Source organism: Pelophylax lessonae (assembly GCF_965119305.1).
Source record: "Pelophylax lessonae genome assembly, chromosome: 7".
Classification (NCBI taxonomy): Eukaryota; Metazoa; Chordata; class Amphibia; order Anura; family Ranidae; genus Pelophylax; species Pelophylax lessonae.
Genome location: NC_138774.1, coordinates 177,952,531 through 178,074,426, shown reverse-complemented (window position 1 = coordinate 178,074,426; position 121,896 = coordinate 177,952,531). Strand labels below are relative to the sequence as shown.

General features: G+C 45.7%; 1 protein-coding gene across 1 annotated transcript; it reads right to left on the bottom strand.

Moving 5' to 3' along the window:
• Positions 1-1,329: 1,329 nt before the first annotated feature.
• Positions 1,330-86,247, bottom strand: RAB14 (RAB14, member RAS oncogene family). Its single transcript, XM_082262804.1, has 9 exons — positions 86,069-86,247; positions 50,576-50,632; positions 48,077-48,135; positions 35,839-35,892; positions 21,333-21,510; positions 12,612-12,678; positions 11,597-11,684; positions 11,465-11,495; positions 1,330-3,163 (listed from the first exon to the last, which is right to left on the bottom strand). Exons 3-9 carry the CDS (start codon positions 48,126-48,128, stop codon positions 2,986-2,988), a joined length of 648 nt encoding a protein of 215 aa, XP_082118930.1. The 5' UTR covers positions 48,129-48,135; positions 50,576-50,632; positions 86,069-86,247; the 3' UTR covers positions 1,330-2,985.
• Positions 86,248-121,896: the final 35,649 nt, after the last annotated feature.

Here is a 121,896-nt window from a genome sequence, read left to right as displayed (position 1 = left end):
TTGGCCTCACCTGGCAGAGCATGTAGTTGATGTTACTAAAATCATGGTGCAACTGTATTCCAGACTCTCAATGCCCATGCCTTTGGAAGACACAGAAAGACATTCCTGGGAATGTTAGAGGAGTGCAAGTTGGGGTCACCTGTTTCAGCAGGACTATTCCCCTTTGTGTCTAGATACAGATATTTTGCAAATGTACAGCTGTGATGCAACTAAGTTAAGGACATGAAAAAAAAGACCTTAGGTACACAGAAAAAAACCTAGACAGCTGGTAGTGGGTGAGGGGGTCTGAGGGCTTGAGATGACCAAAGTCACTGTAGACAGGCAGCAGGAATAGAACAAAGATCGGAATTCCAGGTCTCTCTTGCAACATAGGAGCAGAAGTGGGAAGAAGCTTCAACACTGAAGATTGGGGAAAGCATGCAACACTCCACCCAGTGAATAATTCCAGTACTCCGTGTTAACCCATTCAATGAAAAAAACAGAAAGAAAGCAGGAAAGTCACTCTGTGATCCAAACAATGAGGTAGCTCTAGCTGCAGAGCCCAATCAACCTACTCACATAGCGAGTCTTCAGAGACAGGGCAAGTGCTATGGCAATGACTGGATTTGAAAAGCGCTCCACACCTGACTTGTTACCACAAGAGAAGCTGGAAAGCGCCTAGTGCAGAACCCAGTGCCTGAAGGTTACTTCCAGGCAAGCCACAAATATCCAATGCTGTTCAGCACTCCAAAGCTAGGATGAGGAAAGGTAGAACTGCAATTTTAGAGACTCGAGCAACAAAATAAAATCTTGATTGGAGAGAAAAAAAAAAAAGGAAAGAATTGAAGAAAATCCTAGCAATAAGTTAGGGTAGGCTTTTTCCATCATTTTCCTAGGACACTAGCAAAAAAATAAAAAAAATTAGGCATGCTCTTTGTAAAAGGAGTTATTCTGGGCTGGCCTAAAAACTATTTTTTACAACCTACGGATTAGCAGCAGTATATCCAAGGGTATATGCCTTCCTGTGTCCTATTAACAAGGAAAAAAAGTGCGTATTTATCCATTTGCCAATTCTACTTTAAACTAGGTGCTATAGACAACAGCTCAGTTGCCTCAGTAAAACCATAAAATTTGACCACCTCAACCAGTTATCTGTAGGAAATTGGGTAAATGTATTCTGGTAAGGCATTGTCCACAGATATAGCCTGTCATTTTCCAAAGCTGATCACACGTGACTAGTTACTTTGGCGCAAAAAATGACACAACCAATAGCAGCCACTCGGATGTCATCTTTCATTTATGTGGCACTAGAAAAAGGACTTCAAGAAAATGAAATAACGAAGCCGGATGTAAATTATCTAGATACAGGTACTTTATTTACAAATATTTAGATTAATAGCATTTTGTTACATCGAGGGAAAAGTACAGCAGTCCAGGTTGTTCCTTTAGTCACAGAAACGAGCAGATGACCTACTGTAACTTAAGGAGACGTGGGGGAGGGGCACGGTCTGTGTCAAAATTCTCAGTGAGTAACTTGTGGTCCCTGCACAGTAATGGCTAACCCACTAACCTGCCAACTAAAGGTGAACATCTCAAGAGAATTGCAGAAAGAATAACCCGATTTCTTTGAAGATTTCTTGTTTTAGATTATACAAGGGTACAAAGGATATGAAAACATTCCAGTTTTCTCCTCTCAGCTTGTCTTTAGTCAAGAATTATGAATATTAGATAATCATGCTCGGGGACACAGTGGTCACCCTCGCCTCTGTGCACATAAAGACGGGATGACGGCTCTTTTCACGGAAATTAGTCTATTATCAATGGCAAACGTTCATAACATTTGCCAAAACGGTTGTGAAAGGTGCCGACCGCTGATTATGTCCCACGTCCGAAATAAAATGCATGTTTTACCTTTTTAAAAACCATCCCACTGTAGTGTTTAAAAATGCACAAAAGAAAAGTTAATTCTAAAAAGCAGCAGAACGGTAATCTGGACTCCAAAAATATTAAAAGAAAATAAAGCATATGTGCAATAGTTAAACCAGCCTTCTCATTAAATCTCTATACATCGTAAGGCAGGCAATACACAGCTGTTATACGCAAAAGATCGACTCAAAAAAAGACAAAAAAAAAAAAAAAAAAGTCAGCACACTGCTCATTCCACAATGGGATTTTCTAAAACCGCTTTGTATAAGCCACAGTGCAAAATAAGGTTCAAAAGAGGGCGGAGCTAAGCATTATCTAAAAGTAATTTACACCTACTGCACTATGCAGGGAGGGAGGGAGTCATGTGGTCACATACTGTACAAACTGATATTTCCCGACACACTAATGCCAGGATTAAGTAATGTTTTGTACACAGAATGTATCTTGATGATCTGTTCCTTTTTTTTTTTTTTTTTTTTTTTGTATTTTTTTTTTTTATATTTACGTGTTAAATGTGAGGAGTAAAATTTAGAAAACACGAGAGGAAGCTTATGGGACACGACAGGGGAAAACAAACACCAGAATCATTTGCTTGTAAAATTAAGACAGAACTCAGTGTAGAAACCCTCTTTCTTCCAGATGAGCAAAAAACAATTGAAACAGAAGATGGGTAGAGATTCCCCCCTATCGACATCCACAGCCAATGGGCCTAGTCTAAAAAAAAAAAAAAAAATGGAAACTAAGACAGACCTGGATGAATCCAATCCAGCTCCAGCGCTTCTAGAGAAACTCTGGATTGCCAACATCACAAAGACGATTAAGGAGAAGAAAAGTTCTATATTTATACCATGCAGGAAGGATTGGTTTGTGTGTGTTTATTACTTGACTTGCCTTTGATAACCTGGATACATCTAGAGTTATGTAGCAGTTTAGTATTGTGTTAAACTGTCGCCTCAGCGGAGTCCCCCCCCCACCTTTTCATGAAACCAGTACAATGTACAGGGCAGCAAAAAAAAAATCACTGCTCAAGACAGATGAGCAGGGAAGGTCAGAAAGAAGGCGGCCCTCACAGACAGGTCACTAGCAGCCACAGCCTTCTCTCTGCGGTTGTGGTTCGCTGGTTAGGCGGCCTCCTTGAGGTGCTGATGGTTTATGCTGTACACCGGACTCGGCGGCATTCAGGTCTAGGCTTCCATCTTGGATGTTTTGGTAAATTTTCTTGGCGGCTTCCAGAAAGGCGTCTTCCACGTTCTCTCCTCTGCAGCAGAAAAAAAAAATGCAGTCAGTGATAGAAACTACTGAGGGGTATCAAACTCAAGCCACTCACATATATGCCCTCCGGTTAACAAAGTGACTGTAGTCATCTGCCTCTACAGTATTCTATAAAACACAAGCACAAGGCTACAAAAGAGCCATTACTGTTCATTGACGGACACAGCTCCTGATCTTTATAACCATTGGGTTATACTGCCCCTACAGGAGGAGGACACTAGGCAGGAAAAAGCTTGACTACACCTATGGGCAGTCCCAGGAGTATACACCCACTCTCAGCTATAGGAACTCAGTTTTGTTAAAAGCAGTGTCAGAAGAATTACAACTCCACAGAGGGGCGGGTGCTGCCTGTCAATGAACATCAGGGAAATTAATTTTACAGCAACTCAAAAATCCCATTTTCTCTTTCTTTCATTGATGGACACAGCTCCTGATATTCATAACCATCGGGATGTTCCAAAGCAGTGCTAAACATGAGGGGGTGGGAACAGCAAAAAAATTCCCAAGGCTTAACCGCAGCCAACTGGGCAACAGGAACTTAACAACTGGAGCCCACCTGAAAAAAAAAAAAACAATACACCCTCAAAGAGGATCAGGACCTGTTAGCAGCCTGCAAGACCTTGCTGCCAAAGGAAGCATCCGCAATTGCCAACACATCCACTTTGTAAAGTGTGCAGCAATGACCAGGTGACCGCCTTGCAAACCTGCGTCACTGACGCTTGATGACAGAAGGCCCAGGAGGCATTAAGCGCCCTAGTAGACTGAGCCTTGACAGGGAAAGGAGGAACCTGACCTCTGATGAAACAGGGAATGACCACCGTCTGTCTGATCCATCTGGAAATGGTTGCAGAGGAAGCGGCCAACCCTTTGCGTGGCCCATCCATGAGCGCAGAGTCTGACCAACTGAAAGACTCCGTAGCTGCCAGGTACCCCCTAATTGCCCGGACCACATCCAAGGCATGTAAAGCAATTTCCTTCAGATGTTTAGGCCCATGACAGAGAAGACAACACAATTTCTACATTCAAATGAAAGTCAGAGACCACCTTAGGAAGGAATGGCAGACGGGTGAAGAACCACCTTATCCTTGTGAATCACCAAATAAGGCAAACAGGATAATTTCGACACCCTGCGCGCAGAAGTGATAGCCACCAGAAAGGCTACCTTCTGGGAAAGCAAAAGCAGGGGATCTCCCGAAGTTTCTCAAAAAGAGGCTTCTGGAGGACTGAGAGCACCAAAATTGAGGTCTCAAGGTGGAAACGGAGACCGCACTGGAGGTGTCAAGTGCCTAACTCCCTGAAGAAAGTAGGCACCAGGGAGTATATTGCCAAAGACCGTTGAAATAAGACCGCTAAGGTCGATACCTGACCCTTGATAGTCAAGGCAGGGGGTAACTACAGGGGTTGCAATTGCAACCAGGCCCCATGCTCCAGGGGCCTGTGCTGCTCCCCTGTACACCGTCAGTGGGGGCAACATGTAGAGAAATAACTGTCCTCCTTTTTCCTTCTGTAGCAGGAGGAAAATGGAGGAGATTGGTTCCTCTGTATGCTGCCCCCGCCACTCCTATCCAGTTCACTTGTGCTCTGCTGTCTCTGGACCCCTGTGGACGGCTCTTAATCTGGAAACCGGAGGGTCCACCACCGATGGAACAGTCCACTTCTTAATAAGGTGCAGGGAGAAAACAGGCGCCACACTGAGTGCAGTATGTCAGGATCGTATGTTTAATATATCAAATGAACAGGTACTCACAAACGGTATGATAAAAACAGCATAGCAGTATGTGACAGGGAAATCCCAGTGTCCAGATTCAGGATGGCACTAGCGGTCTCGAAGCCCTGGGTAGTAGCGAGTGGAGAATCGACACTTCCCATATGCTGGGGACACAGCGCTGGCCGTCCTGACGTCACTTCCGGGATACGTACTGGCGCCGGCGACGCGTTGTCGGAGCATGCGCTCCTTCTTCAGGCCGATAATGCGCCATTTTGGACGAGGGCTTAAATAGACAGAAGGGCAGAGCCAGCTGGGTCCTAAAGAGTGCCATAATTCTGACTCAAAAGGAAGAAGCCTGCTATAACACTGAACTGAAACGAAGTGTATTATAGACAAACAACCAAAGCAGTGGTCAACTGGAATGCAGTTATCAAGAAACACTTACATCACATTACATATGTATATATATCCCCATATTGTTACACACAGGAATATATTATCATAATATAGTGATATAATTTAAATAATTTATTATAAAACCAAATATATAAAAAATCAAATATATAAAAATATATAAAAAAATATATAAAAAAAGGGATATATATATAGAAATACCATTTTTCATTTTATAAAAGCCACCATATTTTTATAAAAAATACACCATATTTTTAAAAAATGCACCATATTTTTTAAAAAAGCCACCATATTTTTAGAAAACATATCTTGTCTAAAAATTATAAATCATATAGGTTATCTGAAAATTATCATCAGCCAACATATCCATCCAATAGTGTATCCCATTGGATTATCCTAACTAAGTACATGGCCATTATAAAGGATATTTTAAAAAGGGTATTTTAAATAAGACAATAGGGCATATCTCTCAGATGTCCAAACAAAAAATTATTGAATAGGATCAAATGAGAGAATTGGTCTCAATTTCCTCATTCAAACCACCCGGCACCAAAGTATCTAGGGTATAAATCCAATAGGCCTCTCTTTGACATAATCTCTTATAACGATCTGCTGGCGCAAAGGTAGCGGGTATGGACTCAATAATCCACACCCTGAGGCCGACGGAAAGGTGTCCATGATGCAGCAGGAAGTGGCGTGGAACACTGTGCTTGTCATCACCAGCCTCCACAAACCTGCGATGTTCACCAAATCTCTTCCTCAGGGTGCGGATTGTCCTTCCTACATAAAAGAGCCCACATGGGCATGTGAGGCAATAAACAACAAACTCAGTGGAGCAGTTGTAAAAATGTGTAAATGAATATGTTTTTCCCTTCACTTGAAACATTTTCTGTCCATGTGTGACGTGTTTGCAAGTCAAACACAATTTTTTGCGGCATTGGAACATCCCAATAAGTGGGATCAAGCAAGGTCTCTCTAAACGTGACATAGGTAGATGTTTCAACTTGCTGGGTGCCACCATACTTTTGATGTTCCTTGCTCTTCTATAAGTAACCTTTGGTTTGGGGGGTAAATTCTCCCTCAGATTGGGGTCTTCCAGTAAGATTGGCCAATGCTTGACCAGAATTCGCTCCATTTTTTTAAACTTAGTGTGAAATTGAGTCACGAATCTGGGGATGGCAACTTCTGTATCAGATTTTTCTTTTTTAATACTTTCATGGCCGGCCAGAAGTTGCCATCCCCAGATTCGTGACTCAATTTCACACTAAGTTTAAAAAAATGGAGCGAATTCTGGTCAAGCATTGGCCAATCTTACTGGAAGACCCCAATCTGAGGGAGAATTTACCCCCCAAACCAAAGGTTACTTATAGAAGAGCAAGGAACATCAAAAGTATGGTGGCACCCAGCAAGTTGAAACATCTACCTATGTCACGTTTAGAGAGACCTTGCTTGATCCCACTTATTGGGATGTTCCAATGCCGCAAAAAATTGTGTTTGACTTGCAAACACGTCACACATGGACAGAAAATGTTTCAAGTGAAGGGAAAAACATATTCATTTACACATTTTTACAACTGCTCCACTGAGTTTGTTGTTTATTGCCTCACATGCCCATGTGGGCTCTTTTATGTAGGAAGGACAATCCGCACCCTGAGGAAGAGATTTGGTGAACATCGCAGGTTTGTGGAGGCTGGTGATGACAAGCACAGTGTTCCACGCCACTTCCTGCTGCATCATGGACACCTTTCCGTCGGCCTCAGGGTGTGGATTATTGAGTCCATACCCGCTACCTTTGCGCCAGCAGATCGTTATAAGAGATTATGTCAAAGAGAGGCCTATTGGATTTATACCCTAGATACTTTGGTGCCGGGTGGTTTGAATGAGGAAATTGAGACCAATTCTCTCATTTGATCCTATTCAATAATTTTTTGTTTGGACATCTGAGAGATATGCCCTATTGTCTTATTTAAAATACCCTTTTTAAAATATCCTTTATAATGGCCATGTACTTAGTTAGGATAATCCAATGGGATACACTATTGGATGGATATGTTGGCTGATGATAATTTTCAGATAACCTATATGATTTATAATTTTTAGACAAGATATGTTTTCTAAAAATATGGTGGCTTTTTTAAAAAATATGGTGCATTTTTTGAAAAATATGGTGCATTTTTTAAAAATATGGTGTATTTTTTATAAAAATATGGTGGCTTTTATAAAATGAAAAATGGTATTTCTATATATATATATCCCTTTTTTTATATATTTTTTTTATATATTTTTATATATTTGATTTTTTATATATTTGGTTTTATAATAAATTATTTAAATTATATCACTATATTATGATAATATATTCCTGTGTGTAACAATATGGGGATATATATACATATGTAATGTGATGTAAGTGTTTCTTGATAACTGCATTCCAGTTGACCACTGCTTTGGTTGTTTGTCTATAATACACTTCGTTTCAGTTCAGTGTTATAGCAGGCTTCTTCCTTTTGAGTCAGAATTATGGCACTCTTTAGGACCCAGCTGGCTCTGCCCTTCTGTCTATTTAAGCCCTCGTCCAAAATGGCGCATTATCGGCCTGAAGAAGGAGCGCATGCTCCGACAACGCGTCGCCGGCGCCAGTACGTATCCCGGAAGTGACGTCAGGACGGCCAGCGCTGTGTCCCCAGCATATGGGAAGTGTCGATTCTCCACTCGCTACTACCCAGGGCTTCGAGACCGCTAGTGCCATCCTGAATCTGGACACTGGGATTTCCCTGTCACATACTGCTATGCTGTTTTTATCATACCGTTTGTGAGTACCTGTTCATTTGATATATTAAACATACGATCCTGACATACTGCACTCAGTGTGGCGCCTGTTTTCTCCCTGCAGCTCATCACAAGCCCCTTCTACTTGTTTGCAGAGCAGCCTGCGGAGTGTGGTGCATGGATACGTATGTAGATGGACTCTTTATATAAGGACTCTTCTTATTTAATTTATACCATCTAGTCAGTGTGCTCGTTTATTAGTACAAGTTGGCTATTGGAGTGTGCGGAAGCGTTTGTTGTTATATATTTTTTTGTTTTTTGGACACTTATCTTTTCCCAGTTGTGCGCCAGGTTTAACCCCCTTCACTTCTTAATAAGGGACTTCTCATAGGGAGTATCACCTAGCAACTCGCTTAGGGACCCCAAAGGGACGCTTTGGTCATCCCCACTTTTCAGTGACAATTCTGTCAAAATAGGAGGGGAAAGGGAATTCCTTTGCCGCTCTGGATGGCTTTTGAGTGCCAAAGGGAACCTGTGCCTCCGTCGCAGCTGCGTTCTCCAACTTAAAGTCTCAAGCACAGATACAATCAGTGCGTCCACAAGCGCCTTTTTGTGCGTGGTGGCAGAAGCGGAAGAATCATCCTCACTGTCTGAGGAATCAGGGTGCGTGGTCGCAGACCCAGCAGGGTGACCCATGTCCGTGGCGGCCGAAACAGATTCAGGATCTGAGGAGACGGATGAGGCAGGGGGATGTTTTTATGCCAGCTCATCGCCCAAAAACCACCTCCACCCGGGACTCCAGGACCGCCATCAGTGCATCGATGGATGGATGGGACCCAGGAGGGCCCCGTAGCTCCAGAGAGGGGATGAGGTGGGGAGATGTGCTCCAAAAGACTCCATAAATCACCAGGGGGACCCCACAAAAAAGTGTAAAACACTGCTAAGGGACAATCCCAACCGCTTCGGCAGCACCACCTGGTTGTCAGCCAGAGAGCACCAATCGATCCTCAGCAGAGAGGGAGAGGACCCCACCAAACGTATCACCCAGCAGAAACCAGGCACCGCAGCCACCAGGAGAATCTGCACTGTACAAGCAGCGATCAGGAAATGAAAGGATCCAGGAGTCAGCACCAGGGGATGAGGATGGGCTCCCACTGCCGAAATAACCCCCCGGAGGGCTCCACTGTCATGGCCGCCACTATTTCCAATGTCAAACCACCGCAAAATGGCCACAGGACTACACAAACATGGCCGCTGTGCATTGAAGCACACAAGCTACAAGAAAATGGCGGCCCCCACACGGCACCACAAGGCTCCCAGGAGAGATCCCTAGGCCCCAAGGACAGGTTCAGGCAGGACGGGGGGGGGGGGGGGGCCTGGTAGGAGCCCTTATCAGGAACAACCCCCCCTCCCCCAAAGCCAGCATTGCGCCTTGTCTGCACCCCAGGAGGTGGGCAGACCACCTACACAGCCCTGCCTAAGTGGAGGGGGGGGGGGGAGGAATAGGATAGGGCGAAAGATGAAGGGGGGTGCCTGACGGGAAGGAGGGGAACCCTGGGGTTACACCATCCCACAATAAGGGGCCCATGTCCACCCCAAAACCCTCCATGCAGAGATGGGGGGGAGCAGCTACTCACCATACCAGGAGGGCACCGCTCCAGACAGGAACCCTCGCCATCGGAATGGGGGGGGCTGTCAGCCAGGAGGAACACTGCGACTTGGGTTGAGTCCCGGTCGTATTCAACCTCACGAGGCATTTAACGCTCAGGCAAGCCCCCGCCCAGTGGTGTTATGACGCGGCTGACCTAGCGTGGAGCTGAGGTCTGCGCACTCGCTGGCCAGACTGGGGTGACCACTGGATCTAAATTATCCAGCCCATCACCCAGTCCAGCAGTTGAGTAAAATTTCAATCGAAAAAGAAAAAAAAATTGCCAGGACCAGAGATCCCAGCAAAGAACAAGGTTCTTACTTTCGACGAGGCAGAAAAAGAAAACTATAGCAGAGAGAGGGAGTATACCCCATTGGACTGCCCATAGACGAGGCCAGCTTTTTTTTCTGCCTAGTGTCCTACTCCTGTAGGAGGCAGTATAGCCCAATGGTTAAGACGATCAGGAGCTGGGTTAGTCAATTAAAAGAGAAAAAAATTATTTTAGCCAACTAAGGTCAGTGGCCTATCAGTTAAAGGCTGCAATTGGCATTTTTTTTTCACTCATTAACTGTTTCAGGCTCAATATTAATGCTACTAATAAAGCTGCTGGACAATTTATCGGCTCAGTTTAATGATCTTCACAATAAAATCAATCCAGCAAAATTTCTATTGAAAATTAGTAGTTTCTAGAGATTATCTTTGTTTAAATCTTTTCCTTAAACTATCCAAAATTCATTACTGTCAATGGGAGGAAACCATGGAGGAACTTGACTTCAAACTGTAAAGTTTTTTTCCATCGTGTTAGGCTTACATTTTTTTTAAAAGTTTGGACGTTTAAGCGGTCTGGCTTTAATACTTTAAGTCACTGTCACAGAACCAAAGTGCAGTGAAGTCAGACTCTTGATGTACTAACTTGTCCCAGGTCAGGGACTCCAAATATTGACGCCAGAGACAGCAGGCAAATAGTATTTTCAGAAGGTTAGAGTCTGTATGTCTGTGTAATGGCATATGGAACAACATACACACCTTTTATTATAAAAAATAAAGGCACAGTTTACCTTTAGCAAAAACTTGAATATGTGGGTAAGGGGTGTCTAAAGATAAAATCAAACTGTGAAGCTATGACCGAGGTTGAATATTGTCCTTGCTTTACGTGTATGTCATTTATGTACCTCCTTTGAGGGTGAACTCTCAAATGCTCAGAGCTACTTCAACATAAGTAGGGGTGGACAGCCAGCGATAGGTGTCCCTTAGCAATGTCGTAGCAGCAAGGCAGGATGGGATGATGCAATCTTCAGGGACCTTTTTAGTGAGGCTTCAGAAGGTAGTTAAATGGCCTACACTTATAGCAAGGAATTATCCAACTTCGGTCAAAGTTGCAGTGTTTGTTTTCATCTACAGGCGCCCCTGCATAGGCAGTTTTTTGGTAAAGGTGAATGATGCCTATAAAGAGAACACATCACATTCAGGTTTACAGAACATTTTACTTCCTCTGCATAAAACAAAATTGCAGCTAGAATTTATTCTGTGCAATAAAGTTACATCAGAGTTACTAGGGATACCCTTCACAAAGTGACCTATCAGAAACGTGGGCATTCCAAGCTCAGGGTCTTCCCTGCTCACCAAAATATCCATGGCATGGCACCTAGTGCTTTGGAGAAAAACATTTCCATGGCAAAAATCTACTTTATATCTTCTTGACTGCTAAAAACTGTTCAGAGGAAGGCAGAATTTCTTCTGTCACTTACGTTTTTGCACTTGCTTCCAGAAACAGGAGTCCTGCAGAAGACAAATGAGACCCACATATTAGCAAAGTCCCATAAGAGACCTCAAATCTGGAATCTGAAAAAGGTTGTTCAGAGGAAGTATGAATCGCATACCATTCTCCTCAGCAAACTGCTTGGCCTCCTCGTATGTGACATCACGTTGGGCCTCCAGATCCGCCTTATTGCCTATTAGAATGATTACCTGCAGAGGGGAACACAAGACAATACTGAATGGAACTAATATCGGGACACCCAACCTAGACTCAAGCCTGACTTCCAATTTAACTTCGGGTTCCTGCCTAAAGCAGACCTGGCATCCAACTTCACAATACCATCCTACCTAGACCCAGGCAAACATCCAAAGCAATGAAACATTAGGCCTGACAACTGTGACATGGCTTTATATTAAACTCCACATACAGACCAAGTCCAGACAAACAACCAATTCCTGCCAGAAATTCAACTACAGAATTAAACCTTAGCACAGCCTAAACCAGCCCTAAAAATCACACTTCATTTAGTGCCGGTTCACACTACCACGGCACGACTTTGGGGGCGACCTGTGAAGTCGCGTGCACCGCGACTTCGGCGCGACTTGCACGAAGTCGCTCCAGGTTGCCCTGAAGTAGTACAGGAACCTTTTTCTAAGTCGGAGCGACTTGTGTCGCTCCCATTAGAACGGTTACTGTAGCACACAATGGACCGCGACTTGTCAGGCTGACAAGTCGTGGTAGTGTGAATGGACACTTAGAGACAATGTCTAAATTATGAAAACAAATACCAATTAGCAGGGATTTCTTCACATTTTCGGTTTGGCTAGGAGACAGGAAGTGAAGGGAAAACTCCACAATGGGGGGGTAATCGAACAGGGGGTTATATAACCCTCCCTTGCTGTATCCAAAATGAAATAAAAAAAAAAAAAAAAGAAAAGTTTTGCCTAAACTTCTACATTCTTGCCCAAGCAGCTTCGAGGATTGCTGACAAGCCAAATCTAAGTTACCGTCTTGTAATTTTATGCAGCAAAAAGGATTACAACTGAAGGCAGCTGACAGGCTAGAATATAATTATTTTATGAAGTTTCCCACTCTAGATAATTCATGACACAACAAAGGAAATGAACAGAACTTACTGTGTTTGGATTGGTGAGGTTCCGTGCATCAGTCAACCAGCTGCTTAAATGGTTATATGTGCTTCTCCTTGAAGAGAAAAGAAAAGTTCTGGTGAATGCCTTTTGTAACTCAGCTGCCAAATTTTATTCTTTCTCCACACACAAACTAAAGTCTGAAATGCTAACAAGTGAAATAATCATGGGCAGCTGCGGTTCACCAAGTCGAACTCAGAAATAAATAGACAATAAAACAGCGCTTGCCTAAAATTGAACAAAAAAAGTGCATAAGTGCACCAATAAATAAAGTGCTAAAATATTTCACAACTATAAGTGCTTCAGATGTCCATAGAAGTGCATAAATGTGTTTGAAAATATAAGGTGCTGGAGTGCTTGAAAACCATCAACTGGTGCGGGTGCTTCACTGCCCTCCTGTGACGCCACTCACCAGAAATATTGGACCCACAGCTATTTCAGTCTGGGGTCAATACAGCTTAAGATCAGTGTAGTGAGCGCCACCTTCCAGGGCGTCAAAAGGACATTACCTATAGGTAATGTCCTGGAAGGTGGGGGCGAAACGTGTTGATGTATTTCCGATTACGCCAAAACCATTGACATCACTTCCGGTCCTCTGTGGAACGCACGCCAGGACAGCGTTCCTGGAAGAGTTGTACTCTCTAAAGCGAAATCTGTCTGAATTTTTGTAAGTAGCGTTACACTATGCGCAATAATAAATTGTTTTACGGAGTTGACGATGCCAGCCCTGTATTTTGTTTGAGCCTCTAAGATCGTATAATAGCTGGTGGGCAATGGAGTGCAACATTAACAAGGAGGACCAGTAGCGCTCACTACACCCATCTTAAGCTGTGCTGACCCCAGACTGAAATAGCTGTGGGTCCAATATTTCTGGTGAGTGGGGACACAGGAGGGGAGTGAAGCACCCGCACCCGTTGATGGTTTTCAAGCACTCCAGCACCTTATATTTTCAAACACATTTATGCACTTCTTTGGACATTTGAAGCACTGATAGTTGTGGAATATTTTAGAATTTTATTGTTGCGCTTTGTTAAATTTTAGGCAAGCACCGTTTTATTGTTATCTATTTAAGCTTAAATGGGATCAGGTGCTCCTGTTTTCTTGACTTGAATCATGCTTCACTGTGGCTATGGTGTTTTTTTTTTTTTTGCACAGTGGTGGTTTTGTGCCAAACATAATTTTTGGATTTAGGGCCAAAAAAGTAATCTTGTGGCGCTTTTCCACTGCATGGAACCGAACGGTTCGGCTCGCTTTTGCGCTTTTCCACAGCATGGTACCGCATGGTACAGTGTTGGAACGGGTCGGTACAGTACGGCGGCGCTTTTCCACTACATGGAACCAAACGGTACGGCTCGCTTAAACAGTAACACCTCGGTTGTGGTTCTAAGAGGGCCGTACCGGTACCATATCCCACAATCCTTTGCATGCAGCCTTGACCGTTTGTCACTACTAGCCACAGATTGGTCAGAGAATCGTTGTTATCCCACCCACTTACAATTAGTGGTAAAGCAAACCGTACCAAACCGTTCCAACACCGTACCATGCTGTACTATGCAGTGGAAAAACAAACTGAGCCAAGCAGGGCCGAGTGGAGCCGAGCAGGTACTTGCAGTGGAAAAAAGTGCCATTGGTCTCATCAGACCCCAAGATTTTCCCACATGCTTTTGCATAATGTAGCTGGGCTTGTATATTTTTCTTAGTAAGACATTGCTCATCACCGCCACCATACCCCGTAGCTCAGACATATGAAGAATACAGGAGATTGTCATCATATGTAGTACACAAACCAGTACTTGCCACATATTCCTGAAACTCTAATTTAGGCCTTTTGGTAGCCTCCCGGACCATTTTTTTTTTTAATTTTTTTTATTTTGGAGGAACATCCCTTTCTCGGTAAAGGTCACTGCTGCGTCATTTTCTCCACTTTCTGATGACCACCTTCACGGTGTCCCATGGTATATCGAATTCCCTGGAAATTTACTGTACCCTTCTTCTGACTTATACCTTCCAACAAAAATCCCTTCAGTGCTTTCTAACCCCTTTGCAGAGCATGGCTTTTGCTGTAAGGAAAAAAATTCTACTAGAACAGTCAAACTTTATATGGTGTTAATCAAAATCACTTTCATTGATGGCAGGTGTGTACTGACTACTATTTAGGCCCCTTTCACATTTATGCAACCTAAAAAATTGCGCGATTTTGCCTGGACGGACTTGAAGTAATGCCTAGGTCTATGGACCTCAAAACGAATTTAAAAAAATCGGCCCAAAGCAGTGCAGGGACTACCTTGACGTCGCACAGATATGAGCGGTACTCATTTGGAAATCATGGAGTAGGACTTGTCATGGGACTTTGCAGTCCCAAGTCGCAGGACAAGTCGCACAAGTGTGAAAAAGGGCCTTAATATCAGTTTGAAAGTGATTGCTCAATTCTGAACACAGCAACATCCCTACTTAGAAGAGAGGGTGTACACCTTATGCAACCACATTTCATTTTTTCTTTTTCTGCCACTAAACCATTTAGGTTGATTTTTCATTGAATTGCACAAATATTGGGTCACGTTAACCACTTAAGACATGAATAGGTGGGGGAGATTCTGTATAGAGGCGGCAAGAAGCCAAGAAAAACTCACGGCGCTATGCCCAAATAGAACTGAAAAGAGGAAGTCCCCGTCTTTTCTCCACTTTTCTGTCACTTTTATGAGCTATATACGCTTTGTACCTCCCCTGTTTCCGCTCCCCCAGTCACTTGTATTCAAGCCGGGTTTCCCTCAATATCCCCAGAATTCCCCACCCCCCCCCCTTTTGTTTGGTTTTGTTTTGGCATCATGCCCGGTTTGTGTTTGTTATGTTTAAATGAATTTTGTATGCTTATTACGCAATACTATTTTATTGCACTGTTATACTAATTATGTCATAGTGCCGTTTGTTTTCTGCTTATGTAGTGCTGGTAATTCCTTACACTTGGATCCTGAAGAAGCCCCTAAATAGGGCGAAATGCGTTGATCCAGAATAACTTACATCGAATCTATTTGAGCCCGCCAAGTTTGGGTGTAATATATATATATATATATATATATATATATATATAGTGGATTATGTTACTGTAACATTGATCACCTATAGCATGTTTTTAACCACTTGCCGACTGCGGCAGAGTGGCTCTCCTGGGTCCAGCGACGTAGACCTACGTTCACTGGATCCTGCCCCCTCTCGGCGGCGCGCGCACCGTCGGAGGATCGCTCCCGCTGTATTCGGACACAGCTGGAGTCGGCCCAGGGAAGGAGAAGCACTGATCACCGCCAGTGAGGAAATCCACCAGCTTGGGTAAACAAAGCAGGCAGATCTTCTCTGTGACAGGCAGGGACAGATTACAGGATTCAGCATAGCTGAACCTGCGATCTGTATCTCTGTCACACAATCCCCTCCCCCCCACACACATATGAGGCATACATTTAACTCCTTTATCACCAACAGTGTTAACCCCTTCCCTGCCAGTGTCATTATTACAGTAACAGTGCATATTTATAGCACTGATTACTGTAATAATGTCACTGGTCCCCCCAAAAGGGTCAAAAATGTCAGTTAGGGGTCCAATCTGTCTGCTGCAAAGTCGCAGTACCGCAAAAAAAAAAAAAAAAAAAAAACACACGCAGATAGCCGCCATTACTAGTGAAAAAAATAAACAATAAAAATGACAAATCTTTCCTGTAGTTAGTAAACGCAATAACTTTTGCGCAAACCAATCAAAACACAAAAATACGCTTATTGTGATTTTCTTTACCAAAAATATGTAGCAGAAAACAAATTGGCCTAAAATGTTAAAAAATGTTGATTATAAATGTTTTTTGGGGAATGTTATATATCAGAATGTGAAAAATATATATTTTTTTTTTTTTCAAAATTGTCACTTTTTTTTTTTGAAAATCGCACAGGTGATCAAATACCACCAAAAGAAAGCTCTATTTGTGGGGAAAAAAAGGACATACATTTAATTTGGGTACAGCGTCGCATGACCGCGCAATTGTCCGTTAAAGTAACGCAGTGCCGAATCGCAAAATATAGTCTGGTCAGAAATGGGATCAAATCTTCCGGTCTTAAAGTGGTTAAAAATACGCTCATTGAGAATTTTTTTGTCAAAGACATGTAGCTAAATACATTTTGGCCTAAATCTATGACAAAAACTGAATATATTGGATATTTTTTAACTGTCAAAGTAGAAAATGTCAATTTTTTTCGCAAAATTTTTGCTCTTTTTTCATTAATATCGCAAAAAATGAAAAGCGCAGAGGTGATCAAATACCACCAAAAGAAAGCTCTGTTTGTGGGAAAAAAAGGACAAATTTTGTTTGGGTACGGCGTTGCATGACCGCGCAATTGTCAGTTAAAGTCGCGCAGTGCCAAGTTGCAAAAAGTGGTCTGGTCATTAAGCAGGAAAATCCTCCGGTCCTAAAGTGGTTAACATTTGATGTACTAATACAGGGCTTGACAAATTTTCCTGAAATCTAGGAGCCAGCTAAAAAAGTAGGAGCCAGTTTTTTTTTTTTTTTTTTTTAAACAAACCACCAAGCTTTATTTCCAAAAAAATAACATACTAAATTTACACATAAAAACCTAGAACCCCACTCTCTCCTCTTTAGCGCAATCGGATGGAAACAGACTGCCATCTGATCCGATCCACAGGATGGATAGAAAATAGAACCACCATCTGTCTGTTTTTGGCAGACAGGATCAGATGGCGGCAGATTACTGCTCCATAGACGAGACTGAAGGGTCCGATCAGGTCTGCCTGAAAAACCGACAGGCGGACCTGATCAGACAGCCCGTGTGAAAGGGGCCTTGGGCTGTGGCATGGCGATGAGGAAAAACATTTTTTTATTATATAATATATTTTTTTTATTATAATTATTGAATAAAAAAAAAAATAGAATTTATTTTTTTTTATAATTGAAAAAAATAAATACTTTTTTTTAATAATTAAAAGAAAAATAATTTAATAATTTAATAAAATTAATAATAATAATAAAATAATAATAATAATAATAATAATAATAATAATAATAATAACCACACTCCCTGTCCACTTACCTTTTAAGCAAAGGTAAGTGGACAGGGAAATTAAGCCTGCAAAAATTTCCCTCTCATCTCCTCTTGGGAAGGAGATGGACAGGCATTGAGGACAGGCAGGGGAAACCGCCATTAGTTACTGCTTGTCAAACTCCCGGCCACCACAAGAGGGTGTCAGTTCCCCGTTCTCTCACTGAAGGCCGAAAAGCGGCGGCCTCAATTTTCGGACGGCACGGAAGTCCGTGCACTCGGTGAGTGGTTGGGGGGGCGCAAAAGGGACACGACACCTCTTGCAGTGCACCCCAGGCGCCAGGTCGCTAATTCTAGTCGCCAATGCGACCTGGCGCCCAGGGTTTGTCGAGCCCTGTACTAATAAATGATTCATGTTTATATTTGTGAATTATAGAGTTTTTATTACAAATAAGATGCTGTAATATTAGGCACCTTAAAATCCCCCTTTTTTTCCTGCCTTTTCCTCCAAGTGGAGAAAAAAAGAGACAGGGGCTTCCTCTTTTCATTAAGCACTTAAAGCGGTAGTATCCCGCTTTTTGACACTTTTACCTACAGGTAAGCCTATAATAAGACGCCGAGGGATCATGGCAGCGCCCGCAGCGATGTCTGGGGGTCCGTGTCGGGGCTTCGTTCTAAGGTAAGTAATACATAATGAGCTAGTATGCGATGCATACTAGCTCATTATGCCTTTGTCTTGCAGGTTTTTAATTATTATAGGCTTACCTGTAAGCCTATAATAAGCGGCGCATGCGCTCTGTAAGTCCGTGGGGACCTTCAGTTTTGCTTGCCGGGAGCCTGCCGGAAAATCACTCCCGCACGCATGCGCGGGAGTGACGTCATCGCGGCTCCGGCCAATCACAGCGCCGGAGCCGCCGAACCCGGAAGAGTCGCCGAGGGATCATGGCAGCGCACGCAGCGATGTCCAGGGGTCCGTGTCGGGGCTTCGTTCTAAGGTAAGTAATACATAATGAGCTAGTATGCGATGCATACTAGCTCATTATGCCTTTGTCTTGCAGTTTTTTTTTTTTTTATTGTTTTTGTTTGGGTGTACAACCGCTTTAAGGTTCACCCTATAGAAGTTTTACTGCTACAGGGAGACACCTCTGCACCAGATAACGTGTGTGTGTATATATATATATATATATATATATATATATATATATGTATAAAAAAATAAATGGTGATCCGACTCTTCCGGATAGGGGGCACACATGTGCACCGCCTTGCTTGTGCTGTGTTTACAGTGTAAGCAGATCAACGGGTGCATTATACCCAATGTCTGTCTGCACCGGCCGATCCTTAGGTAAAGAGAGACAGAACAGCAATTTGCCTATTTAAACAAGGCAAATCGCCGTTCTGACAGGAAAGAAGGGGTGGAATTTGTGTCCCTGCAATTCAGGGAATAAATTCCATCTCTTCTCCTAGTAAAAGCACCACACATTGTTCACATAAACACTGGTTAAGCACAGTTAACCCTTTGAACGCCTCCGATATTAACCCCTTACCAGCCAGTGTCATTAGTACAGTGACCATGCATATATTTAATCACTGGTCACTATTAGTGTCACGGGTCCCAAAAAAATTGTCAGTGTCAGAATGTCTGCCTCAATATCGCCGCCATTACTAATAAAAAAATATTCCATAGTTTGTAGAGGCTATAACTTTTGTGCACATGAATCAGTATATGCTTACTGGGATTTTTTTATTTACCAAAAATATGCAGCAGAATACATATTGGCCTAAATTTATGAATTTTAAATTTATTTTATTGGATAGTTTTTATGGTAAAAGTAAAAACTATCCAAAACTTTTTTTTTTTTTTTCTTTCCAAAATTGTCAGTCTTTTTGTTTATAGCGCAAAAATAAAAACAGCAAAGGTGATCAAATACCAGAAAGAAGAAGAAACCCATTTGTGGGGGAATAAAAGACAATTTTATTTGGGTACAGGGTTGCATGACCCTGCAATTGTCAGTTAAAGTACCGCAGTGCCATATGGCAAAAAAATGGCTTGGCCATGAAGGGACCGGAAATCAAGTAGTTAAAAGATGGAAAAAAAAAAAAAATATTTAAGTGATTTATCTAGGTCCGATTTTTTCACATACAGTATCAAAAACCTGGCATTACAGGGCTGTGTAGACTTTTTATATCCACTGTACCATACACTAGTTCAAAGAAGGGGAAGACAGCGCCTGCAACCATTTTATTGAACGCATACAACCAAAACCCTGCCTTTGAGGCTCAACATGTAGCAAAAAAAAAAAAATTAAAATAAATTTCATTTAGAGGTTTTATTAGACAAGAAAATTACAGTTTGGCTACAGTTTTGGGCAACAGGCCCTTTGTCAGGCCAAGGCAACAAGCCTTTCTTGGAAGGAAGGGCTTGTTTCCTGAAACTAACCAAACTTTTTTTGCGTCAGATGGACATTTAAATACATCTTATGTATGCTGCAACCCCCGATTATGGATTCTTGAGAGATATATCCATCTATATTTTTTTTTTCAGCATGTTTTTTATGCCGAAAAAGCCCCCCTTGGCTTATACTCGAGTCGCTGGCTCACATGCTTTTTAAAAATGGCGCCGCCCGGCGCCATGTCACCGTGCATGCGGCGTCTGCCAGGGAATAGCCGAATGTGTACAAGCTTTCCCGAGCATCGGCGGCGCATGCGCGGTGACGTGTTGGCGCTGAGCGGCGCCATTTTTAAATGTAAGGCGCCTCAGACAGGTAAGGGAGACTCCTCCGCAGCACCTGCATTTCCTCATTCAGTGCTGCGGGCATGGTACAGGACATTCTCCTGTACCATGCCCGCAGCACTGCATCTTCTGTGCCATGCCTATACCATCACCTGTGCCATGCCTATACCATCACCTGTGCCATGCCCACAGCCCTGCATCTCCTGTACCATGCCCGCAGCCCGTTTTGTGTCTCGTGGTGGTCCAGTAGCTGCTGCATTTCCCACCCTAGGCTTATACTCGAGTCAATACGTTTTTCCCACTTTTTTTGTGGTAAAATTAGGGGCCTTAGCTTATACTCGGGTTGGCTTATACTCGAGTACATACGATAATTAAAAATACTTTCAGAAATTTAAGTGTTTATATTTTTTTTTAGAGAGATGGAACTTCCAAAATGGAAAAATATATTTCTTCAGCCTTCTACATTTGATTCTCTATAAATGACAATCTATAATGGCCTATTTGAGTAAGACAGGGTGGTAAAATGAACAAAGTTCATAAACTAGTCAGTCAAATCTAGAAGCAATCTGCTGTCAATTAAGGATAAACTTCAGGCCAAAAATTGGTAAATTAAGTCATTAACATCTAGCAAATATCAAGGGGTGCTATTGAAAATCACCCGATAGGAGTTTTGCTGAAAAGACACAGAAGCTCCAGTAAGAATGATTATTCTGAGTCCAGAGCTGTGTAAGTTTAGTACTGACGTTTTTGCCTAATTTCTCAATTTTACATGGACTATACCCCTTTAAAACCACTGGCTACAGGGCTCCTGATTTTGTCAAGCCCATGTTTTAGAGGTAATACAAACCTGATAATAAACCATTTATAACATTTATCTGATAGCAGTACAACAGGTCAAGAAACAAACACTCCATAAAAAGCATGTTAGATTAAAACCTTACCTAGTTATATCATAGACCATTAGTGCCCCCGCAGCCCCTCGGTAATAGCTTCTAGTGACTGCTCGAAAACGCTCCTGTCCCGCTGTATCCCAAATCTGCAATTTAATTTTCTGGCCACTAACTTCAATTATTCGGGTTCCGAACTCCACACCAATTGTATGAGGACAATCTGCCATAACTGAGGAGAAAAGAGAACGATATACATCACCCTGCAACCAAATCTTACAAAGACTTGAGGGGGCCATCCTGACCCAATTATGGTACAGTAAACGCACATCATCCTAACTGAACCCAGAACTTGACAATCAACTGATGAGAAACAGCAAATGATACAATGCTGGATTTTTGTACTTAAGTCAAATCCATTTCTTTGAATTCATTGATGGACAGAGGAATATATTGACTAATGGGTTAGGCTCCATTTCCATCAGATGCAGATGGACTGCGCTAGTAGTGTGTGAACACTAGAAATATGCAGTTTTTCGGTTATGTGATATATTGCGGTATCGCATATCCACGGAATTGATATTGCCATAGTTTCCGGGCTACCCCCACGTCTCCATGCTGTGTCGGGCTCTCGGCTCAGCTCTCCTACTAGAACGGAGCCGCTACTTCCTGTATAGGTCCGGCTCACAGGCGGAGTGATATCAGATGCACTCCGCCTGTGACAGGAGGAACCATACACAGGAAGCAGCGGCTTTGCTCAATACTGTAGACGCATGCTTCCTCCCGGGCTCAGCCACAGACAGTGCCGCTCCCTACTACAAGCAAATCTCTAAAAATACGTACCTGCCCACTATATACTGTCACTGTGTGTATTATTTATATTATATATATATATATATATATATATATATATATATATATATATATATAATCATATAATCTCTGGCTGAGACAGAGAACCAGAAGGTCCCGCAATCACTCCCAGGAGGTCTGCAAGTAAAATATTATCCTGGGACTCCATGTTACACTTTTTAAAATTGGGCAGGGTTTCTTTAAGACTGCCAAAAACGCAGTCCCACCGCTATAATTGTGAGCTCACAATCCCTGGTTATTATAAGATATAGAGTGAATGAAGAAAAACCCACAGGAAACCACAGGAAAAACGTTACCAGACTACAGAGGAGACTCCCAGCATGATCTGTGCAAAAACGAAACAGACACTGACTGTACAGGTAGAGGAAGAGAAAACTCAGCCTCTATATTTTAAACAACCATGCCGCATGCCTGTCCAGCCTATGGACCTCAGGAAAATGGCCACTCATGCATTCTCAATGAGGAATTATAGAAAATGGCTGCCCATATAAACTAATGGGGGGGCAGAATTGGCATTGGAAGGTCCCTGCCCAGGGGCCCACACAGGACAAGTCACCCCCCTCAAATAAGCGCCACAACAACCGCATTACCAGCACCCCCCCCCCCCTGCTAAAAACCTGCTAGGGGGAATGCCGAGGAGCAAACAGGACTAGTCCTCTGAGGTGCCAGGGGAACCGAGGGAGCCCCTAATCCTCCCAATTCCAGGGAAGGATCCACGTCCGCCCCGAGACTGCCAGGGGTTTTTGAGGGGACAATTTACTCACCATACCACGGTACCAGGTGGGCACCATTTTCCAAAACAAATCACCTCCCATCTGGGATTGGGGTGCCGTCAGCCAAGGGGACGCTGCGACTCAGGGCGTTCCAGGTCGTATGCGTCCCAGCGAGATGGTCCACTCGTAGGCTCCTCCCCATCCGTCGGGGCACTGTTGTGGCGAGGCCTAGTTCTGGACTATATCCTGCTCACGCTCGCTGGCCAGGCTGAGATTATCCAGTGCGAAACCTCAGCTGGCTGTTGCTTGTAGATCCTCTGGATCTTGGGCCTCCGGAACAAACTTTCCTATAAAAGCCAAAGCCCCGTACACACGAGTAGAAATTCGGCCGGGAAATTTCGTCCGACGATTTTCGGCTTGTTAGTATGGTGCTTCCGACAACCGACTGACTTTTCGGCCGAAAAAATCCTGGTTTGCAGTAGGGATGCACCGAAATGAAAATTTTGGGCCGAAACCGAAAATGCAGGATGCCATTGGCCGAAAACCGAAACCAAAAATGACTTTCCCCAAAAAAAAAAATTAAAATAGATAGAAGAGGGGCATACACCAAAAAACAGGCAGCAACGTACACCTGTCGCTGCCACCCTGTCACAGTATATGTACTGTGACGGGTTGGCAAGAGGTTAATTTAATTACCAATGGTATTTCTATTATGCAGCATGAGGGGGTTAATGTATTGTCACTGATGCATTAGTGACCGACCAGTGGCAGGTAATTAACCCCTTTGTGCTGCATTAGTGCAACCAGTATCAGTGTTAATTAACACTGGTTGCACTGATACTGGTTGCACTAATGCAGCACAAAGGGGTTAATTACCTGCCACTGGTCGGTCACTAATGCATCAGTGACAATACATTAACCCCCTCATGCTGCATAATTAATACAAATACCAATGGTAAGCTGCCTCAGCTATCACCCCTCCCCCCTCTCTCAGCCTCAGCGTCCCTCTCCAACTCACTCAGCTCCTCCGGTCACTGTGTCCATTATTCAAAAGTCCCGCCTCTGGCCGGCCGCCCGCCTCCCGGTGATGTCACTACTACTAGGATCTGTCCATGAATGAACTGACACACCGGGCGGGCGAGCGGCCTCTAATAGCTGTCACTATGAGCCGTTCACTTCTCTTCAATTCCCTGACAGTCCGGGCGGGAGGGCGGGGCGAGCGGCCGCTAATACATAGTACTATGTGATCCTTCCTGTCAGCTCAGCGGGACTATGACTATGTGTGAATGAGATCTGATCTGACCTGACACCGGGCGGGGGGGCGGGTTGGAGCGGCCGCTATTCGCTGTAACTATGCAAGCGCTTCACTTCCTTGTCAGGCATGTATCTCCGCTGACAAGGAAGTGAAAGGCTCACATAGTTACAGCTAATAGCGGCCGCTCCAACCCGCCCCCCCCCCCCCCGCCCGGTGTCAGGTCAGATCAGATCTCATTCACACATAGTCATAGTCCCGCTGAGCTGACAGGAAGGATCACATAGTACTATGTATTAGCGGCCGCTCGCCCCGCCCTCCTGCCTGGTATGTCCATTCACTAATGCAGAGATCATAGTAACAGGGACGTCATTGAGAGGCGGGCGGCCGGCCAGAGGCGGGACTTTTAAAACCTGCCCTGCGCTGCGCCCTCCTCCTTCCTCACGGCGGCCATATTAATTTCGGCACCGTTAACCCATTATCGGCCGAAATGAGAGAGGCTCATTTTCGGTGGCCGAAATTTCGGTGCATCCCTAGTTTGCAGGCTATATAAAATTTTTGTCAACCGTCAAAACACGTCCGATTTTCGTCTCATTAGTACAGATTTCGATGGGGAAAAAATCTTATGAGCAAGACTAGGCATGCTCAGAGATGAAAGAACACAAAGAAAGCAATCCAACACATGACATCACTCCTGAAGTAGAATTCTGTCGTGCGGGAAAATTCGTGTGCAGTCTAGAGCACATTCCAACCAACAGACACCACTCTTGACAAAAGACGGACGACCGGTCGGCGGAAATTCGTTGCGTGTGTACGAGGCTCAAGACCGAACTCCCAGCAGGAAGCTTAAACTAGGCAGAAACAAACTGTTTGATGATAGCAGGGTATATGGGGTATGCCTTCAGGGACAGCCCCAAAAAGGTGTGGTTAAGCCTTTTTCCTGCTTAGTGCCTATTCCTGATAGGAGGAGCATAACCCTAGTCTCTGACTAGATGGAGCTGCGTCTGTCGATGAACGAGAGAGAGAGAAAGGAAATGTGGTACAGAGCGGTGGCTTCCACCAGACGGGGTGGAAAAACTGAATTTTTGTAAAATCTTACCTGTAAAATTCCTTTCTCTGAGTCCTCCGACAGTCGCCGCCACTTCATATTCATCACTAATGGGGTTATTGACCTTTGCCCCGCAGGAGTAGCTAGGCAACAAAATTTGTTAATATCAAAGCTTTTAGCATATCCCACCCCTAGGGGGTGGTCCCCTCAGTCAATACCTCCCTGCTTCCTGCATTCCCAACTCAGTTTCAGTAGCATAGCAGTAGAGTACATAAACAAACCCCAAAAGAGGGGCGGGGGCGGCGACTATCGGAGGACTCAGAGAAAGGAATTTTACAGTTAAGATTTTACAAAAATTCAGTTCTCTTACGTCCTCCGACAGTCGCCGCCACTTCATATTCATCACTAATGGGGACGTCCCATAGCAGTGTAGACATGAAGGGTGGGAAAAAAACGCAGCCGCGCCTAAAGCAACGCAGTACCCACATCAGAGAAAGGAACCTTACCAAGGTAAGAGAACCAACTGGGCAACAGGAAAAAAACGTGCTCAACAGGAGCAACAACCCAGGAAAACAAGTAACCTAGGGATAAAAAGACGTCCCAACAGCCAAGGACCCAAAACAAGGGGCCCTAAGGCACTGCTGCACTAAGAACTTTGCGGCCAAAGGAAGCATCCGCCGATGCCTGAACATCCACCTTGTAGAATTTGGAGAAGGTGTGAACTGACGACCAAGTTGCCGCCTTACACACCTGGGCCGCAGAAGCCTGATGACGATAGGCCCAAGACGTACTCAGAGACCTGGTAGAGTGCGCCTTCACAGGGAAAGGGGGAACCTTCCCCTTCAAAGCATAGGCTTGCACAATGGTCTGTCTGATCCATTTGGCGATGGTCGCAGCCGACGCTACCATGCCCTTCCGAGGACCCTCCGGAAGAACAAAAAGAGAATCTGACTTGCGAAAGGATTTTGTCGATGACAGGTAAACCCTGATCGCCGAACAACATCCAAGGAATGCAAAGCCACCTCCCTTGGATGCTTAGGCTTCGCGCAAAGCGAAGGCAAGACAATGTCCTCATTGAGGTGAAATTCCGAGATCCTCTTCGGAAGAAAAGAAGGGTTAGGTCGTAAGACCACCTTATCCAAGTGAATCACCAAGTAGGGAGAGCTGCTGGACAAGGCCGCCAGCCCCGATACCCTGCAAGCCAAAGTGATTGCCACCAAAAAAGCAACGAGATCTCCCTGATCTTCTCAAAGGGAGCATGTTGCAACACGGACAGAACAAGGTTCAAGTCCCATGGAGGTAAAGGGTCCCTTCCGAGGAGGAGCCAAGTGACGCACCCCTTGAACAAAAAGGTGCTAACCAAAGAATTAGATGCCACAGGTCGTTGAAAAAGAACGGCCAGCGCAGAAATCTGACCCTTAAAACGCTGGTCCACTCCAGTTTGGAGGAAAGCCAACACTCTCGATACCGAGTACGAGCGAGGGGAATACCCCCTGGACTCACACCAGGCAAAATACGGCTCCCAAGTACGGTAGTAAATCTTCCCCGAAGAGGCTTTTCTAGCCTTGATCAAAGTGGGAATGACCTCAGGGGAGAGACCCCTATCCTTCAGGACCTGGCTTTCAACAGCCAGGCCGTTAAAGCCAGCGACTGTAAAGCAGGATGGAAGATCGGTCCTTGAGACAGGAGATCTTCTTGAAGAGGCAGACCCCACGGAGCGTCGACCGCCAGATTCACGAGGTCTGCGTACCAAGACCGGCGAGGCCAGTCTGGCGCCACCAGAATCACTGTGTGCGGTTCCGAGGCCAACCTGCGAAGGAGCCTGGACAGCAGCTGAATCGGTGGAAAGGCATACATCAGACGATACTGATGCCAGGGCGCCACCAACGCGTCTGAGGCATCTGCCCGAGGATCGCGCGTCCTTGCCACGAACCTTTCCACCTTGTTGTTTAGACGAGACGCGAACAGGTCCACATCTGGGGACCCCCACTTTGCGCACAACATCCGGAAGACATCCGGGTGAAGGGACCATTCTCCCTGGTCCAGGGTCTGGCGACTCAGATAATCCGCCTGCCAGTTCTCCACCCCCGGAATGTGAACTGCAGATATCGCCAGGACGTGTGTCTCGGCCCAAGACAGAATGTCGGCTACTTCCCGAGCCGCTCGGGCACTCCTGGTGCCCCCTTGGTGGTTGATGTAGGCCACCGCAGTGGCATTGTCAGTCTGCACCCGAACCAGACGGCCCTGAAGCCTGTCCGTCCAACGCAGAAGACAGATTTATCGCTCGGAATTCCAGAATGTTGATCGGAAGGGAGGATTCCTCCTCCGACCAAGTTCCCTGGGCGGACAGAACGCCCAGGACACCACCCCAGCCCGACAGGCTGGCATCCGTGGTGATCACCGTCCACGACAAAGGATGAAAGGACTTGCCCCCCGACACCGCCGGGGACTGGAGCCACCACAAAAGACCCCTTTGGGTGAGGCGGCTCAACGAAATCCGCAGATCCAGAGATTGCGGACGCCCGTCCCACTTGGCCAGGACCTCCGCCTGAAGATCCCGTGTGTGAAACTGGGCGAAGGGAATCGCCTCGAAAGCCGAGACCATCAATCCCAGACACCTCATACACATCCGGAGAGACGAGCACTGATTGTCCCTGAGGGACCTGACTTCATTCTGAAGTGTCCGGAGCTTGTCTTCCGGCAGGAAGACCTTCGCTTGAACAGAGTCCAGTATCATTCCCAGGTAGGGAAGACGAACGTACGGACACAACGTTGACTTTGGCAAATTTATCGTCCAACCGAACTCCTGCAGAGTCCGCATCGTGATGGACAGGTCGTTCACCAGGCCCTGACTGGTCGCAGACCGAATCAAGATATCGTCCAGATACCCCAAGACAGAGATGCCCTGGGCTCTCAAAGCCAGGACCGGCGCAAGCACCTTGGTGAAAACCCGCGGAGCCGAAGAGAGACCAAAGGGTAACGCCACGAATTGGTAGTGATCCTCCGCAATGGCGAATCGAAGGTACCTCTGGTGACCCTCGAAAATTGGAATGTGCAGATACGCATCCTTCAAATCGATTGAAGGCCATGAATTTCCCCCGGAACCAGGGCAGCCACCACCGAGCGCAGGGATTCCATGCGAAACTTGCGAACCCGCACAAATTGGTTTAGAGCTTTCAAGTCCAGAATCGGACGTACCTTGCCCTCCTTTCTGGGCACAGTGAACAGATTGGAATAGAACCCCCGAAATCTGTCCCGATGAGGCACCGGAACAACCACTCCCTGGGCCCGCAGGTCCCGCACCGCCAGGTGCAGATCCTGCAAGCGCTCCGGAGTCAGCTGAAGGTTTGAGGTGAAAAATCTGCCCGCCGGCCAAGAGAGAAACTCGATCTTGTATCCAGATCGAACGATTTCCTGAACCCACCTGTCCCGAACGCGGTCCAGCCAGGGTTGAAGAAAACCGAGCAAACGTCCCCCCACCCCAGAAATGGGTGAGGGCGTCCCTTCAGGCCGTATTGTTATGGGCAGCGGACCCGGACTGGCCGGACTTCTGCTTACCCGTCCACGGCTTCTTCTGGGAGCCTTGGCCCTTGAAGGGCTTGCCCTTATAGTGCGACCGAAAGGCACGAAAGGACCCCTGAGAGGGTCTAAACGAGGTATTATTCTTACCACGAACAAACTTATTCCTGTGAGTTTGGGGCAAGAGAGTGCTCTTACCCCCAGAAATTCCCTTTATCAGAGTATCCAAAGAATCGCTAAAAAGGCGAGATCCCGCGTAGGGCAAATTAGCTAAAGTCCTGCGAGAAGATTGGTCAACAGTCCAACATTTCAGCCATATCAGGCGACGGTTCAACACCGCCACACTTGAGAGGCGTGCAGCCAAAGGGACTAAATCCAAGTCCGCATCACACAAATACATGACACCCTGATGAATTTGATCCACCCTAGCCAAAGTTGTCGGGGGGGCAGAGTCAGCCACCAGGGTGCGCCTGAGCACCTGCGTCCAATCCGCAATAGCCTGGGCTGCCATAATGGAAGCAAAAATAGGCTTCAGCTTAGAACCATCAACCGTATAAGCATGACGGGCCAGAGACTCCAGTCTCCTGTCCGTCGGGTCCCGGAACACCGCGGTATCCTCAGCAGGGATCGCAGTGGATTTATTCAAAATCGCCACCGCGTGATCCACCTGAGGCGGCACACACCAACGCTCATCAGTGGTGGGTGTAAATGGATAACGCAGTTTGAACCTACTCGGCACAGCAAAAGGCTTCTTTAAATTGCGCCATTGTTCATCAACCGCGCGCTGAAATTCCGTAGAACAAGGAAAAACCTGCGATGTTTTGCGTTTCCTTTGCGTCCCATAAGAGGACATCAAAACAGGAGGACATGGTTCATCCTGCAAATGCAGCGTTTGCTTGATAGAAGCAGCCAACTCATCCATGAGTGCAAGCTCTTCAGACGAGCCAGGGGGAGAATTATCAACCCCTTCCACCTCAGCCTCCCCCTCAGACCCCACAAGGTCTAGAGATGAGTGAGACCCTGAGAAGGGCACTCCAACCATAGCAGCCCCATCGCCCTCTGAATCAGAGGAAATAGACACTCTGGGCCGTTTAGTGGATCGATCAGCCACCAGCATCTGCACCTGAGCAGCCAAGTTTGCCACAATAGTAGCCAGATCAGCCCCCTCGGGGGAAGCAGCAGCCCCTTGGCCCCCCACCAAGGTGGGAGGAAACTTGCAATCCTGAGAATCCATGCCCCAGTAATATTAGGAAAAAAGGAGTACTGCCCCTTTAAGATCGCGGCGAGCGTAGCCCACCGCACCCACTGAATACACAGACCCCCACAGGGATAAGAACACTGGGCAAGGAATACAGGAAAATGGAAAGGTAAAAACCTGGAGAGATCACACAGGCTGCTGCCACCGATCGCTGTCCCAGAGCAAAAGGAAGTGATGCAATGACTGACCGCCCCTGTAAAGCCTATGTAAGGCTACACAAACATGGCCGCTCGGCTGAGGATTCCTTAGGCAAATAGAAAATGGCGCCGACATGTGGCCTGATCGATCGCCGCTAAAATGGCGGTGTTTGGCGCCAAGACGCCGCGCCTTACCACACAGGACCAGCCACCATAATTCTGCCGCAAAAAAATGGCGGATCGCCGCACAGCATGCCTAAACCCAGACTGCTTTATGCATTCACCCAGCAGAGCGGGAGAGCCCCCCCCCCCCCTCGCAGCCCACACACAGGCAGCAATTCACACAGGAAACTGACAGGGAGCTCAGCAGCCACACAGACATGCAGGGTCACACAGTCCCAGACTGACACCCAACAGACAGGTCCCCACATAGAGTTACACTTACCAGTCCGGATGGCGTGGGGAGCCTGCTCCAGCGACCAAACCGCTGCACTGAGGACAGGGAGTGTCGCAGCCATGACGCAGTGGAACTGCGGTGCGAAACCGCAATGGCGTCCAGTGAGGTAGCCACCTCACAGATAGCATCCCTGCAGCGAACAGGGATGGGTCGTTCAATGTGCCAGGGAAACCTGCGCTGAACGCTCGATGGCAGGCTGGGAAGCCCCTGGCCCTGAGCCCTGAGATCCAGGGTGGCCAGTCCGAGACCCAGCTCCGCACGATCATATTCATCAGAAGAAGCTAACTAAATGCTGAAAATTGACAGCTAAGTAAAAGAAAGAGAAAAAGACTCAAAATAAAATCAAAAAGAGAATAGAGGCTGAGACAGAGTCCCAGCACAGGAACAGCCAGCCTACTCCTAAGCTAGGCATTAGAAACTGAGTTGGGAATGCAGGAAGCAGGGAGGTATTGACTGAGGGGTCCACCCCCTAGGGGTGGGATATGCTAAAAGCTTTGATATTAACAAATTTTGTTGCCTAGCTACTCCTGCGGAGCAAAGGTCAATAACCCCATTAGTGATGAAGTGGCGGCGACTGTCGGAGGACGTAAGAGAAAAGGGTGTTCCTCTATCTCCAAAAACAATTTTTTTTTTGCTTTCTTGTTCATTGAGGGACACAGGAATTAGCTGAACGATGAAAGCTCCAAAATTAGTGAGGGGAGGGCAAGAGCAAAAAAACACTAAGGGTCCTTTCACACGGAGCGGACCGTTTTTTGATCCGCTCCGGCACTTTTTTTTTTTTTTTTTTACGGACACGGATGACACTTGTGTCATCCGGTCCGTATGTCCGTTTATCATCCCATCCGTTCGCGGATGATAAACAGAGAGAATGCATGTCAATGGGATTGCGGATGTCAGCGAATGACACTGACATCCGTTTTTGCGTCCGTTCCGTTTTTTAAACAGAAGAAAAATAGGGTTCTCTTCCGTTCCAAAAAACGGAACTGATAGGAAAGGACACAAATCGGATGTCAGCGGATAGTCATCCACTGACATCCGCGATCCCATTGAAATGCATTATGTCGGTTTTTCATCCGCAAAAAAATGGGATGAAAAAAAAACGGACATACGGACCGCCCGTGTGAAAGGACCCTTACAAGCAAAAACCAAGCAAAAATAAACAAAACATACTGTGGGCAGTGTGCAGCCCAATATGCATTCCATGTTCTTTCAGCATTTTGGTATCAGATTCAGAAATGTTTCTACCCTCAGTAATTGGGCTTTAACCGGAAGTCATTAAATCCAGTGACTGAAGTGAGAAGTACATAGGTCTTTGCGACTAAAGATTAGGACGATCTGGAAGAGAACACAAAGCGTCAGCCAGGAGTCCTACTAGGTCTGAGTACCACAGACACCGAGGTCAGTCTGACGCAATGAGGTCCACTGGAACACCACCAGGGAAGGAAAGGTCAGACTGCACTGATCCAATGGAGCCACCAGAGCATCAGTTGCACCTGGAGACAAGACTGTCAAGTTTGCTAGTCAACCTGAAGCCTAGAAGGTCCACTAGAACACTAGTGATCATGAAGACACTTCTCAAACGGTGCTCAAGTGACCACAGCCACCAACATCAAGTGAATTCAAAATTCACCAGAGCAAATGGTTGCCATTACAGCAGCATGTGCACCCAAGTATGAATGGAAATCCCACAGGAATCAGTGCAGCAAGTCACTTTCAATGGAACCTCCTGATGTACTCCAGCTAGGGAAAAATAAAGCTCGCCAAGAGGCCAAAGAGGTTTCCCAAAGTGTAGTAGGTTTTATTATCAAAACGAGTAAAACAGAATATCAGAACAGTGAATCCAGTTACCCAACATGGAAAGCCGCTGCCGACCTGGAATCGCACAGCAGCGTGATGTCCCGGAACCTCCGACCTGATAAGTTTCGTCCAATGGGACGTTATCAAGGGGTCAAAATATCTAAATGCTGTTGGATGAGATAGTTTTCCCTGCAAATTGTCCACTCCCGGGATATAAACAGTGGACAAGGCTGGAATGTGCAGTTCCACCCAGAACAGGATTCTTTCAACCTCTCTTGCTATACAGAGACCCCTGATTATTCTCTGAGGATTGATATATGCCACTGTCAAAGCATTGTAGTCTGTTTTCAGGCTGAGATACACACCTTTGCAGTTGTTAAAAGATGAACAAAAAACAAGCGTTTGTATTTTTTGGTAAAGGAGTTATGCAAAGAAGGTATGCCAGAGGGTCATCTTCCATGTTCATTAGTTAGCGACAGAGGAGTCAAGCTGACTTCAGATTTCACTTTCAAAACCTTTTCAAAAACTATGAACCAAAAGTACCTTTATAAACGCCTGAATCTCCAGCCTAGAAGAAAACTGAGTATAAATGTGGGGTACTAGGTCAGGGGTCTTCTACTAGCCTGGTGAAGGAGTTTGTAAACTGCTTCTTGAAATTTGTTAGAAAATGATAATTTAGCAAGGAACAGTCCAGCTCTTTCTCAAAATTCCTGATGAAAGAAGGAAGAGTATTGGTCTCTATCTTTGTTAGGGGATCATTTTACAATCACTTTAATAAAACAACACATTCAGGTTAAAATAGAAATGAAAGGCAAAACATTTGTGTATAGATATAAAAAAGAAAAAAAGAAAAAGAAAAAGAGGAATACTTTCTCATACAGGAACATGGTCTTTATGTCCACTGTACACTTAACAACATCAAGCTCTGGGCCAATGAGCAAATCCCTAAAAATTGTAAGTTAAACAGGTGAAATTTAGAAGCGGAGTCTCCAGACCAGGTCTTGAGCCGCAGGGCTCAGCAGGCATAATTTTTCAGAACAGGGTGATTTGGTTGGAGTCATCAGTATTTCGGCTGAGGCATCTGAAATAAATCCCACTGCCTTGAACATTATATCAACCGTCAATATCTTCCAGAGAGAGCGCAAGTTTGGAGATTCTAGAACATTGGTCGTCATGGGTATCGTCCTCACTAGATGAATCTGAGCACCAAAATCTTCTCCCACTACCTTTTTCTGCATAATTTCCCTTACAACACATGACACTGCAGTGGTCAGGAACTTAGACACTAATAAAGACTGGATATAAGCAGCAGCAGAGGCTTTACTGTCTGGTAAAGGAGCAGTTAGCTTCCATATCTTTAGGTCTTTTCTGGCAATGACACAAGTTTGCTGCAGGACATCGCAGATACCACCCTTAAGCAAGCCTTCAATACATGAACTGCATAAATGCCTAGACCAGGAAGGGTCTTACTTACAGCCACAGACTGCACACTTCTTAGAAGAATTTCCAGCAAGCTTTTCAGGAACCTTGGCCTGCAAAATTCAGTAAATACAGCTAAGCTCTTCCTTTCAGCCCCTGTACACTGCACCCCACACAAAGTGAGACCTACTGGGCACCATCATAAGTCCAACACCAAGGGGATAGTGATAACACAGGCAACGTAAAAACAAAATCAAATACATGGCATACGTAAGCAAGCAGGTACCGCCACCTCAAGCTTACCTGGAAATTGGAGTGAAAGGATGCATGAAGGTACATTAACTGCACACAAAAGTCCACCCAATAGATGACATCAGCACTCAGTCCTTCAGCATTAACCCCTTTTTACAGTAAATCAATGGAAAACAAATTGTAAATGTTGCCCAGAAACCATGGAGTTTCGTGAGCTGCCAGTACTTTTTTTCTGAAGACTCACTTTATGAGAAGACCACGTGAGCAGATGAAAACCTATGGAACTTTAAAATTACTCTGTGGCTAACCAACCAGTACACTGGGAATCATCAAAAAGCAGGGTGGGGGTTTTTTTTTTCCTTTCTTTTGGAGATAAGGTTGCCAAATCGGAGATCTATCTCACTCACGAGAAAGGTCACCTTACAATTAGAGCTGCACGATCAAAAAAATAAATAAATATTGCGATCTCCATTCAATCCCCCCATGAACTTAATCCAGCATTTCCACAATTCAGTGTAGAGCTGTTTTCTGCACGCAGCTGTCAAAAGGAAAAAAAAAAAAAAAAAAACGCTGGCAAAATTTATCACAACATTACTAAGCGCTAAGAGATAAGGAAAAAAGTTAGCCTATTTTTTGAAAGAAAGAAGAAGAAATTGAGGTATGCTGGGTGTAGGACGTGTTATACCAGAGTGGCCCACAAGTTTGTTTGCCTGTGTCCAATCCTCCTGTAGGCAGCAGTCTAGCCCATCAGTCAATATATTCCTGTGTCCCTCAATAAACAAGAAAGAAAAAAAAAAAAAAACTTTTCAGCTCCGTAAGGTCAAGCTGCCTGACTTGCATTGGCCACATATGACACCTTCATTTCTCCCGCTGCTCCTACCCACAGGCAGCAGTTCATGTTAAGAAAGCTCAATAAAGACTTGTTTCTTACTGCACCTACGCAGAGCACTGATCTGTGCTAGGATACATCTACAATGGTAATTTGCTTGTTGCCAGTCATATTTGCAGCACACCAAAATCAATGTGATTCCAATAGATTAATCAACAAGAACTTAAGTCTTAGTAACAAAGTGGTTTAAATTGCCCTTGTATCATTAGGCGAACATATAATAAGCAACCTTACACGTGTATGTACCCCACACCTTCAGCTAGTCTGACTAACAGAACATTGGAATAAAAAACAAGCCATGCCTTCTTCCCAAGCAGCCAATCCACCCTGCTGTAGCCAGGAGTTCGTGAGAATAAGCCAATCTCCTTCAGTTACAGCGCACTTGGCTCGGACAGTGGGCAAACCCAATTTCTTGAATGAGAACAAACTGCTTTATGTGGCAAAATTTATAAATACATCCAGGCAGGTATAAATGGTGTTTTCCTGAGTGACTAGGGTACATATTACAGTACATCACATCAAGTGTACCCAAAACTCATAACACACATACCTAGGTATGTGTGTTCTAAATATTGGGTACACTTGATGTGAGAATTGCTTTTGTAAGGTGCCAGCAATAACTTACGGCATGTGTTTAGGATTTTTTTTTTGCTCCCTGGCACAGTATACAGCATAGAATTGTTTACCAGCTCTTAAAAACATTTTTTCAACTACAATCCAATCAGCCTGCAGTATGCAGAAAAAACAAAAAAGATGACTTCCAATTGCCACATGCAGCTCTCTGCCATAGTACATAACATTAGTTCTGGACACAGAATGAGAGAACATAATTAAGATTACTGCATGCATGACAGCTTTGGATGTGCTGCATGTTCGCATCATTTATAGCACTAGGCGTTGGCGAGAAGAGCTGCAGCAGAAGCATCAGGGACAGAAACACACTTACATTTTTTTTCGGTGAACTGGTGTAGCAAGCAGGATTTCCCCACTCCCATGTCACCTGCAAGAGAAGAGACCTGTTTACTGAAGACATCACTGGCAACGCAAGAGATAAATACACATCCCTGTAAATAATACATGAATTCTCTGCAGGTTACAATATCGGTAATTACACCATCTTGTCCAGCTAGCAGTTTACAGGCTCTATGCATGCCTCCCATTACCGAATAGTGCATAACTCAGTCCTCTATTAAAAAAATCTGCAGGATAGGTGGTTTTATGACTTACCTGTAAAATCATTTTTATCGAGTACAGTACACAAGTTCAAGTCTTAACCATGGGTTATATGCAGCCACCTTCAGGTGACTGAACACTGGCAAACCAAATTCTGTGACAACCCATAAAACCACAGCTGCTCCCGGAAACCAAAATTACTGTCCTATTCTGTACACCAAGGATTTTATAGGCAAGTAAAAAATCCTACTTTTGTAATCATATAGTACAGGACACAGGCTTCTTTAACGTGTCATTAAAGCAGCCGTAAAGTAAGGTTTTTCTATTTTAATGCATTCTATGCATAAAGATAAAAAGCCTTCTGTGTGTAGCAGCCTCCTCAGTAACCCCTAATACTCACCTGAACCCGATCTCTGTCCAGCAATGTCCATGAGTCCCTCCTTTCTGATTGGCTGAGACACAGCAGAGGCTCCATTGGCTCCTACGGCAGTCAAAGTCAACCAGCCAAAAGGAAGGGAGAGGGGGCGGGCCGAATGGCAGCTCTGTCTGAATGGACAGACAGGGCTGCAGCTCGGCTGCCCCATAGCAAGTTGCTTGCTGTGGGGGGTACTCAATAGGAGGGGAGGGGCCAGGAGATGCACAGAGGGACCTGAGAAGAGGAGGATCTGGGCTGCTTTGTGGAAATCCACTGCAACAGAGGAGGTAATTATAACAGGTTTGTTGTTTATATATAAAAAAAAAAAAAAAACAAACACACACCACGAGAGTTTACAATCATTTTAAATCCAGACTATAAAAAACTCATTACATGCTATATAACAGCAATCCTAACTCACAAAGCCACTAAAGCGTTTTGTGTAGAGTGAAATGTACTTGATTGAACATGCCTTCAGCTGTTCCTCCCATCATCCCTGTGTCCACACTGCAACCTGAGATTGTGTAAAGTTAAATAAAAAAAAAAAAAAAAAAGCCTTGGGTGCAGAATATATATATATATGATTTATGTGAATGAATGATGGCAACACTTCTGTTAAAGTATCACTTTAAGTGTTAACTATGGGATGTCCCCAAGCAGTACAAGTGAAGGGTGAGAAACAGCAAATAATGCCAACAGGCCAAATAATAGCAGCTTGAGGCAACCTTCTGACAAAGCTGGTGTCAGGGGCCTGAGCATTTACCTGGTAAAACTTTAAAAAGCCCAATATGCACTGACTGACCCAATAGAGTGAGTCCCAACAGAAATAGGGGAAACCCTGTCCTTTATAGTGATAACCTGCCCAAACCTCTGCCATTTGCAGGAACCTGCATTAGGACAAAAATATCTGATTGATGGATAGAAGCAGTGGCCAAGAGATAAACCCCCACTGCGTGCACCACATCTAAATAGTGGAGTGGAATCTCTTTAGGAGTAGGACAGAGAAGGTAGGACAATGTCCTGATTACCATGGAAGCAGGAAAGCACCTTGGTAAAAAAGGAGGCCTGGGCAGTGGCGTACCAATGGGGGGGGCGGGGGTGCGGCCCGCCCCGGGTGCCACTCACTGGGGGGTGTCAGCCGGTGTCCTGCCCGGTGTGTTCAGAGTCAGACAGATCCCGCAGTGTGAAGGCAGCTGCAGTGGCTGGCAGCTCCTTCAGTCCGTGCTGCTAGCGGGGGGCGGAGCCACAGCGGGAATAAGGGGGCGGAGCCGCGGCGGGAATAAGGGGGCGGAGCCACGGCGGGAATAAGGGGCGGAGCCGCGGCGGGAATAAGGGGCGGAGCCTCGGCGGGAAGAAGGTAAGTGCCCATTGCAAAAGTGTGTGCTGGATAGGAGGGGGATGGGGCTGCTACATATAGAGGAATTCATCTTTCTCTATTCTTCCTGCTGAATAACTGATTCTCCTCCTCTCCCTCCTGCAGGAAGAATAGAGAAAGATCAATTCATCTATATGCAGCTGCCCCATCCCCCTCCTATACAACTTCTTTTGCTGGCCCCCCAAAGTTCTTAACCTCCTCCAGTGCTCCTAATCCCTCCCTCAGTGCTTTTAGCCCCTCTCCCCCCAGTGCACTAGACCCCCCCTGTTCTTTAGCCCCCCCCCATGCTCTTCAACTACCCACAGTGCTTTCTCCCTCCCCCCTAAGTGCTCCCCGTCCCCCCAGTGCTCTCCACCCCCCTGGTTTTCCCTGCTCGCCCCCCCAAGTGCTCCCTGTCCCCCCAGTGCAATCCACCCCCTGCACCTTCCAACCCCCCTACAATGCTTTCCAAACCCTCTCTTAATTCTCTCCAGTTCCTCCCCCCCCCCCCACCGTGCCCTTCAGCACCTCCAGTGCTCTCTGCTTCGTCTATGCTCTCCGGCCCCCCTAGTGCTCTTCTATCTTCTATCATGTCCTCAGCCTCTGAGCATCTACTGTATCATGTCTGCAGTCTCTGACCATCTCCTGTATCATGTCTGCAGTCTCTGACCATCTCCTGTATCATGTCTGCAGTCTCTGACCATCTCCTATATCATGTCTGTAGTCTCTGACCATCTCCTGTATCATGTCCTCAGTCTCTGACCATCTCCTGTATCATGTCTGCAGTCTCTGACCATCTCCTGTATCATGTCTGCAGTCTCTGACCATCTCCTGTATCATGTCTGCAGTCTCTGACCATCTCCTGTATCACGTCTGCAGTCTCTGACCATCTCCTGTATCATGTCCTCAGTCTCTGACCATCTCCTGTATCATGTCTGCAGTCTCTGACCATCTCCTGTATCATGTCTGCAGTCTCTGACCATCTCCTGTATCATGTCTGCAGTCTCTGACCATCTCCTGTATCATGTCTGCAGTCTCTGACCATCTCCTGTATCACGTCTGCAGTCTCTGACCATCTCCTGTATCATGTCTGCAGTCTCTGACCATCTACTGTATCATGTCCTCAGTCTCTGACCATCTACTGTATCATGTCCTCAGTCTCTGACCATCTCCTGTATCATGTCCTCAGTCTCTGACCATCTCCTGTATCATGTCCTCAGTCTCTGACCATCTCCTGTATCATGTCTGCAGTCTCTGACCATCTCCTGTATCACGTCTGCAGTCTCTGACCATCTCCTGTATCACGTCTGCAGTCTCTGACCATCTCCTGTATCATGTCTGCAGTCTCTGACCATCTCCTGTATCACGTCTGCAGTCTCTGACCATCTCCTGTATCATGTCTGCAGTCTCTGACCATCTCCTGTATCATGTCTGTAGTCTCTGACCTACTGTATCATGTCCTCAGTCTCTGACCATCTCCTGTTTCATGTCTGCAGTCTCTGACCATCTCCTGTATCATGTCTGCAGTCTCTGGCCATCTCCTGTATCACGTCTGCAGTCTCTGACCATCTCCTGTATCACGTCTGCAGTCTTTGACCATCTACTGTATCATGTCTGTAGTCTCTGAATATCTCCTTTAGCAAGTCTCCAATCTCTTACTCAAACTTAAACACATTGCTAATATTAGCTATCTATCTATGCTGAACGTAGGACTGTGCAGGGGAGGCAGAGAGTGCAAAAGGGGGAACTGTGATTAGAGAGACGGAGGGCAGACTGCAAGGGGCACTGTGATGGGGGGGCTGTGAAATTTGTGCAAAAAATATACTTGAAAACATTACATTTTTTTGTGGGTGTTTTTACATTTTAAAGTTGGGGGGGGGGGGGTGCCAGATATAGGATCCGCCCCGGGTGCCAAATGCTCTAGGTACGCCACTGGGCCTGGGGCCTCAGATCTGCCTTGTCCCTAGTAAGAACAAGGAATGGCTTTTTATTTTTGTTTAAACAGAAGATAAAGATCACCAAATCTGAGACTCAGGAGCACCAATACGGAAGCTGCGAGCAAGATGGGTTGAGAAAGGGATCTTTCAATACAAAGATCACCCAGGAATCTGCTTATTTATCCACGTAAAACCAGCAACCATTGCCAGAAAACTGCTCTCCGTACAGAGAGGTTATTCTTCACCTAAGAACACCAAAAAAAAAAAAAAAGGGTGAGGATTTCTAGAGTGGAAGGGGTTTATGTGGGCTGCCCCACAATTCTTTTTACCAGTGTCCTATCACCTGAAATTGGCTGCATAGAACAAACAGCTAAAGTGGTTTTAAAGGCTCAAGGTTTCTTACCTTTATGCATGAAGGTAAAAACCTTCTGTGTACAGCCGACCCACCAGCTTCCCTAATACTCACCTGAGCTCCCTCTCGATCCAGTGAAGTGCATAAGAGAGGAGCTTCTTCTGGGTCTCTCATTCCTCATCCGCTGAGACAGCAACAGGAGCCATTGGCTCCTGCCAATCACAGCCAGTTAGCAAATAAGAGCGTAGGGCGGGGCTGAGCCACGGCTGTGTGTCTTATGAACGCATAGAGTGGGGCTTGGAAGCGAGCACGCACCAGTGCCCCCAGAGCAAGCGATCTATTGATGGCACTGGCTGAAGAGGAGCGCCAGCAAATGGGGCTGCTCTGTACAAAATCATGGCACAAAGCAAGCAAGCATAACAGGTTTTTTTTTTTAATGGACCTTTAATGTCACTTTAAGACTTAAGGATAAGTTCACCTTCTGTAACCTGTTTCACGCATATTCAGGGTGTGACATGTTACAGATGCACCAGCCCCCACTCCCGCCAGTCTGACAGCTAGTAAGGGATCTTCTCCCGCCCACTAGCTGTCACAATCTGCAAAAAAAAAAAAAAAGAGCACAGGTGTGTGGGGTTCTGCCCACCCAGCCTCATCATCCATTCAGTGTCCTGTGAACGGGAAAAATTTGGATTTTTGTCTTACTGTAAAATCCTTTGCTCTGATGTTTGACAAACACTGCTCCAGAATCTTCATGACCACTGGGTTATGCTGCTCCTTACAGAAGTAGGACACTAGGCAGGAAAAAGCTTTACTACGCTTATGTGGCAGTCCCAGGGGGTATACTCCCACTCCCTGCTATAGGCATTCAGTTTTGTTGCAAGCAGTGTCAGAAGAAAAAAAACCCAACTCAATAAAAGGGGTGGGTGCTGTGAACGTCAATGAACATCAGAGAAAAGGATTTTATGGTAAGACAAAAATCAAATATTCTCTTTGGTTCATTGACGAACACTCCAGAATCTTCTTGACCATTGAGACGTCCCAAAGCAGTGTCAAACACGAGGTGTGGGGAAAAACACAGCAGAAAACATTCCCAAAGGCTAAACCTAGCAAACCAGATAACATGAAGCTCAACCAGTAACAACTGGAGCTCACCTGAAAACAATACACCCTCAAAGAGGATCAGGTCCTCTCAAACAGCGGCCTGCAAAACCTTGTCCTTGATGGTACCCAAGGCCAGGCGCTTTTCCACACCTCTTTGGAGAAATGCCAAAATTCGAGCCACCTAAAAAAAAGTTCAGGGAGAAACCCCCAGAGACTCACACCACACAATATAAGACTTCCAGGAACGTTGGTAAAGCTTTCTAGAAGTCGTTTTGCTAGCCTTCAATAACATGGGAAGCACCGAGTCAGACAACCCCCTATCCTTCAGCACCTGGCTTTCAATAGCCAAGCCGTTAAAACCAGCGACTGTAAAGCAGGATGGAAGATAGGCCCTTGGACCAACAGGTCTTCCCTGAGAGGGAGTTGCCAAGGGACATTGTCGATCAGCCGTACCAGATCCACGTACCAAGACCCGTGAGGTTAGTCTGGTGCCACAAGGATGACCGGAATTCCTTCTGCCTCAATCCTTTGCAGAAGTTTGAGAGGGGGGGCGTATATCAGATGGTACTGCCCCCAAGGAGCCACCCACCAGTGGGTCCGTGGCATCGGCTAGAGTATCCTGACACCTTGCCACAGATCTCTGCACCTTCCTGTTGAGACAAGAGGCCAACAGGCACACCTCAGGAGTTCCCCACTGGAGACATAGCTGATTAAACCCCTCCGAATGAAGTGATCATTCTCCTTGGTCCAAGGCCTGTCGACTGAGGTAATCTGCCTGCCAAATTTCCACCCCTGAAATATGCACAGTAGAGAGAGCTGGAACGAAACGTTCCACCCACCTTAAAATGCCAGCTACTTCGAGCCACTAGGACACTTTTTGTGCCCCCTTGGTGATTGACATATGGCACGGCCATGGCATTGTCTGATTGAATCCGTACTGGACACCCCTGAAGACGAACCATCCAATGGGCCAGGCAAAGTCTGATTGCCCAAAGTTGCAGAATGTTGATCGGTAGTCTGGACTCCTCCAGAGTCCAAACCCCCTGAGAACAGTCCGTGCCCAAAACACCTCCCCACCTGGACAGGCTGGCATCCATGGTGACCACTGTCCAGTACAGGGGAAGAAAGGATTTTCCCTGTGAAAGAGCCGGAGAGCGAATCCACCAAATCAGAGACCCTCTCGTACCCCCGGTTTAACAGGATAACATTGTCTTGGCAAGAATCTTTCATTGCAGAGGTCTCGTATGGAACTGTGCAAAGGGAACCGCCTCGAAGGTGGAGAACATCAGGCCCAGCACTTGCTTACAAGTCCTGAGAGATGACCGCCTGTTGGACAACAGAAGCCAAATCGTATCCTGCAACTTCTGGAGTTTTTTTTCCCCCTGAAGAAACACCCAGGCTGAGGCAGAGTCCAGGGTTAGGCCCAGATAGTCCAGCTTGTTGGACGGAAACAGAGCACAGATGTTTGGAAATTCAGTTTCCATCCGAACTGTTGTAAGGTTCGCACAGCAATATCCAAGTTTCCTTCAAAGCAGTCGGAGATTATGCTCGCATAAGGAGTTCGTCCACATACCCCAGTACCACAATCCCCCGCTGTCGCAGGAGCGCTAGCACCGGGGCCAAAACTTTTGTGAACACCCGAAGAGTGGAGGCGAGACAAAAGAGTAACGCCACAAATTAATAGTGCACCTCGCCCATGGCAAAGTGAAGAAAACGCTGATGACCGACATATTGGGATAGGAAGGTTAAGTGTCCTTGATATCGAGAGAGGCCAGGAAATCCCCTTGATTAAGGGATGGTACTACCGTACGAATGGACTCCATCTGGAAATTTTGTACCCACACAAAGCGGTTCAAGGCCTTGAGGTCCAGGATTGGACGAACTTTGCCTTGAGATCCGGGATTGAGCGAACTTTGCCTTCCTTCCTGGTAACTGTAAACCGGTTTGAATAAAACCCCTGAAAGCGTTCCAATTCTGGAACGGGTACAATGACCCTTTGTAAAAGTAAATCTCGCACTGCCCCCCCCCCCCCCCCAAGGAAACCTCGCAGACGATCTGGGGACAAACGCAGGTTGGAAGGAAAGAACCTTGCAAGAGGCGAAGACCAAAACTCAATCTTGTAGCCGGACCAAATCAACTCGTGGACCCACCTGTCGTGAATCAAGGAGGTCCACGGATCCGGTATCGAAGATATCCCCTCACCCCAGATACGGGAGAGGGCGCCCCATTAGGCAGAAGAGGACTTGTCTGCAGGTCTGGAGGGACCCGCTCTCGGCTTACCAGGCCAGGGCCTCTTGGAACCTCCTGAGGAATCCAAATGGATTTTGATCCTTTGTCCTGAGGAACAAAAGGGCCGTTTATGAGCCGAGAAGAAAGGGCCACTTTTGTGACAAGACTCTTTGCTCCTGGTAGCGCGTGGAAGAAGAGTACTCCCCCCCCCCCCCTGCCCCCGTAAGACCCTTGATGATCTCATCCATGGAAGCTCCAAACCGGCAATCTCCTAAAAGGGGAGATCAGACCGGACCTTCTTGGAGGTCAGGTCCGCAGACCAGTATTTGAGCCATATCATGCGCCGAAGGAGGATCACTGCTGTCTAAGGGAGCCACATCCAGAGAGGCATCACAAATAAACTGCAACCCCTGGACCAACTGGTCTGCCACCTGTGCAAGGTTGGGGGGGGGGGTCTGTTCCTGGAGCAAAAACTTTGCCCATTCCGTTAAGGTCTGGGATACCAAAGTTATAGTAAACATCGGTCAAAGGATCGAACCAGCCATGGGAAGCACCAAGTCAGACAACCCCCTATGCTAAATAGGTGTCGGGCCAGACATTCAGCTCTCCTGTCAAAAGGGTCTTTAAAAGCCGTAGAGTCCTCCTCCGGGAGGAAGGTTGCTTTATTTTACCTGAAAACCTGAGTCCACCATAGGTGGTACAGTTAGCTTTTTTTTTTTTTTCAAAACAGGGACTCTTCAAAAGGATACCTTCTAGCGAAAAACCGCTTATGCACCCCGACAGTGCATTTAAGGAAACCCCACTGACTCGCAACAATTTTGTCAAAAAAGGGCGGGAAAATGGAAGACCTTTTCGCCTTTGAAGATCTGTGGCTACTGAAATGCAGCTGCGTCCTCCAGTTTTAAAGTTTCCCGCACTGAAACAATCAATGCATCCACAAGCGCCTTTTCATGTGCGGCCATAGTGAAAGAGAAATCATCCTCACTATCAGAAAACTTAGGGTGCCTGGACGCAAACCCAGTAAGAAGACTCATGTCCACGGCAGCCAGCTCAACCTCAGAATCTGAGGAGACCGATGCAGGTGAAGGCGGGGGGACGCTTTTTGCCTGTCCTGTTTTGCAGGACCTTATCTACTCTGGAAACTAGTGACTCCAGGGCTGCCATCATTGCAGACAAAGCGGACTGGGACCCAGAGGGTTCCGCATCCTCAGAGGGGATCAGGTGGTGAAACCTGCTCCAGGGACTCCATGGGTTAACCCAGGGACCACACCAGCAGAAAGAGTACACTGCTAAAAGACCCCCCCCCCCGCTGCACAAGCGGCACCACAGGTACCAGCACACCCAGCTGCAGCTATAGCAGACAGGAGAGCCGTTTTGCACACACAGCGACTCCCCACCACAGACTAAGTTATAGTTAGAGCAGAGCGCCAATGCTGCACGCCCTGCAGTGATCAGAAATAAAGAGTAAGTTCAGGAGTTAACACTAGAGGCCCACCTGCAAATCCCTGGCCACTTAATTAAATGGGAAACTACAAGAAAATGGCAGCCGAACTACACAAACATGTCCGCCGACATATACAGCAGCCATCCGCGAAAAAAAAAAAAAAAAAAGGTCAGCTCCACACAGCACCCGGGACCCTCCAGGCAGAGCATCGGAATGGGGTGGTGCTGCGGGCCAGAGGCACGCTACGACTCAGGCCCTGATCAGGTCGTGTGCGTCCTTGCGAGATGTTTAACTCACCATCCAGCGGGGCTATGTCGCTGTCGACCTAGGAGTGAGCTGAGGCCTGCGCGCGTTTGCTGGCCAGACTGGGAGACCATAAGGATCTAGGATATCCAGTCCGACCCCCAGTCTGGCAGTTGATTGTAGATCTCACAGGAGCATAAAATTAAAAGGAAAAAAATTCCATTTAAAAAAGGAAAAAATGCTAGGACCAGAGATCCCAGCAAGGAACTAGGTCCTTACTCCTGACTAGGCAGAACAAAAACTGAATGCCTATAGCAGGAAGTGAGAGTTTACCCTCTGGGTTTACCTCATAGGAGTAATAAAGCTTTTTTCTGCCTAGTGTCCTACTCCTGTAGGGGGCAGCATAACCCAATGGTTACGGAGATTCTGGATCTGTGTCCATCAACGAACAAAAGAGAAATGGGATTTTTGACTTACCGTAAAATCCATATCTCTGATGTTCATTGACAGACACAGCTCCTGATTCTTCTTAACCATTGGGTTATACTGCACCCTACAGGAGGAGGACACTAGGCAGGAAAAAGCTGAAGTATGCCTTTGGGCAGCCCCAGGGGGTATACACCCACTCTCAGCTATAGTCACTCAGTTTTGTTATAAGCAGTGTCAAAAGAAAGCCAACTCTACAGAGGGGGTGGGTGTTGTGTCTGTCAATGAACATCAGAGAAATGTTTTTTAGGTTAAGTCAAAAATCCCATTTTCTCTTTGGTTCATTGAGGGACACAGCTCCTGATTCTTCTTAACCATTGGGACGTCCCAAAGCAGTGTTAAACATGAGGGGTGGGAAAAACATCAGAAAAAAAAAAAATAATTCCCAAGGCTAACCATAGCCAACGAGGTAACAGAGCTCTGCCATAAACAACTGGCGCGCAAATGAAAACCAATACACCCTCAAAGAGGACCAGGTCCCCTAAACAGCATTCTGCAAAACCTTGCGGCCAAAAGAAGAATCCGCCGATGCCAACACATCCACCTTATGCCTCGTACACACACAACGATTGTTGGCCGACCGATCGGCCGTCTTCTGTCCAGTGTTGTTGTGTTGGTTGAAATGTGCTCTAGACTGCACACAAATTTTATCGGCCAACAAAAACCAACTTCAGAAGTGATGTCATGTGATGGTTGACTTTCCGTGTGTTTTTTCTTCTCTGAGCATGCCCAGTCTTGCTCATCACATTTTTGTCTGCCGAAATCTGTACTGACTGACGAACAATCGGCCGTTCTGTTGACGGCCAACAAAAAATTTATAGCATGCACACCAGATTTTGTTCGGCCGAAAAGTCGCAGTCGGTTGTCGGAAGCATCATACTAACAAGCCGACAATCGGCCGATCGGACGTTGGCTGAAATTTCACGGCCAACAATCGTTGCATGTGTACGAGGCATTATAAAAACTTTGTAGAAGTGTGCACCGATGACCAGGTGGCAGCCTTGCAAACCTGAAACACTGACGCATGATGACGGAATGCCCAGGAGGCACCAGGCATCCTAATAAAGTGCACTTTGACAGGGAAAGGAGGAACCTGACCCTTGATGGAATAGGCCTGAACCACTGTCCATCTGATACATCTGGAAATGGTCGCAGAGAAAGCAGACAACCCTTTGTGAGGTCCGTCCCTGAGCACAATTTTTTGAGAGTCCTGTGCATAACGTAAACCACACAAAGTTCTGTCATATCATTATGTTAACAGCCTTTTGTTGTACTTTGAAGCACAACTAATGTACTCTATGTATACCATAAGTAATTTCTGTGTTCTCTCTTTTCAACTGAAACTTAACACCATTGGAAAAAATAAATAAATAGCCAGGGCCAGAGATCCCAGCAAAGAAACAGGTCCTTACTCCTGACTAGGCAGAAAAAAACTGAGTGCCTATAGCTGAGAGTGGTGTATACCCCCTGGGACTGCCCGTCGGCGTAGTCAAGCTTTTTTTCTGCCTACTATCCTACTCCTGTAGGGAGCAGTATAACCCAGTGGTTAAGAAGAATCAGGAGCTGTGTCCATCAATGAACGAAAGAGAAAAATACAAGGTCCTACAGCCTTTGCAGCTGAGGGCTTGTAGCTCTCAATGAACTACCACAGCGCTGTGGCAGTTCATTCATGCTTCCTGTCATAGTAACCACCTGGCGGCATTGGAGGTACGGCCAGACAGACAAGTCTGCAGGACAGCAGCATTACACCCACGATCTGCTGAACACGGGTTCAATGCTTTACAGGTCCATTACAAAAAAAATAAATGCATATTTTTTTACCTTCAAAAAATTTGCATTTTTTTTATTTTTTTTTTGTAAAGGTGAATTTAGCCTTCAGGGAGCCTGTTTGCTGTAGGGTTAAAATATAAGTGCTAACCAATTTGGATGCAGGCTTAGGTTAATAAATAAATAATATCGGGTTATTCTGCTACATCATTATTGTCATGTCCTCATTTTACAAGAGGTCTAGACCCTGGTAACTTGCCAGTCACACTGCAGGAGATGCCAAAAAAATTGAGGGAAAGTAAAAAAGGTGGGAGAGTTTAGTGATCTGGTTACTACAAAAAAGCATGGACAACACACAAAATGCTTTTCCTTTCTATAACTTGTATATAATGTCAGTTTACACCAGGCTTCAAAACTCTCTGAAATAAGGACTGACTGTAATCATACAGCAGCCAATCAGATTCATACTGTCCCTGGAAGTTGATAGCTGGACAATGGAAGTCAGTTATTTTAATAGACATGCAACCTGCTCTGCTGCTTGAATAATCATGCTGTGGCTCTCACCCTGACATCACAGAAGAGGTCAGGCCTCAGTACTTGACTGAAGCTTCACCCCAAACACTCCTCCAATGATTTCTACTCCATTCTCTCAGAGTCACTTTACTGCAGTTTGTTTGACTTACCAATGATGATGTATTTGAAGATATAGGAGTAATTGTAAGGTGCGGTGGCCATGATGGCGCTGTAAAAAGAAGAAAACGTTAATAGGCAGTAGGAGCATTCATTCATCTATGGAGACAGATGACAGTATCAAACTGAACAAGTAGTATTAAAACTAAAAGCCAATTCTTACCAAAGCTGGGCAGAATAATGGAACACAGATGCTTCTAAATCATTCCAACTTACAGATTGGCTCACAGCTCAATAACCTCCACAAGACGGCTGTGGGCTGAGTAACTTATGAGCACTTATCTGAGGATCCATTGTTCAGGGAAGCCCTGCCACACTGATCAGCCATAACATTATGACTACTGACAGGTAAAAGTTAATAAGATTATCACGTTACAATGGCATTTAAAAATGGGAGGGCTATATTAGGCAGCAAGTGAACATGTTGTCCCTGAAGAGGGTAGCACAAAAACTGGGCAAGCGTAAGGATTTGCGTTACTTTGACAAGGGTCAAAATGTAATAGCTAAAAGATCCAAAGCTGTAGCTTTTGTGTGATGTTCCCGGTGTGTAGTGGTCCAGACCTACCAAAAGTGGTCCGTCCAAGGAAGGAAAACTGATGAACCAGCAACAGGGCCATGGGCGGCCAAGGCTCGTTGATGCATGTGGGAAGTGAAGGCTGGCCTGTGTAGTGTGATTCAATATAAGATCTACTGTAGCTCAAATTGCTGAAAAAGTTCATGCTGGTTTCAATTTGTAGGGTATGGGCTGCATAGCCACAGACTGGTCAATTTGCCCATGCTGACCTGTGTCAACAGTCAAAAGCACCTACAATGGGGATGTGAGCATCATGGCATGTGAGCATTAGAACTTGACCACGGAAAAGAAGAAGGTGGTGGCCTGGTCAGGTGAGTTCAAGAATGGTTTGAGGAAAACAACAAGGAGTATGAGGTGTTGAATTCTCCAAATCCCAATCCAAAATTGAGTATCTGTGCTATGTGCTAGAATGATAAAGTAGTTCAATCCATAGGAGGCCCCACCTTACAACTTGGAGGACTTCTAGAATTCACAACTGACAGCTTGGTTCCAAATAGCCACAGCACAGTATGGCATATGGAAGGCATGTAAAGAAATGAGGTGAGGTGGGTATGACTGAGCAGTATGGAAAGGAGCAGAAAGAAGGGTTGAACAAAGGGCACTATGTACAGGAAAGGAGTGTGCAGAACATACAGGAGATGACAGCAGGCATTATGTATAGGCATAAATAGCTGAGAGTATGAAAGCGGGCAGTATGTACAGAAGAGGAGAGCAGAGGGTATGATAGTGGGTAGTACATGATGTAGGAGGATTGTGCAGAAGTGGGAACAAAATGGGGAAACCAGTCTGGTTTCCAGGACTATGCACTAACAGCATTAGTCCTGCAATAACAACCATGTGGGTGATGCATTTGCAGAGCTATTCCCCCGAAACACCTCACTAAAGCCCCGTACACACGTACCGATCGGCCGTCTTTTGTCCAGGGCTGTCGTGTCTGTTGAAAACTGCAAAAGACTGCACATGAATTTTGTCGGCCAACAACAGCCGACTGCAGAAGTGATGTCATGTGATGGTTAACTTTCCTTGTCTTTTTTCTTCTCGGAGCATGCCCAGTCTTGCAAATCTGCTGTCTGTTGGCCGAATTCTGTACTGACTGGCGAACAATCGGCCGTTCTGGTGTCGGCATACAAAAATTTTAATGCCTGCACGACAGATTCTGTTCGGCCGAAAGTGCGCTGTCGGAAGCATCATACTAACAAGCCGAAAATCGGCCGATCATATACGATCCTCCACATATGCACAGTGAATTGCGCCTTTCTTATTCTCAATGCCTAGATTTATGACACACAAATTCTGCTCATGAGGAAAAGTAGCAGTACACTACCGTGCATAGAAGGGATTTTTATCACATATTGATCTGCACATCAAAGAGGGCAGAGGCATTAAGAGCACAGGGGAGCATGCATGGAAATAGTATACAAAATCACTGCACATGGGCCAGGCACAGTGATTGGTCATTGCCTGAGGGGGACCTACAGCTCTTTTCTTATGATGTACTTGTAACCCCAGTGGCGTTATGGTCTGCCATTAATGGAAAGCTTTTATAAAGGAAGGACCACAATGCCATCCAAATGAAGTCCAGCTGCAGCATTTTACCTAGTTTATTTTGCAAATACATTTCCTAATGGCAATGCTAACACTGTTTAAATCTCCCCAATTACCTATTCAAATCTTTATTACTATTTTGAACATACTAATCTGTATAACAAATGGATACAAAAAGGAGGAAACTTCCTACATCTTCATTATTAAAGACTAAATGTTCAGATTTGTAAAAAGATCTACAAGTGTGATAAGTGCAGCGCTCACAAAACAACGTGAATGTCAAACACTATAGTTTTCATCAGAATTAAAAAAAAACGAAAAACAAGAATTTCTATTTAAGTTTGCTGAGGATGAAGACAAACAGCATTGTTACCTTTTATATGACGTGCAACAAAGACGATCAGCTGTCACAGGTGTCCACTACAAGTCCCTGGAAAGAAAAAAGAAAATGGGATAAACATAACTGGTCACATCCTGATTACCAGGTTGCAGAATGTCTGGTTTTCAACTAGGGCTTTATGTCATCAGGCAGATCAGTTTTTAACACAGATGTTATCTAAACTCCACAGAAATAACGAAATAAGGTGGCCGCGGACATGTGAAGGAGATCAGCCAGGATGTCTGCTGCCTCCATACACATCCAATGGTTGTCTGATGAAAACAACATTGGTGAATCATGCAATGATGATCAGTTGTCTAAATCAAGGCTCTCCAAACAGTCTAACCAAAGGGCCAGTTTACTGTCCTTTAGGTGGGCTGGACTCTGGCCATTGGGAGTAGACAGTGTCTTAGGCTTGGTAGTCAGTGGGAGTTAAAGAAATTAATAATGCCTGTGGTCATTAGGAGGAGGAATAGAGGTCCATCATTGGTAGTGGGAGGAATAGTGTCCCATTGTTGGTGAAGTGGAAGGAATAGTGCCTCATCAGTGAAGTGAATGGAATAGTGCCCCACTGTTTATACAGTGAGGGAAAAAGTATTTGATCCCTGCAGATTTTGTACCTTTGCCCACTGACAAAAAAAAAATGTTCAGTCCAATTTTAATGGTAGGTGTAATTTAAACAGTGAGAGACAGAACAAAAGAAATATCCAGAAAAAACACATTTCAAAAAGTTATACATTGACTTACATTTTAATGGGTGAAAAAAGTATTTGATCCCTTATTAGCAAGATTTCTTGCTCCCAGGTGTCTTCTATACATGTAACAAGCTGAGATTAGGAGCACTCTTTTAAAAAGGGAGTGCTCCTAATTTAAGCTTGTTACTTGCACAAAAGAAACCGGTGCACAGAAGCAATCAGATTCCAATCTCTCCACCATGGCCAAGACCAAAGAGTTGTCCAAGGATGTCAGAGACAAGATTGTAGACCTATACAAGGCTGGAATGGGCTACAAGAACATCGCCAAGCAGCTTGGTGGGAGGGTGACCACAGTTGGTGCGATTATTTGCAAATGGAAGAAACACAAAACTGTCAATCTTCCTCGGTCTGGGGCTCCATGCAAGATCTCACCTCCTGGAGTTTCAATAATCATGAGAATGGTGAGAAATCAGCCCAGAACTACACAGGAGAATCTTGTCAATGATCTCAAGGCAACTGGGACCAGTGTCACCAAGTAAACAATTGGCGAAACACTATGCCGTGAAGAACTGAAATCCTGCAGCGCCTGCAGGTCCCCCGCTCAAGAAAACACATGCACAGGCCCGTCTGAAGTTTGCTAATGAACATTTGAATGATTCAAAGAACTGGGTGAAAGTGTTGTGGGCAGACGAGACCAAAATCAAGCTCTTTGGCATCAATTTACCTCGCCGTGTTCAGAGGAGGAGGAACGCTGCCTATGACTCAAAGAACACCATCCCTACCATCAAACATGGGAGGTGGAAACATTATGCTTTGGGGGTGTTTTTCTGCTAAGGGGACAGGACAACTTCACCGCATCAAAGGGACAATGGACAGGGCCATGTACCTAGGGTTGCCACCTCATCTCTTTAAACCAGGGCACATAATTACACAGGTTCTGAGGCTAATATAATGCACATAAGGCACTGAGTTTGATTACCACCTTAAGCAGCCACAGAACCTGTGTAGTTAATAAGTGTCCTGGTTTAAAGGGATAAAGTGGCAACCCTAAATGTACCGTCAAATTTTGGGTGAGAACCTCCTTCCCTCAGCTAGGGCATTGAAAATGATCATGGGGGGGGGGGGTATTCCAGCATGACAACGACCCAAAACACACCGCCAAAGCAACAAAGGAGTGGCTCAAGAAGAAGCACATTAAGATCCTGGAGTGGCCCAGCCAGTCTCCAGACCTTAATCCCATAGAAAATATGTGGAGGGACCTGAAGGTTCGAGTTATCAAACGTCAGCCTCAAAACCTTAATGACTTGGAGAGGATCTGCAAAGAGGAGTGGGACAAAATCCCTCCTGAGATGTGTGCAAACCTGGTGGCCAACTACAAGAAATGTCTGACCTCTGTGATTGCCAACAAGAGATTTATCACTAAGTACTAAGTCAGGTTTTGCAAAGGGGTCAAAACTTATTTCACTCCTTAAAATGTCAATTCATAAAACTTTTTTAAAATGCCTTTTTCTGGATATTTTTGTTATTCTGTCTCTTATTGTTAAAATAAACCATTAAATTATAGACTGATCATTTCTTTGTCAGTGGGCAAACGTACAAAATCAGCAGGGGATCAAATACTTTTTTCCCTCATTGTATCAGTGGGAGGAATATTGCTTCAAGGGCCGGATAAAAAAAAGCAAGCAAAGATAGACAACCGGCCCAGGGGCCACTGTTTGGAGACTACTTGTCTAAGTCTTCTGGTACTACTGTACGACAACAAACACCACTCAAGAGCCTGGCATACAGAGTCTCTCACAAAATATTGTTCCATAAAGACCGACAACTCTAAAACGTTCTAGATTTGTAAAATACACATGAAAGTGTTGGATAATATGCAAATAATGATTCAAGATCATGTTAGAACCAAACGCTCAACTGCCTGATTATTCTATGATGAAATATAAAATACAAGGAACACAAGCAAAAAGGTTGCAGGGGGGGATGCTGCCCAAACTATTACCACACATCAAGGTCTCGGATGTTAGACAAAAGTGTTCCTTCATTACAAAATAACACATTTTCCAGGATTAACGACGGACCACAATCTTTAGTGCACAGTTAGGTCAGCCATAGTTCGAGTCTCGGCTGGTTCAGCAGGAATCCATCAATTTTGGTACAACCAGCCTGCCAGATTAACTTGCGATTATCGCTAGAGGCTGCTATAGCCGCTAGCAATAATCACTGTCTTCTCCCAGCAGGAGCAGACAATTGCTCGGCAGGAGGGATTCCCCTATCAGCACTGTGTTTTGATGGGGGAATCGTGCCAAATTCTTTCCTGCAACCCGTAGTTGCAGGAGAGAAATTAACACCATCTGTGGCCTGCCTTACAGTGCAGTCAGTGACTCACCCGATACAAGGTGTACAAGTAGTAAAGTCAGCTTTGTGATTTTTACCTACAGGTAAGCCTATAATAAAGCTTACCTGTAGGTAAAATGAATATCTCCTAAACATGCACCATTTAGGAGATATTTACATTGGATGCAGCCGGTGATGTCATTGCACATGCACTCTTAAGATCCAGTATATCGTGGTGGAATGAGGTCACCCGCAGGTATGCGCGGGAGTGCCGTCATCTCTACAATGGCCACTCATACAGCCAGAGGCCGCAAACCCGGAAGGAAGACCTGTCAGCTGTGACAGCGCGCCGTTGGAGTTTTTTTTTTTACTGCAGTGGTTTACAAACACTTTAAGTTAGCCATTAAAAGTTGGCTGGTTCAGCAAGGACCATCCAAATTTTGATCCATGTATGAGCTAACTGGTTGATCAACTTGTCTACAACCACCAGCCTGTCAGGTTTTTCCCAAACGATCAGTGCTGCCAGATATGCTCAAGGTTCCCCACCGACAGAACACAATAGCACTGTGTGAAGGATTTCTCCATCAGCTCTAAGCGTGTTGATGTGGGAATTGGCACTTTTTGTCCCGCCTGCCGGTTGAATAATAAAAAAAAAAATAATAATTTAGTGTTTCTCAACTCCGGTCCTCAGGGCACACTAACAGGCCAGATTTTAGGTATTACCTTGGGGAGATGCAGACTAGAATACTGCAATCACTGAACAGCAAATGATATCACCTGTGATGTATTTCAGTTTTTTTGCAAACCTGGCCTGTTAGTGTGCCCTGAGGACCGGAGTTGAGAAACACTGATCCAAGAGATCATCATGTACACCCCTTCCATCTGTAAGAGGTCACTGTGTACACCCCTGCCACCTGTACGAGATCCAAGCTCACCACATACACCCCTTCCCATCTTTAAAAGATCAGAGATCACTGTACACCCCTTCCATCTGTAAAAGATCAGAGATCACGGCGTACAGCCCTTCCATCTGTAAATGATCAGAGATCACTGCGTACAGCCCTTCCATCTGTAAAAGATCAGAGATCACGGCGTACAGCCCTTCCATCTGTAAAAGATCAGAGATCACGGCGTACAGCCCTTCCATCTGTAAAAGATCAGAGATCACGGCGTACAGCCCTTCCATCTGTAAATGATCAGAGATCACTGTGTACAGCCCTTCCATCTGTAAAAGATCAGAGATCACGGCATACAGCCCTTCCATCTGTAAAAGATCAGAGATCACGGCGTACAGCCCTTCCATCTGTAAAAGATCAGAGATCACGGCGTACAGCCCTTCCATCTGTAAAAGATCAGAGATCACGGCGTACAGCCCTTCCATCTGTAAAAGATCAGAGATCACGGCGTACAGCCCTTCCATCTGTAAAAGATCAGAGATCACGGCGTACAGCCCTTCCATCTGTAAAAGATCAGAGATCACGGCGTACAGCCCTTCCATCTGTAAAAGATCAGAGATCACGGCGTACAGCCCTTCCATCTGTAAAAGATCAGAGATCACTGTACACCCCTTCCATCTGTAAAAGATCAGAGATCACTGTACACCCCTTCCATCTGTAAAAGATCAGAGATCACTGTGTACACCCCTTCCATCTGTAAAAGATCAGAGATCACTGTGTACACTGCTTCCATCTGTAAAAGATCAGAGATCACCGTGTACAGCCCTTCCATCTGTAAAAGATCAGAGATCACCGTGTACAGCCCTTCCATCTGTAAAAGATCAGAGATCACCGTGTACAGCCCTTCCATCTGTAAAAGATCAGAGATCACCGTGTACAGCCCTTCCATCTGTAAAAGATCAGAGATCACCGTGTACAGCCCTTCCATCTGTAAAAGATCAGAGATCACCGTGTACAGCCCTTCCATCTGTAAAAGATCAGAGATCACCGTGTACAGCCCTTCCATCTGTAAAAGATCAGAGATCACCGTGTACAGCCCTTCCATCTGTAAAAGATCAGAGATCACCGTGTACACTGCTTCCATCTGTAAAAGATCAGAGATCACTGCGTACATTGCTTCTATCTGTAAAAGATCAGAGATCACAGTGTACAGCCCTTCCATCTGTAAAAGATCAGAGATCACTGTGTACAGCCCTTCCATCTGTAAAAGATCAGAGATCACTGTGTACACTGCTTCCATCTGTAAAAGATCAGAGATCACTGTGTACACTGCTTCCATCTGTAAAAGATCAGAGATCACTGTGTACACTGCTTCCATCTGTAAAAGATCAGAGATCACTGCGTACACTGCTTCTATCTGTAAAAGATCAGAGATCACTGTGTACAGCCCTTCCATCTGTAAAAGATCAGCGATCACTGTGTACAGCCCTTCCATTTGTAAAAGATCAGCGATCACTGTGTACACTCCTTCCATCTGTAAAAGATCAGAGATCACTGTGTACGCTGCTTCCATCTGTAAAAGATCAGAGATCGCTGTGTACACTGCTTCCATCTGTAAAAGATCAGAGATCACTGTGTACACTGCTTCCATCTGTAAGAGATCAGAGATCACTGCGTACACTCCTTCCATCTGTAAGACAACAGAGCTCACCACGTACACCCCCTCCATCCTTAACAGAACAGACCTCACCACATACACTACCCCCCATCTCTTACAGAATAGAGCTACCCATGTACACCCCTCCTATCTGCAACAGGATGGTGTTTCATTGTGCTCACCCCTATCTGGAACAGGAAGACTCTCACCCGTACATCCCTCTAACTGTAGCAGGACAGAGATCACCATGTAAATTCCTATCTGTAACAGGATGAAGCTGACTGCGTAACCCTTTATATGTAATAGGATGGAGCTCAATTTATAAACCTTGTCTATTTGTAACAGCATAGAGCTCACGGTGTATAACCCCCTCCATCTGTAAGATGACAGAACTCACTGTACACCCTTATATTTAAAATGTAGCTCACCTAAAAGGATAGGGCTCCCCAATTATATAGGGGTGCTGAATAGAATCCTGGCTAAATCATTAGGTGGATGATGACGTCATCCGACGCGTAACGCCCTGCCTCTCCTCACAGCAAGAGGAGCACTTTGAAAAAGGAACCATGGGGGTTAGCCGAGCCCTCTTTTCCCACCTAGTTGCTGACTTCATCCCCAGCATTGCCGTGTTGCAGGCTGCTGCAGGATAACCGAGTGAGCGTCCCCGACTCCCGGAATACTGGACACGCTTGTCCTCAGTCCTCCTCACTCTCAGACTGTCATTGGGTACACGGTAGGTACTATGTAACTGCACTACATAAAGAAGATAATGTTTACAGACAATATGTGATGCACCAGTTATGTGCAAATTATGACAGTAATAAACATATGGACCTAAACAATAAAAGTGACCGTGCATGTGAGGCTGTGATAAACAAAACCATAAAATCATACAAAAATGGTATCAAGGACGTATTTGTAAACCAATCTATAAAACAAACTGTAATTAAATGGCATATGTTTAGGGACATTTGTAGCTTTGTGGCATATATTATTGTGCACTGATTCAGGATGAGTTTTTAAGTGCAATATCTTTTATATCTATGGAATATAGCTTTTATTATTTCATTAAAGCAGAGTTCCGGCCTCAGGGTTAAATTTTAGCTAAAAATACCCCTGGGACGGGGGGGCGTGGCTGACTTCCGGGATGTGAGGAGCTTCTTCTCCTAGCTCCGCTGCCGATCGATTCTCCTGTATCTAATCCTTTGCCATCCGGGCTCTGTTTCGCTGTCTACTTACCTCCCTCGGCTCCCTGATCACTCCCGCATCCGACAGATATGGTGAAGTACGGCAGGGACAGGCCGGTGTCCCCGGAGGATCGCGATCCGGATCCCTCGGCGCAGGTCCAAGATGGCGCCCGATCCTCTCACGCTGCCGGGACCTCCGCTGCAGCTGCTCACGCATCCTGGATGGGAGACAGTCCTGAATGGCCTGCGCTGTCACCGAGTGCCCATACCGCTGCAGAACCTGTGGGACCACGCATATCCCAGGTACCTGAACCCACCCTGTCGCAAATAATGGATGCCATAAAAATGTGTCAGACCTCCCTTACATCCCAGATTGATGCTCTTAGGGTGGACTTCTCCCTCCTTAAAGACGATGTCCACAAGCTCAGGCAGAGGGTCACCACTGCAGAACAACGTATAAGCTCCGTAGAGGACGATGTATTCCCTCTCCCTGCAGCACTTAGAGGCATACAGGCGGAGCAGAAGGCCCAGGCGGCTAAGTTAGGGGACATGGAGGACCGCCTGCGGCGCAATAATCTGCGATTCCTGGGCTTCCCGGAGGGAGCTGAAGGCAGAAATCCTGAGGCCTTTGTAGAATCCTGGCTGAAACAGGCGCTGGGCCCTGATTCCTTCTCCCCACTGTTTGCTGTTGAGCGGGCTCATAGGGTCCCCTTTAAGGCCCCTGCACCGGGAGCTAGGCCCCGACCCTTGCTGGCAAGGATCCTTCACTACAGGGATAGAGATGCAGCTCTGAGGAAGGCCAGGGAACTACCGGATCTCCGCTTTGACAATGCTGTCATTACCATCTTTCCGGATTTCTCAGCGGGCACGCAAAAACAGAGAGCAGCATTTGTGCATGTCAAGAAACGTCTCAGGGAGCGGCAGCTACCTTACAGTATGTTGTATCCTGCTAAATTACGTGTGGTGTGTGGAGGCAAGACGCAATTCTTCCTGGATCCTGCGGATGCTGCTCAATGGCTGGACTCCTTGGGCAGGGGCTGAGGACTTTGCTGAGTGGGGTATTCTTTTTTCCTGATATCTCTCCGGATGCTGAGCCTGTCGCAAGGTTGGGGATACCCTTTTTTTGTGCCTTGGATTATTGCCCGTCTCCTCTTCTTTACCTGTGGGAGGTGTACTCCTGATTCCCCTTCCCGGATGGTAACTTCTATGTGGTGTGACTGTATGGTGGCATTCTAGGAACGTTACTTAGGTTCGGTTCTCCACTAGTTCCACTGACTTGGTTTGGTTTGGGGTTCAGGCTCGGGCATGTTGGGGCTACGGGCAGGGTGGGGGGTTGGGGACTTTTTGTTTTTTTGTTTCTTCGGGACTGGTTTATACCCTTCACGGATGCTTCCTGCGCTCCTTACCTTCTGTCTACAGACGCTTCCTACGGCGGTTGATGCACTGCCCCCTGTTGCCCGGTTTTTGGGGGACCTCATCAGCATGGGACTGTCCTCTTTTTTCTTACCATGGCTGTGGACAAATTAACTGTGCTCTCCTGGAACGTTAGGGGGCTTAACGATAAAGTGAAACGGGCCCTGGTTTTTAATTACTTACAGAAATATACCCCTCAGATTGTATTTTTACAGGAAACACATTTGACTGGGTCTAAGGTTCTTGCCCTTAAGCGGGCGTTTGTGGCGCATGGCTTCCACTCCATGTTTTCCACACACGCCAGGGGGGTATCAATCCTGGTGACTCGTTCACTTCGGTGCCTGGTGAAACGGGTTGTTACCGATCTATATGGGCGATATGTTATCGTTTTATTGCAAATTGAGAATGTGGTGTATACTTTCTTGTCTGTTTATATCCCGCCCCCATTTACACTAGCCTTCTGGGACAAGGTAATGGCCCAATTGTTGCAGGTGGCCGAAGGGCCTTTGCTGATTGCGGGTGATTTTAATGCAGTGATGTCCCCTGCGGTGGATAGGTATCCTGGCGATGTGTCGGCTTCTTCCTCTCTTGCGGCTTCAGTCGACAAGTATCAGTTGGTGGACTGCTGGAGGTGGAGGAACCCGACCGCTAGAGAATATTCCTGTTACTCGGCCTCTTATAAAACCCTCTCCAGGTTGGATATATGTTTGGTCTCCCCGGACTTGCTCCCGAGACTAATTTCCGTCTCCTACTTGCCTAGGGCCGTCTCGGACCACTCTCCTTTGCTTATTACAATTGGCCTCTCCTCCTCAATCGGTTACAAACTGTGGAGGTTGAGCCCTCAGTGGCTCAACGAGGAAATCTTTTTCAATATCACTGAGAAGGAGATGGCTCATTTCTGGCTGGTCAATCAGGAGACGGCCTCTGGCGCTATGGTGTGGGATGCCTTCAAGGCTACCATGCGGGGCTCAGTGTCCGGGGTGATTAAGCAACTCAGGGAGGATAGGGCCTGGAGGGTGGAATCTCTCCAGTCGGAGGCGACTAAGGCTGAATTGGAATATATTAAAAACCCCTCATCTGAGAACTATTCTGTGTGGCGGGACAGTGCTCGGCAGCTGGATCTCATTTTAATAGAAAAGACTCAGAAAAAATTACTCTATCAAAAGCAGCGGGTGTTTGAATATGGCGATAAGAATAGTAAGATTCTGGCGTATCTCTCTCGTTCTGAGCACCCGGTCACGGCTATTGCCAGTGTTTACGATGCCCAGCATCGGCGGTGCACGGAGGGCACGGAGATAGTGGGAGCCTTTCTAGATTTTTTTAAGTCCTTGTACTCCTCGAGAGCCTCCTACTCTCGAGAGGAACTGGACTCCTACCTACGGGACATCCCGATGGAGACGCTTGAGGTGGAGGATAGTGTGTCGCTTGAGGGCCCTATTACTGCTGAGGAGATCGCGGCTGCGATTTCCTCTTTTGCGGCTAATAAGACACCGGGGATGGACGGGTTTCCGATTGAGTGGTACAGAGCCTACTCGGGGACTCTAGTCCCCCGACTATCCAAGGTTTATGCTGAAGCTTTTGAGACTGGGAAGCTCCCACCGTCCCTTCGGGAGGCCCTGATAGTGTTGATACCCAAGCCAGGAAAGGACCCGATGTACTGCGAGTCTTATAGGCCTATATCCCTGATCAATGCTGACGTCAAAATTATGGCAAAGGTTTTGGCCCGTAGGGTGAATAACGTTGTCTCTAAGATTATTCACTCCGACCAAACTGGATTCATTCCAGGCCGCTCTACGGCGATAAACCTGCGTCGTCTCTTCATCAACCTACAGGCTCCACCCTCTGGAGTGGACACCAGACTGATATTATCCTTAGATGCTCATAAAGCATTTGACTCGGTGGAGTGGCCCTATTTATTCGCAGTGCTGGGCAGGATGGGATTTGGTCCAAGGTTTATCAGATGGGTGCGATTACTCTATGACTCGCCAGTGGCGCGCTTGCGTGTCAACAACAGGGTTACTGAACAATTTCCGGTGTCCCGTGGCACTAGGCAGGGGTGCCCATTGTCCCCCCTGCTGTTTGCCCTGGCCCTGGAACCACTGGCCAACTTGCTCAGGCGTGATGAGAGGATACGTGGTTGCAGGGTGGGGGAGCTGGAAGAGAAAACATCTCTATATGCCGATGACATGCTGCTTTATTTGGCTGACTCCCGGGAGTCCCTGGATGCTGCCCTGGAGGTGATAGAATCCTTCGGGCGATTCTCGGGATTCCAGGTTAACTGGGATAAGTCGGTGGCGTTCCCCCTCGACCCTAATCGGGCACCTGACCTAGTGCTTCCACGTAGCCTTCAGGTAGTGACTAAATTTTGATACCTGGGTGTGGTCATTCAGCAACCGGTGGGCATGTACGTTGACAACAATATTACTCCACTGATACAACGGTTGAAACAAACCTTGGTCACCTGGAGCAAGTTGCCCCTTAACCTGATGGGTAGAATCAATATATTTAAAATGATCTATCTGCCCCGCTTCCTCTATCTTTTTTGGCAGGCACCGTTGTACCTTCCCAAACGGTTCTTTGCAAGCATTGAATCCATACTGATCTCTTTTCTATGGGGTGGGAAGCCGGCGCGGATCTCGTTCAGCACGCTAAAACTCCCCGCTCACGCTGGGGGTCTGGCGGCTCCTGATCTGCAGGCTTACTACTTGGCTGCTCAATTGACACATGTCCATGCATGGTTCTTCCCGGACCTGCCGAACGCAGCGGTCACCACGTCGGCGGCGGTGATGGGCTCCTATGAGGCACTCCTTAATTCACTATATAGGAATGGTCCTTACCCGAAGGAGGGTGCCGCTATCCTTAGATTATCCTACAAAATTGTGCATATTTGTAACGTTAGAATGGGGGGTTCTTCCTTCAACAGATCCCCTAATGCTCCTATATGGTTTAACCCGGGACTGCCAGATTTGCATAAGTTGGATTCCTCTAGGAGGTGGGCGGGATTTGACTTAAAATATGCCCACCAATTGTTTGTGAACCAGACCTTTAAGTCCTTTGCTGAGCTGAGGATGGAGCTGGGGATTCCCTTGACGTGCTGGTTTCTGTATCAGCAACTTCGACACGCAGTGGCGGCCCAATTTGGTCTTCGGGGGGTCCACCTGGCTCCGACTCGGTTGGAAAAGGAATTGATGAATCCCGACCATGCTAAACTCATCTCTCGACTATATGGGTTGACTCTTGACCAGGGTGAGGGGAGGATGGGGTCCCTTCGGGCAAAGTGGCAGGCTGATATACCTCAATTGGAACTGGCGGACTGGGATGATTTGCTCAGTGCCCAGTTCCATGGATTGATAGCTGCGGGGGACAGGGTTATTCAACTGAATTATTTACATAGAATTTACTATACTCCCTGCCGTCTCTTTGCGATGGGAAGGCTTGCCTCCCCATTGTGTTTCCGCTGCCAGGAAGTTAGGGGGGACTTCTTTCACATGGTCTGGTTATGTCCGCTGATTCAGTCCTTCTGGAAGGGGGTATGTACCTTTATTGCGGAAAAATTGGCACTGCCGAATATTCTCGCGCCGGACAGATGCCTACTTGGCAATCTGGGGGAGGAGGGTATTCGGCAGTCCCAGAGCACTCTGTTGTGTATACTTTTTTTCTATGCCAAGAAATTGATTGCCCTGAGATGGAAACAGGACGCTCCGCCTACGGTGGCAGCTTGGGTGGAACTGGTCAACAATGCTCTTCCTATGTATAAATTAACATATCTGGCTAGGGGTTCCAAGAAAAAATTTGCTAAGGTGTGGTCCTCCTGGATGGACTCGGTTCTAGGGTCCAGAGAGGTCTAAACTTCTGAGATGCTATGTGACTGTCTGTCAAACTTATTGCTCCGCCTTGGGGACGTTTTGGTTTTGTTTTTCTTTTTTTTTTTTTTTTTTTTTTTTTCACCTATTGGGTGCCCGGGGCTGGGAGGGGGGTGGTGCTTCTTCCATATGGTGGGTTGCATATTTGCTGATGTGATAGGAATGCATTCCGTGAAGGGTTTTGTTAGGGAAAAAAAAAAAAAAAAAAAAAAAAAAAAACTTTTTGAATATCATCCTACGAAGTCTCTGGTTGGTGCGGGAGAGGCGGGGTGGGGGCAGTCAATTGAGGTTGCTATATGTGCGCTACTGTGGTTGATGTTACTTGCCTTACTGCCCTGTACTTCTGTCTGTATGATTTTTGGATATGCATTATTTCCTTCTTGGTTGTACTTTCTGGTTTATATCGGACTGTTGTCTGTGTTTTATGTTTATTAATAAAAATACCTTTAAAAAAAAAAATACCCCTGGGACAGTCAGGGCTAGTACATTCCATAATGGATAGCCTCTGAACTGTCCTGGGTTACCTGTAAGAAGAAATACTTACCTTGAAAAGTTCTTCTCCAGCGCTGCCATCTCCAGCGCTGCCGCAGCGTCCCTCTTCGTGTCCTCTATGTGACGTCGGAGTCCCACAACGCACTGCACCGGCCCCGCTACCTTAGTATCCTTTTATTAAATAAAGCTTGGTTGTTAGTTTAACGCCGGCATGCCCAGAAGCTGTTTAGCAGGGAATGCTGTGCCTGCACCGAAAGTGACGAGCGGGGCCGGTGCAGGCACATTGAATCCTGGGAGCGATGACGTTCAGCTCCCAGGAGTCATCGCAAACCGGAAGAGAAGGCGCGGGCGCAGAGAGAGGAAGTGGAAGGAAGGTGAGTATATTTTCTTCTATAATAAGGTAAGTGACCAAAAAAAAAAAAAAAAACACGGCAGCATCCATTTCTTTTTCAGGTTGCACTCAGCAAGCGGATGGCCCAAAATCGATTTTTTCGATTTTGAGGCCGGAACTCCGCTTTAACTATGGTTTATGTCTGTAAAACAAGCCTGAGCTCACCACATACATCTGTTATTTCATGGCGATTGCTTCGAATCCTGCAGTAATAAAGCTTTTGTCTGAATCCAAAGAAAAGGCAAAGCTAACAGCATGCGATCTGTACAGCCAGAGACTTGTACTAATGAGCACTCCAAGCACCAAACCAGCAGAGTGGAGGATGGCAGCAGAGTGACATTTGGCATGAGGGGGGAGCAGACAGTTACCAAGAATCATTCACCCAAGACAGTCAATTGCTGGAAAAAAAAACAATCATTCATGTATCCTCCATCCCAGCTGTATAGATGTATTCAGTAAACATCAGACAAACCTTTGCTGTGCAGTGAACAGATTTTTGGAAAGTGGAAAGTCATAACTGAACAGACTGGAAATAGAAAAAAAAGTGAAGTTGGCGTATGATTCCCTCCCCCATCCTCCCCAGGAAATGCTGCGTCTGCTTTTATCAGACAAGACTCAGTGACAGGCCAGTGCAGAAACCACAGGGAGCACATCTGTGCGTTATGTCAGCCGATCACATGTCTGCTTGTCACATGATCAGCCAGCCCAGGAATGCTGGGAGGGGCTCACAAGCAGAAAAGGTTTAAAGGGTTTCTTATACGGGCTGCAGTTATGTGATAGTATTTATTTGTACAGGTCTGGTTAAAGCTTCGGATTAATCTATGTACAAAGCATAAGTGCCCATCAGGGACACCAAACATCAGACTGGAGTTATTAGGAACCAGGAGAGACGCCAGCATAGGACATGCGGCAAAGCCAAGCAATTTCATTTCTGTGGCTCATACGTCTGGTCTTTGAGAATACTAGTGCCGATTGCTCAGTGGTGTGTTTCCCATAGCAACCACATCCTAGATATCATACCTTGTACCATGAATGACATGACTGGTTACCTCCAATGGCCCCTGAATATGAAAAACCAATCAAGTCCCTAAAGATGGCCACAGATGAATAGAAATTTAGCTGATTCAGCAGGGACCGACCATATTTCCATCAATCTATGGCGGGTCCTAATCAAATGGGCTTGCTGGAAAACTAGTTTAACCACTTCAATACTGGACACTATCACCCCTCTTCTTGCCCAGGCCAATTTTCAGACTTGAATATGCAAATATACAAAAAACAGTATAGACAAAAGTCCCAAAATCTTAGATGGAGTTGACGGAGGAGAGGGAGGAAACCAGTCCAGATCATCCAATCACCAGTGTGTAGTGGGGAAAACGTATGATCACCCAAAAGTGACAGTCAAATCTGCTTACCAGAGAGTTTGACCTCTTACAGAGCGATCAAAAAGCGCCAGAGCATTCCAGAAGCACTTGACATAAAGGATCCCTCAAAGTTCCTCCGGTCTGTGATGACACCCAAACTCTCCACTCACAGGACAATGCAGAAGGACAACACCAGCCTGAACCACTTAGAAAGCTCCAACCAGAAAGGTAATGCCTCAGGAGGACAAATGCAGGCCAATGGTGTAGTACGTAAAAACGAGCAACTTAATTGAAAAAAGTACAGTAAAACCTTGGATTGCGAGCATAATTCGTTCCGGAAACATGCTTGTAATCCAAAGCACTTGTATATCAAAGCAAATTTCCCCCATAAGAAATAATAGAAACTCAAATGATTTGTTCCACAACCATTTATTCCAGGGCTTGACAAACCCCGGGCGCCAGGTCGCATTTGCCTCTTGTGGTGGCCGGGAGTAATGACTGTTTCCACTGCCTGTTAATTAGGGCTGCGGAATATAATCGAAAGATCAATGCATCGCGATTCGACCCTTCGCGATTCTGCATCGATGCGGGAACCCTGAATAATCGATTCCTGGCTCCTCCCCCCCTCCACAGAAGTGTCATGGCTGGATTAATATGCAGAGGTGGCCTGGCTGCATCCGGCGATGTTGCCCTCTCATTGGATGGTGTGTAGCCTCAGGAGGCGGGCGCTGCAGCACACCAACGGGCCGCCCCAACCACGCTCTCCCCCTTCCTCGGGATTTGTAGCTCTCACCTCCCCCATGGGCGGGTGTAGTCCTGCTCAAAGCCGACACAGACATGGCTGCAGCTATCATCACATCCCTCGGAAGAAACAGTCTGCTTCAGGAAATGAGCTGCGAGGGGAGGAGGAGGAGGGGTGCACTGCTAGGAGTGCTCGGAAGATGAGAGACCAGCCTGTCATGCTAAAAGTAAGTGAGGAGTGAGTGAGTGCAGCATAGAAGTGGCCCATCCCCCACCTCTGCTGTACCTCCAGTCCGTGTACTACTGTGCCTATCACAATGGGGCTTTTTTCTGTCTAGTTCTTCCTAAGATTTCCCTATAAACTTTCCCACCTGGAAACATCCACTTATCTACAAGTACTATACTTGTAGATAGAATGCCTTCCTTTTTTTTTTTTTTTCTTTCATTGATGTTGTTGACCTGCATTCTATCTAAGTTGCTACCAAAAGACTCAGCAATGATTTGTTAAAGTGATACTAAAGGGTATTATTATTTTTTTTTCTATAAAATAAAAAAGCTAACATACTTACCTGCTGGCCGTCTCTTGTACCATGTCTGCAGTCTCTGCCCCTCTCCTGTAGTGCGTCTGCAGTCTCTGCCCCTCTCCTGTAGTGCGTCTGCAGTCTCTGCCCCTCTCCTGTAGTGCGTCTGCAGTCTCTGCCCCTCTCCTGTAGTGCGTCTGCAGTCTCTGCCCCTCTCCTGTAGTGCGTCTGCAGTCTCTGAACCTCTCCTGTAGTGCGTCTGCAGTCTCTGACCCTCTCCTGTAGTGCGTCTGCAGTCTCTGACCCTCTCCTGTAGTGCGTCTGCAGTCTCTGACCCTCTCCTGTAGTGCGTCTGCAGTCTCTGACCCTCTCCTGTAGTGCGTCTGCAGTCTCTGACCCTCTCCTGTAGTGCGTCTGCAGTCTCTGACCCTCTCCTGTAGTGCGTCTGCAGTCTCTGACCCTCTCCTGTAGTGCGTCTGCAGTCTCTGACCCTCTCCTGTAGTGCGTCTGCAGTCTCTGACCCTCTCCTGTAGTGCGTCTGCAGTCTCTGACCCTCTCCTGTAGTGCGTCTGCAGTCTCTGACCCTCTCCTGTAGTGCGTCTGCAGTCTCTGACCCTCTCCTGTAGTGCGTCTGCAGTCTCTGACCCTCTCCTGTAGTGCGTCTGCAGTCTCTGACCCTCTCCTGTAGTGCGTCTGCAGTCTCTGACCCTCTCCTGTAGTGCGTCTGCAGTCTCTGACCCTCTCCTGTAGTGCGTCTGCAGTCTCTGACCCTCTCCTGTAGTGCGTCTGCAGTCTCTGACCCTCTCCTGTAGTGCGTCTGCAGTCTCTGACCCTCTCCTGTAGTGCGTCTGCAGTCTCTGACCCTCTCCTGTAGTGCGTCTGCAGTCTCTGACCCTCTCCTGTAGTGCGTCTGCAGTCTCTGACCCTCTCCTGTAGTGCGTCTGCAGTCTCTGACCCTCTCCTGTAGTGCGTCTGCAGTCTCTGACCCTCTCCTGTAGTGCGTCTGCAGTCTGTGACCCTCTCCTGTAGTGCGTCTGCAGTCTGTGACCCTCTCCTGTAGTGTGTTTGCAGTCTGTGACCCTCTCCTGTAGTGTGTCTGCAGTCTCTGACCCTCTCCTGTAGTGTGACATCTCTGACCCTCTCCTGTAGTGTGACAAGAGTGTCCTTTAAAAGCAAATCAAAAAGGACAGATCCTGCACATGCTGATATGCAACAAGTACAAAGAGGAGTACTTCACCAGCCCATGGCGCTGTCCATGTGTTCACCTCCTTTGTTTGTATGTTTTTTTGGCTGAAATGTCCTGGTTGCTGCTGCTCCTCTCTCACTCCACTGGGGGGGGCGGATCAAAACAATTCAAATCTGTAAAGAAAAGCGCACGCAACCTCGGGCAATAACGCTTTAATAAAGGACAATAACACAGTACATTGGAATTGCACTCACACTTTTCCTTTAAGACAATCGCTTTACAGCATTCCAACAGGAGCTACTCACTCCTCCCGTCCCTCCAGATGGTGACTCTGCGGTCTCCTCATCCGCGGCTGCCACCGCTGTATCCCCGCTCTCCTTCACTTCCTGTGTTGCCTGGTCACCGGATGCCGGTTCTAGTGCGCCTGCACACTATACCAACGTGATCTACGGCGCCTCAGGAGAGCCTCAGCCAAAGCCGGAGCCACAAGTTGTACGGAGCTGCGAGGTGGGGGATTCAAGACACGGGTGCACTGCCTCTGCTGTTACTACGGACAACGCGTTTCGGAGGCTGAGCCTCCTTCCTCAGGTCCCACCTTGCTTCCTGCTAACGCCCTTCCCTATATACCCGGGATACCATCGGCCCTAATTATATAGTTGTGTATTCTTAAAGGGGCCAGTAACCGATAATCCTTATCCACCTTGGCTGGGACGGGAGAAGCAAGGGGCTATCCACTTTTAAAAAACATATATTAAAAATACAGTTTAAGATACAATTTAAAACAGTACAATACCAGCGCAGATATTAACCAGAGCTATTATAGATACATGTTTGGATATCACATTCCCTACATAGCAATGGTTGTCTCCTGCTTAAAATACATAAACGTATCCTAAAAGTATATCAGCATTTCCTAATACCAATAGTCGACAGATCATATTAATTCCACATTATCTCTCATCCATCTACCAAAATAATTTCATAAGTCAGGATAATACACATAATAAATAAAAAAAAAAAAAAAAAAAAAAAAAAAAAAGAAAAAAAAGGAGGATACTAGTCTCATTAAAATACAATAAAATAAGATTCAATTCCGTATGGCACATATACAAATATCAATTAGTATATGAAAATACTACTCCATATAGGCCAACCAAATATACTACATGGCAGTTGTTTATATTTCTCATATATATATATACACACACACACATGAGAAATACATATACCTACACATACCCATCGGTGGTGACACCCTGAGTATCCCCAAAAAAATATAATATATATCTGTACATATACACCGACTCTCATACCCAGCTGCTCAGATATTGTTGTATGGACACGAATGTGCGTATGCCTCCGTGCACACTTCACAGACACATGGCCGGGCAGGGACTATGTTCCCTACCCCTAGTAACCATGTGTATGTGCATGTGCTAGAACCCACTCTACCATGCCCACACCCCCGTACTGATATGTCAAATGATCGTGTTGACTTCCAGCTCCTCATTGAGCCCACCCGGCGACATGGACCCAAGCGTAAAGATCCAGAATGTTTCTTGCTTGCACAGGATCGCAAACCTTTCACCTTCTGGGAGAGTCATAGATATGGCTTCAATCCCAAATAGTTCCAGGCCTGCAGTATCCCCACCATGCGCTTTACAGAAGTGTCTTGGCACGCTGTGCTTGTCTTTTTTCTGCTCAATAAACCGGCGATGTTCGCCAAACCTGGTGCGCATTGCTCTAACTGTCCTGCCAACATAAATTAAGCCACATGGGCACCTCAAGCCATAGACCACAAACTGTGTACCACAGCTAATGAATTGTTTGATATTATAGGTGTGCCCTGCAACTGATGTAAAGCTACTTTTGCCATGTTGCATAAATGCACAAGCCTTACATCTGCTCTGCTTGCATTTGTAGGAGCCTACCATATTAAAGAGAACTGGGATAGTGGATGCTTTATTATGGCATTTCATACTTTTTATTTTGCTTGGAGCAACCAGACTCTTTACATTGCTAGCCCGCCTGAACACCACTTTGGGTTTTTTGGGGAGCACTCTACCCAAGGCTGCATCCTGCTGCAGAATAGGCCAATGTTTCTGCAAAGCTCTCTTAATGGCCCAATGTTGGTTATTGAATTTTGTAATAAACATAACCTCTCGGGGAGCACCGTTCTCCACAGCTGCCTTGCTACTACAGCCTTCTATATAGCGATCTCTGGCTTTTTGTATGTGCTGCACAGCATACCCTTTCTCCATAAATTTTTTCTCTAAAATTTTTGCTTGCAACAGATATTGCTCAGTATCTGTGCAATTTCTACGCAGCCTACAGAATTGACTGTAGGGTATGTTTTCTTTCCATTTGGGCAAATGGCAGCTCTTCCAATGTAAATAAGAGTTACCTGCTGTTTCCTTAAAGTGCGTTTTGGAGGTGATAGCCCCTTCTTCATTCCAGGTCAATTCTAGATCCAAAAATACAAGGGACTTCGCATCTAGTACATGCGTAAACCTAATGCCATACGGATTGGTGTTACAGTAGTTCACAAATTCTACTGCCCTGTCAGCTGTACCATCCCATATCACTATTACATCATCGATGTAACGCCCATAGTACACCAAATGCTGTGCAAACGGGTTCTGCATCCAGATATGGAATTTTTCCCAAAACCCCATGAATAAGTTTGCGTAGCATGGTGCAAAATGCGCGCCCATCGCAGTGCCTGAAATCTGTCTATAGTGTTTACCCTGGAACTCGAAATAATTCCTTTCCAGTGCAAACTGCGTGCAAGCACTGATAAATCCTGACTGGTCCGGATTGAGGTACTCCGCACCCGACAGGAAGTGTTCTACGGCCTTTAGTCCACCCTCATGGGGTATCGAAGTATACAGGGAGCACACATCCAGGGATAGCCACAGATAGTTGGGTTCCCACCTATAATTCTGTAGTATCTCCAGCACCTGTGTGGAATCCCTAATGTATGCCGGGAGTGATATAACTATCGGCTGTAGATGGAGATCCACATATTGGGAGAGTCTGCTGGTAATACTCTCCATGGCTGCTACAATTGGCCTACCAATTACTAGGGGTAGGGAACATAGTCCCTGCCCGGCCATGTGTCTGTGAAGTGTGCACGGAGGCATACGCACATTCGTGTCCATACAACAATATCTGAGCAGCTGGGTATGAGAGTCGGTGTATATGTACAGATATATATTATATTTTTTTGGGGATACTCAGGGTGTCACCACCGATGGGTATGTGTAGGTATATGTATTTCTCATGTGTGTGTGTGTATATATATATATGAGAAATATAAACAACTGCCATGTAGTATATTTGGTTGGCCTATATGGAGTAGTATTTTCATATACTAATTGATATTTGTATATGTGCCATACGGAATTGAATCTTATTTTATTGTATTTTAATGAGACTAGTATCCTCCTTTTTTTTCTTTTTTTTTTTTTTTTTTTTTTTTTTTTTTTATTTATTATGTGTATTATCCTGACTTATGAAATTATTTTGGTAGATGGATGAGAGATAATGTGGAATTAATATGATCTGTCGACTATTGGTATTAGGAAATGCTGATATACTTTTAGGATACGTTTATGTATTTTAAGCAGGAGACAACCATTGCTATGTAGGGAATGTGATATCCAAACATGTATCTATAATAGCTCTGGTTAATATCTGCGCTGGTATTGTACTGTTTTAAATTGTATCTTAAACTGTATTTTTAATATATGTTTTTTAAAAGTGGATAGCCCCTTGCTTCTCCCGTCCCAGCCAAGGTGGATAAGGATTATCGGTTACTGGCCCCTTTAAGAATACACAACTATATAATTAGGGCCGATGGTATCCCGGGTATATAGGGAAGGGCGTTAGCAGGAAGCAAGGTGGGACCTGAGGAAGGAGGCTCAGCCTCCGAAACGCGTTGTCCGTAGTAACAGCAGAGGCAGTGCACCCGTGTCTTGAATCCCCCACCTCGCAGCTCCGTACAACTTGTGGCTCCGGCTTTGGCTGAGGCTCTCCTGAGGCGCCGTAGATCACGTTGGTATAGTGTGCAGGCGCACTAGAACCGGCATCCGGTGACCAGGCAACACAGGAAGTGAAGGAGAGCGGGGATACAGCGGTGGCAGCCGCGGATGAGGAGACCGCAGAGTCACCATCTGGAGGGACGGGAGGAGTGAGTAGCTCCTGTTGGAATGCTGTAAAGCGATTGTCTTAAAGGAAAAGTGTGAGTGCAATTCCAATGTACTGTGTTATTGTCCTTTATTAAAGCGTTATTGCCCGAGGTTGCGTGCGCTTTTCTTTAAAAGCAAATGAAAATAAAAATGATTCTTTAATGCTTGATTTTTTTTTTTTTTTTTTTTTTTTTTTTTATAAAGTTTTGAAAACCGTTGGGGAGTGGGCTGGGCATGGGCAGTAATCGTGATGCATCGCGGAATCGAATCGTATCGAATCGCGACCCTAATAATCGTAATCGCATCGAATCGTGAGGTAAGTAAAGATGCGCAGCCCTACTGTTAATGCATTCCCATCTCCTTCCTAAGAGGAGATGAGAGAAGTTTTGGCAGGCTTCATCTCCCTGTCCACTTACCTTTGCTTAAAAAGGTAAGTGGATAGGGAGTGTGGTTATTATTATTATTAAATTTATTTTTTCAATTATTAAAAAATATATATATATATATATATATATATATATATATATATATATATATATATATATATATATATATATATATATATAAAAATATAATCTTTTTTTTTTCCCCCCCTCATCGCCATGCCACAGCCGAAGGCCCCTTTCACACGGGCTGTCTGATCAGGTCCGCCTGTCAGTTTTTCAGGCAGACCTGATCGGACCCTTCATTCTCCTCTATGGAGCGGTAATCTGCCGCCATCTGATCCTGTCCGCCAAAAACAGACGGATGGTGGTTCTATTTTCTATCCACCCAGTGGATCAGATCAGATGGCATCGGATGGAAAGAGACAGACAGTCTGTTTCCATCCAATTGCGCTATAGAGGAGAGTGGGGTTCTAGTCGTATTTATGTGTAAATTTAGTATCTGTTTTACTAACTAAAGCTTAGCTGTTAGTTTAAAAGAAAAAAAAAAAAAAACTGGCTCCTAACTTTTTTAGCTGGCTCCTAGATTTCAGGCAAAATTTGTTAAGCCCTGTTTTTTTCACAACTCTTTCAGTTTATTGTCCACATAAAAAGATTATAGCAATGTGATAGGTTGTGCAACCATAAAATATCCATCACAAATGGCGCCTCTACAAGGGGATTAGAAACAAAATCCAGCAGGAGCTACAGAGTATAAAAGAGAAGAGCGGCGCCTCTAAGTGTAGCAATATGGTTACATTTAATGACTCCCCTGCAGTAGAGCAATCTGAAAGCGAGGCTTGAAGCGCTCGTGGGGCGCAGCGTGGAAGGGATGACGTTGATGGCAGTGCGGAGGGTGGTCTATGTAGACATCTTTACCTGCATACTTAGATGTGCCTCTTTTAATCATCAACCATGTGAGTTGCTAAATCTTGTACCTTCATTAAATGCAACCATATTGCTACACTTAGAGGCGCCTCTCCTCTTTTATACTAAGTTGTGACGTGACGCTACTTGTATATCTAGACATTGCTTGTTTATCAAGTCAAAATGTATTTAAAAATGTTGCTTGTCTTGCAAAATGCTCTCAAACCAAGTTACTCTCAATCCAAGGTTTTACTGTAATGCACTTACATGGATGTAGATTCAAACATGTGAATGAAAACCGCAGTATAAATAGAGCGTGCAGCACATCAGAGTGCCTGGTCCGCCTTACACGTATCTTCATACACTTGACATCATCAGAGGCGTGATCAAGTGAAGGACGATACGCGTAAGGCGGACAGGGCACTCTGATGTGCTGCACGCTCTATTTATACTGAGGTTTTTACTCACATGTTTGGGTACGTTGGCTGACTTTGCGGGGTTATACCGGGATGATGCCTCTAGTTAAAATACAATAAAACAGCGCATGCAGAAAAGCATCCGTAATGGATCTGGAGGGTTTTTTTGATGTGTCAATTGCCCCTTAGGGCTTTACATAACCCTTGGGCCGAAAATGTGCATTTAAACATGTATGCAAAAATGTAAAATTTGCAAATATGTTTTCTGAGTCACAGATCCTAAACAAGCATGCAGAAACATGTAGGTCAGACATCCTGACCTACATGTTTATTGTAAGAGCACTTAACAAAAAAAAAAAATATCCAACACTAGCGGTCATTTTTAAGTACAGGAGTGACCCTTCTACCAGCATTGCTCCAGTACGGCTAGCAGCAATCTGCATTGTCATCTAAGATGGTTAACAGAATGAAATGACAAGACTGCTTGTATTGGTGCATTTACTTCTACAGCCTTAGCACCGATTACTGTACAGCAGGACCATGCCACAGTGACCAGTCATGGAAAAAATGGAATAGATAATCTAGACCTTAGTGATGTCCTTTTATCTGAGCAGTTTTGATGGCATATACACAGAGTTATGTGAATTACCGCAGGCAGCTTCTCACAGAGGGATCTAATCTGTCCCTATGACTTTACTGAAAAAAAAAAAAAAAAACAAGGATTTACACACCGCCACAAAAACATCACCATCAAAATATACAATTTTTGAATCTGTTGAGTAATAAAACATATGTTCTGTGAGCAGTTGGTTTGAGCAGCGGTGGCCGGCCAGGTCAGCCTTCTTGCCTAAATGGCCCACACTAGATTATCCGTGTAGAGAAGGGGTGCCCAACCTTTTGACTTTCCTGGGCCACAATGGAAGAAGAGAAATTGTATAAGGCCACACATGAAATACATTATCCCCATCCAGTTCAGTATCTATATCCAGTCCAGTATACAATATCCTTCATTTATAAGCCATGATGAAGTTGGCATTTTCCTGAAACTTGTTGACTCAGTGACCAGCTCTTTTTCTCCTTTTTAAATAAATCTATATTAAATAAGGAGAGCTGATAAGCAGAAAAAGTCGGGCAGATCACAAGTTATCGTCGATCACTGATATTGATAATGTGTGTTGAGTTATAAAACTTCATTTGTATTATTTTTTTAATTATAAAAAGTAAAAAGGAGGAAAACATAACACTAGTACAATATTTGACACTGTCCTTCATATACCCCATCCTTGAAAATAGTTGCTCACAAATATAGGTAATGATGACACGAATAAGGCATGATTGAGAAGAGTGGAATAAAACCTAAAAAACTCCAGTAAAGAGCCACTGTCAATTTTTCCCTGGCCACATTTGTTTGCCAAGTGTAAACACATTTTTACAGAAAATCAAAAAAAAAAGAAAAAAAAAAAAAAAAAAAAAGGGGGGGGGGATTTCTGACATACCAAAAAATCAATTTCTCTGAGGTTCATTGACGGACAACAGCTCCTGTCATTCTTGACCATTGGGTTATACTGCCCCCTACAGGAGAAGGACACTATCCAGAATAAAAAAAAAAAACTTCTAGCTACACGCATGGGCAGTCCCAGGGGGTATAATCCCTCTTCCTGCTATAGTCACTCAGTTTTGTTACAAGCAGTGTCAGGAGAATTATAGCTGGGTGGGTGCTCTGTCCGTCAATGATCAGAGAAATGGATTTTACAGTAAGTCAAAAATTCAATTTTCTCTTTCGTTCATTGACAGACAAAGCTCCTGTCATTCTTGACCATTGAGATGTCCCAAACATGAGGGGTAGGAAACAGCAAGAAATTCCCAAGGCTAAACATTAGCCAACCAAGCAACAGTGGCTCAACCAAAAACTGGAGCCCACCTGAAAAAAACCATACACATTGAAAGAGGAGCAGGTCCTCTTAAACAGCAGCCTGCAAAACCTTGCGGCCAAAGGAAGAACCTGCAGATGCCAACACACAAGGTGGCCGTCTTGCAAACCTGCGTTACTGACGCTTGATGATGGAAGGCCCGGGAGGCACTAAGCTCCCTAGTAGAGTGCGCCTTGACAGGGAAAGGAGGAACCTGACCCCTGATGGAATAGGCCTGAACAACTGTCTGATCCATCTGGAAATGGTCACAAGAGGAAACGGACAACCCTTTGCGAGGTCCATCCGTGAGCACAGATAGAGAGTCTGACTTCCTGAAAGACTTTGTAGCTGCCAGGTACACCCCAATTGCCTGGACCACATCCAAGGCAACACAATGTCTTCATTCAAATGAAAGTCAGAGACCACCTTAGGAAGGAATGAAGGACAGGGGGCGAAGCACAACCTTGTGAATCACCAGATAAGGTAAACGACAGGATAACGCCACCAGTCCCGACACACTGCACGCAGAGGTGATGGCCAACAAAAAGGCCACTTTCTGGGACAGCGTAAGCAGGGGAATCTCCCGTAGAGCTGAAAGCACTAAACTAAAGGCGCTTTTCCACTGCATGGAACCGAACGGTTCGGATTGCTTTTGTGCTTTTCCACTGCTGGTACCGCATGGTATGGTGTAGGAACGGTTCGGTACAGCGGCACTTTTCCACTGCATGGAACCGAATGGTACGGCTCTCAAAAACAGTACCACCTCGATTGTGGTTCCAAGAGGTACCATACCCGGTACCATATCCCACAATCCTTTGCATGCAGTTACTACTAGCCACTGATTGGTCAGAGAATCCCACCCACCCCGTTGTTATCCCACCCACTTAACTTTAGTACTACTTTAGTGGAAAAGCAAACCATACCGTACCGTACCGAACCGTTCCAACACCGTACCATGCGGTACCAGCAGTGGAAAAGCAAACCGGGCCAAGCAGGGCCGAGTAGAGCCAAGCCGGTACTTGCAGTGGAAAAGCACCATAAGATCCCAAGGCGGTAACGGAGCCCGCAGTGGAGGGACCAAATGTCAGATAACCTAAAAAAGAAAAAAAAAGGATGCAACAGGGAGTGTGTGGCCAAAGGTTGGAAAAAGACCGCCAAGGCCAATTTCTGTTCAACCCCCGTTGAAGGTTAAGATCCGAGCCACCAAGAAGAAGCGAGGATGAACCCCAAAAGACTGACACCACGCAATGTGCGTCTTCCACGTACAATGGTAGATCTTCCTTGAAGTAGCTTTCCTAGCTTTTAACAACATAGGAATAACCGACTCAGACAAACCTCTATCCTTTAGCAGCCGTCAAAGCCAGCGATTGTAAAGCAAGATGGACGATTGGTTCTTGGGACAGCTTATCCTCCCACGGAACGTCAGCGACCAGCCCCACCAGATCAGAGTATCAAGCCCGGCAAGGCCAGTCTGGGGCCACTAAGATGACCAGAATTCCCTTTTGCATAGGAGTCTGGGCAGAAGCTTGATTGGAGGGAAAGTGTAGATCAGACGATACTGACCCCAGTGGGTCCCTTGACCAAGCCACAAACCTCTGCACCTTTCTGTTGACCCGAGATGCCAACAGATCCACCTCTGATGAAACACCTCCGAATGAAGGGACCACTCCCCGTGGTCCAACGCCTGCCAATTTTGCACCCCGGGAATGTGTACAGCGGAGAAGGCTGGAATGAACCACTCTGCCCACCTTAGAATGCCGACTATCTCCAGAGCCGCCAGGGGACTTCTTGTGCCCCCCTTGGTGATTGACATAAGCCACGGCTGTGGCATTATCCGATTGAATGTGCACTGGGCATCCCAGAAGACGATGTGTCTAATGATCCAGACACGGTCTGATTGCTCAAAGTTCCAGGACATTGATCGATAGTCTGGACTCTTCCAGTGTCCAGATCCCCATAGCAGAATTTTTGCCGAGGACGCCTCCCCAGCCGGACAGGCTGGCATTCGTGGTGATCACTTTCCAATAGGGATCGACTGATTATCGGCAAAGCCGATATATCAAGGGCCGATATGCACTTTTCCCGATATATCGGAATCGGCCCCAGAGGTTACTGATATTGCCGATATTTTGGGAAAGTGCATGTGCCGAAGTGATGCCGCGCAGCTAGAGGCATGACCCCGGTACCGGCGTCCATAGCCGACGGTCGGCTGTCTTGTAATGACAACCGATGCAGCTGAGAAGCCGCTCGGCTGTTATTACAAGAAGCGGGAGGGGACGCCCCCCCGCCCCCTCCCACCACCTTCCGTGGGTCGCCGAGTCTCCCGTCCCACCAGGAGACCCAGGCAACCAGCCTGCACAGCCACCAAAGACCCGATCAAAGCTGCATTCGGCTCTGATCGGGTCTCCATGCAAAAACCCAGAAGTGATGTCATGAGTGTCAAATGGACTCCATTCTTAACTTCTGTACCCGCACAAAGCAGTTTAGCGCCTTGAGGTTCAGGATTGGACGCACTTTGCCTTCCTTCATGGGGACTGCGAACAGGTTATAGTGAAAACCCTGAAAACGTTCCGAGGTCGAGACAATCAGTCCCTTTGAAGGAACAGGTCTTGTACTGCCCCAAACAGACCCTGTAACCGGTCTGGGGACAGGCGCAGGTTAGAAGGAAAAAACCTTGCCAGGGGACAAGAGTGAAACTCGATCTTGTAGCTGGACCAAATGACTGTGGACCCACTTGTGTTGTACCAGGAAGTCCACGGGTTCGGTAAACAGCGAAGACGTCCTCCCACCCTCGATACAGGTGCTGAAGGAGCCTTGTCCACGGGTCTGGAGAAAACCGCTCTCAACCTGTCAGACCAGGTTTGTTTTGGATCCGCCATAGGCGGCCCTGAAAGGTTTAGAGCCCTTGTCAGTCGACCCTGAGGGACAAAAAAAATTAATCGTATGAGCCGAGAAGGATGGTCCACATCTACTACGAGGTTCCTTGCCCTTAGTAGCCTGCGGAAGAAAGGTACAATTCCCCCCTGTGAGACCTTTAATGATGTTATTCAGGGTAACTCCAAATAGGGGATCTCCTTGAAAGGGAAGATCAGTCAAGGCCTTTTTAGAAGTCTGGTCTGCAGACCAGCATTTGAGCCAAAAGACAAGCCTAAGCACCACCGCCAAAACACGGAGGCGGAGCCATCAGAGGAGCCGCATCCAAAGAGGCATCACAGATAAACTGCAGCCTCTGGACCAGCTGGTCTGCCAGCTCAGCAAAGGCAGGGGGGAGCTGTTCTCCCTCCAGGTCACAGCGTAGGAGCTTAGCCCACTCGGTCAGACACCAGGGTAATGGTAAATACCGGCCTCATTGTCAAACCAGCTAAGGTGTACATAGTGCGGACCACCGCCTCCACCTTCTGGTCAGCCAGGTCCTTAAAGGCTGGGGACTCTTCAACCGGAATCATGGTTGCCTTCCTTAATCTGAAAACCGGAGGGTCCACCACCGGTGGGACAGTCCACTTCTTAAAAAGGAACTTCTCATAGGGGTAATGCCAAAGCGCTTAGGAACCCCACGGGGTGGCTTTTGTCGTCCCCACTCTTTAGCAACAATTCTGTCAAAATAAGCAGGGAAAGGAAAACACCTTTGCCTCTCTGGATGGCTTGTGAGTGCCAAAGGGTACCTGCACCTCCGTCGCAGCTTGAGCTGCGTCCATTTTCAGGGTCTCACGCACAGATACAATCAGTGCATCCACCAGCGCCTTTTCGTGCGCAGACGTGGAACAATCATGTTCACTATCAAAGGATTCCAGGCTCATGGTCGCAGACCCAGAAGGGTGACCCACGTCTGTGGCGGCCAAATCAGATTCAGGATCTGAGGAGATAGATGAGGCAGGGGAAGGCGGGGGGGCGCTTTTTGCTAGCCGGTCGCCCACAGACCGCCTCCACCCGGGACGCAAGGGACCGCCATCAGTGTATAGATGGTTGGTTGGGAGTGCCCTGCAGCCTCAGAGAGGGGGGTCAGGAGGGGAGATGTGCTCCAAAGACTCCATGACTCACTAGGGGGACCCCACAAAAAGTGTAACACGGTAAGGGAACACCCCCACCCCACTGGCAGCACACCCAGTTGCCAAGCACAAGGCACAGATCAATCAGAAGAGAGGGAGAGGACCCCACCAGACTCACCACCTGCAACCATCAGGAGAATCTGCACTACGTGTGCAGCGATCAGGAAGCTAAATGATCCAGGGGATAAGGAGAGGCTCACACCGCCGAACTCGCCGCCCACAGGGCTCCACCTGTCATGGCCACTATTTACAATGGCAAACCACAAGAAAATGGCCGCCAGACTACACAAACATGGCCGGCGTGTATAGGAATACACAGGCTACAACAAAATGGCGGCCCCGTGTGGCACCACAAGGCTTACAGGGACCCAGAATTGGGACACTAGATGGGAACCCAGGGGTTCGACCGTCCTAAGGAGGGACTCACGTCCACCCCAAAACCCACCAGGTACAGAGGGGGGACAGCTACTCACCATACCAGGAACCAGGTGGACACTGCTTCAGACAGATCCTCCTCTCCATTGAAATTGGGGGCTATCAGCCAGGAGGAACACTGACTCAGGCTGAGGCCAGGTGTTTAACATCTAATTCGCAGGGCCAGCCCCTGTTCAGTGGGGCTATGTCACAGCCAACCTAGCGCACAGCTGAGGCCTGCGCTGGCCAGACTGGGGTGACCACTGGATCTAGATTATCCAGCCGGTCGCCCAGTCTGGCAGTTGAAAGTAGATCTCACAGGAAAAAATCCAAGACAAAAAAAAAAAATTCTATCTAAAATATTTTGCCAGGACCAAAGATCCCAGCAAGGAACTAGGTAAAAAAAAAAAAAAAGTATACCCCCTTTAACTGCCCATGGGTGTAGCCAGAAGTTTTTTCTGCCTAGTGTCCTACTCCTGCAGGAAGCAGTATAGCCCAATGGTCAAGAATGACAGGAGCTGTGTCCGTCAATGAACAAAAAAATTTTAAACTGCCACCAGTCCGACATTTCTGGATCTGGGCCACCTGTGACACGCACCTGCTGTGATTATACACAGCGGGAGCTGATCTGCGGGTACTGCAGACTCCACCCGCTGATCATTAGGCAGAGAGCCAGAATGGCAATCTGCCTATGTAAATAAGGCAGATAGTGTTCTGCGAGTAGAAAAGGCATTGAACCTGTGCTCCTGCAACGCAGGAACATAAATCAATGCCTTCCCCTAGTAAAATCACCTCCCACAGTACACAGTTAAACCTTTGATCGCCATAGATGTTTAACCCAGCCAGTGTCATCAGTACAGTGACCATCCATGTTTTTAGCACTGATCAGTGTATTAGTGTCACTGGTCCCCCAAAAAGTGTCAAAGCGTCAGTGTCCGATTGTCCGCCACAATATTGCAGTCCTGCTACCAGTCGCTGTTCGCAACCATTAATCTAATCTGGAAAAAAAAAAAATCCCATAGTTTGTAGACGCTATAACTTTATTAATAAACGCTTATTGGGATTTTTTTTACCAACAATATGTAGCAGAATACATATTGGCCTAAATTGATGAAGAAATTTGATATTTTCAATTTTGTTATTAGATATGTTTTGTAGCAAAAAGTTAAAAAAAAAAAAAAATAAAATTTTCCCCCAAAATTGTCACTCGTTTTGTTTATAGCGCAAAAAAATAAAAACCGCAGAGGTGATGAAATAGAAAGCTCTGTAGAAAAAAAAAAATTACATCAATTTTATTTGGGTACAGCGTCGCACAACCGCGTAATTGTCAAAGTAACGTAGTGCTGTACCACAAAAAATGGTCTGGTCATGAAGGGAGGGGGGTAAATCTTCCGGAGGTAAGTAATGCCTCGTACACCAGCAACGATTGTTGGCCGTGAATTTTCGGGCCAACGTCCGATCAGCCGATTTTCGGCTTGTTAGTATGATGCTACCGACAACCAAATGTGACTTTTCGGCCGAACAAAATCTGGTGTGCATGCTATAAAATTTTTGTTGGCCGTCACCAGAACGGCCGATTTTCCGTCAGTCAGTACAGATTTCTGCAGACAAAAATGTGATGAGCAAGACTGGGCATGCTCAGAGAAGAAACACACGAAAAGTAAACCAGCACATAACATCACTTCTGAAGTTGGTTTTTGTTGGCCGAAAAAATTCGTGTGCAGTCTAGAAAACATTTCAACCAACACAACAACACTGGACAAAAGACATCCGATCGGTCGGCCGATAATCGTTGTGTGTGTACGAGGCTTAAGTTTACGATGTTGTGTTGGGTTGCAGGCTCGGCATGCCAGGTGTAGAGCAAAGGGGAAACTTGCTGTATAAGGGAAATCACTTCAGGAGGAATGCAGGGCCTGGCACTGCGCATTATCCTAATGACTTTACTGACCAGGAACAAGCAAGCATGCATCAAGTGAAGTCAGAGCTCCTGATCTGCATGCCTATTTTGTGTCTGTGACTCAGAAGTAGTAAAGCCTTTACTATGCCTTTACAGTGTTTCTCAACTCCATTCCTCAGGGCACACTAACAGGCCAGGTTTGCAAGAAAACTGAAATACATCACAAGTGATATCATTTGCTGCTCAGTGATTGCAGTATTCTAGTCTGCATCTCCCCAAGGTAATACTTAAAATCTGGCCTGTTAGTGGGCCCTGAGGACCGGAATTGAGGAACACTGCTTTAAAGTATCATGACAGCCAGGCAACTGGTCAGCAATGGCAGCCTCCATATCCTCTTAGTACCGGATTCCCCTAAATCACACCCACTGTATGTTGGGTAAACAATGGAGGTGAGTGATGAGTGCTCTGAGTAATCAGCCACAATGCAATAAACCTGACCGGTTATTTCAGGCAATGAAGATCACCAGCCCTTCCCACAGGCCATACACACCTCAGCAGAGATCATTACCATATACTAGTCTAGGAATACAAGGTGTCAGCGCTGTATAATATTATGTGGTATATGGGTACCTGACAGTGTCCCATGAGGTAGGGGCATCAGAAAAATCCTACAAAAGTACATAACATGGCAACCTACGCTGCACATACTTGGCACAAGCATTCACCCTATATACATACGTGGTAACATAACCCATTACCAGTTTTGCCACACATGTGCCGCATTTGCCTCATCATACCCAACAAAGTGCAGACAATACAAAAGCCTATGCAGAAAGGGACATTTGTGTTCAATCAACAATCACACATCTGTAACCCCCAAACACAGCAAATAACACCAACAAACCCCCAAAACTGCAGGCATGCAAGGTGACAAAATCATAAAATTAAATCTCCCTATTAAGATGATACAAAGATCTGGCCCTCAGCACCGATTCACAAAAAACCTCCATTTGCTGCAATGCCCAGCTTCACATAGCCTGTGAAATCTCCAGGCCACGATAAAAGAAAAATCCTCCTTGGCCCAGAGGGCCCAGTCAGAATTGCGTACGTCTCACTGGAAAGGCTGCATTCATTTGCTTTGTCCTTCGGTTGTTACCCGAGAAGGGGTTAACAAGCACACCAGCGTTGGGCGATCTTACACACTCCGGGCCTGGAGATAAATAAAGGTGGAGACGGCTCCATTGGTAAAACTGGAGGATAAACAAGAAGCAGATCGCACTTCCGGGAACAGCCCCCCCTCCGCACACACAACTGGGGGGGTCAAGTGACAACCCTGGGCAAAAGGATCACATGATGGATGGCTTTAACTCCTTGTCTGCCTGATGCAGACGCAATAACAAAAGAGGAAGGGCAGAAAGGTGCAACTCCTCCTACTGACAGGTGATGCAATGTGTCACCCTGGGTCTGCACACAATGGAAGAAAGACCAAGCCAGGGTGATGAGAGGGAATGAGGATGTGGGAGCAATGTCAGATTTCAGGGTGTCACTAAGAGGGCACTGTGATATGTAGGGGGGTTTATATGCGACACCGGGGTTACCAATATGGAAGCATGGGGTGTGATATGTTGTGGTTTATAATAGAGTCCCCTTACAGGACCCTCCCCCCCCCCCCCAGAAAAAGGGCAGTATAACACGTGGGGGGTTTATATCTGATATGGAGGGGAAGTATATGTGACACTAGGACAGTCATAAAGAACTCAGATCAAGGGGGTTCACAGTGATATGTGACCCCAGAATAGCCAGTGCATTCTGACATATCAGGTACATATGAGACACTAGGTTAGTTTTACAGAAACCTGGGAGGGTGTCATATGTGAAGGGTATATAAAATTATATATATATATATATATATTCTACACCAGGGTGGTCCTATAAGTCCCCAAGGCGGGGGGTCAGTGTCATATGTGGGGAGCAGCACACACCAATCATCTATAACAGCGATGGCAAACCTTGGCACCCCAGATGTTTTGGAACTACATTTCCCATGATGCAGAGTTTGTGAGCATCATGGGAAATGTAGTTCAAAAACATCTGGGGTGCCAAGGTTCACCATCACTGATCTATAACATTAAGATCAATGACAAGTGAAAAAAGTAAGCATGTTGTCCCTGAGGTTGAAGTGTTGAGAAGCAGAAAAAAAAATGGGAAAGCCTAAGGATTAGAGGGACTTTGACGATGGCCAAATTGTAATGTCTGGAAGATGGGTCAGAGCAAGCGGGGATGTTCCTGGTCTGCAGTGGTCAGGACTGACCAAAAATGGTCCAAGGAAAGAAAACCAGCAACAGGGTTGTGGGCAGCGAAGGCTGGCCCATCCGATCCAATAGAAGAGCTAGTGTAGCTCAAATTTCTGAAAGAGAAAGAATGCCGATTCCGATAGGAAGGTGTGAAAACACACAGTGCATCTCGGTTTGTTGCATATGGGGCTGCATAGCCATAGACTGGTCAGGGTGCCCATGCTGACCCATATCTACACCCAAAAGCACTTCCAATGGGCATGTAAGCATCAGACCTGGACCACAGAGCAGTGGAAGGAGGAGGCCTGGTCTGATGAATGCAAGAACGGCTTGAGGAACACAACAGCAAGTCTGAGGTATTGACTTGGCCTCCAAATCTCAATCCAATCGAGTATCTGTGGGATGTGCTGGAAAAACAAGTCAGACACATGGAGACACCACTTCACAACTTACAGGACTTGAAAGATCTGCTACTGACAGCTTGGTGCAAGATAGGACAGCGTACCTTCAGAGGTGTAGTGGAGTCAATGCCTGGACGGGTTATGGTGGGGGGTCCTTATGTTATAGATAATCTGTGTGTTACTGGGGTGGTGGTAAAGGGCCCCTGGAGGGGGTCAGTGTGACATATGGGTGAGGGGGGTGTATGTGTCCCTGGGGTAAGTCATACAGGACACAGGGATGGGAATTTCCCGTCATCAGCTCCCCCCCCATCCAACAACAATAGCTGTAGAGGGGTGTCGGGCCACACAGGAGGAGCAGAATGGGGGGCCTATTTGGGGTCAGGTTCTAGCAGAAACCCCCAGACAGAGGAGGCAGTCAGGACACAGCAGGGAAATGTGTAGTGACACAGAATCAGTGGAGGGGTTATATTTGGGGTCTCAGGGCAGTAGGACAGGAGGTTGTGTAGCACAATGGATGGTAACAATTTGGTGTAATGCCCCCCAGAGCAATATGGAAGCCTCATCCAGAGTATAAAACAGGGACACCGGCTGCTGGAGGTAACAGGGCTGTACAGGGGGCCCGAGTTCAATCCGGGGTGTACCATTGGGAGTGACAGGGCCCATTGGGGGAAGGAGGGGTGGGGGGCTGAGACCAATCCATGGTGTACCATGAGGAGTGACAGAACCCAGTGGGGGTGGGGGGCTAATACCAATCCGGAGTGTATCATGAGGAGTGACAGGGCCCATTGGGGAAAGTGGGGGTGGGGGGCTGAGACCAATCTGGGGTGTACCATTGGGAGTGACATGGCTGTACAAGGGGGGCTGAGACCAACCCGGGGTGTACCATGAGGAGAGACAGGGCCCATTGGGGGGGGGGGGGGGGGAGTGACAGGCCTGTACAGGAGAGGGCAGAGACCAATCCGGGATGTACCATTGTACCATTGGGAGTTACAGGGCTCATGGGGGAAGGGGGTGACAAGCCTGTACAGGGGGGCCGAGACCAATCCAGGTTGTACCACTGGGAGCGCCAGGGCCCATTGGGGGAAGAGGGGGTGACAGGCCTGTACAGGGGGGGGCCCCTGATGCCAATCTGGGGTGTACCATTGGGGGTGACAGGGCCCATTGGGGGAAAAGAGGGGTGACAGGCCTGTGCAGGGGGACTGAGACCAATCCCGGGTGTACCATTGGGAGTGACAGGGCCCATGGGGAAAGGGGGGGGGGGGGACAGGGCTGTACAGGGGGTCTGAGACCAATCTGGGGTGTATCATTGTGAGTGACAGGGCTGTACAGGGGAGGCCGAGTACAATCTGGGGTGTACCATTAAGAGTGACAGGGCCCATTGGGGGAAGGGGGTGACAGGGCTGTACAGGGGGGCTGAGACCAATCTGGGGTGTATCATTGTGATAACAGGGCCGTTCGGGGGGGGGGGGGGCGAGTAAAATCTGGGGTGTACCATTAAGAGTGACAGGGCCCATTGGTGGAAGAGGGTGACAGGGCTGTACAGGGGAGGCCGAGTACAATCTGGGGTGTACCATTAAGAGTGACAGGGCCCATTGGTGGAAGAGGGTGACAGGGCTGTGCAGGGGGACTGAGACCAATCCTTGATGTACCATTGGGAGTGACAGGGCCTCTGGGGGAAGGAGGATGACTACAGGGGGGACACTGACAATAAGAGGGGCAGATCTGAGGCGAGGCGGATGACAGGATCCAGGGGAGGGGACATAGGCGGGTGTCAGGGCTGGATTGTGACTACAGCGACCCGAATGCTGCTGGATGTACAAAGTGACCCAGCCCCGAGCGTGCACACGAAAACCCAGCTGAGATTCGGGTGTACCGGGCGTGCCTCACCTGTTGGAGAGATGCCCCCTTCTCTTCCTCCTCTGGCCGGGTGTGTGCGGCTGGTGTCGGGGGTTCCGCTCTCTCTCTCACTCTCCAAGATGGCGGCGGCGCTTGCACGGGGTTTCCCTGCGCGCTCCCAGCGACTCAGAGGTGCGGGCGGAGCCGACGGGGACGAGCGCTAACCGCAACGGGAGGGACCTGGAGCGCGAGCACGAAGTCACATGCGCAGGGGAAAAGAAAGAGCGGAACCTGGGCTGTGCGCATTTCCCTGGCAACCAATCCTGCCCCGCCTCTCCTTTCACCAGGGCGTGGATAGAGTATGAACGGGTAGCTGATTGGTTGCTAGGAGATGTATTGCCGTAGCTGACCTGCCTCCTGTCATGGTGCCGCTGCTCTTTAGCAGCTGACTTGACAGGGTGGGCGGGGCCTTGTGAAAGGAGGGGACAGGAAGTGCTATTCTCCTGGAGGACAAGCTACTGCTCCAGTCCTGAGCTGGTAGTAAAGGTGGAGCCTTCAAGGCTGCTGAGGGTATCCTCATCCTTCTGTCACTGACCTGCAGCTCCTTCCACACATTGTCAGTTCACTCACGTTGTGTGCTAAGAATTACAACTGACGAATGCTGCTTCAGATTACATTGGTTTACACATCTGTCTTCAGTGGAGTTTTCATGATCGTTTTTTTTTTTTTTTTTTCAGTTGTTGAAGAAACCAGTTATGCCCCTTTCATACGGGCGATCCGACCAGGTCCGCCTGTCTGTTTTTCAGAGACCCTTTAGTCTGTTCTATGGAGCGGCGGATATTAGCGGACATACTGTATGTCCTGATACCCGCCACCATCCGATCCCATCCTGTCTGCCAAAAACAGACAGACATGGGACCAATTCCTCATCCCTCTGGTGGATCCCATTGGATGGAAACAGACAGGCGGTTCCTTCACATCTGACTGTCCCATAGACAAGAGTGGGCTGTGTCCAGTCCACTCCGCAGAGCAGACACGGACCTGTCATCCACCTGCCCAGCAGGGATCAGCAGAGAGATCCCCTCTGAGCAGGCAGATTCGCAGAGGCACCCATGTGAAAGGCGCCTTATAGATTAAAAAGGTATAAACAAAAATACAGGTATGTTTCCTGCCTAAAAAACTTCCATAAACAGAACGGATGACATCTGTTTATGTCCACAAAAATGGAATAGGATGAAGATCTTTTCTGTGCAAATAAACAGAAATTTAAAGGGTAACTCCACTTTTGTGGGAAAAAAAATATATATATAGCGTACACAATTGCGACACAAGTCATATTGTAATTGAATGTTATTAAAAATTACCTTTCCTTTTCAATCTGCAACCGCTGTAATTTTCTGAAAATGCAATATGGCTACCTGGAGGTGTTCTGTACACAGAATGTATACTGACCAAACCCCAGAAACATAATTTCCTGCTTGTCTGATTGGCTCACCAAATTATCCCAGAAGTCTGCCTAAGATACAAGTCAGATTTCAGGCATCCCCTGCAACAAAAATGTCATTTTCGGTGGGAGACTCCCAATAGCAAATCACATTTATGTGATGCAAGCCCAGCAGCTTTCCTCATTAGTGCCCTGCAGGTATGCAGGTATGCAGCTGATTGATAATTATTAAACCACTCCCATTAGACTCACTTTCCCACATGGACACAGACAAACACACAGGGATTTCTTCAGAATAACAAAAGGTAGGAATCTGCAACAAAGTTTGTTAAAATCCTTGCAATGTACAGAAATCACCCAGAGGGGAATGTTTTTTTCTCAACAAAAGTGGAGTTACACTTTAAACTAGTGATCATCCTAGTGAGACGTCCCCTCCCGCTCCTTGTAATGACAGTCGAGCGGCTTCTCAGCCGCATCGGTTGTCATTACAAGACAGCCGACTGTCGGCTATGGACGCCGGCAGTACTGGGGTGATGCCTTTAGCTGCAGGCATCACTCCAGTACAGCACTTTCCCGAAATATCAACAATATCGGTAACCTCAGGGGCCAATTCCAATATATCGGGGAAAGTGCATATAGGCCCCCGATATATCGGCATTGCAGATAATCGGTCAATCCCTACTTTAAACAGACCTATGCCTGCCTTTCCAAAGTCAAACAGATTGGATCTGTCTAAGAAACTGACAGATGCTTCCAGCAGAGCTAAACCCTCCTATTCTTTACAGCCATGGAAGCTACCATCTTATCCTCTGATTGATCGGCGCTTGCCATGGTGCTGCACATGTGATCAGTTATGGTACCAGCCATTTGATAGCTTGACAGTTGGTTAAAGCAGAGCTATACTCACCTCAGCTCCAGCGATGTGGCATCCTGAAACTCCATACCGACATCTTCTAGCAGCCGGTTTCTGGGTTCCAAGCGCCGCCCGCTTTCATTAGCGAGCCAATATGTCATGACATTTACTCCCACGCATGCGTGGGAGTGCAGCCAGATTCGGCATTGCCGAATTTGTGCAGCGAGTTGCACGCATGCAGCTCACTGTACAGGGACGGACAGGCAGGTGAGTAATTTTAATGAAGAAGAAACAAAGCATGTCTCTTCTGCATTAAAAATTCTGCCTGCTTGCCCATTTTGATTTTGTTCATAAAGTTCCACTTGGAGAACACAAGCAAATGTGGCAGTTATCATTCACATGCATTAAAAGTAACACTTTTGGGAAACTGCTAAATGAATGTGTTTAGTCCTGCTTTAAAGTGGTTGTAAAGGCTGAAGGTTTATTACCTTTATGCATTCTATACAAGAAGGTAAAAAACTTCTGTGTGCAGCAGCACCCTCAATACTTACCTGAGCTCCCTCAATCGATGTGTACAAGAGCATCGGCTCTCCGGTGACTCTCCCTCCAGTCAGTGAGCCAATGAGGACAGTGAGGGGGCGGGCTGAGCAGTGGCTCCGTGTCTGAATGGGCACGCAGAGCAGCGGCTCGGGAGTGCTCCTGCTTGGCTGCCCACATTGCAAGCTGCTTGTTCTGGGGACAATCAAAAGGAGGGAGGGGCCAGGAACATTGGCAGGGGACCCAAGAAGATGAGGATCGGGGTTGCTCTGTGCAAAACTGCCTAATAGAGTAGGTAAGTATAATGTGTTTGGTATTTAACAAAAAAAATAATAATTTTGCCTTTAATATTACTTTAAAGTAGAACTATAGGCAAAACTTTTGCCTGTAGAGAAAAATAGGGAGGGTTATAACTAAAGATCGACCGATTATGGGCAAAGCTGAGATATCGAGGGCCGATATGCACTTTCCCCGATATATCGGAATCGGCCCTGGAGGTTACAGATATTACCAATATTTCAGGAAAGTGCTTGTACCGGAGTGATGCCTGCAGCTAGAGGCATCACCCCGGTACCGCTCGGCTGTCATTACAAGGAGCAGGATGGGACGTCCTCCCCCTCCCGCCGCCTTTCGTGGCTTGCCCTGGTCTCCAGTCCCACCTGGAGACCCGGGCAACCAGCCTGCACGGCTGCCGAAGACCCGATCAAAGCCGCATTCAGCTCTGATCGAGTCTCCATGTAAAAACCATTAAGTGATGTCATGAGTGACGTCACTTCCGGGTACTGTCTGGTGCCAGATTAAAAAAAATTACAGCATTCAAAACAGCCAAACTTGGCGTTTTGAATGCTTTTAAGTGCAGAGGAGGGGTTTGGGGTCTTTCAGACCCCAGATCCCTCCACAAGAGTACCTTTAACCACTTTACTACCAGTCACGTAACCTCTACGTCGGCTGACTTTGAGTGGTTATACCGGGATGATGCCTCTAGCTAGAGGCATCATCCCGGTACCGTTGTTTGAAGCCGACGGTCGGCTTTCCGTCGGTAACGATCGATGCGGCTCGGGAGCCGCTCGATCGTTACCCGGGGGGGCGGGAGGGGACGTCCCCCCCCTCCCGCCGCCTTCCGCGGCTTTGCTCGGGGCTACCGTCCCACCGGGAGCCCCGAGCACCCAGCCGGCACGTCCGCCGGCTGGATGGAGTCCCGATGAATGCCGGAAACGGCATCGATCGGGTCTCCGATGACGTAACCCGGAGGCGGCGTCCATGACGTCACTTCCGGGTTACTGTGCTGCAAAAGGCGGCAGATTTGAAAAACGGCTGTATGCAAAAATGCCGTTTTCGGCGTTTTGCATACAGGGAAGTGTAGTGGAGGGGTCTAGGGTCTTTTAGACCCTCGATCCCTCCATAAAGTGTACCTGTCACGACATATTGCTGTCACCAGGGATGTTTACATTGCTTGTGACAGCAATAAAAGTGATCAGATTTTTTTTTTTTTAAAAAAAACCTGTAATAAAGTTTAAAAAAAAAGAAAAAATAAATAGGAAAAAAAAAAAAAAAAAATTTAGCCGTCCCCGTCACCGTTAGCTCGCGCACAAAAAAAAACGTATACGCAAGTCGAGCCGCAAATGAAATCGCTGTTCAAACCACACATGTGAGGTATCGCCGCGATCGCCAGAGCGTGGGCAATAATTTAAAAAAAAGAGCTACACACTAACTCTAAACTGGTAACCGTTAAATAAATTTAAAGCGTCGCAGATTGAGATCTCTATTGACCGTAGTTTGTCGCCATCCCACGGGGGGGCGCAATTTTAAACCGTAACATGTTTGGTATCTATTTACTCGGCGTGACATCACCTTTCACAATATACAAAAAAAATGGGCTAACTTTACTGTTTAGTATTTTTTAAATGCAGTGAAATGTGATTTTTCAAATTTTTTCCAAAAAAATGGCGTTTTAAAGACCGCTGCGCAAATACCGCGTGACAAAAAATTTTGCAATGACCGACATTTTATTCTCCAGAGTCTTTGCTAAAAAAATATATATAATGTTTGGGGGTTCTAAGTAGTTTTCTAGGAAAAAATACTGGTTTTAACTTGTGAACAAAAAGTGTCCGAAATAGGGCTGGGGCTAAAGTGGTTAAAGTGAAAAAAAAGGAATTTTTTTAAATGTACAAAAATATCGGCCAATATCGGCCTATACTGATATGCATTGATCAAAATATCGGTATCGGCAACTAAAAACCGATATCAGTCGATCACTAGTCATAACCCCTGTCCCATTTTTTTTTTTCTACCATTGCCGAGATTTCCTTTCACTTCCTTAACTCTTATTGGTACTCCCATGCACTGAAAAACAATGTGCAGTTTCCTGCATGCAGAAACGCATGGTGCTTTTCCACATGGTCGCATTTTAGAAAGGCGCAGGGTCCTTTTGCATGCAGGAAACGCAGGCACAGCAGCCCATTCTAATTGAATGATCTGCCACGCAAACACAACACACAGAGCCGCATATGAACTGAACCTTAGAGCAGTGTGAACAGCAAGCTTTGATAAAACATTTGCAAAGCTTTCAGCAAGCTTTGTTGATGTGGGGATTGATCCCCACTGAGCAAAACGGAATCCACCAGGCGCAACGCCCGTGTGAAAGGGGCCTTAGGATCTTTTTGTGGTCACCCCTTAGCATGTCATGGCTGTCATTGGTAGGGTTGGCACAGACACAACAACACCACACTTGGACTTACAATGGTGATAAAGCAGGGCACATACAAACTCAAAAGGTCCATAGAATACAAAACAAACAACTGAAAAATCTATGGAATCTAAAGGTGCTGAATTAAAGAATAAAAGGGATGAAGTTTAAACTGTATATATTTTTATAAATACATCAAACTCTATGATAAAAACAAGGAGAAAATGTCAAACTAGCAATATCTAACCTTAATAAAAAGCAAATGTAAAAATGTATAAAACATTTTAGGAAAGGAAAATACCTTTATAAAGCCTAAAACCATATATAGAACCGTAAAAAGGGGGACGAAAATCCTTTCTGGCCCCTTACTGTAGTCAAACAAGTCCCACAACCTCCATTCTGCTGTGTGATTTTTAAAAGTGTGATCAATAAACAGAGAAGTGAGAAATATTTTCTTACACATAACAGACTTCCTTTCCAGTCTAATATCGACAGTTACAGCCAACTGTCATCTAGTGTGTCCCCTTGCCCATAATGGTTGATAACAGAAAGCAATGGTTTACTTTCTTTTGATGGTATTTGAGCACCTCTTTCATCTTTTTTGCGCTATAAACACAAAAAGAGTGACACTTCTAAAAAAAAAAAAAAAACAATATTTTTTATTTTCTACTATAAAACATTCCCAATGAAAAAAAAAAAAATCTAATTTTTTCATCATTTTAGGCCAAGTTGTATTCTGCCACATATTTTTAGTAAAAACATCCCAATAAGTGTATATTGATTGGTTTGCTCAAAAATTATCGTGTCTACAAACTAGGGGAAAGATTTATATCACTTTTTTTTTCTTTACTATTAATGTCGAAGATTAGCAATTCTTAGCGGGACTGCGACATTGCAGCAGACAGATCGGACACCTAACTGACATTTTTGACACTTTTGGGGGGACCAGTGACATTACTACAGATATCAGTGCTGAAAATATGCACTGTTACTGTACTAATGACACTGGCAGGGAAGGGGTTAACACATGGGCGTTTAAAGGGTTAAATGTGTGCCTAAGGGATGCTTTCTAACTGTGTGGGGGATGGACTCACTAGATGAACACAGAGACCTGTGTTCCTTAATGTATTTTAATTGGTTTGAGCAAAAGTTATAGCATTTACAAACTACAGGATAGATTTTTGGACTTTTTCTTTTTTTTTCCTTTTATTATCAATGGCGGCGATCAGAGATTTTTAGCAGGACTGCGACATTGCAGTAGACAGATTGGACCCCTATCTGACATTTTTTACTCTTTTTGGGGACCAGTGACACTAATACAATAATCAGTGCTAAATAATATGCACTGTTATTGTATAAATTTCACTGGCAGGGAAGGGGTTAACACTGGGGGTGATCAAAGGGGTTAATGTATGCCTAAATATGCTTACTGACTGTGGGGGGGAAGGGCTCTGTGACAGGCACAGAGACATCGGGGATTTCAGCTTAGCTGAAACTCATGATCTCTCTCTGCCTGTGTGACAGAAGACCCGCCTGCTTTGTTTACATAGGCAGGCCGGTCTTCTGTCAGTTTCTGTGACGATTGCGGGAGGCCGGCGACGATCGCTGCCACTCCTCCCACTGCCTGGCTTCCGCTGTGTCTAATACCCGCCTCGACCGTATGCACATAATCACCTAGATCTACATGGATATGCGCAGCCAAGCCGCCCTGCCTCAGTAAATCTGCGTGGGGTGGGGTCGGCAAGTGGTTAAAGAAGAGTTCCGTCCCCATGAAAAAATTAAAAGTCAGCAGCTACTAATTAATTAGGACTTTCCTGTCCAGGGTTCCCGCAATGTCGGCACCCGAAGCTGATTTTCGGATCGGCTCTCGGGTGCTGCCGCCGCCACTCGAGGTAAAGGAAACCGGCAGTGAAGCCTTTCAGCTTCACAGTCAGTTCCCTACTGCTGTTCCAAATGCGCCACCGAAGGGGGGGGGGGGAAGCATATAAGTGGAAGTTCCACTTTTGGGTAGAACTCTGCTTTAACTAACAACTCCCTTCAGATACTATGGGAGACAGCGCCATGCTCTCTTTGGATGCAGCCAAAGCGCTTCATAGTGTGGAATGACCCTGTCTCTGGGAAGTTTTAAAAAGCTTTGGCCTGAACAAATGCTTTATTGGTTGGGTTAAACGGCTATACTCTGCCGCAAGAGTAACCATGAAAGTCAATGCATCATATTCTGATGTCTTTTCTCTTCATAGAGGAATGCGTCAGTGGTGTCCTCTATCTCCTCTCCGCCCTGCGACAGCTGTTTGGCAGTCGGGTTCCATTTCTAGGTTTCAGGGGAGTGAGCAAGAAAGACAAAATTTCCCTATACGAGCACAATGCATTGGTACAGTGTATCCGGAAAGTATTAACAGCGCTTTACTTTTTCCACATTTTGTTATGTTACAGCCTTATTCTAAATTTGAATAAATTCATTATTTTCCTCAAAATTGGCCAGGTGATAAGAGGTGCCCTGTTTCTTCCGGACATCACACTTGCCATTCAGGCCAAAGAGTTACATTTTTTCTTCATCAGACCAGAGAATTTTGTTTCTCATGGTCTGAGAATGCTTCAGGTGTTTTTTTGGGCAAACTCCAGGCAGGCTGTCATGTGCTTTTTACTGAGGAGAGGCTTCCGTCTGGCCACTCTACCATACAGACCTGATTGGTTGAGTGCTGCAGAGATGGTTGTTCTTCTGGAAGGTTCTCTTCTTTCCACAGAAAACCGCTGGAGCTCTGTCAGAGTGACCATCAGTCACCATCCTGGCTAAGGCCCTTCTCCCAAGATCACTCAGTTTGGTCGAGCAGCCCTCTCTAGGAACACGAGTCCTGGTGGTTCCAAATTTCTTCCATTCAAGGATGATGGAGGCCACTGTGCTCATTGGGACCATCAATGCTGCAGACATTTTTCTGTACCCTTCCCCAGATCTGTGCCTCCATACAATCCTGTTGAAAGGGTCTACAGACAATTCCTTGGACTTCATGGCTTGGTTTGTGCTCTGACATGCACTGTTAACTGTGGGATCTTATACGGACAGGCCTTTCCAAATCATGTCCAATCAACTGAATTTACCACAGGTGGGCTCCAATCAAGTTGTAGAAAAACCCCAGTAGTGATTAAATACCACCAAAAGAAATCTCTATTTCTTTGAAAAAAAATGATAAAAATTTCATTTGGGTACAGCGTTGCATGACTGCGTTCAAAGTGCAACAGTGCTGAAAGCTGAGAATTGGCCTGGGCAGGAAGGAGGTTTGAGTGCCCAGTAGGCAAGTGGTTAAATACCATGGGGACTTGGGTTCACCCTAAAGTAGAAAATTATTTAAGGTATTAGGTATAACCCCTTTTGGATAAATTTAAACTGAAAAGTAAGGCCTGGTCCAAATGACCATTATCTGAGGTGGGTCAGACGAATCTCGTTAAAATAATATGGGCCCCGGGCTGAGACCGAAAGAGCCCGTGGTGTACGTGCCCCTGGGATGGCAGCCCAGGGGTGCCTCAATCTCACTGGTGAGGGGCAGCTCGCCTGAGTTTTTGTGGCACCTTGGTCACTGCACCATCACACTTTTTCAGCACCTGCCTCTTGGGGTGGGCCTTTTGGCCAGCACCAGAGGAATTTTTTATTCCTGGCCGGGGGGCCTGCCAAGGTCTTGCACTTTGGCACTACCCTGCACTTCTCCACTTCCCTTTTCCCCACTCTGTTTTTCTTTGTTGTGTGTCACGTTTGTCCCTTTTGGTTGAGCACTTGCACGACTTGTATGGCTTAGGTCCTCGGGCCTGCCCTGAAAGTCTTGGGAGAGGGTGGATATGGCCTTCTGGCTTAGTTCGCCCTCTCCCATGGGGTCTCCCTTCGGGGGAGCCCCACCTAGTACTCGGGGTGGGCTGTTTCGGCAGTCCCCCTGAAGAATGGGGTCTGCCCGGCTTCGGCTGGGTGGACCAAAGTGAGTACCTCAGTCCCTGCCAGGAGCTTCGCGCACCGGGGGATCAGGGTCAGGGCCCTTCCTCTTCGGAGGAGGGCCATGTGTACGCCTTGTGCACTTTTTTGTGTGTCTCACGTTTGCGTGTGTGCACTTATTTATGCACCGGGTGTTAAGTCTTTTGAGTGTGTTTCACACACCACGGGCTTACAAAAAAAAAAAATAATAATAATATGGGCCCCACAATTATTGTATATTTTACATAACTCTCCTGTATGGACCACCAATAGCTGTTTTAAAAGAATTGTGGTTGATTTACTAAAAGTGGAGAGTGCAAAATTTGGTGCATCTCTACATAAAAGCCAACCAGCTTCCAGGTTTGAGCCCCCCTTCACATTGGTGAGATTTGACAGGTCAAATCACATGTCAAATCACAGCCTATTGCTGGCAATGGGGGCGTACGAATTGGGGTGTCGCCGAATTTGCGGTGCCTCACTGATTTCCAAAAGTAGTTCCTGCACTACTTTTGGCGACTTCGGGGGTGATTTCAATAGACATCTATACATGAGCCCACACAGATGTCTTAAAAGTAGCCCCCCCCCCCCCCAAAGTCAGACGGAAATGCTGTTTTGAAATTGTGAGAGTTTAGATGAATTTGCAGTATTTCAAAGCCACGTTGATGTAAACGAGGGCTTCTTGTCAAAGCTTAACTGAACAAGCTGAGATCTATAACACCAGAATCAATAAAAAATTACCAATTGGATAAAGCGGATAAAACGTTTTATCCAATTGGTAATTTTTTATTGATTCTGGTGTTATAGCCAATCAGCTTCTAATCTCAGCTTGTTCAGTTAAGCTTTGACAATAAGCCCTCGTTCACATCAACGTGGCTTTGAAATACTGCAAATTCATCTAAACTCTCACAATTTCAAAACCGCATTTCCGTCTGACTTTGGGGGGGGGGGGGCTACTTTTAAGACATCTGTGTGGGCTCATGTATAGATGTCTATTGAAATCACCCCCGAAGTCGCCAAAAGTAGTGCAGGAACTACTTTTGGAAATCAGTGAGGCACCGCAAATTCGGCGACACCCCAATTCGTACGCCCCCATTGCCAGCAATAGGCTGTGATTTGACATGTGATTTGACCTGTCAAATCTCACCAATGTGAAGGGGGGCTCAAACCTGGAAGCTGGTTGGCTTTTATGTAGAGCTGCACCAAATTTTGCACTCTCCACTTTTAGTAAATCAACCACAATTCTTTTAAAACAGCTATTGGTGGTCCATACAGGAGAGTTATGTAAAATATACAATAATTGTGGGGCCCATATTATTATTATTTTTTTTTTTTTGTAAGCCCGTGGTGTGTGAAACACACTCAAAAGAATGAATGCGGCAGAACAGGAACAATGTATCACATGTTCTGGGACTGCCCAAAGATTAGAGGATTTTGGACTGTGGTTATACAACTTATTGGTGAAATCACAGGAATAATGATCCCTAACGACCCCTGGGTTTGTCTATTCCATAAAACAACAATACCATTTAAAAAATATAAAGCAACACTGGTTCCAAGTTTATTAAATGCAGCAAAGGGAACAATACCGAAAAAGTGGAGAGAGGTAGACAGCCCCAAAATAAAGGACTGGTGTGAAAAAATAAATAATATCTTTCATATGGAATATATAAGTAACTCCCAAGAGGAGATCCCAATAAATATGAAAAGAAAATGGGGAAATTGGATACAGTTTAAAAAATCACCAAAGTTTACCGAAATCAATGTATAAACAATGTCATGGCTGGCGAAACAGGAGGAAGAAGGCAAGATGGGTAGAGAAGGGACGGGATTAGGTGGGAGGGAGAGGGGGGGGGGGATAGAGGTAGTTAGGGGATAAAGTAATATAAAGTTTACAAGTAATAAATGCTGCTTATTTCCTAGAGTATACTAATACTTGGAAAATTTGTCTTTCGTATCTGTCTATATATTGAGAAATGTTTGTAAATTTATATGCAATTAAAATAAAAATTTTAAATATCAAAAAAGAAGCTGATTGGCTACCATGCACAGCTGTACCAGATTTTGCACGCTCCACTTTTAGTAAATCAACCCCATTGACTCCCTCTTTTAAATTTTTGTATAGAAGGGTAGGGATCATTCAAATTCATTTGTCTAGTTCACAACTGCTAAAAGAGAGTGGGGACATAGCAGTTCCTCATACAAAATTGAATTTCCTTGCTGAGCAATTACAGCACCTAGCGGGGTGGGGAGTCAAGTCATTTTACTTTACAGCTTGAGGCGGGTGGGTTTAGTGACTCATCAAAATACCCCTCTTGGAAATTGATGAATAAAGTGTGGGAAGCTATAAAAAACAGATTATGGGTTAACATGGTGTTTCTCCTTACTCTCTTACTTCTCTCTTACTATATGGGTGGGAGCACGCTTTGTGGGAGTGAGCAAGCTTTCTGGCTTTGACCACTGGTATTATAAAGGTGTACGATTCCTCCATCAGCTATTTGTACAGGATCAATTCAGATCCTTCCAGGCCCTGCATTTTGACATGTTCTATTGGTGCAGGCCAAAACAACCAACATGAGATTAATCTCCACCCCCCTAATTGATTCCCTAGCAAATGTTTTGGATTAGAAGGGTCTTATTTCTTCTCTTTATAAGGCGCTGTTAGATAGATCTTGGGACAGGCTGAAAAAAGATATTTGGGAGATAGAAGAGGAGACATGGCAGGCAGTACTGGTTCAGGGTTTAATGGTTTACCTCTCGCCCACTCATAAATTATCCCAACTATTTGTAATCCATAGGTCATACAAAACACCTATACAACTCCATCGGTGGAACCGTAGGAAGGATTCTGATTGCCCACGTTGTCACAGCTTCTCATCAGATCTTTTATGTCTGATTTGGCAAAGCCCCAAGCTGGTTCGCTACTGGCACCAAATCATCTATACTATCAATAGGGCATTTCAGGTTACTTTGATAAATGATCCACTGATGTGTGTGTTAGGATTTATGGATTAAGTAGTTTTCCCACCTAATGTTCGAATCCCTCTTTCCAGATTGTTATTTTTGGCACATAAATGTATAGCCTCTAAATTGCTGTATCCTCTTCCCCCTACATTTGAAGATTGGCGATTACAGGTCAGTTAAACACTCCTTAACTACCTCCCACCCGGGCCATAGTACATATACGGCCGGGTGGGAGCTTCCTCCTTCTGAATGGACGTTCCGGAACGTCCTTCAGAAGGAGAGAGATCGCGCCGCCGCGGTCACGCGCAGCGGCGCGATCTCGATGTGCCTGTGTCCCTAGGACACAGAGCAACGAGACTCGGCAGGAGGGCCCTGTGATTGGCCCTCCTGATCACATGACGGCTGTGACCAATCACAGCCGTCATGTAATGTCAATACAGCCGTTGTAACGGCTTCGATCTCTTCTCCTCCTGACAGATCCTGTCAGTGAGGAGAAGATCAGAGGATCGTTTCTGCAGCCGGGGTGATCAGTGAGTATTTCTAATTACTCACTGATCACAGGGGGGGTCTGTGCTGGTAATCAGATGATTGATTACCAGTGCAGCTCTGGGGGGAGGGGATGCCACTAGAGCCACCAGGGATGCCCACCCATGACCACCAGGGATGCCCACCATGGCCACCAGGGATGGGAAACAGGGCTCAGAGAGCCTGCCAGTGGTGCCCCCCTATCAGTGCTGCCCACCAATGCCATCTATCAGTGCTGCCCACCAGTGCCCGTTATTGCCATCTATCAGTGCCGCCCACCAGTGCCCATTATTGCCCACCAGTGCTGCCTATCAGTGCCCATCAGTGCCCCCCATCAGTGCCGATCAGTGCCGCCCATCAGTGCCACCCATCAGTGCCCATCAGTGCCGCCTATCAGTGCCCATCAGTGCCCATCAGTGCCCATCAGTGCCGCCGATCAGTGCCCATCAGTGCTGCCTATCAGTGCCCACCAGTGCCCACCAGTGCTGCATATCAGTGCTATCTATCAGTGCCACATATCAGTGCCCATCAGTGCTGCATATCAGTGCTACCTATCAGTGCCCATCAGTGCTGCATATCAGTGCCACCCCATCAGTGCCACCCCATCAGTGCCACCCCATCAATGCCACCCCATCAGTGTCTCCTCATCAGTGCCTGTCAGTGCGGCGTCATCAGTGCTCATCAGTGCAGGAAAAAACGTATCTATTTACAAAATTTTATAACCTAAACAAAAAAACTTTTTTTTTTTTTCAAACTTTTCCTTCTTTTTTTATTTGTGCACCAAAAAAAAAAAAACCTGGCGGTGATCAAATACCACCAAAAGAAAGCTCTATTTGTGGGGAAAAAATGACATAAATTTGGTTTAGGTACAGTGTTGCATGACCGCGCAATTGTCATTCAAAATGCAACAGCGCTAAAAGCTGAAAATTGGTCTGGGAAGGAAGGGGGTTTAAGTGCCCAGTATTGAGGTGGTTAAAGAGTGCCACATCTATAAACAAAGCGGTACTCCTTGCAGATTTGAGAAGTTGTGGGATCCATAGTTGCAGACCCCTGCCTTAGCTTCGCTGGCATCAGTGTCTGAGGATTTTTCAATGTTAAAAGGCATAACAATTTACGTGGTTCATGCTTTTGTACTTCCTAGGTAAGCATGGTCATCTAAAATATCCCTGATAGTATACTGGGTAACAGTGACTTTTTTTTTTAAATCAGGAAAATGTTTATTGTAATAAACAGACACCATAACAGTCCAAAACAAGACAGTACAATAAGTTATGTGAAAAATATAGAATATCTCTAATATTCTAATATCTTTAGGCGTTTCTGGACGATTAGCATTGATAGCCAGACTGACTTAACCACTTTACCACCGGAGGATTTTGCTGTCTTCCGTCCAGGCCACTTTTTGCGATTCGGCGCTGTGCGACTTCAACTGACAATTGCGCGGTCGTGCGACGCCGTACCCAAACGAAATTTACGTCCTTTTTTTCCCACAAACAGAGCTTTCATTTGGTGGTATTTGATCACCTGTGCGATTTTTACTTTTTGCGCTATAAACAAAAAAATAGCGTTTATTTTGAAAAAATAACAATATTTTTAACATTTTTTTATATGAAATTCCCCCAAAAAAAGATGTAAAAACCAATTTTTTAAAAAATTTTTGGCCAATTTGTTTTATGCTACATATGTTTGGTAAAAAAAATTGCAATAAGCGTATTTTGATTGGTTTGCGCAAAAGTTATTGCGTTTACTAACAAAGGGAAAGATTTCTGTCATTTTTGGTGTTTTTTTTTTAACGCGTAATGGCGGTGATCTGCGATTTTTTTTGCGGGACTGCGACATTGCGTCGGACAGATCGGACCCTTGACTGACATTTTTGACACTTTTGGGGGTACCAGTGACATTACTGCAGTAATCAGTGCTATATATATGCACTGTTACTGTAAAAATGACACTGGCAGGGAAGGGGTAAATTTTATTGGAGAGGGAGGGGTTAATGTATGCCTGGTGCTTACTGACGTGTGTGGGGGGAGGTGACTGTGTGAGTCATGGACAGATCGGATGTCCAGCTATGCTGAACAGTCCGATCTGTCACTCCCTGTCACTATGGAGATCCGCCCGCTGTGTTTACACACAGCGGGCGGATCTCCAGACTCGATCCCCGACGATCGGGTAAGAGCAGCGGCGATCGCCGCTGCTCCTCCCCTGGCCCGACTCCCGCTGTGAATGAAAACAGCGGGAGCGAGCCTCCGGCGGCGCGCAAGCACCGCCCAGAAGGGGGAGTGTCTGACGACGTAGTACTACGTCGTCAGACGATAACGAGCCACTCTGCCGCAGTAATATTACTGTGAGCAGACGTAAAGTGGTTAAAAACAAAGTGTGATTTTATTCAAACACACTTAGCATCAACAATACAATGAAAAAGGTATAACAGTTCAGTTCAGTGTAGGTAAAAATATGAGGAATAAAAACAATACTTCATGGAAAAAATGTGTTCAGCTTAAAATCATGGCAATATAGACATGTGTGTTCCTCTGTGTCCTTCTTCAGTGTAAAACTTAAGTCTAGTTAGAAGCAGGAAATGACGTTTCTAGGTTTCAGAGAGCAAAACACCTGCTTAAGTTATCAAAAAAGTCTATGAATAGATTTGTGTGGAGAAGAAGTAATATGTGTGATCTTCCTTAGTCTGTGTGTCTGTGTGTTCTAGCCAGTCCTCCCAATCTCCTGGCAATTTATCTTACATGTAGACGTCATGAACTTTCAATACTCCAAACCTTGTGTGGCATACATGATTTCTGCTAACTTCAGTTATTCTATACAAGAGGAGGTACTAAACCCATAAAGTCATATATGGACTTTGATTGACAAGCCCACATGTAACACCCTATTCTTGTAACGTCTAATGTAGCTGATGTCATGTTAAACCATATAACCATCATTTATCTTACACAAAAGTAACACATATAACCAACTTATACGACTTGTATAACATTAAGTAAATACATACAAATACTATTTAATTATGACTGGGATAACACTAATCCTAACTAACATTATTTAAACTAATATATGTATTATTCCTAGTATTACATGGATCCTATTCTTGACTTCCATGACATACTATCCCGGCAGATACCTTATATGTCATCTTCCAACTAGCTACATACTCCAGAATTATCTGACATTTTACTACCTCAGCTCAGATGAAGAACTCTATTGTTAATCACCGGATCAAGGTCATTCACACATATTAATACTATGATTAATCATAAAATCACATATATTTTGCAAGCTTGCAGTGAATATAATATAATTCCAATAAGTGCCAAATTATGAATTTGGAATAAATATCTAACAGTCTGCATCAACATATATAGCCAAGGGCAATAGTTACAAACACATTGTCAAATATAGGTATCCGTGTCCAAATACCCATATTGAAGGCTATGCCAACACAGCGCAACCATGACTCCAGCCCACCCAAAATAAATTAAAATCACATACAGTCATCTGATTTAAACAAACATCAGCCCCTTATGGTCTATTCGTACACAGAAACAATCTCTGGTTCACAAGTTCCTGTGAGCTCCCGAAAATTTTTCAAACTTGCCGGGGCAGCCCCTGCGTGTAAAAATATGGCTTTCTAGGAGCATAGAATTACCCACAGAAGGCACCCAGGACATATGCATAGGGGGATCTGGGGACTTCAACAGCATTAAGATTAACCTACGGGCATGAAAGTGGGCCCTTCCTACCCCAATCCTAGGATGTTCATTCTCAACAACTTTCTCCATAACATTCAGGAGACAGCATTTAGGGTCCAAAAGGTTTTTCACCCTAAATACCATATTTATGCGTCTATAGCCTGTCTCCAGTAGAGATGTAGTTTGGGGCAACGCCATAGTAGATGGATTTAGTCACCGTGGTCTCTTTTGCATCTATGGCAGTGTGGCTCTGTACTGTATCCCATCTTATAAAGCATCAAGATAGAGTAGTGAGAACTGAGAGAGTTTCTGGGCCACATTTAGAGAGCAGGTTACCACAGCCTGATAAGCCTCCTCCCATAGGTCACCCGACAGGGATCTCAGGTCCCTCTCCCGAAGTGATGTCACCTTGCTAGGATGCCCTTTATGGAATTCAGACAACAACATGTTTTAGCATTGTGAAATAAAGCCTTTAGAGCTATCAGGTTTTTATTAGGTTGAAGATAGGGGTGGAAGATTAATGCCATTTGTAGTTCCTCCAAAGTAAAAGGAGCATGTCATCAGAGTGAGAAGGGAATATAATGAGAAAGTTCCTCTAAGGACTGCGACCTCTGTGGTTGGTAAAGAGAAGCATAAAAGTATGTTTACTCCATAATTAATTCAGGGGAATTAAGAGTCCTACCAGATTTACTCTGGATAGCATCTATGGCCGGGGAGGCCTGTTGTGATTGGACAATCTCTGCAAGCAGGCGATCTCAAGTCTTGGGCCAACATCCAGGCCTCCCAAGCAGAATTATTCGGTTAAACAATATAAGCCAGTTCATATTATTTATCCTGATCCTCCATATGGGAAAGGAGTTCAGATGATCTCTTTTTTACTAACTGAATTTTCGGCAATAAGGATCCCCCTTAGAACCATCTTAAATACCTCCCATTTTCGAAGAGAGTCCTCATAGGAGTCATGAACATTAAAAAATACTGTAATTTGGCATTCAATACTATCGTGTAAAGGGGAACAACTGTAGCCAGTAGGCATTGAGTTTCCAGAGCATTCTAGAGAGGTCTGTTGGAGGGTGAACCGCAAGCTCCGCTACAAATGGAGAATGGTCGGTATGGTATACAATGTTGGAAATCTGACTGAACATAAGAGCGTTGCCCACACAAAGATCTATCAGGGATAAGGATAAGTGCGTTTTGGAGAAACACGAGAAGAGTTTAGTGTTGGGAAATTTAAAGCTCCACAGGTCCAGCAGACCAACCTCTGACAGAAATCTACCCAGAACAGTGCCCCTGGTCCCTCCTTGATAAGACAATGGGAGATGGCAGTCTAGGAAAGTATCGAGATAACAATTGAATTTCCCCATTATTAGTAATGGGAGGTCAGGTTTATTAACTAAACAGGTCATCAGAATTTGCAGAACATCCCTCGAAAATGGGAGCGGGATATACACAAAGGCTGATACTAAACTCATGTTGTACAGTTTACAATAGATAAACAAATAACGACCCTCTGAATTCACCTGAGAGTCCAATTCCAGTGACCTATGTATCAAGACATTAACGCCCCAAGAGTAAGAGGTATGAATGGAATGATACACTTTACACGCCCAGGAGTATTGCAGGGATCATGTCGTCTCCATAGTCAGGTGGGTTTCTTGCAAGCCCACTATGGCAGGGTGGAACTTCCAAAGGCACGTGGAGAGTGCATTATAAAGGGTTATTCACACCTCTAACGTTCCATTATACAATGAGTGTCGACATTGGGCAGCATTGTGAAATACATGGAAGGAGCGAACCAATAAGGGATCACAGGACAGTCTCCTTACCAGAAGGCTGTCTGTCAGTTGTACAAGTTAATAAGACCCAACTGAGGATGCATAGTTAGATGGAGTACACGTGGGTTGTAAAGCCAGATAAAGGACTGTAGAAATAAATCACTTACGGGCACAAATTCCTGTTAAAAGTCAAAACAAAAATTACCAACTAAAGAGCGCAACTGCTCCATAAGAACTGAGTGCAGTACCACCCTCGGAGGATGGACGTATTGCAAAGCCATCCTCGGCCATTCCAGACGCGATACACCTCAGCAAAAGGAACAAAAACAAAAAGAAACAACCTGCTGCAGCAGGTATATATTCAAAGTGGTGAACACGCATATTGTAGGTAATAGGTGAAAGAAGGTGTTGTCATAAAACTCTCGCTTTTCATCAATGTAGGTAATGGATCCCCAGTCTGGAAAATTAGGAGTAGGTAGGTGGAAGTGTAAAGACGGGCTCCCACAGGCACAGGAATAGGGATGGTGATTACCCCTTGAAATATCAATCCTCTTCTCCAGCCGCTTGATGTTGGCACAGTTTGTTCATGTTGCAGTCTCTGATTCAAAGAAATTAGATTGGCCGCTGGCGATTACCCTGAGTTTATATATATTTAGATATAGCATAGCAAATTTATTAATGGCGCAGCCGCGCCTTGACATTGTTTAACTTGGAGCGTTTGCGTTGAACTTTTTGCAGAGAAGTCAGGGTGTAGTGTTATTTTTGCTCTGTTGTAATGGATATCAGCCTTCTCCCTGGATCCCTATCAGAATGATTTCTCAATCTTTGTAATTGAGGAGGCGTGCTAGCATTGGTCTCGGAGGGGAACCCTGTGGGGTGCGGTGAGCCCTTTCCACTGCAAATAGTGGGGTGAACGCCGCCTTCCTGAAAGTGTCCAGTAGCCAGGACTCCACAAAATCAGCGGAGAAACAGCTGCTTGTTGGGCCGCATGTTTTGTGTCCCTGATCATGGGAGGGATTTGATCTTCCAGGTCGCTAATGCGACTTTCGGTGGCGGTGGTCTGCTCCCTGATCTTTTGTAAATCCTTGCTTACCGGGAAGCTTCCTGCCTCGGGTCATCCACAGATGCAGTACACTTGTGCACTGCTTTTAGTGTTTCAATTAAAGTGGAACTTTAGTCAGAAAATAAAGTCCTGCTAGATTAATCAGGCTGACTGATTTTGCAGGTATAGCTAGGTAAAACATTAAAAATAAGTGTCTATACTGTTCAAAATCCAGTAATACACTGTCTCACCCTGTTCTGCGCATGCTCAGTTGCTCTCCCATTTTAGCCATTTTTAGACACTGCTGAGTTTGTAGAGGCCAATCTGCTGACAGCCTTAATGTGGAATTAAACCCTTCTATCCTTTACAACCAAGAAAGCTACTTCTGTTTAATCACTTGCCACTGGGCACTTCCTCACCAGGCCAATTTTCTACTTTCAGTGCTTACATAGTTACATATAGTTACATAGTTAGTGAGGTTGAAAAAAGACACCAGTCCATCCAGTTCAATCTATGATGTGTATGTGTGTATGTATTTGTGTTAGTAGTACATCGTATACCCCTGTGTGTTGTGGTCCTTAAGGTGCCCATCTAATATTTTTTTAAAACTATCTACGCTCCCTGCTGATACCACTGCTTGTGGAAGAGAATTCCACATCCTTACCGCTTTAACAGTATAGAACCCTTTACGCAGTTTAAGGTTAAAACTGCTTCTCTTCTAATTTTAGTGAAAGGCCGCGGTTTTTTTTTTCTATATTCCCTCTTGCTGATAAGTTTGTTCCCTATGCTAGGGTCACCAGTAAGGTATTTGTACATTAATATCATATCCCCTCTTAAGCTTCTTCTCTCCAGAGAGAATAAGTTCAATGCTTGTAATCTTTCCTCATAGCTGAAGTCCTCCAGTCCCTTTATTAGCTTTGTTGCCATTCTCCGGACTCTCTCCAGTTCCAGCACATCCTTCCTGAGGACCGGTGCCCAGAACTGGACAGCATACTCAAGATGTGGTCGGACCAGAGTCTTGTAGAGTCGGAGAATTATAGTTTTATCTCTGGAGTGAATCCCCTTTTTAATACATGCCAGTATTCTGTTGGCTTTGCTTGCAGCAGCTTGGCATTGCATGCCATTGCTGAGCTTGTCATCTATTAGGACCCTCAGGTCCTTTTCCAACCTTGATTCCCCCAGAGGTTCACCCCTAGTGAGTAACTTGCTGTCAGGGAAATGTGCGTAGGAGAACTGGCAATATTGCCAGTCATACTAATGGGCACATCCGGCGCACCTCTGTATGCCATGGAACAGTAAACAGGTATACGTAACGGCGCAAAGGTGCGAATTGGCAAACGCGCGTACGCAATGCATGACAGACGCGGCTGCATGTTGGCCTATAAAAGACTGTGGTAGAATCTAATTAATTGCTGGATTGTTGTCAGCTTCCCTGTGTTCCTGTGCTCCTGTATTCTTCCCTGGATTTCCTGTTGTGACCCGGCTTGCTCCTGACTCCGTTTGATCTCCTCCTGTTATTGACCCTCTGGCTTGCTTCACCCTCTGGCTCCTGTTTAATTACCTGTGTTTGACCCCGGCTTGCCTCTAGGACTCCTCTGCACAATCTACCAGTCTACCTGTGTATGACCCTGGCTTGCCTCAAGGACTCCTCTGCACTACCTATCAGTCTTCCCTTGTATGACCCCAGCTTGCCTTTAGGACTCCTCTGCACAATCTACCAGTCTACCTGTGTATGACCCGGCTTGCCTCAAGGATTCCTCTGCTCTACCTATCAGTCTTTCTCTGTATGACCCCAGCTTCCATTACGGACTTGCTATTGCCTCTTGCCTTATTCTCGGACTAATCACCTGTGTTTGACTCCCAGCCTGGACTTACCTCTACCTCCAGTCGTGCACAAGGTTGCCAAGTTCCTCAGGAGTTCTCAAGAGACAATTGCCTTGCTGTGTGTCCTATCTCCTTCAGCATCCTCCAGGCGTCCACCAGTTCTCCAGTACCATGCTGGCAACCTGTGCTACTTTGGGCGCTACACATCCTGTACCACCTTCAGGAATGTGCCGCACTTAGCCGCAAAGGGAGCCCTTTCGGCATATCTGCCTCGGACCAGGTACGTGACACTTGCATTTGTATTTTTGGCACCCAAATGCATTTCCAACATTAAACCTCATTTGCCATGTAGCTACCCACCCCGTTATTTTGTTCAGGACTTCTTGTAAGGTTTCCACATCCTGCGTAGAAGTTATTGCCCTGCCTAGCTTTACCTAGCTTTGTATCATCTGTAAATACATGGATTGAGCTGGTTATCCCATCCTCTAGATTGCTTATGAATGAATTTAATAGGATTGGTCCCAGGACAGATCCTTGGGAGACCCCACTTTCCACACCAGACCATTCTGGGTACTCCCCATTTATCACCATGCTTCGGACTCGCCTTTGAAGCCAGTTTTCAATCCAGGTACTTACCCTATGGTCCATACCTACGCACCTTAGTTTGTACAGTAAACATTTGTGGGGAAATGTATCAAATGCTTTTGCAAAATCCAGATACACAACAACCACAGGCCTTCCTTTATCTCTAGATGGTAGCTTACTTCATAGAAGGTTATTAGATTGGTCTGGCAAGAACAATTTTTCATGATTCCTTGCTGATTACTACTATTGATACAGTTTTCATTACTATTATCTTGTATATAGTCCCTTGTCATCCCCTCCAATAGCTTGCAGACTATTAATGTTAGGCTAACCGGCCTGTAGTTCCCAGGGATATATCTCGGCCCTTTTGTAAATATTAGTACCACGTTGGCTTTTCTCCAATCAGCTGGTACCATTCCCATCAGTAGACTGTCCATAAAAATTAGGAACAATGGTCTGGCTATCACTTGGCTGAATTCCTTAAGGACCTTCGGGTGTAAGCCATCTGGTGCCGGTGACTTATTTATGTTACGTTTTTTTCAAGACTATTTGTGACTCAGTTTTCTGTTAACCATGAGGGTACTTCCTGTGATGTGTTATTAACATTAACATTACAGTCTAGGTTACTGTATCCCCCCAATTCTTTTGTGAAGACTGAGTAGAAGAATTTATTCAGAACCTTTGCCTTCTCTCTGTCCTTTATAGCTAAATTCCCTTCATCATCCTTTATGGGGCCAATATGTTCTGGCCTCACTTTATTACTATTTATATACTACTATTTATTGGGTTTTTTTTTACTCTCTTCCGCTTTGTACCTTTTGTGTTCTATCTTAGCCTCCCTGATTGTGCTCTTACATTTTTTTTTATTGATTTCTTTGTAATGTTGGAATGCTGCCAATGGCCCCTAAGCCTTGTATATTTAGAAGGCCTTTTCTTTTGTTTTTATATGCATTTTTACGTTGTAGTTTAGCCACCCAGGGAACGTAGTCCCTGTTGGAATGCACTGGCCAATACCTTTATTTAGTTTGTTCTTAAAGCACTCCCACTTTTCCTCTGTGTTCTTTTTTCCTAGGATTCTATCCCATTTAATATCATCTAGCAAAGAGCACATTTTAGGGAAGTTAGCTCATTTGAAATTCAGTGTCTTTGTATTACCCTTGTGTTTCCCATTTCTGTGGTTTACTGAAACTAATTGACCTGTGGTCACTGTTTTCTAAGTTGCCCCGTATTTCTACATCCTCTATCAGGTCTGTGTTATTTGTAATCAGTAGGTCTAGAAACGCATTGGTGCATTCACCATCTGACCCATGAAATTGTCCTGCAAAACATTTAGAAAATGCTCTCACATTTTTAATGACAATTACTGACTTACGCAACACTGTACCTAAATGAAATTATTGTCCTTTTTTTTCAAACAAATAGCTTTCTTTTGGTGCCATTTAATCACCACTGGGTTTTTTTTTTTGCCCTATAAATGAAAGAAGACCGAAAACTTTGTAAAAAAAAAAATAATTTTTCTTTTTCTGTTATAAAATTTAGCAAATTAGTAATTTTTCTTCATAAATTTCATATATATTATTTGGTCTTTGTGAAGGTTATAGAGTCTACAAGCTATGGTGCCAATCATTAAAAGTTGATCACTCCTGATAATATCTGTTGTACTGATGGCCTATCTCATTTCTTGAGACACTTAGGGTCCTTTAACACGGGCTTTCTGCCCGGCGGACTCTATTTTGCTCAGCGGGGGTTCGATCCGCTGATCACCACTGAGCAGGTGGATGACAGGTCCATCTCCGCTCTCTGTGCAGAGATGGACCTGTCAGAGCCCTGCTTTCCTCAATGGGAGATCGCATGAAAACGGACCGATCCTATCTGATTCGATCCTCCAGACGGATGGAAAATAGGGTTTCCATCCATCTGGATTTCACCGACAGGATCGGATCAGATAGCATCGGGTGTCAGCGGACATGTCACCACTGACATTCACTGCTCCATAGGGGTGCGTGGAGCATCCGATCAGGTCCACCTGAAAAACTGACAGGCGGACCTGATTGGAAAGCCCATGTGAAAGGGGCCTAAGACAATTCTTTGCAAAAAGAAAGATTTTTTTTTTCACCAAATTGTCATATTAACAGGTTATTTATCTCACATCGCATGTGCATTCCACAAATTACACCCCAAATTACATTCTGCTACTTTTCCGGAGTATTGCGATACCACATGGGTGAGACTTTTACACTGCCTGGCCACATACAGAGGCCCAACATGCAAGTAGCACCTTCAGGCATTTTAGGAGCATAAATTACACATATTTCCTGACAACCTATCGCAATTTCGAGGGCTCTGGAGTTCCAGGACAATGGAAATGCCAACAAAATGACCCCGTTTTGGAAAGCAAACACCCCAGTGTATGATCTATGTGGCAGTTTGAGTCTTTTGAACATGTTCTTTTTTCCACAAGTTTTTGGAAAATGTGGAAAGAAAATGAAAACGCATTTTTTTTTTTTTTTTTACACAAACTTGTCAGTTTATAAGATATTTATAAGACACAACATGTGCATACCACAAGTCACACCCCAAATACATTCTGCTACTCCTCCTCAGTATAGCGATACCATACGTGTGAGACTTTTACACAGCTTGGCCACATACAGCGGCCCAACATGCAAGTAGCACCTTCAGGCATTCTAGGAGCATAAATTACATATATAATTTCCTGACAACCTATCACACTTTTGAAGGCCCTGGAGCACCAGGACAATAGAATTGCCCACAAAATACCTCATTTTGGAATGCAAACACCCCAACGTATATTCTTTGAGGCAGTATGAGTCTTTGGAACATGTTATCTTTTTCTGTAAGTTTTTGGAATATGTGGAAGGAAAATGAAACCTCATTTTTTTTTACACAAAGTTGTCCCTTTTTGAGATATTTCTAACACATAGCATGCACATACCAAAAATGACACCCCACAATACATTCTGCTACTCCTCCTGACTCTGAGCATGGCCATACCACGTGTAAGATATATACAGAGGCCCAATATCCAAGGAGCACCGTCATATATTACACATTTAATTTCCTGACAACCTATCACATTTTGGAAGGCCCTTCATATTTCTAACACGCAACATGTACATACCAAAAATGACACCCCCAAAATACATTCTGCTGAGCAAAAGGTAAACAAAAGATTAAGAAATACAGAATATATGGTGTATCATAGGGATCAATTTAAAGTGCATATACAGCCCAATACCCAGGGGTCACCAACCCAAAAATTCAAACATCGTGAAAGAAGAGGGGAAGAATGTAAATGGGTGTTAAGTGGTGGACCCTGGGTATGTCAATCAACTCCATGAATATAGAAAAATTATCAAAATAGTTGCATACATAGCACAATATGCATACATAGAAAAGTATATATATAAAACTTCAAAATTACATCAAAGAGAAAGGGAGCATATACAAAGCCACCACGCAAATAAAAACAAAATGTGTATTAAGAATCGTCAGACATGATGGTGGGAATACCGCTTCGGGTTAGCCTACATGTTTCGCGGTACAGACAGCTTCTTCAGGGCTTTGCCTCAATGTCTGACCCAACACATCTAGCATACATAAACAAAACAAAAATTAATATATACAACATATTATATAATTACATAGCAAAAAAAGAAAACCACAAAAAAAAATACCCTATCCCATGAAATGAAGGAGAAGAAAAAAAAAAAAAAAGGAAGGATGTACATCGTACTTTCGTTGTACTGTGGAAAGTGCGTTCCACAATACACCGGAAGTATGCCGCATCGCAAACCAGAACCCGGGAACACGTAACTTTTTTCTTTTGCCTCCAATGTACTCTGGGCATTCAGGAGGATGCAGCTTGGTGTCCTTCCCTTTATACACCAGGAAGGCATAGATGTACCCGATGGCTCTGTCACATAGTTTGTAGAGTTTAACCCCATATCGGGCCCTTTCGCTGGGGATAAACTGCTTGAAGCCCAGCCTGCCTGTGAAATGGACAATTGACTCATCCACTGAGATATTTTGGTCGAGGGTAAATAACTTGGCGAATTTCTCAGACAAAAAATTTAGAAGTGGCCAAATTTTAAATAATTTGTCATATGCTGAATCATTTTGTGGGCACTGGTTGTTGTCATTGTAATGGAGGAACCACATAATCATTAGGTATCTTGATTTTGGCATAATGGATTGTGGAGTAGATTGGCATGTGGTGAATTGGGTGGACCAGTAGGAGTGTAATTCTTTTTTTTTTTTTTTTTGTGAGTCCCATACTGAAAGTAAGGTTCAAAAATATTTTAAATTCCTCCACTGTTAGTTCTCTCCACTCAAATGGACGGGCGTAACTTGAATCTGGGTTGCTTGATATGAACTGTTGTGCATAGAGGTTGCACTGAGCCACAATGGAAGATAATAGGTCTTGGGTAAAAATTAAATTAAAAAAAATCAATAGGGGCAAATTTCTCTGTGTTCACCTGGCTGGGTGGTAAAAGGGAGGATGTTTGCTGCTCCTGATTTGGCTTTCCTTGCAGTGGTACTCCATTTCTCATGGAGGCCATTGCACTACTAGTGGATGCCACTGCACAAATGGTGGATGCCACTAAGCTGCTGGTTGATGCCACTGCTCTACTTGTGGTAGCCTGCTCCCTGCCTGAAAGCCTTTTTTTTTTTGGGCACACTTTCCTCTGATTCTGTAGCAAAACAACTGCTTAAAATGGCTTCAAATTCCAAATCAGATTCGGACTCAGACTCAGAGAGCTCCCCACTGCTCTCATCGTTCAAGCTAAGAAGTTGGTATGCCTCCTCACTGGAAACATTTGTTTTCGCCTTACTGGTGACTGTAAGCTGTGATGGCAAACTGCTGCAATAGGGACACTGGGACAGATGGGTGCTGATGAGGCCGGTCTAATGATGCTGCACTGCTGGGTTCTGATGAGGGTGCACTGATGGGTGCTAATGAGGGTGCACCTATGTGCCCTGATGAGTTTGCATTAATGTGCACTAATGCACTGCACTGAGGCTGCACTGATTAGCTGGCACTGAAGTGCACTGATAAGAGGGCACTGATGGGCGCTGACAGTGGTGTATTTAGGTTTTGTGCTCCCTAGGCCTGACTAAACTTGTGCACCCCCTAATTGAAATATGACCCACCCCTTCCTGTAAAGGCCACACTCCTTCCTGTTTATGACCTGCCCTGTCATTTGTTAATCACAAACCACAACCACAGTCTATCAGAGCCCATCAGTGCAGCACATCAGTACAGCCTCATCAGTGGCCATCAGTGCAGCCCCATCAGTGGCCACCAGTACAGCCTATCAGTGCATCATATCAGTACCCATCAGTACAGCTTATGAGTGCCACCTCATCAGTGGCCATCAGTGCAGCATATTAGTGCCCATCAGTGCAACATATCAATGCCCATCAGGGCACCGTATCAGTCCAGCCCCATCAGTGAAGCTTATCAGTGCCGCCTCGTGCCCATCATTGCAGCCTCATCAATTCAGCCTCATTAGTGCCCATCAGTGTAGTTTATCAGTACCCACCATTGGCAACTCATTAGTGGCCATCAGAGCAGCATATTAGCGACCATTAGTGCAGCATATCAGTGCTCCCATATCAGTGCAGCCCCATCAGTTATTTTAAGATATTTGAACTTGTATTTGCTGCCACTGATTGTAATCCTAGGATTATGTAACTTATTTGTATAATAAATAGAAAGTCCATAGTCCTTATACAAATAAGTGAAATAATCAGTGGCAGCAAACACAAGTCCAAATTTTTTGCTGCCCCCCCCCCCCCTACAAGGTGCTGCCCTTGGCCTGGGCCTTGCTGGCCTAGGCCAAGATACACCACTGGGCGCTGATGAGGATCCACTAATAGGGTGGCACTGATGAGCACTCACTTATGGGCACTGATGTGCCTATTGGGCACTGTAGCGGTACTGAAGAGCACTGTAGTGGCACTGATGGCACTGTAGTGGCACTAATGTTGCACTGATGGGCACTGTAGTGGCACTGATGGCACTGTAGTGGCACAGATAAGCACTGATGGCACTGTTGTGGCACTAATGAGCAATGTAGTGGTGCAGATGAGCACTTTAGTGGCACTAATAGGCACTGTAGTTGCACTAATGTGACACTGTAGTGGCACTGATGGCTCTGTAGTGGAACAGAGAAGTACTGGTGGCACTGTAGTGGCACATATTAGCATTGATGGGAACTGTAGAGCACTGAAGGAACTTTAGGGCACAGATGAGCACTGTAGTGGCCCTAATGTGGCACTGATGTGGCACTGATGACACAGGTGAGCACTGATGTGGCACTGTAGTGGCACTGATGGCACTGTAGGGCACAGGTGGCACTGTAGTAGCACTGGTGGTACTGTACGGCACAGGTGAGCACTGTAGTGGCACTGATGTGGCACTGCTAGGCACTCCTGGACACTGTAAAGCACAGTAAAAATCAACTAGACATTCTGTGCTGCACTCAATCTCTCTCCTCTCCACACATGCTATATCGGTGTGGGGAGAGAAGAGAGCTGAACCCCTGCATGACCCCGGATTGTTTACATTGTGATGGATCCATCATTGGAAGGAGCGATCATGTGGTAACGGGCCACTGTCATTGGCCCCTTACCACGATCCGTGAGCACGGACAATTCCGTGTGCACATCCCAGGGGATGCGCGGGAAGCGCGAGTTCAGGAAGACGTCCCTGTTTGCCCTCCCAGAGCTAGCCCGGTTGGCAAGTGGTTAAACTGCAACTGCCATGGTGCTGCACATGTGATCAGTTATGACACCAGCTATTTTATGGTTTGACAGTTTGGTTGAGGACACAAGCAAATGTGAAAGTTAGCAAACCCGACATTCCAGGAATGTAACTGTTTTTTTAAATCATTAAATCAATGGGTTTAGTTCTACTTTATGCATTGTTGTTGTTTGGGGGGCTCTGGGCTTCAGGAAAATGGCAGCCTCCAGCAAAAAGCAAGTTGTTATGGGTAAAGTTCCACTTTAAGGATGGCGGAGATGTGCCCTCCATTTCCTAGTCTGGAGATGTCTCATCAGAGCCCCATAGAGCTTCAGGAAAGCTGTTAAAATTCATGCTGTTCAGGCATGTCTGTTCTTAAAACACTACAGGGTGGACCCAGCAGCTTTAACTACAGTAGAGTTTGGGAGGAAAACTATTCAAGCTTCTATGTCTATTGTCAGATAAAGACAAATTTTTCAGCATTAAACCCTCCTTCTCAAAAGCTCATTATTTATCATACCATATTGACGTTAGGAAAATGGAAAATTGTGTCAAATACTCACTGTAATTTTCCTTTTTGTGATGCCAATACATGCCAGCATACAAACCCTCCCTCTGATCTTTGTGATTTATAAGGAGAATGGGGAGGTTGCTTTCTATCGGACTTTTTTTTAGATATAAACAGGTCCTGTGGGTAGATATAGGGAGGGGGAGCTATATCATATGTATGCTGCCATGTTTTGGCGACAGGAAAGGAAAAGGAAAGTAAGGATTTGATACAATTTTTTATTTTCTGCCAGCTTCTGTCCCGAGGAATAGCTTGGCTACAAGATGTACTAGCTGGTCTGCCCTGTCCTTAACTTCTGCTTGGGGACTGTGTTAGAGCCCTTTCACACCAGTGTGCTTAAAAACTTTTTTTTCAAAAACGGATATTGCATTTAATGCGCTTTTAATGTGTTTTTGGTGCTCTTTCTAGTTTTCTGACTACCAGCATGCACCTCTGAAACATGGACATGTGCATCAATAATCCCACAAAAAAATGCAGATGTAGGTCCAATGAAAGGTGTGTTTTTGATGCAGCATGCATGACTTGCACGCAGGAAAACGCACACAAACCCAGCAATGCATTGTGAACAGTTACATAGGGTTTAAAGGGGAATCATTTTCATGCAATTTTGTCACACTGGAAAGGTGTGTTTTAGACAGCAGTGTAAAAGGAGCCTTAGGGCTCTTTCACACGGTCCGCCTCCGTAGGCGGATCCGTGCTGCTCAGCAGGGATCGATCCACGATCCCTGCTGAGCCGGCGGATGACAGCTCCGTCTCCGCTTGCAGTGCGGAGAGGGAGGTGTCACAGCCCCCGCTGTTCTCTATGGGGAATCGGATGAGAGCGGACCGTCTGTCCGCTCTCATTCGATCCCATCTGATCCGATCCCCAGGACGGATGGAGAATAGGGTTTCTATCCGTCCGGATTTCATGGACAGGATTGGATGCGGATGGCAGCGGGTGTCAGCGGACATGTCTCCGCTGACATCCGCTGCTCCATAGGGCTGAATGGGGCATCCGATCAGATCCGCCTAAAAAACTGACAGGCGGATCTGATCGGACCGCCCGTGTGAAAGAGCCCTTAGGCAGAAGCTCCATGACCAGATCCTCAGTCCCAGTAACAATGTTCACCAGGACATATCTAGAGGGTGAATGTCCTCAGCTGGGACATAGATATAAATAAACATTCTGACAGGAGGTTCTAATCCTTCACTTAAAAAAAAAAAAAGACAAAAAAACAAAACAAAACTTTACATAGATTTTAATAGCGGCCTTCTTAAAGCACCCGCATGCTGAAAACAGTTGGTGATTTTATTGTGAAGTTGGAGTGTTTACAATTAGAGTCAGTTCTAGGGACAAAGAAAATTCAAAATAAACTCTCCATAATACGGATTTATCTGTACATTAGGCAAAACTGACTATATGCTACAGGTTTGCAAACATTCGATTGTTCCCTGGTCACTGGCTTTTTTTACTAATTGTTTATTTGTTGTTTTCCAATTTCGTCACTAGGGGGCAGTCACACACCAGAATAAAGGGGATATTTGATGCATCCTGGCCAGTAAACGCCAGGTCCTCCACACTAACTTTTCTTGGAATTAGTGACTGTGCAGCTGTAATGCGTTATGCATCCAAATGAATCATATGGAGTGGAAAGCATCTAATCCTAGCTTCCCTGTCCTCCACTGCTGTTTCTTCAAATCCCCCCCCCCCCCCCCCCAAAATATTTTCCAGTGTGCTCTGCCAATAAATGTATCTTTTATTTCCTGCCCCACTTTTCTTCTCCATTTTCATGGCTCATTTTCTGCTGTTCTGGAAGTTTCTCTCAATTCTTATATTACATAAAAATGGCTTAACGTGGATTTTAACTGTTTCTCTCCAAACTTTCACATGGTTTTTTTTTCAGGTAAAGTGACAAAAATGTATACTTTTAGAACACAAAAGTGGTCAATTTTCTTTGCTTGTTTGTCTCCAAAATAAATGAATAAGCAAGGGGTCCTTTCACACAGGCGGACAGAGGGCGGTAAATACAATTTGAGCCACAGTTTTACCGTGCCACTTACTGTTTAGCTAAATTTTACTATGGCAGCCGGGAAGGGCTGTACACATAGTCATGGCAATTTTAACTCAGCAAACAGTTTGACAGTTGGCATAGCCTGTCAAACAAAACCATTAAGGGCAAAGGGAGGGCTGTGAAATTGTGAGACAAATATTCAGTTCATGGTTGAGTGGTATTTTATTACAAAATTCCCATTGGGATTTAAAAAAAAAAAAAAACACAGACATTAAGGTGGCAGCATGATTGGCTCCTGAATGACTGGCAGCTGCTGCTCCACCACCCTCTGAAAAGCGATCTACTATGACCCTGCCCATGCTCCAGGGGACCCTTGGCTGCGGACTCCCAGCCACATTAGGTTTTACAGAACCTGAACAGGAGCAGGGGTGGTATTTACTGGAACCAATCCCCTTTCCCGCTTGCAGCTTCTGCAGGTGGGGGAATCATTGGTGCCAGTAAATGCCACCTCCAGTCCTGTTCAGGCTTCCCTTCTGTTTGCTGCCCAGCACCTCTGTGTTCTCCCCTAATCCCCCCAGTTTTGCAGGCTTCCCCTTTTCTTCTCTCATGCCAGCTCCTGCTGGAGGAAGATTTAGGATGGAGAGCAGGAATTATTTTTCTGAATGAATACAGACAGTGATCAGAACAGATCACTCACTGAGATTCTTTCTGTTTCAATATTTTTAATATAAGGTTTTTCAGAAAAAAAAAACAAATACATATCACAAAATGACAATGCATAAAAGATGAGCAAGCTTTATTCATGTCCAAATTTTCTGTATCATATGAGATTGCATTCTTTCTCAAAATAAAATATACACATGGATATGTTTTTTTGAATATTTATATTATATATACATTTATATAAAGTATATTTATATCAATAATAAATGCAATAATATACTTGACAGCAGGGCTGGCCCAATACATTGTGCTGCCTGGGTCCAAAAATTAAATGCTGCCCAACTCCCCCCCAAAAAAATCACGCCCACCAAAAGACTCACACAATTTTATTTTATATCATGATAATTAAAACTAAAAATTACATTTATTAGAAAGTCAGATTTATATGCAACAGCACCTTGTCTACATGCTCAATTATATGACATACCATTATGTTCAATTCCAAACCACAAACTCCAGTATTATGGCTCGTTTCCACTGAGCTTTCTGGTATGGTTCGGTTCGGTACGGTACGCTATTTATGCCGTTTCCATTATGAATGGTACCCTAATTCCGAACCGTACCATACCACTTTTTGGTACCCTTTCGTTGGGGTACCAAGCACATTAGTACCGTACCAACAGGGTGGAGCTAAACTCTGTAGAACTTTGATTGGTTGACAGCTTTCTATCACAGCTTTCCTTCTACACCACGCCTATCATGAAAGGGTACTATTGGCAGTGGAAACGCAATGTGTACCGTTCCGAACCGTACCGTACTGAACTGAACCGTACCGTACCACTCAATGGAAACGTTTGTCTGAATGTCTTACTTCATTGCTCACACCATCCGCCTCCTCATACTCATCAGTTTGCACTACGGGCGGCAGTATGAGATGGGGAAATTGTAATTGGCCGCAAACTGATGACACACAAAACCGCTGAAAAAAAAAAATCTTAGGCATCAATTTGCTGCCCCTCTCAAAGTTCTGCCTGGGTCCAATGGACCCAGAGGGACCCATGGTAGGGCCGGCCCTGCTTGAAAGATAATAGATCAATCTTTTTGTGTGGCAGAGCCATCAACAGCTATGACTTCAGCTATCTTGTTTGGTTCATAGCATGGTTTCTTGTTTGGTAAAAGTGGAAAAGTGGTGGTGAAGAATAAGAGAGAAGAGGGGGTATCTGGAGCTATAGAAGGCCATTTCAAGTCTCTGGTTGAGGGTCTATATGCTTGAGATCTTTTACATCTTAAGGTAGAACTCCAGCCAAAATGCTGCAAGATTTATGTATGCAAGTGTGAAAAAATCTCCTGTACTGCTCAGTTTCCTTCCCAATCCCTTTTAAGCAGTCAACCAACACTAATATGGAACTCCCACACTTGCTGGAATTGAGAAACCTAAATAAGTGCAGTGCAGTGCTACTCCCCCATCAATACAAATTTCTCCTAACCATGCAAAAACAATTCTCCTAATTAAGCCACAATTTATTACGTCCTTCACCCGCTGTGTGCAACACTTCAATATAAATTCAGTGCACTGTGCTAGAACTGAATGTCCTCAGTGAATATATATAAATACGGTATTCAAAATTCACTGGGGTCCAGTGCAATGCACACCTTCCTTCACCGTGTGCATACTCAACACCCTAGATGCGCTCTCACCTTCAGATTTTGACTAGACATGTGCAGAACGAAAAGATTTGTTTTATTTCTCTTCCACAGCTCCTGATCTTCTTAACCATTGGGTTATACTGCCCCCTACAGGAGTAGGACACTAGGCAGAAAAAAAAAGTCTGTATATGCCTATTGGCAGTCCCAGGGGGTATACTCCCTCTCTCTGCTTTAGGTACTCAATTTTGTTACAAGCAGTGTCAGAAGAATCACAACTCCACAGAGGGGTGGGTGCTTTGTTCGTCAATGAACTTTAGAGAAATTGTCAAAATCCCATTTTCTCTTTAGTTCATTGACGGACACAGCTCCTGATCTTCTTAACCTTTGGGACATCCCAAAGCTGTGTTAAACATGAGGGGTGGGAACAGCGAAAAAGAAATTCCCAAGGCTAACTATAGCCAACCAGGTAAACAAGAGCTCAACCAAAACAACTGGAGCTCACCTGAAAAAAACAATACACCCTCAAAGAGGACCAGGTCCTCTAAACAGCAGCCTGCAAAACCTTGCTGCCAAAGGAAGCATCCACAGATGCCAACACATCCACTTTACAGAACTTTGTGAAAGTGTGCACTGATGACCAGCCCGAGTAGAGTGCGCCTTGACAGGGAAAGGAGGAACCTGACCCCTGATAGAATAGGCCTGAATCACCATCTGTCTGATCCATCTGGAAATGGTCTGAGAGGAAGTGGACAACTTTTTCCAAGGTCCATCCGTGCGCACAAATAGTGAGTCTGACTTCCTAAAAGACTTTGTAATTGCCAGGTACACCCTAATTGCCCAGACCACATACAAGGCATGCAAAGCAATTTCCTTTGGATGTTTTGGCCTGGGACACAGGGAAGGCAACACAATGTCTTCATTCAAATGAAAATCAAAGACAACCTTTGGAAGGAACGACGGACAGGGGCGAAGAACCACCTTATCTTTGTGAACCACGTTATCTCTGTGAACCACCAAGTAAGGTGAACGACAGGATAACGCCACTATTTCGGACACCCTGCACGCAGGGGTGATAGCCACCATAAAAGCCACCTTCTGGGACAGCGTACGCAGGGGAATTTTCCAAAGATTCTCAAAAGGAGGCTTATGGAGGACTGAGAGCACCAAATTGAGGTCCCAAGGCAGCAACAGAGACCGCAATGGAGGGGCCAAGTGCCTAACTCCCTGAAGAGAATTACGCATCAGGGAGTATGTTGCCAAGGGCCGTTGAAAGAAGGCCGCTAAGGCCGACACCTGACCCTTGATAGTACTCAAGGCCAGTTTCTGCTTAACCCTCCGCTGAAGAAAAATCAAGACGCAAGCCACCGAAAAATCCCAAGAGACTCACACCACGCAATGTACGTCTTCTATGCACGATGGTAGATGGTAAATGGTCTTCCTAGAAGTGGATTTCCTAGCTTTTAACAGCGTTGGAATCACCGACCCAGACAAACCTCTATCCATCAGCACCTGGCGTTCAACAGCCAAGCTGTCAAAGCCAGCGACTGTAAAGCAGGATGGAAGATTGGTCCTAGGGGCAGCAGATTCTCCCTGAGGGGAAGCTTCCAAGGAACGTCGGCGACCAGCCGCACCAGATCAGCGTACCAAGCCTGGCAAGGCCAGTCCGGGCAACTAAGATGACCAGAATCCTTTCTGCCTCGATCCTGTGTAGAATTCTTGGCAGAAGCTTGAGAGGAGGGAATGCGTAAATCAGATGATACTGACCCCACGGGGCCACCAGCGCATTCGTGGCGTCCGCCGGAGGATCCCGGGACCGAGCCAAAAACTTCTGCACCTTTCTGTTGAGTCTGCCCACCTTAGAATGTCGGCTACCTCCAGAGCCGCCAGGACACTCTTTTTCCCCCCTGGTGATTGACATAAGCTAAGGCCATGGCATTGTCCGATTAAATGCTCCCTGGACATCCCTGAAGACGATCCGTTCAATTTTCCAGGCACAGTCATTGCTCGGAGTTCCAAGATATTGATCGATAGTCTGAACTCTTCCAGTGTCCAGATCCCCATAGCAGAATTTTTGCCAACGACGCCTCCACCAGCCGGACAGGCTGGCATCCCTGTTACCGCTGTCCAATACAAGGGGAGGAAGGATTTGCCCAGCCGAAGCGCAGATGAACGAAAATATCATATCAGGGACTCTTTTGTTCCCCGACTCAGATTGTCCAGAGATACTGCGAATTCTTGTCCCATTTGACCAGAATCTCCCTTTTGCAAGGACCTCGTATAGAACTGTGCAAACGGAACCGCCTCAATAGGTAGACACCATCAGGACCAGCACCCACATGCAAGTCCAGAGGGA

Excerpts from the sequence above, each read along its gene's own strand:
- RAB14 (XM_082262804.1), bottom strand. The coding sequence starts at position 48,128 with ATGGCCACCGCACCTTACAATTACTCCTATATCTTCAAATACATCATC. Across the intron at positions 21,511-35,838 it reads CCAGTTCACCGAAAAAAAAT|TTATGGCAGATTGTCCTCAT; the intron begins GTAAGTGTGTTT and ends TTTTCTCCTCAG. Across the intron at positions 11,496-11,596 it reads GCAGTTTGCTGAGGAGAATG|GACTCCTGTTTCTGGAAGCA; the intron begins GTATGCGATTCA and ends TGTCTTCTGCAG.